Raw genomic sequence first — 111,665 nt, 5'->3', positions numbered from 1 at the left:
TCTGTGTTCCAGGCGATTTGTTTTCTCTTTCCTACATGTGTGGGATTAGCCCGTGTAACTCAGGTCTGTGAGGAGCGCAAATGCAGGCTGCTGAACTCAGCCTGAAAGAATAGCATAGTGATAGAGGCTTTGAAAATGTCCTTGTTCTAAGTAAACTCCCTTTACAATGACACCAATTTGAAACAGTTTTGAGAAGAAACTAGAACGATATGGCTTAGTTCTCTGTTGATGGAGAAGTAGCGAAAACTCTTCCACATATATAGAGAGACTGGAGGCTGCTGTGAGTAGTGTGCACTCAGTGACTTGGTTGCATCTGTTCTCTTGCAGGTAAAATGTAAGCAGTCCGTTAGCCTGTTTCTTAATTTTGTTTTATCCTTCTCTGATATATGGATTTCATTGTTCTCATTTCATCTCTAGCAGAACTGGAATGTTGTGGTGTGTAGGCAGTGCGGTCGCAGACGGCACTGCTGGCATTGATCTTGTACTTCTTCCATTCATCTGTACCACCTCTCTTCTGGCCATTGAAAACGCCTTTACAAACTGTTAGGAGGTTGAAGTATTGGATGAGCAGTGGGGAAATGTGGTATTTTACCAAGCCAGTCTTTTACCAGGGGCTTTAATTACATAGGTGTGAATGACAGTAAATCAAATGTGTCTGAGTACAGGTTTTGAAAAAGTTCCAGTTGTAGCGGTAATACAAGCAGTATTCGAATGCCTCAGTAACAGCTTTCTGCCTTCTTGACTTGAAATGTATTCCATGGAAATTATGGAGTTGTGTGTAGAACACTGAAGTTAGATATCCGTATGGTTTTTTCCAGTTACACATGAACTCCAGCAGAGTCCAGAGAGCTCCCAAGCCCGAGGGTAAAGACTCGTTAACTGATAGGTTCATCGGACCCGCTGATGGAAGGAAGGGAGCAAAGAGAGGTGGCCTATCTTGTCTGTTCAGGTTTTGTTCCTATAAACATTCTTCAGTTTAGATCTACATTAGTCGTGAACATTCTCCAACTCTGACAGTGCTCGAAGCAGTCTGTAGACAGGAGTGCAGTAGTAGAGGGCTGAAGTTTTTCTCTTTGTTTTGACTCAAATAACTGGAGATATTCTGTAGTTGGAAACGTTTTATCACATCCAAGTGTTGCTTAGGTTTTGGGCAGTATTCTCTTGTATGGTCACAGACAGACAGATACACTCTGACAGTTTTACTTTGGAGATCTGGACCATTGCAGATATTCCTTTATCCAGTGGAAAAATAAAAGTCCAACAACTATAAAATTGGCAACATTTTTGAAGTTCAAAGAAGCATTCCCCACTGAGATCCCCAGCTTTAACCCAACTGTTTTATGTGTTTATGCCCAGTAGCAGCTGCTCACCTTGTATACGCAATCACAAGCTTAGCATGGCCGAGTGGCATGTCTAGGTATCCCTGATGAATATCTTGATTATAGAAACTGACTTTCAGGCCTTTGAGTAGCAGAAGGATCTTTTCATGCTATTTGGTGGTCAGGCCGGTTCCATCTTTCTGAATTCTTTTGCTGTTAATGTGTCCTCTCTTAGTTTGTGTGCTAGTGCTTAATTGAAGTTGTAACTACTTAAGCACTTTCTTATGTAGGTACCTCTTTCTTAAGCAGCTTAAATATACTGACGTAATTAATAAGCGTAGCACAGCTCTGCTGCGGCTGAATGTACCCGATCAGTCTGTGTGTTTTGGTCATGTGAGGAAGTATCCCAGAGGCAAGTTTTGCCAGAAAATATTCTGCCTTACAGCTGTAATTGACTGGGCTTCAACAACAAGCCCGAGACAGGTGGGTTGTGTTTTGGTCTGGATTTGCAGGGACCCAAGGTACTGGGAGAGAGAGAAGGGGATCGTGTGCCAGCTGAGTGAGTTCAAATGAGGAAAAAGCTTTGCTCCCTCCGTTGTTGTGTATTTAACTCTCAATAGAACAATTATATTAGCTGTTAGCTATGTTTTTTGCTTGTAAATTAAAAAATGTGACTTTGAAAATGAAAGAATAGCAGAAGTCACTCACTGGAAGAGAAGAAGAAAGAAACGGATAGAAGGACCTGAATCTCCTTTTAGATGGGCTTTCTTTTTCTTTTAGGCTTTCTTATTTCCTTTGTGAGGAAATCAGGCAAGTCTGTCGATAGCAGTCACCTAATGTTATTGCTGAATTAACAGCTGTGTTGTTTCTCTGCTGTTTTTAACTGTTAAGTTTTCCAAAATAGAGAGGAATGTTCTTGTCTCATACAAGAAACTGAGTGGTTATGCTGGGGGCTGTATCAGAAGATTTCAAGAAGAAACCTTGTTATTTACATAACCTGTGCAACAAGAGCTCACACTGCTTGTCGAGGACTCATTTTTTGCAATAGGATTTTTTTTTCTTTTATTGTGTCTGTGTCTACTTAAGATTTTTGTTCCAGTGAACAATTTAGTTGGCTTATTATACTTTTTATTTCAGGAAACTAATATAATTTTGTTGTTACTCACCATTGCTTATATTTCGAAATGTCTTCCCCAAAGTAGGTAGGAATAGCAAAAATTTTTCTTGCAACATAGGAGGTTTGCTGTTAAGGTTGCTGGTTAGGTGTTGTGTTTTTTTTTTTCTTAAATCTGTAGTTCTGCACTTTGTGAACACAGCTTAATAGATTCTAACCGTCCCTTTTGCAGTAGGGCAATAGGAAAGTTTCACTGGGACGACTGAAATTTTTGCGTAGAGAAATATGGTTTTCTGTTTGCGCAGTGAGATGGTTTTGGATAATTTACTAGTCAAATTCTTATATTTAGTGGTCAGGTTTTGGAATGAATCAAAACTTATTACTAGCAATAAGGAAATCGTGCATGAGGTCTGGGCAGTGATTTTTACTTATAAGCTGCTTATCAAGGAGAGAGTTCACCTGGCAAATTGAAAGGACTAAAAATTGACCTTTCCTCAGAAACTGTATTTTTCAATGCTTTTCATCACTTCATGTTTTAACGAACTTGAGAAAAGAATGCTGCAGACAAAATTCCTGCATGCTCTGATATTTACAATAAACACTATGTATAATCAATTGTTAAAGTTTCCGCAGTCTGCTTCTTGTGTGCTTTTTTTCCGCCAGAAACAAATTCTGGAGATTGTCCCCAGATGAAGGATTACACACTTAAATCTCTTCGTGCTGCTGTCTTGTCACCAAATTAGCATGCCCCTGTTTGTAGGAGATCCATGAAGATCTCCCGATACACCTTTCAAGGTTGCTCTCATATTACTTTAAAATAATCTTCCATTTAATTCTTCAGGTGCAAATAGCTTCACAGAGAACGGTGAAAGACTGGAAGCTTCTCCAACTCTTAAATTTCTGTGCCTCTCCTGCCATCTTGTGGGGTTTAGGAGAAATTTCACTGTGCTTACTGATATCTGAGATAATGGTTTTTTATGGTCTCACTAACTACTGAGCAAAGGAAACACTGAGTCTGGCTGTACGCTGTCCTCTGCAACAGCAGTTTGCTGGGGGGAGGGAAATGATCTAAACCAGCTCTGGTATACATGTTGCTTTACTGGCAAAATCATGTTTGTTTGCTAGCAGTTTTTGTAGGAGGGGATTTAAATTTTTGGAAGATGGAAGATTTTTCTAAGCAAATCTGGCTCCAAGGGAAACTGTGACTTTCTTCGTAGAAAATGCTTCTCTAAATTTCCTCTAATAAAAACACCCCCTCCCCCCCAAAAAAAAAAAATTCAACAATGTCATTTTTTTAACATGAAAAGTAATATTTTAGAGCATGTTCTATGATTAGCATCTGAATCTGTATAAAAATCTCAGAAATATTTCTTTCAATCTAAATGCAAGCTGAGCTAGGCTTAGAGATCCTCCTGTTAACTGGCTTTGAAGTAGGGCTGCTGAACAGTTTGGGAGAGCAGTGGTGGAGACATTCGTAGATGAGGTGTTATACTGACTTTGAAATTTTATTTTCCAGCAGCAACAAGACTGAGAAAGAGTAACTCTGGCCAGTATGGCACACTGGCTCTTTTCCTTTGATTCACCTGCTGCAGCAGCCTGGGGCTCCTCTGTTACCTGTCCACAACAGTTCGTGTAACAGAAGTCTTCCCTGGACATGATTTGTTGACACTGTTACCACACTTCATTAATGGAAGAAGGAAATAAACTCAAAACTATCTTAAATTGTTTCAGATTACAGTTGACTCTTCACCTGTTTGTAAACAGATTTGTAGGGTAGTCCAGGGTCTGTTATTTCAACACATCGCTGTTACCTGTAAAATCGTTCTGATTTTAGTTGTTTATATTAAATAAATCATGTACGCATAAACTGCACTTGCAGGCACACAGTCTCACAGTGTTACAGTCACTAGGGCTTTATTTATTGTACCTTGAACAGGATTAGAGTCCTTCAGGGTGTGTAAATTGTTACAAATATAAGGAAAAGCAATTTTGAGCCTAATGTCTATGATAAAAAATGTTGTTAGTGCAATTCAGTGGCTTAAAATTTTATGTAAAATGTTTGAGCTTAAACTTTTAAACTTTGAGCTTAAACTTTTAAACTTTGAGCTTAGACTTTATTGTTCAGCTCTCATCTTGATCATGCTGTAGTCGGCACTAAAGTAAAATACATGAAAAGTCCATCTTTGTTAACCAAAGGTTTTAATCTAGCAGGACAAGAAAGAACCAGTATGCATTTTTCAAGTAGCAGCACATGTTTCTGGAGTCTGAACTGAAATAAATTATTGATGTTAACCAGACCTGCCAAGTCCATAGCAATGACTGTTAGGTTGTGTATATTATCTATTTAAAAGGAGCAAACCTTGAGGCAGAATTTCTGAAGACTGGAGAAAAAAGGTAAGATTTAACTGCAGAAGAGCCAATGTAGCAGTTAGGAAGGGCTCTGGCTACCTTATAGGAATATGCAAAATACCAACTAGGAAGTACGTACCTACATTCTAATCAATGCAGCTTAACCACAAGATACTGTTTCTGCAAGGGCTTTCATTTCATTTTTTTCCCCTCTAATTTGGCTTTGAACCAAGGGCAATTTAACTATGGCCCATCATGCTGCAAAGAGATATTTCATCAGCATCACCTTCCAGCTATTAGGCAAACAAATTTGGAGGTTAAAATTACAAACAAGGGTTTACAAACGTTGCACAATTGCTAATGCCTGGAGTACTGTGTGTTACTGCTCAGTTCCACAGCCTTTTGTGAAGGCTACCAAGGTTTTGCAATTTCTTTGAGTGGTCTTTTAATAATGTCCAAAGTCAAACCTTCAAAGGAGATGTGAACATTTATGGAAGTAACACTTCATGATGGGAGTGTTCCCAGTGTTCAGCTCTGGAATAGGATTTCTTTGCAGGACAATTCCTGCTGCACTGTCATGCTTATTTCAAGGCAGTTCTCATTGTCTAGGAAGAATTATGAGACATCAAGGCTGGGGACTGACTCCCTTTTCCCTGAATTGTGTATGTCAGCTATAACGATAAAGAGCACTCCAAAGTTGGCAGATGATACTCTGCAATAACACTAAACCAAATGATTCACTGAAAAATGAGAATATAGGACTGTGACAGAAGTACTAGATGATCATGGGTAATATCTGGAAAATATAGTCAACTGAAAAGAGAAGTTTGCAGGACAGTAGAAAAATGAGCTCTTGCTGTTCTCACTGCTCTCTCCTTCTGTCTGTTGCTAGATCAGTGAGTTGACTGTGGTGGAATTTGTGTATGTAAAGCAGTGAATGCAAGAAAAGTTGTCTTTAATCTGTGTTCCACCACAGATGGGAGTATGGGAGTTGAGATTAAATCATGGGAATTTGCTTAATTTAACTCTACAACATTGCAAAGCTCAGAGTCTGTTTTTTAGTAAACAATGGAGAACTCTATTTTTCTTATGAGACTCTAAAATAAATGGAATTCCAAGATACCAGTTTTGGCTGAAAAGCTGTAATACAAATTTCAACAAATTAATTGGAACATATATTTTAAAGTAGTAGAAATGGTGGATGGTTTTGTCAATTAAAAACAACAACAACAACAACAAAACAAACAAACAAAACAAAATAAAAGTCCCCTAGCCCAGACACTGTAAAAATGGGAGTACTTATTTCTGGGGATTTATCATCCATGGAGATAACTATCATATATTCCCACTCTACTCATGATGCTCTATGTGATATATGAGCCGCTATGTAATTCAAGAATGATATTCACTATGTGATACAGGAATCTTTTAGTGATGCATCTTTTCTTACCTGTAAAACTGCAGGCAATGAAATTACAAGCTCTTGTGCAAATGTGAGTCAGTATTTATTAGCTTATTTCAGTTCTTGGTGTCGTACTAGCTTGAAGTTACTACACAGAAAATAATAATAATACTATATGGCCCAGTACTAGTTATTTGCAAAAATGAACGAACATAGATGTTCAAGTTTTTAAAATACATATTTACTGGTGCTGTTTCTACTTCTGTCTTCATCATTGGAGTTATCTGTCGTCATTCTTGTCCTGTTCCCAAGTTTTTGGGCATATTCTCATATATCTGTTGAAGATGCCAGATAAAAGAGGTACCACTGAAAGCAAAACATAACATTTGCTGAGATAAAACAGATGTAGCTTCTCACTGAGTTGCAGACATGAGAAACATCTTGCTTTTCATCTGCAGAACACTCTAATTCTTTTGTGAGGAAGAAAACCCACTGCATCATACAAAGGAACCAGACACTAACCACCTACATTGATGGGCACAATAAGGAATGGAGGTTTACTGACTTCAACCTCGGGGAAGCCAAGGGTGGTAAATGATTTGAGATTTTTTTTTGCCTGGGTCTGGGGTGTTGTCCTACCAGAAGGATATAATTTGGGTTCTTTATCCTTACAATTGTGTTCTCAGCCTCTTTACTGTGTACCTAGGCTTCTTAGGAAACACTACAGGGCTAGGATATTGAGAATAGAAGTGATAAGGTAAATCTAACCTAAGCATAAAGGTCTACACTGGGAAGATCAGCTGTTCCACAAATGCTTTCTGGGACATCTAGGTTGTATTATGGGAATAAGTGCTGTATTAGGTGGCAAACAAGAATGACATTAACTTCGGAGATAAAAGAATGGGAGACTTACATAAGAAGGCTTTAAAATAGCTTTTTCTGGATACTGGAGAAAAACAAAACAACTACGAAAGGAAACCAGTAACTTTCCCAGAGGATGGGAAATGGAGAAAGTAGTGAAGATAATGGGCAGCTAGATCATCACTGGCCCATGAAATATCAGGGCTTTGCCTAATGGAACCCTAAAGGTAACGGGGGTAGAAAGGACTGGGATAACAGTGCCACGTTTTGGAGACTCTAAACTGAGACTAGAGGATAAAACAATCATTGCGCAATTCTTGTGTGTACCTGAGGCAGGGACTAAGTTGTTCGGAAAGGATTTGATGATGAAATAGGGTATTCAAATAGTAAGTTGTCAGTCTGGAATAACGGTGTCCATTAAGTTATTGACAGAAGAGGATGAAAAAGAAATACACCCCATAGTGTGGGTCAAGGAAGGAAATGGAGGAGAAATTAATATCATTCCCCTGAAGACAGATGTGCAGGAAGGATATGAGACAATAAAGCAGAAGCAATACCCTATCTTAACTGAGGGACAAATTGGTCTTTAATCAGTCCTTTTATCACTGATTTAAGATAGTTTATTGGAACCGTGCATGTCTCCCTTTAACACCCCTATCCTTCTGGTGTAAGGAAGGCTGCTGGTTCTTACTGACTGGTACAGGATCTAGTAAAAATTAATGGGATAGTGTGGAAGCGCCACACTCTGGTTCCAAATCCATACTCTCTGATGAGCAAGATCCCACATGAGCATAAGTGGTTCACTGTGACAGATTGAAAAGATGCCTTTTGGGCCTGTCCAGTGGACCCTGTGAGCAGAAACATATTTGCCATTGAGTGTTAAGACCCTGAAACAGGATGGGAGCAACAATACAGATGGACAGTTTTACCTCAGGGGTTCATAGAATTACCAAATTTATTTGGGCAAGTTTTAGAGCAGATTTTAGAGCAATTCCAACCTCTGGAGGGGCTGTTACTGTTACAAATATGTAGATGACCTTTTTATTATCAGGACAGGTATCATGAGAGAAGAAGAAAAAAATAAGGGGAAAAGGAGAAATTAAAGTTTGGTCAAATAAAATTGTACATATGTGGTAAAGAAAAGCATCGAGTAGTTTGTGAATCTGTATTACTCACCAGTGAGGAAACAGGAGGAATTAAACATTGGGTAATAGGGAATATGAGGTTATGATTTACTGTGTGCTTCTCTTCACACGACATCTGCCATTGCCATTGTGAATAATTAGCTTCACAGAAGACCCTGTCTGAGAAAACTGAGATATTTCGCACAATTTACTGGGACTGACTGTAATAGTTTGGGAGGGGAAAACACAGAGTCTTTCAAAATACTCAATATATTAGGAGCACTTTGTTTGAGAAGCTGACAATAAAAGAAGTTATATTTAGTGAATATAGTTATGAGCCATTCAATGATGAAAACTCACTGTCCTATAAACAGGAGGGAGGGAAAAAAAGCAGAATCAGATGTCTAGGTAAGATATTAAATGTATATATCCCATAAATCACATAATGCTCTCTCATTTCTAAGTACTTTAAATGAGCTGCTTCAGAAGCCAGTACCATTTGTTTGTTTTTTAAGGATACTATATATGATTTTTCTACGCACGACAGACCTGAATGCCTCCACACAGTGTGCTTTTAAGCCTAGCTGGACAGGTGTTAGGGTCTGTTCACTTGTCTTAAGTAGAAAGGGAAACTTGTTTTGATTTAGTGTGAACATTGAGATGCAGCAAATAATGCCTGAATGAGTGCTTCTCTGGAAGATGAGTGGTTCTTTGAAAAACCTAGATTACTTGAGAGAGAAAACAGAAGATTACTGAGAGGAGTAAGACTTATAGTCTTAAGACAGTTAGGTAGCAGTAAAACTGAAGGAATGGAAAGATACACAAAGGAAGCCTTAGGAGCCATCCGCTCCGGCCTTGCCTTTCTTGTAAAAGAAACTATGGCGCCAGATCGGAATCTCCAGTTGACTAGCCATAACCATAGGTGAGATGTCTGACTGTGCAAACACTGACCTCTGCTGAACTTACTGTGGATACATGTTTTGCAAATTGGGTATATCAACACATCTGAGTGCAAGACTACCAGACAAAAAGCCATGTAAGGTCACATTCCCTCTTGGGAATTGTTCAGCCCGGGCTGAATGTTGGGCTATGTGACTGGTTGCAGAGCTCTCTTGAAATACAAAATAGGTCATTAAATAATTGTCTTCTGACTTAGTAGAAGAAAGCTCTAGACCTGTTTACAGTATAAGTCACTTGGTGCCCCTTCTCAGAAACCATCAGTGATCTGTGATAAGTGTTGCTTGCCTGGCCTTTTTGAAGTATGATTTTTACCCTATTAAACATGGTGTCATCTGGAGTAATCTTTTCTTTCCCTTGAGGGAAGAGCATTCCACTATCTTGCTACAGCTCACTAAACAGCTGTCAGCTCTTCATTCAGATGATTCTCACAATCAAAGATGTTTATTTAAAATAATGTGTGAGATGCAATATTAAACTGATCAGCAGTTTAGTAGTCTTTAATTATCTTGATGCATCCTATATACGGAAAGGGAACAACAAAAATTTGGTTAGATTTTTCAACTTGGAGCAAGTGAAGAGGTTTACAAAGTCTCACCAAACAATATGACGAGGTTCTTCTGCAGTTGAGGAAATCAGTATTGTCAATTGTATAATGACGTTTAAATGACTTAATAGTACTCAAAATTGTGATTAGTCAGTTTCAGCAGTGTGGAAGCTTTTTGCATTGTGGTAAATGTTTGCAGAGATTTTACATGTCAATATATCAAGCATGAAGTGCTGCAAAGATTTCTGAAGACTTTAAAATAAAAAGCATACAACATAACTGCTACTTTTTAGATCATAAATTGAAAGGACTAAAGAGAAAACAAGTTTTGTGGGTTATTTACCCTGGTTCATCTCTGTTACCGTATTTCATATTGCTTTCACTTTTTGCGGTGGAATAAATAGAGCAAAGAACTAATTTATTTTTTTTAGTTAAGCGTTAGTAAGTCTATAGTGACAGACCGTCACTAAGTGACTTCTATATTTTTTTTTCTTTTAGTCCTTTCTAGGCTTTCCATATTTACATGGTATCTGGCTTATGCGACATCTGTTTTTCTCAATGCTTTCCATCATCAGTTTAGGAACTGGAAACAGAAAGGACAAAGGCAGCTGAGGTATGTTCTGAATGTCCCGATGTAACACTTGTCAATTGCATAAACGGATTTTGTAATCTGTTGCCCTGTTCCTTGCACAGTGTGGATTAAGTTAATTATTTATAGCTTGTCAGGGCAGCAGTTTAAGAGTCGTGTGTAACTCAGAAGTTGAGTATGACAGGAAGCCATCCTGCCCTGACTAGTCAGTCAGGGTAAGGGCTAGAAGAATTTAAGTGATAGAGGTGGAATCATTTAGAGATTTCCCCCCATCCCCCCGCAAAGAAACAAAAGAAATCACCTTCCCGTTTTGTCCCTTGAAATATTGTTTCTCATGATCATGAGTTTTTCATTATTTAAATATTTGTGTTGCTCTTGTCAAGCTCTTTTCTTTTCCCTAGCTTTTGATGATTACACTGTCTACATCCGTCATGGAATGTTTTGAAATAGCAGGTACTAACAGTGAAGAGACCATCTCAACAATTTTAATGCTTAGCCACTAGATTGAGTGCCTTGGACTGAAATGAGAGTGAGGAGATGACGTTGTGCTCAATATAGTGTATATACTTGCTTACCATTAATATTTACATAAACAGTGGATTTTTTTTTTTTTCCAATTCCTACATCTTTGCTAATTTATGTTTATGAGAGGATTTGCTGCATTTAACCTTGTCTCAGCAAAGGCTTTGAGTGTTAGAGCTGCCATCAGTGGGCAGTCGACGCTATCTCATGGCCGGCAGTCTCGCTCTTGGTTGTAGGCTGGACAGAGCAGGGCAGATGAGAGGACAGCCCCACTGGGTGCCTCGCTGACCATCCCTGCCTGCCCCTCGCTGGACACGGGGCCCAGGCACTGGCTGCTGGGCCCTTGACCTTACCAGTACTGCTGCTGCTCTCTCCAGCAAACTGAGTTCAGGACCCTTTCCTCACCCAATAGGGAAGTGTTTTTTGTGAAGTTGCTGCTGAGTCAGGTGTTCAAAGATTAGCAGACCCTGAACATGGAAACTTTTTTTTTTTTTTTTTTTTCCCTTTAGTTTATACTGAACAGAATGTCATCTTCCTGCATTGAAACGTCTTCTGACATCAGTGTGGTTAAGAGATCAAGGACAATGATGGTTTTTCTCGCAGGCAATGCTGACACAAACATTGCTTATGCTTCATGACCTGAGAAAGTTAAAATTTGGGAAACAGGTCTCATTAAAAGGCAGCATTAATAATGGTACATTCCATGCCCCCAAACTGGAAAGGGATCAATTTTATATGTAATATTTTTTTGTGTTTTAACATAATAGCATTGCCATGAAATACAGGTAAGATACGTAAATATAAATTAAACAGTTCAGTTTATGTATTAGCAGATTGCAACGTTATCTGTATTAGTGAATACAGCTATTCAGCACAAGTCATTCACTAATTCATTAACACATCAGTGAATTGTTATAACAGAATACTCTTTGAACATTCTGCTCTTGGAAAACTTTCCCTACTCACCAGATTATGTATTGTGGAATAAACTATAGCTGTTTCTTAGTCAAGAAAACAAAACGTTTCCAGGAAAATTATTACTATTACATTGTCTCTTCATATTTATGTGATTTTCATGCCTTCCAGGTCAGTGTGGGAAAGCATTCAAGCATTTATTTTATTTACTTTACCTACTTTTTATTTACTTACTTTTTATTGCTCTTGTATTGCATCCTTTTTGCTGGGACATCAACGCCCGTAAGTGTAAACAAGCTATATACATGTTAAATTTCAGTCAGCGTTGCAGACAATTTGCATTCAGATTCTGATCTCAGTGAAACCAGAGGTGGTTTCCCACTAAGTGGAATTTTTCAGATATCATTCAGTGTTTATTTAACTTCTCTCCCACTGAGTCCGGTGAGAAAGCATTTGAAAGTTTCACCCTTAGCGTCATCACTGTTTGTCCAGCTGTTTGGCCAGGTCATTTAACTTTTCTGTACCACAACAGTTTCCACCATAAGATGAGAGAAAAGTCTAAATCTAGCCCTTTGTTACCCACATGAAAGTGGAGTGTGTAAAAAGACTGGTTTTCTAAGAATTTGCCTTTGAAAACAATGCTTTTATGCGTCTAAAATATTCTAAAAGTTAGGTATAGCCCATATAAACAATTAACGAAACTGGAAATGTCCTTTTAGTCCAAAGAATGGATCTACTTGTGGAAAAGTGGAGACTGCTCGATACGTGACTCCACTAGATAGATCAAAATAGGAATTTGAAGGTCAGCTTGTTTAGGGCTGCATCTCATAGGAAGAGACAGATATGGTAAATGAATCCTGCATTTAAAGGATAAAATGTAGCTTCCAGAAGAGAGTCAAGTGAAAGCCTGTCTGCCATCAGTTTCTGCTGTTTGTGAAATCATCATCACGTATGAGACTGGTTTCCATTCCTTGATCTTATGGGTGTTCTGCTAGACTGGGGTTCTTCCCCCAGTCTTTGTAGCTGCTTTGTCTTCCACAGAATGGAAGTGGCGGAGCAGAGTCCTGATGCTGTGGTCTGAACTGGCAAAGAGACTAACAGACTGGGTCTGCTTCTCCATTGATTTTGTTCATCGTCACATTAAAAGGGGCTGAGAATAACACCCAACTTCAGGACTAAATGGATTAAATGAATATATATTAATAGTTTTATGAATGCATACAATATATAAATTTGCTGAAATAGATATCTGATCCAAAAAAAAAGTTCTGCCATGCAGAGTTGTGATATGCAAAAAGAGGTTGTCAGATGACTATTGAAAGTCATTAGGATATGAGTGTTTGATGTAAATGGGTTGGAGCTGATGATGCTAGAATCCAGCCAGTTCTTTCTGCTTTATTTCAGCTCTCAGGGCAGGTTACTCTTTTTTATTTTGTGCTTGAATATTCTCTAAGACATGGAATATGCATCATCCTGCATATAACAGACTTGACGCTACTCCCTGAAACAAAATTACCTGCTGCAGTAATCACCATCATAAAGCTTTTTTCTTTGCTTTTTATTATTGGTATTTGAAGATTGCAAGATTTGTGGTACTGAAACTGAGATCTCTCCTTCTTGGATGTATTTTATTGTGATAAAAAACCAATGCTGTTATAGCGTCACTGGCAGAACTCTCTCCTGCAACAGAAATGTTGGAGTTCTTACGTATGGTATGCAATTTAGTATTGGAACCATCATAATATTCCAGGTTGGAAAAAATGGGTTGGAAATTCTGGATACAATTCCTATGTGTTTTTATCTATATAGAATGGCTTAGACTCTGTTAAGGGAACGTGAGAAAAATCTCAATTTTCTTCAGACAGGACCTTCTGTGAAGCTATTTTTATTCACAATTGCAATGGTTGGCATCTTGCAAGCAGGAATGCACAGTAGAAGTTTATCATAACCTTATATTCCCTATGACCCAACACCTGATTTCTCCCATTTCCTCATTGGCTGAGTACTACAGGTTCACAACCTACTCGATGCACTTCTGTACCATATATGTACAATTTTATTTGACCAACCATTAATTTCTCCTTTTCCTTTTTTTTCCTTCGTCTCTCATGACTAGAGGGCCCATGACCTTTGTTTTTACTGATTTTGTACTGCTCATCCTGTTTTTCTTAGCTATCCTCCTTATTTTGGGACGGTGGGACCTTCCCCTTATCTGCTTAACATACTCCCCTCTGCTATGCCGCACCATCACTTATGAATATGCAAGGTTAGTGGAATTTTCCACTGCAAAAACACCTTCTGTTGCAAAAACACAACTTTGTTTCTCACAGAGAGTAAAAGCCTTTTGTATCTTTATTAAATCAAAGTGAGTAATATTGGCTGTCTGACCATTTAAACTTTAGATGCTTCAGCCAGCTCTGAAGGATCTTTGAGAAATGATTGCACAGAGGTCTCAGGTTTACTCAGCAGAAACCAGACAGATTTGTGATTGAACTTTCCTATATTGTTAGTAACACAACTAGCAGCAAGCAGAAAACACTTAGCAATCCATTATCAGGGTGTATAATCACAACCTTGGTAACCATTAGAACACCTTTCCCTTGTTTTGTAGCTTTGAGAAGTCTCTTACTTATCTATTTATAGTTTATCTTAGCTTTGCTGTAATTTCCTCAAGTATTTTCTGAGCTGTGTTTGGTTAAAAACCATCTTAACATCTAACTTAGCAAGGCTGTTAATCCTGTTTGCATCCAAAATACTTCAGCAGTATTCCGCTGAAAGAAGAAATCTACACTAGCGATAGGTGTCTGCTTTAGTCATGCTGGGTGTTTTATTGCAACAGCTCTGAAGATTAATTTGTTATTGGCAAATCACTCAAAACCTTATTTTCCTTTCTTGAACTTTGTGAAATATCTTCCTGCCATAAAAACTGTTAGCTCTTCATCTTCTGTTTTTGGATATAAGATAATGGAGAATCCAAAAAGAAAAAAAAAAAAAGAAAAGAAAAAAAAAAGAGGGAAACCATATTCATTTTAAAAAGGGAAACCACTCCAAACCAAAGGAAAGGGAAAAATTGGTTCACATTTGTCATTAGAAGGTACAAATGGTAGTCATGATAAGTGATCAGAAATCCTTGAGATCTCTATTTCAACATGCAAAAAAAGAGGAAGAACTGTAATAAAGGGAATAATTAATCAGTTTTTAACTGGCTTCTAAACAAATTAATGAAAATTGGAGGTAGTTTATGTTCTTGGACTTGAAGTAACAACTTTCAACTCTTGCAATTATATGCACAACATCTTATTATCCACTTTGTAGACTGTTCAAGTTTCATTTTGAAAGCAGTTAGTATTTCTTTCATGCACTATTTCTTTTGGAAGGTAGTTCTTCAATCTTATTGCTGATTTTAGGGCCTTGGAAATTTTCACTTTAAATGATTCATGTTCAGTATATAGCATTTGCTCTTGAGCCAACACTGTCCACGATTTTGCATTTGAGCTTTTTTCTTTCCTGCCTGGTGTTTATTCTCTGTTACTATTAATTAGTGGCAAATTATTTCAAATGGCTTTGTTTTTAAGAGACGTCAACACAGTCTGGGAGGTATAAGCTGGCCACAATGGCTAGTTTCAGACAACTAGTCTATCTCAGTAATGATCTATTTTGCATTATGCTTGCATCTGCTATCTTGCATTATACTGGTAAGAAAGCCCTTCTGAAATTTTCTTGGTGGCTGTCTTCTCATATTTGACTGACAACAAGTCATATAGACTTGTCTAGATAGGTCTACTTTTGAAAACTGTCAGTCACCTTAAGGGTAGAAGGTATTTGGGAGCATAGGGAGGGCGCTACACGGAGTCTGTGTTTCTGTTTAGCCAGGGTCTTTGAAGAGGCACCCACTGACTTGTGCAGTTGGAGACTGCTTGTAAACTCTTAGCATACAAACCCTTCCTAGACAGAACCATCAAATGTTAGGTTGATTCAGGCAGCCTTTTTTTTGTTAGCAAAAGCTCTGAAAGGTTTATTGTCTTTTGAACAAACTATCTATCCAAATAGTGCATTCTCAAATGAGAAGGTAATTAGCAGCAATATGCACGTGGCAGCCAGAAGACTTGTAGAGGTAACAAATGGTTTTATAGTATATTAGTATATTTGCTTAGGTTTTCAGGACAGGTATCTGAAATTTATCTCATTGTACCCTGGAAGCAAGAAAACTGATAGGTATTGTGTGGACTACTGATGAAGGCGATGTTGGTGAAGGCAAGGAATCAGGATTACAAAAACCTGCCTGAGGAGTTGCTTGTCAGGTTACCCATGTGAAACATCTTTTGACTGACAAATTGGACCTGGGTTATGAAAGAAAAACTGCAAATGAAATGAAACAAAAGAGCTTGCTTTGCTAATTGTTCTGAAGACTAGTGATAGCCAGTACATTTCCACAGAAGGCAGAATTAGCTACGTTTGTTCTCTTATAGTGCTGTCAGAGGAAGTCAGGTGGTAGGACTAGGAAAATAACTATAATTAAACTCCACCCATCATCAAATGCAGGTGAAGAGGTCGTAGTTCATGAAATACATACATACTATTATAAAGTATCCATACAATTACAACCTGAACACAGGACAATTAGTGATTCATGAATAATGAGCTAGTATCCTCTCAGAAACATCAGTGAAGTTCTCTAGTTTGATTTGTGACTCTGATCTTTTTTCAGACCTATATCTGTAACCAGAAAGGAATTTAAAAACGTCACTTGAAAATGCATCAACATTGCCATTTTTTTAACCTCTAGAAATACTCTTGAAAAAGTAACTAGTACACTACTTTCACACTTGTATGGTAATTTTATGGATTTTTTTTTTTTAAAAAAAAAGGTCTACTGCCTGTATAAGGATCCTGGGACGATTGCATTTCTTTGAGATCTTTTGGGAGGCTTTGCTAATGAAGTGCAAATGTCCTATGGAGTCAGATCAAAAGTCCATTTCTTTCAGGACCCTGTCTCTAACAGTGGCCAACAGATTTCCTAAGAAAAGAACAGACTTCCTTGGACAGCATTCTCTGCCTTAATACTCATAGTCTGCAATTAATACGTTGTTTTTTTGTTTTTGTGTTTGCTTTTTTTTTTTTTTTAATTTTACTTATACAGAGAATACTCATGACAAAGCAACAAAATTAATCTTCATCAAGTAAAATATATGGTACATAAAGCCCTAAGTAATCTTATAGCTGAGCCTAGATTTCAGCAGGTGGTTAGACTACAGAGGTCCTGAGATGCTTGAAGACAGGACACCAGTGCACGCTGCCACAAAGGATTTCTGTACCAACTGCAGAGAGATTTCCAGATCTAAAGCTTTCCAGCTCGATACATTAGGCATTGCATTAAAGACCTGGGCATTTCTTCTTTTCTTTACTATCTACTTTACCAAACTATTCCTCATAAATGCCTCCACAAAATCATCTTGATTCTTCTTGCATCCTCTTCAGAGCTGAGCCTGTCTTCTATCCTGTTTCCCAAAAGAGTAACATGTGAACAAAATAACAAACCTCCTCACTTCTGTGTAATCCTCTTCCTCATTACCACTGACATCTGTTTGTCATTGTGCTTTTATGTGTTTACTTAATTCTGGTGGTGAGCTCCTTAGGCAGTAATGGTGTTTCTATAAATTTTCAGTGTCTTTATTGAGCTATGCATATGATCATCTGCAGAACAGATTATCATTAGGATTGCAACAGCTAGATCTGCAGGATTGCGGAATGAGTCAGAATGAGAAAAGCTAGCTGCTTTTTTTCTTGATGATGTAATAATATATCAGCTACTCTCTAAACTTTTTACTAAGTTAATGAGACTGTGGGGAATTCTGAACCTCTGCAATATAAGAAGCTCTCAGGTATCAAATGGCAAAGGGATGATTTCTAAAATGGGAAACCTGCTACACCTTGGTTGCCAAGTCAGAATAGTTTGTCTTGTAAGCAATCTCTGTGTTTGAGAAAATTTTTATCTAAATTAAGGGATATCTATGCTAATGGAATTTTTCTTATGATATAGAAGTTTTGTTTTGTTTTGTTTTATTTTTTTTCCTCCCACTTTCTGCATTGTCATTTCTGGTAATCCTCTGTGTTGTTTAGAGTGAGATTTCTCAAAATGGGCTAAGAGACTTCAACAGGAGACACTTATACATTCTCGAGTTATTTAGAGAACTTGGAAAATTCCTCTAAAAGGAGTCTAGCATTAGCTAGAGAGAATGAATTGATTTGGTATTCTGTGATCAGTGACACTTGAGATGAGGTTTGAAGCTTTATATTCTGTGCATGTAGAGGTCACTGTCACACATGTATTTGTCTTGACATTTCTCTTTGCATTACATGTATAGTTGGTTGATGGGGTCAAAAATAAACCTGACAGTGGCAAATTCAGAGATTCTGCCTAGTGGTTTAAGCAGCATGGGGTAGTTTAGCTCTTAGGCTCTCACCATGGCCAGGTGTGGGATTCCTTACACAACTGATGACGTATGATTACAAGTGTTTCTAAGTCTAAGAACAACATCTTGCATTATGGAAAATACAGATTACAAAATGACTTATGTTTGATTTTGATGTTAATGCTGTAATGTCTAGTTCCTTTAGGATTGCTGTAACATGGTACCTGTGGTTATGAGTAATAATTGATATTTAAAATATTACAAAATAATTTAGAAGTATTAAGGCTGTGTAGACTAATTTTGAGATGGATGCTTGCTATGTGAGGGCAGTTCCTGTAAATTTGCACACAGATAGAGAAGAATTGAAGATTTCTTGAAGTGTTATTTTTCTAACAATGCTACTACAGAGTGGGAGATGCCAAACAGTAGGTGTCAGCACTGCTTCAGTTAGGCACAGGCTCCCTGCAAATATAGAGTAAGGCAACCAGAGTTAAGCACAAGTTTGCTGTGCTATACATTCAGCAAAATGAGTACCTGTAAAGAAGTGCTGAGATAATGCCTGACACTTGTTATAAACTAGCTTTCTGGAAGAAGAACTGGACAGTAGACTACATGAGTTGGAAGATAAAAACTGGTACAAATAATCCGTTTTCACTCTGACATATTTCCAATTCACTGAAGGAAATATTTTCTGAAAATTGTAATTTAATTGGGTATTGTCGTCTAGCGAATTGACTAGAGAGGTTACTTGCTGGGAGACTTAATTTCCAAGGAATATTAAGAAAACTAGAAAATCAATAAAAACTAATGAGAGCTAGTATGCTGAAGAAAGAAAACAAAGACGCAGAACTCAGACTGGAGCAGATAGGATTAACTACTGTGCTAGGAAACTCCTGGATTTTGGAATTGTGCAATTTCGTGGTGTGGTTTTAAACTGAAACTAAGTAATTGGAAATCTTATTCACGAAAATGATGCATGTGCTTTCTAGGGGTCTGTGGACAATTCTGCAAGTTTTGGGGAAGAAAAAAAAAAGCAGGAAGATTTAAGCAAGGAAAAAAAGGTGGTTGTATAAACCATATGAAACAAGAAGAAACCACAAAAAAAAGGAAAAGAGAAGACACAAAAATTCTTCATTGGCTTTTCTGTTTCACTGCCAACATGCACCTGAATCCAGGATGTGATGATTAAACTACAAAAGATAAGCAGGTAAGCACAAAGGCCTTAAGAGCCCAGTGAAAATATTACAATTTCAGCCCAGCACTTCATTTTAATGTGCTGAACCAGAGGTTCAGGTCTCTAGAATTGTTTTTAATCTGAACAAGTACATACCTGTTTGAATTACATCCTTGCAGGTGGATAGCACTGTAGCTTTAAAAGTCTAAGGTAAAATGGTGAAAGAGTCACTCTACTAAGTTGATAAGGAAGTGCTCTTACGAGAAAGACCTCACTGTACTGAATGCCAGGTGGATGGCTATGCACGGAGAAAAGGAAAGAGAGGGTTTTTGTCATCAATATTCAGTGACGGAGAGTTGGGAGACCATTCTCCTCCACCTCTGCAACCATTCTCTCTGGACAATGCCCCCCACCCAGATTTTGTGTTGTATTGCAAAATGCTGTGACTTCCTGGCCGCTGTTGCGGTGGCACCCTGAGCATCCCAAGCTTGGCAGCATAGTCCAAAGGGAATGCAGCTGGATTGTGAGTCAAGTTGATCTATTGCTATATAAAAGGGGGCGGGTCGCTTTGCTTGTTCCAATTCCTTTTCTGTTATTACTGCTCCAGAAGCACCAACCAAAAGCGGCTGGCACGCCTCTTTGTTGGCCCTTATATAATACGGGGCTTCACAGGTTACTCGCGGAGAAATAAAGTCAGACGTTCTTGAGACAGACTCATATTACTTGTCGTGTCACTGGTGCTCACTTCCCTGTTAGGTGTAGGGTTGCTCTTAGGGGGAAGAGGGGTTGGTGGTGTCTGTGGCCCTATTTGAGTCAGTTTTGGAAGGTGTGCAGGATGGCGCCAGACAAGACAGGGGATGAACTTGTTTTCTTTGTGAATGGTAAAAAGGTAAGGAAGATTCCAGCTTTCTTCTTAGCTTGCTTCTTGATTGCTTGCTGATTACTTATTTTTCTAGTCTTCTTTTCTTCCTCTGAAGTTCTCTAATACCAGCAAAATTGCTATGATCACTTCTGAATATTAAACTGTCAAGGCTACTTACACTTACTGCTTTGCTACTGGCTTTTTTCCTTCCTTATCTTTAGTTTTTGAATTATTCAGAGAGCAATATAATATTCCTTTTACAGTTGAAATTTTTTGGCAATAATTTGCTGCAATTCTGAGGTAACTACTTTTACTAAAAGTATTTTCAGTAATTACAATAGATCTGGAAAATGTAACTCAAATATAAGCATCTCTATAATTCATATGTTCAGTAAGTAGTTTTGGCATTGCTTTTTAAAAGGGACTTTAGGAAAATATTTATCCCATTTCCATTTTAGAAGCTAGAAAACTTTACAATCTAAACCCCATTACCTGTTTTGCATATATGGAAAACTCAAGTATCACCTAGGTCAGCTGCAGACAATTCCCAAAGAAGCCATGGTGCCTCACAGGAGGGTGGAAGGTACTGCTTGCACACACTGGACACCGTTGAGCTTTTTCTCTCCGAGTCTCATTTCTCCATTTAGACTTCCCCAACTAGCATTGCAGGCTCTGCTCCGCAACAACTTGTAGTGAGCCAAGACTACCTCTTTTGAACTATGAATACAAGTTCAGAGTTTAGCTCAGTGTTAATCTTGCCCTGCCTCTTTCCTCTTGCCTGATACCTGGGTGGAGAAACTCTGCAGAGCAGCTGGCAGCTGAGAAACTTGGGGGCAGGGGGGAGAAGGTTGCATATCTGCAGTATAGTCTGGGGTCAAGAGTTTGTGGACATTCCCTGTGCCTTCTTCAAGGGTAAATAAGATGCAGAACTAAATATGGGCTAGAGAATTAGCCTTTTTAATCCCTTGAGGGATCACACAATATTTTTATGTGGTTAAAAAGCTTTGTGCGCTGCCCTGAAGACTGGGACAGGATTCCTATCAATTTTGCTTTTGTTGATCTTTCGTTCTAATTTAATCATGTGTAAATGTGGATTAGATTGTTGCTACAATCAGGGTGTTTTAGTTCTGAATTTGGATCCCAAGCTGACTGGAATTTGAACTTTGCAAGGTTTTGTAAAAAAAAAAAAAAAAAACACTTAGAAGCATTGGAAAAAACCTAGGACATTTGATGTCAAAGTCTTGTTTTATCTAATTATCATTTGCTAGCTGAATAATGAAGTTTGCACAGTATGGATTAAAAATTAATCCAAGGTCTCTTTAGTGTAATACTGATGTAGAAGTCAGCCCTGGTTCTGAGCTTCTATAAAGAAGGAGACAACTCCTGAAGCTTTGGTTGCACATTTCAGTAATGGTTCATGTCAGTGTTAACTGACTTTTCAGCTGTTAGTTGTTTCTAAAAGGATGTTAAAAACTTGAAGCTTTGTTTTAATTATGACTACCTAATTGAATCTTGTAAATGAGATAATGAAACAGTTGCATAGGATGATGTATGAATCTTCTATGACAGGTGATAGATAAACCATTAATTTGCCTTGTTCTCTTTCTGTGAAGGTTTTAGTCACTTCAGATCCCTCCCCATGAACCCAAATTTTCAGAGTGAATTGAATGGTTGTTTTTTTTTCAGTCTTACAACGGGATTGCCACAATCATGTATGGCAGTCCAGGCCCTGTCAAAGTACGCTGTCATGTTTGTTGTGTTTTTTTGGTTTGTTTTGTTGTTTTTTTTAAGTATGCTCAGAGGGAAGAGAATTGTTCTTCTGGTGCTAGACTAGCTTTATTTCAAAATCAATATGCTACTCATGGCAGGTATAGGAATGTTTACTAACTCTTCATATTCAGAGATAGCTTGTGCTTCAGCATCAGCGATTGCTTAAGTATTAAAGAAGCATTGCTCTGTGTATATCAGTAGAAAAGTCTGTCTTCCTGGAAAAGACTCTTGGCTAACTTATGGAAAATGTGTTGCAATCAGTAAAGCAGAAGAGAGACATAGCTGCACCAAGCTGTTTTTGTGAAACGCTTATAGATGTGTGGTGAGGCAGAGAAGGGGAGAAAGCAAGTGTGGGTCCTGAAGGCTGACAGCTGAAAACAAACCCTTCCTTTTCATCTGCTCCTGCTGTGTCCTGAAGTTAAAGAACATGTTGTGAATGGCATCTTCCGTGGTGGTTTGTAGCAATTTCTATGGAACCACAGTTCCCTGTTCACAAGACTGCATTGGAGCTGGCCTTGTGCATGGGGAGAAGGCTTTACCACATTACCATGGCAGTTGTTGGTTGGAAAAAAAAAAGAAAAAGAAAAAAAAAGAAAAAGGAAAAAAAAAAGGCAGTAAACCATAAACCTACCAGCAGTACCAGGTCATTCCACATGTCAAGACTTTCTCAGCATCATTCCCTGCTCGCTCATGGGACTGCAGTTCCACCTGATCAGAGAGGAGGAGGAGGCCCAGAGCCTCCAGTGACTTTTTTTTTGGTTCCCTTTTTGGTTGTGCTGCCAAAATCATTTGAGCTATGCCCCCAGCAGATGAACGCCCAAGAAAGGTAACAGATGATTGGACTCATTTGGCAATCCAGTCTGTGGCAACAAACATGGAGTTTGTTGGCACGCTTCTGCATATGAGAGATTGTGATGAAAGTAGTGCTGCTGAAACGCCAGGTATCAAATCAGGGTATGGATCCACCTGTCTGGAGTCCTGACTAAGTATTCCAGCCAATTTGCTGAAGAGATTGTGATAGCACGACCAGTGGGAAAGGTTACTGCTGTATGTATTCATGACAGCTTCACATTGCTAATGGGCTGCTGATACTCATATGCATTTATATTATTGTCATAGTACAAAACTGCACAGTAAGAGGAGGTTGATAAGACAGGGACTTCCATGGTAGCCAATACTACTCTTTTGCATTAACCCAGTCTGGCATGTTGTCAAGAAGAAGTCTCAGAACAGCTGAATACCTCAGTCTGGGATGTTTATTTTAAGCACCTCTTTGCTGGGAGTGAAACTTGGCGCACAACTAGCACAAAGTTATCTTGGTAGCCTGCCTGCAGTATGATGGAAAACAGCACATAACATTTACATGTAATAATGGCAATTGTGGTTTCCTCAACTGGGAAGTGTGTCACACATGTAGTATGTAAGTCTAGTTCAAACATGCTCAATATTTGTATTTCTATCCTGAACATTAAGGGGGGAGGGGGGCGGCATGTCTGTATTGGAAGCCACATCAAATGTCTTCCAAAGCCTGTGGAATTTTGATTTCAGATGGAACTGTACAAAATACAAATATTTCTCTCAATCCATTCTCTATTCTGTATTTGTGCTTGGGATTGCCCCAACCCAGGTGCAGCGCCTTGCAGCTGGCCTTGTTGAACCTCATGAGGTTTACACAGGCCCACCTCTCAAGTGCATCAAGGTCCCTCTGGATGGCATCCCTTCCCTCCAGCATGTCGAATGAATGTCTTCCATGCTCATAACCCTTACCTCTGACCCTATGTCTCTGTCGGCATTGCAGATACACAGCTACAGTGGAGTTGTTTGAAGTTAGTGAAGTAGGAAACTGGGCCGTGAGTTTGACTGAGCTATGAGTGTGGGTTGTTCGTGATGTTATCCTGCATAGTAGGAGCCACTTGCTGGTAAAGTTGAGCAAAGCTTTGGCTATGATGGGACTCAGCACATGCTTGAGTACTTCACTAAAAGCCCATGGAGCTGAGTGGCTACACGCCTTGCTGAATAAAGACTTAGGCTTGTGTTTTACTGTGTATTTTAAAAAAATAAATCTCTAAAAGGAGCTATATGCCAAAACTTCAGTTGCTCAGTTGGAGTATGTAGTGGAATGTTTTTTGAGAACTTTCAGGAAGAATTCTTGAGACATTTTCTTTGATCTAGGGATAGCATTGACGTGAATATTCTTTAAATATTCATCTGGAAAACTGTTCTGAAGGTTTTTCTCTTTGCCTGGCTATCTTGGGAACTGGTTTGAAAGGGTTTGCAGTGGCCTTTGCTGAAGACCTTGGGAAGGAACTCAACTCACAGTGAGGGTACAGATTTCTGGGGAAGGCTCTTGGCTTGGGAAATGTCTGTGAAAGGTGAGTAGTTCATGGGAGACTAGTAGTCAGACACAGGTATTTCTTCTGGAATTGCTTGTTCATGTCTGTCTATTTACTGAACTGCTGCAGAGGGATTCATGTGCTTGCTCTGAACTGAACGGTCACACGAAGACCAGTACATGCTCTTACTAGTTGATATTTATACAGGAGGCAAGGGTATGAGACCGTACTGCTTTGACTAGCAGCCACAGAAGTGCAGTGTGATTTACTGGAAGGCATCCCAGAGATAAAAGGAAGAACTGTTTTCTTGTAGATAATCTCCAGTGCAGAAGTTAAGCGTATAGAAATAAAACACCCGGCCCATTGTGCCTTGTAGCAGCAACTGTATTAGATGGTTATAAAAATGCAGACTCAAGTAGAAAATATGAGCCTTGTCTCTTGAGACTAATCCTGTAATGTGTCAGGGACATAAAATGCAGCAGTGCAGAGGGCTATAAGCAAGAAAAAAGGCTTACACAAATGACTTCCCTTTCGTTTTGCCATTTGAAACTGGGAGCGATTAATGTATACAAACAGTATTTGGCAGTGTGAGATTTGGGTTAAAAACAGTAAGAGGACTTGCACTGTGTAAGAGCCATGAACACGTGCTCATATTCTGGCACATGGTGAATTTGGAAATGACTCTTACATTCTGTTAATAACAGTGAAATGGGAAGACAAGCTCTGCAACTTTAGGGCAGGAGCAGACCTTTGGTTTCTGGCCATGGAGCAAAGGTCAAAGTAAAATCTCATTTTATATCTAATAGTTAACTGCAAATAGTCTTGTTCATGAATGGATAAAGCCAACTCAAAACCTGCAAAGGAAAATTTGTCCTTGGTTAGGATTTCATATTACTTCCTTCTGGATGTCTACTAATGTAACACAAGTACATTTAACACTGTCAGGGATGAAAAAGAAACTTCAAGGCATTCTGTACTTGCTGTCTGACCCTTGGTACCTATAATAGGGTTTCTTCTCTGCTTTTTTTTTTTTTTTTTTTTTTCCTGCACAGTCTGTTACCAATGCTGCTTTTCTGCATATCTTCTCATTTTCTCCATCTCTTCTAATAGTAATAAATAGAAGAGACAGAGGTCACTTAAGCCTGATCCGTAAGACTGATAATGCAGTTTGTGGAGATATCAAGAATTCAAAACTCAAGTCCAAAACACAGCTCTTTCTTTCTCTGCTCACAAATAATTCTGCTTGCTATTTTTGGTGAAGGGTTTTTTAGGGATTGCCTTAGTGGGCTGCGGCTGAAACACTCTGACCTACATGATATGTTTACTTTTTTTCCCTGTCTCAATAAATTCAAGGCATCATTGTGTCTGGACACATATAACCAACATTACTGAACAAAGAAAGGGGAGTTTATCTGTGATTCTACTCCCTGCTTTGGAAAAGAAGTTGAAGAGACAAGCTTTCTTCAACTCTAAGCTTTCTCCTTGTATCTAATGTCTCTAGCTGTGTTGTAAAATTTTCTGTGTTTAAAAAGTATCTTTCCCTTCTTGCAGGTGGTGGAAAAAGATGTGAACCCAGAAACAACTCTGCTAACCTATCTAAGAAGAAAATGTATCCAATGTCAGAAGAAACTGCAGAAGGCTTTAAATGTCTATAGCATTTCATTACTGTTTACTGTTTAACTGTGCACAGACCATAGGAGGGAGTGCTCTGCATATTCTGGTATTATTTTATTCTAGAAAATATTATAGAAGGTATTCCACGCTTTAAGAACAGAAAAATACTTTATATAATACTTTAAATAAATCTTAAATAATTTGTTAATACCTAAAAGGGAGATCGCTCGGAACTGCTAGCGATTGGAAGATAGAAATGATTGTAACATTGAAGGAAATTTATCTGTTTCACAAAAATTTTAAAGAATTTTCTGGCTAAAACATTACAGCCACTTGAGTTGGTTGCTGCATCATCCAGTAATTTGGATATTACTGGATCTATTATATCCAATAATTTGATTATCCTATGGAATGCGTATCGTAGGGAAGGCTAAGGTGATCTAGAGGTCTGCACTTGGAGTCAAGAGTTTCAACCACATACTACAGGCACGTTTACGTGAAGAGATGCAATCAGTCATGTTTCACTCCTCTGAGATGCTGCTCACACATGACTCAGATTTGCTTCAGGAGCTGGGTGGCTATTACTACGATGACGAGGCTGGCTATACTTGATCTAGTTCTGTCGGTAGTGTCATTCCATATTTTCTGACTTTGCCCAACTGGGAGTGGACATGGTCTAGACTGTTCACATCTGTGTTGGTATATTCCTTAAAAAGAAGCATGCATTCTTATTACAGCTTTGCTGCCATGCTCTAGTTCTCTAGGATATAAACCCTGCTTCTCTTTGTAGTTTCCAGGAGAACTATCAGAAGCCCAGTTTTATCTGTTTCTTGGGTAGATAAATAGGGAAAAACAAGCGACCTGTCTCCTGTGCCTGCATGTGCTTTTCACTGCTAGACCTTTTGTGCCTAAGCTTGTTAATATTAAATGTAAATAGCTTCAAAGGAGATAATCAGGACTCTTTTAAAATGTTCTGATCTTGTGCATGAGCATTCTGACGAACTTATTTTATAGACGTCTTGTTAGTGGCAGAGAAGTACTTTGAAAAACATGTTTTATTGAGGCAGATTAGCACTATTATCACAAAACTTTGGATTGCACAAGAAAGCTATATTTCTGCTGAAGTAGGCATGTAGATTTATGAAAATGATAGCTCTGGCTCCCAGTTTCTCTCTCCTGAGGTCTTATGGAAACCAGGCCATTGGATAGTCTGCTTGGCTGGTTGTGTTCTTAGAAGCCATTGTTTGGGAAGCCACCGTGAGTGGGACCAAGAGAGATGCTGCAGTAGCCAGGCCATGACTCTTGAGATGCAAGTAGTTTGAGAGCAGTTCAAGAGCAGTGCCCTTGTTGGTTGTAATCTCTGTGACCTACAGCACTGTGTGATTGCCCTGCTTGGGTGCCTTCCACGTGGTAGGAATCACCTGGTATAGGAAGAAGTCAACCACCACTGCTGAGGGGTGCTGAAGATGTCACCATGTGTCTCAGGAATGTGGCTACATGCCTGAGCAGCTTCTGCTCAGCAATTACTAAGGGCTTTGCCTCCCATATGTCATTTCCTTTTCTGAGTTAAACGGAAAGTGAGAAGTGCTGAAGTTCAGAAATTGTTGTTTATTCTGAGTTTGTTTGATCATGGCCTGCTTCATTATTAGGGCTTTGCGATGTTGATCTCAAAGCTCATGTCCCAGCATTTTGAGTCTTTTCCTATGTCAAGTTAACTTATTAAGCAGGAAAAATATGAATGCTTTGTTTCTGATTGTTGCTGAGACTTGATTGACAACTGCTTGAGCAGGCTTCTGCCAACACACTTCTTGTTTTCCTTGATTCCTGTATTCTCAGTGGGCTTATGTGGAACCAAGCTAGGCTGTGGAGAAGGCGGATGTGGTGCTTGCACTGTTATGATATCCAAGTATGATCCGTTTCAGAAGAAAATCATGTATCCTTTGCAATCTGGACTCCGACAGAGTGTGAAATGAAATGGGGATGCATCCAGGTTCCTGACATATCACTGTTTTAAAAGGTGTTATCTAATGTATGTTTCTGCCAAAACATAATTTTTCATTTCCAGAATATAGATTCAGAAGGATGAGACAAGAAGGTATTTTTCCAACAGCATTGTACAATGTTGATGAAGAATATTTCTTCTTGCCCTGAAATATCTAAACTTACTCCAGTGCACAGTCTATCTGCCTTTTCCTAACTCAGAAAATATTTATGTTCCTTTCTTCCAATTAAATATAACTTTTTTTTTTTTTTTTCTGTGATGACATAAGTAACGATAAGATCTTTACTGCAACTGTATTACTACAGTAATCTGGTTTCTGTATGTATTCATTATTTCTCTACTTCTGTGGCAGCCTTCAGAATGTCTGTTTCCTGAGAAATAAGTTTTCTCCTCTTTTCTGTTTAAATCATGTACGAGTGAAGCAGTGGAATCAAACCAAAAGGAGAACGTAGACAGGAGTATGGAGCAGAGATACAGGCCTTAGTTTATTTTTCCTGTGGGGAATCGAAGGCCCTGAAATCTTGGATATACTTGTAATAATGCTTGGAGATACTTTAACCTGGGATTATCTAATTTAATGGTTGTATGTAGTAATATGACCTTCAGTAGGATATCCTTAGGGTCATTATTTCTGTCCTGATAGAAAAGAAATACAGGAGCTAGTTCCTGTAAGAATTTTGCAGGTAGACAGGTTTTTCATCACGTGTTTCATCTAGATTTTTTTAATTTTAATTTTATTTCTTTTTAGGTAAAAGGTTAAGTGATCTGTGCTTTATGTATGTTTTTGTGCAAGTGAGTGTAGGCCAGCTGTATAACATCTTGGTATTTGTAGTCTGTCCCCATAAATTACTTACACAGTTCTGTAGCTTAACATGCAATGATGATGTGTAAATTTCTAGGTCAAATCCGTGGTGCATACTCAGTTTAAACTTCAGGTGAAATTGATAAGAACTTTGGTTGAGTAGGTACTGTAGGATTATGCTTCTAATACATTCAGTACATCTATTTAAGTTCTTCTGTCCAGTACCACAGTTTCTGATTACTCTTCAGCCCTCCTGGTTGCCTTTTTCCTTTGCTGAGCAGCACTGTTGAATGAAAATGACCTTAATTTATCATTTTAGCCACCATACTGCCAACGCTTGCCTCTTCCCCATCTGTGCTCTGCATCATGTAGCTGTAACTACTGTTGAAGGCATAGGAAACACAAAATCCAGATTGCATCCAGTCCAGGTAAGCTATTAATGTTAATTTTAATTGTTAATCTTAAAACCCCGTATCCACACTTTCTTTTTATTCTACTCAATTATGTTCCAGTGTATCGGGACCTTCATCATAATGTTAAAGAGTTAACACTATGAGTAAGAGTTAACATGAAGAGTAACAGTCTTAAAGCAAAGAGACTGTCCTCATGATTAGCCTTTACTTGCAGGAACAGCTAAGGGATGGAATCAAACTCCCTTGTCAGTTCCAGAGCTCTGTTACGCCCTAGCAAGTTAACTGCTGCTATCCTGGCCAAATTGCTAATGCTTTTGTTCTGGGGCTCCACTTGGTTCACATCTTTTATCAGAAACTGGGAAAACTGATGTTGTGCTGAAAGCTGTGACTGCGAGCCAGGAAATTTGAGTTAGGTTTTGGCCCTGCTGTAGTTTTCCATGAATGACCTTGGTTTCTCCTCCTGCATAGTTAGGAACTTGCAGTGGTCAGAAGGAATGAAAGGAACATGAAGTCTTGATCTTCCAGCAAGGTGTTCTAATGCACTTCTTACGGAAGCACACTTCAGCACTGTCAGAGTTATTGTTCCTTTAAGGGAAACTATGATTCATCTCAGTTTGTACAGTGGGTAGGACTTATATCTGTCTGAGAAAGCAAACAACAGAGAGAAAATGTTAGACATGCATGAACGAATGACAGATAGTGAAAACCTTCTGTTTTCATACCTCCCCTGATTGCTCTTAACAACTGAACTTTGAAATACAGTTAGTTTTCTATCATGGCAAAGCTGAAGAACTCCCAGTCTCATTGGACGCTTATAGTTATTTTCAGTTACTCTGGGATTATGAAGCCTAGATGCAAGCTTTTCAGTATACTCTCCTCTTTGAAGTCTGCTTCACAGACTAAATGACCATCTAATTGAAGAACACTTGATAATAGCCTTAGCTCTTCCTGTAAGATTTCTGCAACATCTGCTTTTTTTTTTTTTTTAAAAAAAAAAAAAAAACTGTAACCATGAACTCACTTTGATATTACAAACTGATGGTTGCTGTTAATTTTCCCAGGAGAGAATAGCAAAAAGTCATGGGTCCCAGTGTGGCTTTTGCACTCCAGGCATTGTCATGTCCATGTACACATTGCTTCGGAACAAACCTGAACCCGACATGGAGGACATAGAAGATGCTTTCCAAGGTAAAACCCACAGTCATGCGGAGGTGCAACCAGTGCTGCTTTCATAACAGCTGTTTCACCAAGTGGGTTGGAGGTGCACCTTCATTTAATGTATTTCATGAAAGACAATTGTTAGGAGGTTATGGTATGAAGTAAACAAAAATGGCCTATGGCAAGTCCCACAGGAGCTCACTGTTTGTCCTGAAGCAGTGGCAAGTGGTCTCAGTCTTGTATTAGGACTTCACTGAGCTTAACACAACAAATACGTGATCAGTGCCTTAGAGCTTTATAAGAGCCCTCCACATCTTGCAGAGGCAAATTCATCACTAGGACAAGAGCTTGCAAAGTGACAGAGCATCTGGGCCAGCCAGCCTCAGATAAAGGACCATGACAGCAATATACATGATGGCATAGGGCAGAATCCTATTGTCAAAATTACCGCAGAGGATCCTATTCTAATTCCAGGCTTCTGACAGTGGCCTGAAAGGAAATCAGATCGATCTGTTTGCAATTCAGGAGTCTGGATAGTTGGTATGCTGATTAGACTTGCATAATTGAGGTAAATGAATACTGAATAGGGCAGAATGTTTTTTTTTACTAAATTAATTTCAATTTAAAATTTCAGTGAAAATGGGTGGTAGGATTGCTGCAAAAAATATTTATGAAATATTCATCCTCCCAGCTTTTTCATTAGCTTTATCTATATTTGACCAGGTATGGTGAGAAACAACAGAACGTTCTACAAGAGGATAAATATCCAGCTTAATAACACTAAGCGTTTTTCCTTTTGCTCTGGCTATGCAGGAAACTTGTGTCGGTGTACAGGATACAGACCCATTCTGGAGGGATATAGGACATTTGCTAAAGTAAGTGGCTTCAGATAGTGTTCAAATTATTCTGGAATTTTGGCTGTCTTTCTTTGTGTTAGTAAAATACAGCATGACCTGAAAAGGGGAGGAAAATATACGTGCTGTACCCCAGCTCCAACTTTTCACACATTGTATGTGGTTCATGCATTGAAAAAGCAGGAGTGACTCACTCACTACAGTTTCTCAAAGTGGAGTGCTTTAGTAAGATCCACCTTTTTGGATCACAGGTAATCAGGCACTGTCATTCTTTTCTTTTTCTTTAAGTCTGAAAATCTCATAATTGCTGAATAGTTGCTGATGATCCCTGATGTGGAGAAAGTGTAAAAGGGTGGTGCATGAATTAGAACAGACTGGGGGGAAATTTGATCAGACAGTTGCTTTCTTGAAAGATCACTAGCAGAGATTAAATAACTCTGGAAAGAAGTCGCAGTCGTGACTATATAATTCTTGCCCCAAATTCTTCTACTGTATAGGTGATAAGTGAAGCTTTGCTATAAGTTTTCTCTAGTCCCTCTGTTGCTGAAAGACTTTGGGAGACTGTGAAGAAAAGTAGATCACTAGGTACTTACTTGATTACTAGCCACTTGTGGGGCTATATGGGTATAATACATCAAAGGTAAAAACAGAAATTAGAAAGGTGCCCATTAATTTCATCTCATTATCCAGAATTATACTCAACATAAGAGAATAAAAGCAGGAGATATGTTGCAAATGGTTGATAAACCCAGTCGATACAGTCTACTTAGATTCCAAACAGTCTTTTAACAGTGTCTCATCCTAGCCTTTTAAAGAGCATAAGCAGCTATGGGGTAAGAGGAAAGATCTCTGTATCTATGAAAAAAAAGGCAGGAAATGGCAGGTAGGAGAAAATGGCGTGCTTTTCAATGGAGGGAGGTCACTGGTGGTGTTTGGCTGTTGTGAAATCCCAGCCTGTTGCATAAGCAAAGCTGTCTGAGATATTTCTGAATGAGCTGGAGAAAAAAGTGAGCAGTGGTGTAAGAAAACAAGTTCGCTGATGATATCAAGTTAGTTTGGACAGAGAAGATAGGAAGGGATGTTGAGGAATTTCAGCAAGATTTTATGAACCTAGAGCGTTGAATAGAGTGGGATACAAAATTCAGGGCAAAGTGATCCACAGAGGGAAAGGTAGTCCTCATTTCACATATAAAATGGTGGGCTGTGAGAAGACTGTTACCATGCAGACAGATGATCTTGGAGCTGTAGTAGATAGGTCCATTGGAGCATGACTACTCACTGTCAGTCCAAAATAAATAATATATTTAAAAAAATCAAAATACAGAAAACAAAAGAGAAAACACTTTTATGCTACTGCATCATAGCTCTCCTACACTAGAGTGCTCTGTGCACTTCTGATCCTCTCATCTCTAACAAGGTATAGCAGAAATGGAAAAGATTTAGAGAATTGGAATAAGGTTCACAGCTACAATAACCTGGCTTCCATACTAACACTGAGTAGACTGGGACTCGAGGCCTGAAGAGGGCAGAGTATTAGGTGTTGTATATACTCACCCCTTTTACTCTACTCTCTGCATGTGCCTTCACAGCTTCAGCTGGACCAGAGTTGCTGGCTCAATTGTTAGGGTCTATCTGCAAGAGCAAGAGGTCAGTACACTGGACATGCCCTAGCCATCACACTGCTTTCCACAAGCAAGGGGAAACAACTACTTGCTTGGGACATTCCATCTCCCATTTCTGCTTTGGAAATAGAAAATATGGGATTAATTTCTCTCAAAAGGGAATAAAATCTGTTTAATTTCCTTAGAATCTGTGCATTTTTCTCAAAAGTGCTTTTGTCCCCACAGAACTCAAATTGCTGTGGCAGAGCAACCCATGGCACAGGATGCTGTCGTAGTAAGAGGGAAAATAGCATGGTAAGTTGAATTAAAGAAGCCATAAGCTGGATTTTTAATGTTATATTAGTAGAGTTTTTATGTAGTAGCCATTCCTCTGGCCCTACTGTAGCCAGTAGGAATGCCAGAGGCTTTCCTACCTGTACAGGTATTCAGAGATGCCTGTAGCTGGTTTGCACGTCTGTCTTGGAAAAACATTGCTGTCTTATATTCCCGAGTGGCATGACTGGCCATCATGACACAGCTTTTAAAAGAGTGAGCTATGTTCCCTCTGGATCTGTGAGGTGAAATACCATGGTGACAACTGTAAGAAATGTGTTACTTGTGTTTTGGTATATTGAAGCTACCTTTCTGCAAAAACATTTCCAAAAACCAGTTAACTCTCTGGTATGATCTTTCTCAAACTTCATAATCTAATGATGAATAATTTAATGACCATTCCAATAAACTGTTCCATTGGATCTTCTTGGAATATCTGGAGTAAAAGAGCTAATTTTATGTACTAATTGAAGTACAAATGGTGGAGGGATTAAAAGAAGGAATCCAGGCATAAGGTAGTAAGAATGTAAAATGAATTTAGGAAGGAGAGAATATAAATTATTTTTTGGAAAACTCCAAGGAATTCTTATGGATTATGGTTGTGTGGAATACTTTAGCAATTAAGATTACTTTGAGTTCTTGCATCAAAATGTTTTATTAATGAAAAAATATTACTGAAATTTTCGGTTACCTGGGGATTGATAAAAGGGAGGAATATAAACTGTAAAATCTGGACTTTTCTGACTTTGTTCAGAATAACTGAAGTATACTTGTTTCTTCTTCAGAATGGGAGTTGTTGTGGAGGAAAGGCCAATGGTCCAGGCTGCTGCATGAATGAAAAAGAGGACAAGGTGGTTAAGTTGTTCTTTAAACTACTTTTTACCTCTTTCTGATGTTTTGTAACCTACCTCTGCTTTGATCTGTGCTGAAGCCCATTGGTTGTAATTTGTATTTATGCCAAGCACTTCGGGCTTCTTTAGCTTTTATGCTGGTCTTAACTTAGAAAAGGTTCCTTTGTTATCTAACATGCCAATGTGAAAGTGAAGACACTTTTGATTGGAAAAAAACTGAGTGTGTTCAGGTTTCTGACCAGACATATTCTTAGCAGAAAAATACAACTGGGAGAACTTAGAATGCTGGTCTGGGTTGCATCTTTTCACTGTTTGCCATTATTTGCTGCATGAAATATTAAGAGGCATTTGATTGGAAAAAGGAATGAGTTAGTTATATGTAGATAGATTTCTCCTCGACCTACCCTTAGTTTGCATTTTCTCTTTCATAGACAATGATGTCTTCCAGCCTGTTCAATTCTTCTGAGTTCCAGCCGTTGGATCCTACACAAGAACCAATCTTCCCACCAGAGTTAATGGTAAGTTAATTCCAAAAGACCAAGTATGTCATTCATTGGCTTCATTTTTCCATGCAGAGTTTGAATTTCCCCAGGGTCTCTGTCCTGAGGAAACAGTACTGCAAAAGATGGCTGCCAATAAAAGAATAAGCATGGGCATAAACTCTTCCCTCTTTATAAATAGACCTTGCCAGCCAGAATGGCTTAAAAGATACTGAGTCTTAAGTGTCTTCCCCAGCAGGCTGGCTGCCCTTGAGTGCTCTTGGGTTGCCTTCCTTTCTGGTCACTGCCTATCCGGGGATGGAACTGTTGCTGACATCTGGATTTCAATTTACTAGGTCATCTGTAAACCTTTATAGTAAATATAGTCTCATCTGAGCTAATGACCCGGTAATCCATTTTTAGTGTAGGGAGAGAAGTAGGAACTATGGGATATAACTGAATATATGTTTGAATGAGGTAACTTCTTGAAAGCCCCAACTTCCCTCCACTCAGTATAGCAAGAGGAAAAGCTAACTGGCTTACATCAAAAGTTAGGTAAAGAACAGCTTCTCTCCATGTTCAATTTCTGCCTTTTTTAGGGTAGTATTCCCCAAAGATATTGTTCTGTAAGAACAGAATTGTTCCAAGCAACAGTCATGTCCAGTACATGACTTGTTTACAGCTTCCTTCATGTTTAAGAAACCAAAACTCAGTTGTTAATTCTGCTGCTGCACCCAACTCAATCCAGCCAAATGTGTCCTGAGCTACAGCACTAGCAAGCTCTCGTGATACTGTAGCCCAATATATATTTAGCCTGAGCTAGGCTCCCTTCTGTTTCTTCTCTAAGATGTTCCCCTGCCTAAGAGTTGATCTGATGTTGCTGGGAGACAGCTATGTTAGAATGTTTTCTTCGGTCACAGAATGAAGGAATGAAAAAGGGAACCAGAATCTGACCTTATTACTTCTGAGATGGGTGAAGCTACCAGTATCTGCCACAACTCAGGGATGATGGAGCATGCTGGCTGAAGTGTTGGTAGGGAGAAGTGGCAGCAGGATGCACCTGGCAGAATCAGAAAGGAAAAACTTCTGTCAGTGTGACAAAGACTCTTGTCAGTGATAGTGGAAGAATGGAGAGTGGCTAACTGATCAACAGTGTGGATATCACAGGTGCCTGTCAACAACTTAACTGAGAGGGAGCCTGGCCTGGTATAGGCATGGGCAGCACATGAGAGATTCTTGGTTTGATGTAGGGTCTGAACTCCATCTGAACTCACTTTTGCAGAGTCAGAAAAACAAACAGCAGAAGCAGCTGTGTTTCAAAGGTGAACGTGTAATGTGGATCCAGCCTACAACTCTCCAGGAACTGGTGGCCCTCAAATCCCAATACCCCAATGCCAAACTTGTTGTAGGGAACACGGAAGTGGGTAAGAGGAAGAGCTAATGCTCATTATCAGCAGTTGGAAAACTTTAAAAAGCTTACCTAGACCTCTGAGCCTTTGTACTAGTTCTGTGGACTTCTGAGAAGTGGGGAGTGGCATAGTATGAAATTTCCTTGTATTCAAAAGAATTTGGTTTTGAAACCTGTGTTTTGAAAGATGTTCAAGGAGTAAACTCTTAAGACTTGAAATGTTTTCTCCCATTGATGTTTTCTCCCATGATATATTGTTCTGCAAACATGAGGGGTGAGAAAGAGAGTTAAGACACATTGCGTAATTCTGTTATTCTGAACAATTAATCCACAGTCTCCCATATTTTTCTGCTTCATTGCATTAATTCTTCTTTCCTGAAAGATTACGTACAACAGTAGCTGGATAACACAAGTGCTAAACAGTGTATTTAAGCTTATTGAGAGCCAAGAAAAGAGTCTCTAGAGCTTATTGGTGTTAATTGGAAACAACTTTTAGTTTATCTCTAAGACCATGTATGATCAATGTGTTAGATGGTCAGTAAACTGACCCATTTATAGGTCTGCTTCTATGTCAATGGAAAACAGATAATTTAGGCTCTCTGTCACCAATGTGTAACTGAAGGAGTCTTAACGTTTCGTTAAGGTGTTGAGATGAGGTTAAAGAACATGTTGTATCCAGTGATAATAGCACCAGCATGGATCGCTGAAATGAACGCTGTTCAACATACTGAAACAGGTGAGCAAAAAAGAGGCAGAATACCTGTTAAGTGGGTGGGGATTCCAACAGAATAATAAAGAGGGTATGGAGAAAAATCCCCAGATTAAAAACTACTTTCTGTATCTGTTAATGTTTCTCCCATGTGGGGAATCAAGTGAGTCCTATGTATAAATAATTGGAGAATCAAAGAGAATTTACAATGGAAAGTATTTTAAAAATTTTATCTCAGTTTGTGTGGTGTTTTATTTATATTGATTGGGTTAATAATGGGTTTCAATGAGCAATCTTCTTATTTAGAAATATTTTAAAATTAGTAACTGGGGAAAAAAGACTGGGGAAAAAAACTGGATTTCACGGTTTGTGTGACTAAGTTAAGTATTGTATTTATTTTTGTGGTGGAAGCAGGTCAAACTTACAAATAGAAGTAATTGAGCTGATGTAGTGCATGGGGCCATCCTACAGTGAGGCAAAAGGGTGCTGGGTGACTGTCATATGAGAGGCAATACCAACATGAGCAGTAATTTAAAAGAGAACTTGTTCTGAGGATGTGATGTTTACATACAGTGCATAAAAAGTACTTTGAATGTCTTCTCCAAACCCTTACTGCCTAATTAAATCAGTGGCATCTGAGCTCTGTAGACACAGTTGCAGCTATCCTCCCCTATCTAGACTTCTGGGAGAAGAAAAACAACACTTTTTGTTTGTTTGTTTACAGGGGTCACCTTTGGCGCTGCCTGTACTCTAAGCTCAGTAGAAGAGGTGCTGAGAAAAGCAGTGGCAGAGCTTCCTTCTTACAAAACAGAGGTCTTCAAGGCTGTCCTTGAACAGCTACGGTGGTTTGCAGGGCCACAGATCAGGAATGTTGCAGTAAGTGATGTAGGAGTATCAAGGACTGGAACTGAAAGCTCACTCTGAGGAGCTGGCCTCCCTCATCCAGCATTGCTGTGCCTGGTGCTTCCCATATAAGAACACAGGCAAAAAAAAAAAAAGATATTACACATAAAACAACCCCAGGAACTAATAGCAATGTGGTGTCTCAGATGGTGTCTGTACTGCAGTGATATCACAGATTCAGCAAGCAATGGCTACGTGGTGGTTGTGCAGGTCTTCCGTTACTGTTATTGGGATAAGTGGGGGAAACTGTAGAGAGGTTTGGCCAACTTAACAAAAATATATTTACAGAGCTGGAAAAAAAATGGACTGGATGACCTTTGAACGTTCCTTCCAACTGAGCTATTCTACTGTTTGACTTCTCTACCAGCTCTGGCAAGCTGGCCTGATTTTATTTTACACCAGACTTTATTCAACAAGTTATTATGCCATGTATTTGTACAGCAGTCTAAAAACTTTGTTTCCTCAGCATTACTGAAAAGATCCTACGTAATTTTATGGATCTTCCCTTCATTTTAGCTATATCAATTGAATTTTGGCATTGTTGGGCATACGTGGTTTGAGCATAAATTGATTCTGATGCATTACCCAAAGACTGTTCCTAAAATTGTTTCAGAGAAATGTTAGTTTTGATGGGACAGCAACTGGTTTCAGGGGTTTTCTATTTTCTTCATTAAAGGCCTAAATTTGTTGAGTGAGCAAAAAGAATAAAAAGGCAAACTCAAGCCTAACTAACCACTTGTGCATGAAGTGTATGTATGAAGTATGAAGTTTATATACAAAGTAATGTAGGATTACAAGACATTATTGTTGTATCTTCAGTTTCTTTTAATATTTATCTAATGCATTTTTTGTCACTCTAGGCTCTTGGTGGGAACATAATGACAGCAAGCCCAATCTCTGATTTAAATCCTGTGTTAATGGCAAGCGGAAGCAAAATGACCCTGGTATCAAAAGGTAACTTATCTTTCTTTATGACGCTGAGGTAGATGAAATAGTCAACTGTCCTTTCTTATGCATTAGGTCAGGTCAGAACTTGAAAGTGCATGTTAGTAATACATAAACTATTCTTAGTTTGACTTAATAGGGTTTTGCCCTTTTTGACATTCAGGTTTTTCTAGACTTCAGGCTGCTTTCCCAGAGAATTTTGAACTTCTTTGTCAGAATGAATCTCTACTCTAGTACTGTGCATGCACTTAAAGAACCATCCTTGTGAAGAGCTGGTTGAAGGTGTCTATTTATGAAAAAAAAAAAGTCATATAATTGTTTCTGTCACTATCATACTTCGATACTTGTGGATTTTTGAGATAAAGGTTAAAACCTATATTGTTTTTTGTTTGTTTTTCTTTGAAGAAAGCCAAATGTCTCAATTTGTAGTTGCTCTTAGGAAGATTTTTTTTCATAAAGGATCCATTTGAGAAGTAGACTGACTGCTCAGTGACATTCTCCTGTGATGCGTTTGTATGCAGGATAAAGAAAGAGGGACTTGCATTGAAATGTTGGAAACTGATTCACTTGGAGACTCAGCTTTCATTAGATAATGGAGGGAGGACTTTGAGAGATCTCTTTTCATCAGTCCCTGTGCAGATAAAACTTCATATGTACACCAAAACTGTCATAAATTACATAAGGACCAAAGTAAAGCTGAGAAAATCCTTCTGAATTTGGTGAAATTGGGTGGAAAAAAAAAAAATGATATATGAAGAATGATTTATGTAGGCCGAAGGCTCTTTCATGTGTACTATTGTCATTCTTCATCCAAGTTAGTTATTCATCTTCCATTGATCTCTTCTTGCTCTGCAGAAGGCAAAAGGACAATCATGATGGATGAGAAATTTTTCACTGGATACAGAAAGACAACAGTGAAGCCCGAGGAAATACTTCTCTCTGTTGAAATACCCTACAGCAGGGAGGTAAGCTTGTAGGAAAAGGTTTCATTGTCCATGGAGTTAAAATGTTATTACCTGAACATCAGTTTCAATGTTAGGTGCTTTTCCTTGAAGACTGATCACACAATGCCTGTGTAGACCCAAGTGGATCAGCAAGCAGATAAATTATCTGGTGAAAAGCAAGCAATGGGAACTGGGCTTTATGGCTAATACAGTAAGCCCAACTTTTTTAGTGCAAGAAATATAAACTTCACTTTATTGTCTATGGCTCTTTGACCACATTCAGTAATGACTAAAGGTGCCAATGTCATCTTCTCAGAGGTCTACGTTCTGTCTACAAAATAGTAGAGCAAAGATGCTAGCAGTTTGTGGAGTCAAATAACTTTAAAGGTTCCTGTTTCACTTCTGTGAAGTGAAATTAAATAGGAAAAGAAATGAGAGAAGAGTGTGGGGATAAGAGGCAAGTTCAGTTCTGCATCCTTGTCTTGCAAGACTGAAAGCACTAGGACGGATTATTGTGGCATTTTGCCAATGCAGACTTGCAGCTTCAAATGAGCCTGTAAAACTTCCGTCAGGTAGAACAATGAACATTCCTCTTCTTTAGCAGTATGAACCATAACTAATTCAGTCTTTAAGGCAGATAACATCAGACTTTAATTTGATGCCTGTGAAGTTATTTACCTTTTTAGATCTTGTGGCTAGAATTTATAAGATTTATAAGATTCACAACATAGTAACACATTCCCTTTATAAATGGAAAACATCCATTTACCTGAAATGCCATCCGTCTATGGAATAGAACTAATAAATCCTTTGTCTATCCTCTATATTTTGTATCTAAGCATTAAGAGAACAAAGGTCTTTTATTTTTGGTGTTTTTACATCTATTTCTGAGTGATTCTTCTTTGATATTGTGGTAACTGCAAGCATCATTTTTTTTTCCAAAATGAGAAGCACTTTTGAACAAGTCAGTGGAAAACGCCATGTTCCTCCATTTATATGATAGTCACATCGCAGTTTCACAAAAAAAACAATAAATGTTTGCCAGCAGAGCAGTGGCATGATCTGTAGGTTATATGCAGCTCATTCATGTGAAAAACTAGAACAACTTTTGAACTCTATACTTCCTGGTTGACAGTGCTCATCAAGCATGAAACTAGGGAGACTAAAGTTCTTCAAGGGATGTCTGAAGTTGTTGGCATGTGGCAGACAAAGTGTTCTGGAACTGTGATTTCCTCACAACTGATGTGTCAGCACATAGCTAGAGATGATTTTTTGGTTTGTTTGTTTAAAACTGATGTTACCTCTTGCATTGATGTGACATCACACGAGGTGTAAGACTGGGCAAAAACCAGAAAGAATTAGACCAAACCTATTTAGTGGATAACAATATTTAGTGTTACTGTAGAGTAACTGAGTTTATGGTAAGCTTTATCGTAGTAAGACTGTTAAAGAAGAAGAGGCTACACATTTTTCTCCCACTATTCCTTCTGTCAGATATTTAAGATCTTCAGAGAAGAAAGATTGTTGAGTACTTACAATATTGCAACTGAGTGAGAACAGCACTTGGAAAAGGAAACAGCTCAATGAATTAAAGTATAAACAGGTTCCAGAAAATAAAACTGCTTATCTTTTAGTATATAACAAGGCATTCCTAGAGCAGGGATGTTTTTAACATTCTTTTTTCTCTTCTGGGCTGCTAAAGCATTGCCTGTGTTCCAGGTAAGGTTCACAGATATTAGACATGATTTGCATTGATACTCACTTACTGACTATCAGTTTTTTATATCCTTTACCTTGCATGCATCTTTCCCTAGCATGTTTTTCATTGTCATGTAACTTTTATGGTAATAGTATTTTGTGTCATGAACACACTTGAGTAGTTTTCAAACAGAAGAAGCATAACACAATGATTATATATGTCTCTCTTTAAAAGAAAATCTTAAATTTAACCTATTGTTTACTCAGTATTGCCATCATAGGTTCATACTATCACAATTTTGCTCCACTGCAGACAGAAAGAGGTCATGAAGTTTACTTCATCCTTTAAATTAGTATCCTCAGACCTTCATCCATTATTGACCTGTGGTGATGGATTGAAAAAATCCACATGGAAATGTTTTTGCAATTATGAATATCGCCTACGAGACTTTCAGAGTCTGTACATTTCTTAATATGCTCCTACCTGGTGTTGCCTCTTGGCCAGGCAGTGATTCATATGGAGGCGTCAAGAATCTGAGTTACTTGTCTTTCCTTTGAGATAGCTAATACTTAGAAGCTTGCACTGTGAACATTTAGAGGGGACATGCTCTGTTGTTTTAGCAAGAAATGGGGCAGACATGGGCAGCTGATACGATGGCTACATAACCTGCAGCCCTGGTGTGGAAGAGTAGTGAGTGCCTTTTCTCCTACAGGACTCTTTACCGAGAAATCTAAGATATCTTATGAGGCATGAAGGCAAATTTTGCCCTCATGTTGCAAAAGCTGAGGTGTGCAGTAAGAGAAGACACTGCATTTTCTCCTCTTTGAAAACTAATTACTTTAACAAGCATAGTGGCAGAATGTCCTCATGTATGTTATTGATGTTATTCTGCTATTATTTGCTGGCTGCTCACTCATTAGTTGAATTTAAGAAATTCTGTACAGACTAGTTATATCTCCAGTAACAAATCTCAGTGCACAAAACTGGCCTCTTGTGAAACTGTTCTCATTGCCAATGATAGAGGAATTATTCTTTACAGATGAGAGTTAATTAATGGAACAGACCACTCTGCTCTGTAGAGTCACTTGGCTAAGCTATTCAAGAAAGAACTTGGCAGCAAACTGTCCACAATGGCCATGCCAAGACATGAGATCTGATTTCTCTCCTAGTCTGCAGGATGCCTGAACAGGAATTTTGTTACACTCTGCAGCACAGGCAAGGGGAAAAACTGACTTTACTCTGTGACTCCAGATTGACACCATCACTTGGTGTAAACTGGTGGAGTGTTAATCTCATGTTTACTGCCATTTTTGATAGGAGAGCTGCTGAGTTTTGTGAGTTGTAGTTGCTGGTGCATTTAGAAGAATTTTCTCTCTCTGTGGAGACCAGCAGAGGATTCAGAATAGTTACTGAGAGATGTATTTTTAGTAACAGACTGATAATAAGTATGGTACATTCTGGAACTATGAACGATTTGTGATTATTGATTTCAGTTCCTATAGAGTTTGAAGACTTCTGAAAGAGCAAGAAGAGAAGGGGGTTAGGGATCTGAGTTTTACTGATGAGGCTTCCAGCTTAGCAGCTTTGAAGACAGGAACAGCTGCTGAGTAATAATAAGCTTGCATAGGTACTAAAAATCTGTCTTTGTTCCTCTCCTCATAGCACAGAAAAAATGTCTGTAGAGCTCTGTCAAAACACATTTTTCTGAACAGTCCTATCTTGGGTGATAATCACTGGTCTAAAACATTAATCTTTGAATCATGTGAAATTTGAACTCAGTGATTTTGAAGGTCTTTTCCAACCTATACAATTCTAAAATGTACAACGCTGCCTTAAAAAACATGTCCTGCTTGGCACTGCAAAGTGAATCTACCTGATGTAGTTCCCTGGAATAGCTCATCCACACAGGGATATGCTAAAAGCTTGTCTATATCTATTCTCCAAACCATGCCAGGATGGGGAGTAAAGAAATATTTTTCTGTCTCCTAGGGTGAATACTTCTCAGCCTTCAAGCAGGCTTACCGTCGAGAGGATGACATTGCTATCGTGACCTGTGGCATGAGAGTCCTGTTCCAAGCTGGCACTAGCCGAGTGGAGGACATTAAACTAAGCTATGGAGGAATGGCTGCTACAACGATCCTGGCACTAAAAACTTGCCAAGAGCTCATTGGCAGGTAGGAATTTTTCTGCAATAGAAAGGCTGGCTAGCAGAACAGTGCTGATTTTTACAGGAACAGTTCAAATACCCGGAATCATTCTCTCTTATAGTATCCAGAATGAGAAAGGGGAAGAATTGTAGATTCCGTAGCAGTCTATTTTGTGTGATGTCTTGCTTCTATCCATACCCCTTACCTTCAAAGATCCATATTGGTCTCTTTTTCACAGAGATTCCCTTGCTAAATGCACTTATCTAATGAAGTGTGCAGATGGTAGATGTGGATAAGGCCTAAAGAACTGATTTTTCTTTTGATATGAACTGAGAAATCTGCACTTTTAATAGCTTTGTCATACCATTAGAAATGTACTTAAGTCCAACATGAGAGCAAAGCTGACATGTACCCTATAAACAGAGATAGGGCAGGTAGGCATCACAAGATAGGTTGTGGGGCAGCTGTGTCAGAAGAGTTAATAGGTCTGAGGAAAGGCTGTGTCACCTGTGTTCCCTTGCAGAGACTGGAATGAGAAGCTGCTGCAGGATGCCTGCCGCTTGCTGGCAGGTGAGATGGACCTGTCACCTTCTGCACCTGGTGGAATGGTGGATTTCCGACGCACACTCACACTCAGCTTCTTCTTCAAATTCTACCTGACTGTCCTTCTGAAACTGAACAAGCACCACAACGGCCCTGTGAGTGTTGCTGGGGAAGGACAAACTGCATGTGCAGTCTTTGTGGGGAAAGCATAGGGAGAGTTCACATTCAGGAAGACTCATAGCAGAAAGTGGCCATGAAAGGATTTTTTTTTGATAACAAACTCCATGATGTAATAGCTGCCAAAGCTACTCTGCTGATTTCCCTGTGTGGCAGGGACTAGTGTATCTTCATATTTGCTTCCCCTTAGCTTTCCTTGCTGTAGGAAGATGCTGATCTGTGATCTCAGAGGAGAATTCCCCCCTTGAGGGTATTGTAACTGCTCTTGTGGGTCTATGACTGTTGTTTGCACAGAGCCTGAGCACTATTTGCTTTTTTCACCTGGTAAGAGATGGATTATCTTCACTGCATGTTGAGCTTTGGGTTCCGCAGTATGGTTAGTGTGGGCTTCTTCCACTTTGTACCAACAACCATACTCTTCTTTGTGGGCCACCATCCAGGAGGAGCATCTGTGTCTTACTAAGGCAAAGAGAATATCTTGGATTACTGGGGAACATGAGAAAGTGACTGGAGGGAAGATAATTGTATTTAATATTTTTGGCAGAACAATCTGTGTGAGCCTGTCCCCTCAAACTACATCAGTGCTACAGAGCTGTTTCACAAAGATCCCATTGCAAATGCCCAGCTCTTCCAAGTAAGTAGCGGTACCTGCATGATCTTTTCTTTAGCTCAAACAATGCTTCTTATCTTCTCCCTGAGTATCAACAGTACGTGAACTTACATAATGCCATTCCTGAGGCCTGTATTTGGGTCTCAGTCCCTTCCTTGCTTTAGGGATACAATGTTCTTTCCTGTCACTGTCCAAGACTGCTCCTGACTTGTATAGCTTCATAAAATTTGCTGTAGGTAGTATTTTCCTCCTGCAGACAGTTCGATACACAAACTGAAACTGCCCTCCTGCTTTCCACAGTTAGTCTCTTTGCATCTCTCAGGCTTCAGATTTGGGATATATATCTCCTTCCTTATTTCTGTGCTACTGACCTGTTCTCTTTAGCTTTGGGATTAGAAGCTAGCTGCAGAACTTGAATGTTTTTTTATGAGCTGTCATATCAAAGCTTTCTTCTCCCTAGCGATTTCAAAGAACCGTATCCCTTTCACTTCATTCTCTGCAGCCCCATGTGTGTAGCCAGTCCATCTCGGTTATCTTCCTTTCCCAGAGGACTGAGCACCTAGTCCCTTATACATCTCACTAGGATGTCTCACCTTGCCTTCTGTTCTCCATCAGTGCTTCTGTCCCCTGCTCTACGAGCAGCAGTAATCAGTCAGTGATGTGTTTTACTTCAGGAAGTGCCCAGGGGGCAGGCGGCTGAAGATATGGTGGGCCGGCCTTTGATGCACGTATCAGCAGACAAACAAGCATGTGGAGAGGCTGTTTACTGCGATGATATCCCTCACTATGAGAATGAGCTGTATCTAACGCTGGTGACTAGCACCAAAGCCCATGCTAAAATCATGTAAGTGTTGCTTCTGAGTTTCAGATGGTGCATGCATCTAGTGCCTGCTGGGTTAGAAAATATTGACCTGTGGAATTGTGGATAAGGGAAAGGTTCTTGCGTTAGTGAGACCTCCAGTTCATTGCACATTGTTACATGGATGTGAGCTGTGTATGTTACAGCTGCCTTGCAAGTCTATATTAGTGGGGATTAACACCAAACTCGGAGTTTTGCTGGAGTACAAAGGCCTTGGCTCTAAGCAGCCTTCATACATGCCCTATCACTTTCTAATACTCAAACACAGAATTAAAAAAGAGATGGGTGGGAGAGCACCACGGTGTCTTAGTAGACTTTTTAATCACTCACCAGAGCATGCAGCTTTTCTATGTGTTTAAAAGTTTAGCTTGAAATGTGCAGTTCTACCACAGCACTCCTGGTAGTGTCTAGTCATATCTGTGTACCGTCTTCTGCGTTCTGCCTTGCACAGTGCTTGCTCGCCATGGCCACGCTCAAGCCCTCTGCATAACAGTCCTGTGTGAGAGAGATTCAGTTGTTAGATAGAGAGCTATTTGTGCTTGGCTGTAACAAGGCGGCTAGGTCAACATTTGGAAGTGTAGATGTCTAAAAACACCTCGTCCATAGAGAGAATGACCAATGGAGAATTTATAGCTAGGGTGACTAACAACCTCTAAAAAGTCTATCTTGGCAGGTAACGTCTTCTACGTTCTCGTATAAATTTTAATGCTGTTACATTGCGGTACTGACTTACCCCCGTGCAATCCCTAATTGCACGTGCACTGTGGTGGTTCTTCAGGCTCCCATCTGCTTTGATGTGGTACACTCTGCAGTTCATTGCCTCATGACACCCTCAATAGCCTTGAGTTGTGTCATTCGTTCCTTAAGCAATACTTCCTGCCTGATTAGGCTTCCTGCCCAGAGATTTCCCACAGTGGTCTAACACAGGACAGGCAGCATACAGAGGTCATTTATGCACAGATGTACTACTTGACTCCCAGGTTATGAAAAAAAATATTCTGTCATCATGGTTAAATCCTAGGTGTTGCAATTTTGCCATTGATGAGTGCCACAAACATATAAGCATTGTTACTATTACCAGTGCGGGTGGGGCAATAAAGAAAGCATCGCATCTATGCCTATGACCACAATGTGAATTATTTTCTAGAGGTTGCTGTGCACATTCTCTTGCACCTGCATTGCACGTTCACGTTTCAAGCCATGTCAGTGTCGTTCTGTAGAGGAAGTGGCAGTATGTTTCATCAGGTGATAGAAGTATCTCAACCTATGATTACATTGGCCAAACTATTGGCTTTGAAAACTTCACTTCAAATGAGCCAGGTTTTGACTACCAAATGTAAGTTAGAAATTATCTGCCTCTATGTTACTAAGGAAATTGATCAGGGGATTCTTTCTGAGGCATTTTCCAAAGAAATTGAATTTTCCAAAGAAAAATAGCATTTTCTTCAGCTCCTGTTGTCTGTTCATGTGGGAGAGTTCATTCATGCATTTAATGTCTTTTAAAAAAAAAAAAAAAAAAGTTTGTAGAACACTGGGATGCATAAACAGCTACTTTCAGTAATAGTTTGATAGTTTGTATCAGAATTTCAGATAAATCCAAGCATGCTGGAAAAAATTGCAGCAATTTAACAGAAGACAGTAAATCATTCAGCAGAAACAAAGCCACAGCTCTTTTTGCAACAGGTATCTTGTAAAGCCAGCCGATTGCATAGCTACTGTTCACAGTATTGCAAAAAAAGCTGGAAAGTTTTGTATTTTTTATGAAGAGCTCCATATAAAAGTATATTATAATGCACCTCTTTTTTCCTGCCTTGCTTGTTACTTTTAAACCTTTACATGATTTCAGCAGACAAACATTTTCATTAGATACCTTTTCCTGATTACCAAAAGAAAACTTTCATGAAGATTTTTTTTTTCTCTTGGAGCTTCATTTCTTTTGCACTCTTTTAAATGCCCTGCAGCTTCATTGTGATTAATACTCAACTCCTCCCAGACTCACAGCCACATTTTTCTCCAGAAGTGAACAAACCGTAGATAGATCTGCAGTAAAATCTTATGTTTACCAATATACAAGGAGGAATCTTGCCTTCATGAAATCATGTTAGCTAAGATGGCAGCGGAGACATACCATCACTAACACAAATTCCTCTTTGGTAAAGGGTGTCAAGAGATCTTTAGTATACATGACAATTGGATTAAATTCAGGTATGTTTCAGGGAAAAGATGTATGATGCAGTATAGTCCAAAGAAGCAGGTTGGTGATCATCCTGACAGTCAAGATTCAGGTTATAATATAGATCCCAAATGATTTTAGTTGCCTTTCTGCCTTAGTATTACATTATATTGATATGACAGACTCCTCTTTTGCATAGTCAGACTTCATGGAGTCAAGCCTGAAGATTTATTGGTATCTCATAAGCACTTACAGAAAGAAAAATGAGAAAGAATAACTCTGCCTCTCCTGCTTTCTTTCTTTAGTTCTATAGATGCTTCTGAAGCCCAGAGCGTTCCTGGGTTTGTGTGTTTTGTCTCCGCTAAAGATGTTCCTGGCAGTAACGTCACTGGCATCGCTAATGATGAGACTGTATTTGCTGAGGATGTGGTATGTGGTTAATAAATAGCAGTTTTCACTTATGCTGTCCAGGAGATAAGACTTTGTATATTGTCCAGTGAAGTCCTCTACTGTATACAGAGACAAATTCTGACTGCACTGGAGTCAATAGAAATCTTGGTGCCAAATTCAGTAAGGCTTGCCTCACGCCCCTCTTATCTTGCTGCATTATTCTCCTCTAAGCTGCAGACTACTCTGCAGGCTTACACTTTTTAAGTTACTCTCCAAAGTCATTTGTCATCAGTTTACCTTGATAAGTTATGAGTAATTATGTCTGTATTCCATTCAGACATTTCTTACACAATGAAGGCAAACCTGCTACTCAGAGACACCAAAAAACTCCGGTCTAGCTACTCAGTTAAAATTGTACTATTCCTTACTCCATTCAGAGTTCATTTTACGTAGACTGGTTGCAGAAAAGTTGCAGAAAAGGACGAGAATTATCATGAGCTGTTCAGCTATTGCACATATACACAGTAAATGATGGTGGGTCCAAATCTGGCCTGCAGGTCACTTGTGTTGGTCATATCATTGGTGCAGTTCTTGCAGACACACAAGAACATTCCAGAAGAGCAGCTAAAGCTGTGAAGATTACGTATGAAGAGCTCAAACCTATTGTCACAATTCAGGTAAGATGGCTCAGATCTGCTGTTGCAGTTATCTCGGAGCCCTCTGATATCTGGTTAACTTCTCTTTTACCAGATGATTATTTAACCACGTGTTGTGTTAGTCTTTGTGATGTGGGTGCAGCAGGATATGGATAGAAAGAATAATTTGTATATTTAAATATAGAGGACACACCTTTGATATGATACAGATTAGGAGTATATTGGCTCTATATTATTTAATGCTAAAACAAATAAACCCCGAGAGATACATTGCATTCTTTACAAATTTATTTAAATTAACAAGGTTACTGCCAGTTACATTTTTTATCCGCAGGAGATTGCTTTCAATATTGTCTGGTATAACCTTGCTGGCTTCGTTGGTATTTATTCATTCTTCTCTCATTTATGACATTCAATAAGAGAGTGTGAAAAACTCCCTTCTAGCTCAGCCACAGCACTGTTTCTTTGAGATTTCTGCAGACCGTTTGTAAAGTTTCTAAAACTGATGAAATTAATTTTCAGGAGTTCTCTCTGCTGTGAATATTTTTACAGGCTGTATGGATACAGTTCTTAAGTTGGTCTTCTCGAAGCTGAAGAAATGCATGTCAACAATTTGTAATTATTTTGTGCCCTTTTTTTAAAAAAAAAAAAAAAGTGTATTATTTGTTGACAAAGTTGCCTTGTGAGAGTAAAAGCAAGTGGTAATACCTAATACAGGATTCACATGTAGATATTGGGGGGGGGGAAGTATGAAGCCAGAGAGAAATTGGACCATGGAATTCAAATTATTTTTTATACAGGTCAATATTTCATACCATGTAGTTTGTAACATGCATCACCTTCATGCAAATACAGAGAATCCATGCCTTGTCTCACACAGACAGCAGTGTTGTCATCTATGAGCAGAAGTTTTGATTTGTTTACATGACAAAATTCACAAACATAGTGTGAGAACTATTCCTTTTCTGAGGCTTCAATCTGTTTATTCAACCAGGGAAGATAAGACTAGAGCTAAAAATGTGTTGATTTTTGTTATTGTACTTTGAGCACTGTTTCGTTTTAATTATGGAAAGTTTTGGTTTTGGCAAAAGTGAAATGCATTTATGAAATTCCTACAAGGAAGACTGTGAGCTGGTTCAGAAGTGAACCAGTTTGTGCAGAACTTCTCACTCCATTTGGGAGATTTAGTTTTCTCCTCTTTCTCTTCATTCTCTCTTTCCCCTTCTTCAGACCATGAACTGTAGTTAACACAACTTGCAAGTCATAGCACTGGTGGCTATGCTCTATAAGGTAAAATGGGTCAGAAGAAACAATCTAAAATTATCCAATAATTTATTGTGGATTATTGTGAAACTACTGTTATGCCAAAAAAAAAAAAGATTGTACTATGTAAATGAAGTCATTTGGCTGTTGCCGTAGTTACTATCCTACAATAACTTGTGCTTCTTATCTTAAATATTTCTACTTCAGCCAGAGGAAGCTTTGCTTTCAGTCTGCTTCCACAAAAAATTCATTGTGTCATTGTTTCCTAGGAAGCTATTGATAAACAATCCTTTCTTAAGTCTATAAAGAAGATTATTAAGGGAGATGTGAAGAAAGGATTTGAAGAATCTGATCTCATTTTGGAAGGTGAGAATAAGAGTTAATACTTTTACAATAGGATAGTCTGTGACAAAAGAAGTCACATGAATTTTCAACTAAATTTATATACAAATAGCTCATGAAAAAATTAATTTCAGTTTCAAAAGGACTTGGATGCTTTCAGCCATGCCCCTGTAAACACTGTCTTCTAATGTAGGGACAAATTTTTCATGAGCAGATATTCTACAGTGTGATTCTTTTTCCTGAAATGTATCATGTAGAAGCTTTGCCCTGTCCAAACATAGTCTAGTCTGAATCTTAGAGGCTATCAGTTTCCTTAGTCCTGATACATGACTGTGTCTTATTAAAACAGGACATACGTGCTTCTGAAAACCTGATTCACCAACTTCGGTGGCTGTAGGTATCATGAAGAACATAGTCCTTATAACAGCTTTTGAATATTGTTTGCTGGCCTGTTTTTTGGTACTCTTGGTCTCATGCATCTGGAGTCTGTCAGGAAGGTTATAGAGGCATGGATAAACACAGCAAGTCTCAACAACTGTTTAACCCTGTAAGGATTAGGAGGAAATAGTGCCAGAGCTGTGAAATAGAATACTCTGTCAGATCCACATCGTGTAAACTTGGCTGGTATATAGCACTGATCAGTAACTTCTGTACGGAAGAGTCACATACATCGGACATTCTGGAAATTTATAAAAAAAGAGGGTGTTACATCCCTCTTCCAGATCTGAAAGCAAAGTTAAGTATGGTACACACATGAAGCCTGGTATGAAGAGATTATTCTTAAAGAAAATAGAATTATTGCCACCTTACTTCCTCATGGGAGAAGGAAAGAGCTGTTTAACTGAAACACACCTTTCCAATTCTGTCATTTGCTGTATTTAGCTATGCGTTGCTGAGACTTTTCTCTGCAGTCAGCCATTGGCCCTGGCATTTCCAGGGTGTCATAAACTATTGCTTACTGTTCCTTAAGGAGTACTATATTATATAAAATGAAAACATTGTGCCAGGCAAGGCAGAAATTGTTCTGAGCTAGAATATTAGGTTATTCAAAAATCCACAATACTGTGCAAATACCAGGCCTATCCCTTTGAGCAGACAAGGGAAAAACCCTTCTACATACCATGGTAAGCATAGTCTCACGAAAGTGTGCATTTTGTTTTGTTGTCACTAAGTTGAACAGGAGAGGAACAGGATTTTGAGAACCGCTCTGAAAACTAATTTTTGTGGCAGCTGAATAGATCAGGGCCACGACTGGGGAAAAAAGGTTGATACTGAGATTTCACAATATGTATCATGACTTAAAATTGCACCATCAGCAATGCCAGATAAGATGTCCTGCTAAAGAGTCATGTGCAGCAGCAGAGAATTGATTACAAGTTAGATCATCTTAAGGCATTTGGGGTTTCTATTTTTGTTCCCCTATTTTGAAGTCTGTAATCCTGCATTTGATCTGCTCAGCTAGACTATGCTTGATTTATTTTTATCCTTTATGTCAGTGGTGTTATCAAGGCAGTTTGAAAGGCATCAAACTATATTTTAAAGGATACTAGGTCAATGGTGTGGGGGTGCAGGCTTATTTTTGAAATGCCAGCCGTGAGTGTTTCAGACTTAAGATTTCTAGAAAGTGGTTGTTGCTTTTTTGTTGGTGGTTTTTGTTTGTGTGTGTGTGGTATTTTTTTCTAGATGAAACTGGAAGTGCCATTACTAGAGCTAATGATATCCAATGCTGAGCAGCACAGAGGATTCTTGTTTAACACATTAAAAGATCAGTGTTTTGCAGACAACAGGTGGTGGGAAACTTTTTACAACACCAGGAACACCCTACCTATGGGGCATTTCTTTCAATTTTCTAGGAGAGATGTACCTTGGTGGACAGGAGCACTTCTATCTGGAAACACAGTGTACTGTGGCTGTGCCAAAGGGAGAAAGTGGTGAGATGGAACTCTTTGTGTCCACCCAAAACTTAATGAAAACACAGGTACTACCTCATTGACCTGATACCCAAAAAACTTTTGAGTCTCAGTGTTAGAGTAGATAAACTGCTGTTTTGCAGTTAGTCCTAGCTTGCTTTGTGTGTGGGGGGGAGGGGAAAGCCACTTAGGTTTAGAGGTGGGTGTAGGATCAAAGTCCACATCCATTGTATTAGTGTCCTGAATCCACTTCCAGGTAAGAGATTTCTCTTGGCAGCACATCTCTCTTACCAGGGATTACATGCTTAACCCTTGGTGGAAAGGCCTGATTGTTCAATGACATGTCAGAAAGGGAGGTGGTGCAAACACTGACAATATAGAAATACAGACCAACGCTACCATTTTGTGGGATAGGCTACAGGCACTATGGGGTGTCTTTGTCCTGTTTACAGACTGACTCACCAAGACTATCCAAAAGTCCTGTAACTTAGTGAGGAGAATGGACAGAGTTGTACAGATGTTAAATGTTGTGCTAAATGAGACCCGTATCTTGGTAACCTCATCTGCTGCAAGTCTTTCTAAATCTTGTGCTGTTTACTGAAGGACTATATGGCATCCCACCTCAGAGATGAAATGATGGGCTTATTGGTTCCAATTGCAACTAAGTCAATTGCAGGAGTGATAGGACCTGTAGGAGTAACAGATTATTTCCACTATTACAATGGCTGCAAAAGGCAACGTGTTTGTGTCTGGTTCTTAACACTGGGACAGCTCCATACATGCTCTGCTGTTCTGTTTTTCTTCAGGAGTTTGTTGCCAGCGCACTGGGAGTCCCATCAAATAGGATTGTGGTTCGAGTGAAAAGAATGGGAGGAGGATTTGGAGGAAAAGAGACTAGAAATACCATTTTGACAACTGCAGTGTCAGTGGCAGCCTTCAAGTAAGTTTGTATGTGGGGAATAGGACTTCTTCCTTTCACTTCACCTGGTCTAGCCTGCCTCTTTTTTTGGAGCACAGTCTGCACTGGAGCACTTTGAAGATTCTTCATGGCTTTTTACTATATAGCTTGTAGCAAACCTGAGATTTCCTAAAGGAGATGTATAATGGTCTCTGAGCTGGAAGAAATTGAACTTGCTCAAAAGGACTAGGCTTACTCAAGAATGTCAGCTTTTAATAGGAAAAGGGGAAAAAAAAACTTTTATGTTATTTTGGTATATATTTATATATGTGTGTGTGTGTATTTTTTTATGCATGCACACAGTCAATCTAGCCATTTTCTTGAAAGCAAGATACATAATCCAGGCAATTTATCCCTAACTCAGGTAGCCATTGCCACCCTTAAAAGACTCTGAAAAGATCTGAGTATGTCTCTGTAGGAACAGTACCCTGCATTTCAGAGTTTGCCTGATAAATGTATCCTTTAACAGAACTGGACGCCCAGTAAGGTGCATGCTGGATCGAGATGAGGACATGCTTATAAGTGGTGGGAGGCATCCTTTCCTTGGAAGATACAAGGTATGCATACGTATGAAATGAATGCATGTTTTCTCAGTGTTATTTGAAATATCAGAGTAGTAAGATACAGCGATAAACTTACTGCTCTGGTTGTTTCACCACTGATGTCCCCTGCAGCAAATGATCTGATCAGCCCAGTCATGGCATTCTTCCTGTTAAAGTCCTTTTGCATTCTGTAAAGTTCTGCTTTCTGTAGCAGTACTTCTGGTTTGGATGGTTCCCTTCTCATGACCTCCGTGTGAGTACTTTCCTCTTCTTCCAGTGAAGAATCTACTTCCTGCGGATAATCACATTGATCTTAGATGGCTCCCAATTGGTTTACAGTATTGTACTCCTAATTGTTTTAACTTTCCCCTTCCATTCCTTCTTCAGTCCAAGTGCTTTTGTTTTTCAAGGCAAAAATTTATTAGGGAATGTGTGGCTGTGACAAGTGGCCTTTATTTTCAGAAGAGTTTTCTGGAGCAAGATTAAGATGCGTACATACACTCTTTGCTGGGAAGCTTCCTCAGTAATTACTTTTGCTTGTCCTGTGCTACGGCAGGGGACAGTCATTTTGTCTGCATGAGGTCCATTCAGTTTGTGGAAGGAAGTACAAAATCATATTGTATAGAAAAGACATTACTGATAATACTCTCTTGACAGGTTGGCTTCATGAAAAATGGGAAAGTCAAGAGTCTGGAGGTGTCGTACTACAGCAATGGGGGCAACTCTACAGACCTCTCTCATGGTGTAAGTAAGAGAAATTTTCTGATAGTTAACTGTAGAAGACATGTTTCCCTGCATAACCTTTTTCTCTGATTTCAGAGAACTTATCTAAAGCAATGCTTACACATCCTGCACACTAACATGACTGTAAGCAGATTTTGATGAATTTTGTAGCTTCTACAACTCCTGTCTGAGCCAACCTACTTGTCTTGACATGTGCCACACAGTTTTTATTGATGCCATACTAACTTGGATAGGGCATTGATGCCGTAGGAACTTGGATAGGGCAAAAGGGTCAAGGAGGTTTGCTTTGCCTTACAGAAGACTGTGATGGGAAACTTACTGCACAATACAAGGTGGCTAATACACCCCCAGCTTTGGGGAAAGCTAATTCCTTGGAATAAGAAATGCCAAAGTCAATAATCTGATCAGGGCAGGGTGCCTAAATCAACCAGTTTGTTAAGGAGTGACTAAAGCTAACAGAAGCTCAGCATTGGAGTTCAGAAGCAATAAGGACAAGGTTGGGCCTGATTTCAGTTTGTTTTCAAGATGTTTTGCACTGTTCAGTAGAAAATTTTCATTTTCTGTTGTGTGTGTTCAACCCATTAGCCTAGCGTCAATCATGCTCACTTTAGTTCTCCTTTCCAAGTCTGCTGAGTCTTTGATAATTTTCTGCAAAAATGAATCCATTTCAGTGAGAGAGGACTGCAAATACTAGAGTCACATTTGATGCTAGCAATATGCTTGGTGCTGTACAGAGAGGAATGTCAGGCATGTGTCTTTACATAAACTGTGGGCGTGGCTGGGAGTACATACACGTTGAGTTGTCTGACTGTGTTTGAATTAGGAAACTGGGAAGTGCTCCAAGTTGAAATAAATTTGAGATGTGCATAATCTCCTCCCTGCTGCTGGGAACAAAAGCCAGAAAGAAGATCTGGCCCTTTCTCAGTTTGGACAGTTAGTGGACGAAGATCTAAAATCTTGTGGTTTAGATGTAGTTATTGAAAATATTTATTTTATTTGCCCTTACTACTCCCATAGCCCAGCTGCTGAGTCACTTGACATCAGCAATACATCTTTTCCAGGAAGAAATTACTCAGTGTATTTAAAAGAAGATTCTTGAGCTTCCAGGCGGGTAGTGGCATTTAGTAACAGTTTGTCCCAGCAAGAGCCCAAGGCCAACAAATAACTTTGAAGCTCAGTCTGTTCCAGGATCCTAAATGTTAAGAGAGAAGCGTGCTTATCTTCTTTTCCCTCAGGAGGATACTGCTTGACACTCCAATACAAACAGGAAGGAGCACTGACTGCACCTCAGTGCTGGTTCATGTTAACTGCAGACCTGTGGGATGCAAGAGAAAATTGTTATTGTATTGCTTTGGGCCGTTCCAGGCTGTCCAAGATGTATATACCCCCGTCTCTTCTCTTCACCAGGTTATGGATAGAGCCCTGTTACATTTGGATAACTCCTACAACATCCCCAATGTTAGCAGTGTGGGCACTGTCTGCAAGACCAATTTGCCTTCCAACACAGCCTTCCGTGGTTTTGGAGGCCCCCAAGGAATGATGATTGCTGAGTGCTGGATGAGTGATATTGCTCAGAAGTGTGGCCTACCACCTGAAGAGGTACAGATCCACTGACACATTTCAGGGCAGTGCTGCCTTTGAACAAGCTCTGAGAACTGGACAAAACCACAGAAAATTATGAAGCATAAGAATTTTTGCTTTTTTGCTGAGTCCTTAGCAGAATTTCAGATTTTCAGATTTTTTGATAGTCACATTATAGCTTCGTTCTTCCTTCTAGCATCTTCTGCTTCCTTATATTCCCTAAGTAGCCTCAGTTGTGTAGTACCTGTTTTAACAGTAGGTATTCAGAAAAAGTCTAAAGGTACTAAGTACCTTAATCTTATTAACAATACGCTGACACTTTTCTCTTGAAAGTTCCCAGCCTTAATGTCTTATGTTCTGTTTTCCCATAAACAGATTTGTATCTGTTAATTCCACTGCTCTGTAGAGTGAACAGAGAAGGAAAAACTAGGAACCAATGTTCTTTTGATGACATTCATTAAAAGGACCTAGTTTGAAACATTAAACATGGCATGTCCTTTATATGTCTCTTTCTTTGGGAAGGTACGGAAGCTTAATCTTTATAACGAAGGAGACCTCACTCATTTTAACCAAAAGCTGGAGGGATTTACTCTACGAAGATGCTGGGATGAGTGTTTGTCAAGCTCTAGCTTTCATGCCAGGAAGAAACTAATTGAAGAATTCAACAAGTAGGTGTTCGGCAGCTGTGGTGTTACTGGGTGTACCTGTTCCCTTCTAACTTTTGGAATTCTCTTAGCAACTTGAGCGATGTGAAGTTAGTCCATATATTTGCAGAGTGACTTCTAAAAATTCCTCTTTTTGAAATTCCTACAGGCCCATTGTGTGAAGAAACCTTTATCAGTGATGTGGTAGCTTAGATAAGGCCTAGCATGACATGGTTTTGTAAGGGAAATGTAGCAGAGGAGAGGTGTCTGTAGAGTCTAGGCTTTGCTTGACTTTTCATATGGCTGTCAAGGCAATTTGTGTAGGCTTTGCACTGCTTTTTAGTCTTTCTTAATTGGCTTGTATTTATAACTAGCTAGCTAATAGTTAAGACAAGTACTTCTCTAATGCCTAAAGGGCCATCTTCAATTCAGATTTCTTCTTGTACCCATAAACAGAGCCATTCTTTCTTAAAAATCACTGATTAACTCAGACTGTGTTGCATTCATGTATTTAAATTTTGCTTTGATACCCAATCTGTCAGAGTGGTATGGCACCAAATTTAAATGAAAGCTCATGACTATACAAATATTTTTCTTTCCTTGCAGGCAGAATCGCTGGAAAAAAAGAGGAATGTGCATTATACCTACCAAATTTGGCATCAGCTTCACTATCCCATTTCTGAACCAGGTCCGTAAATGTCATTCATCTTTTCAAGTAGAGGAGATAGATTTATGATGCCTTTCCCAGACCTTACTCCCTTTGTACTTAACCAGAGCTTTTCAGAGAAGTAGTTAAATTAGTTAAGAAAAAGCACAAAATTTTCGAACCAAAATGAGCAACACAAAAAAAAAAAAAAACACCCCACAATGCAGCTATGTTGTCATTGTATTAATTTTCCTTCCTGTTCTCTCTTCCTCAGTAGTGGCAATACTGTGACACTGAAATATGTTCATTTTCATTCATATGTTTAACCTGACTTGATGGACTGTCAGTGGTGTTGGCAAATTTCAGTGGACAGTGCATCTCTGTTTTACAAGGGCAGGTTTGGGTTACTTCACCTGCTTTCTCAAAATACTGGCTGAGGTTTGCCATGTCACTGGAACTTCTATCGAGCTGGTGACACTAAACCAAATTCACCTCAGGTGTGTACTGGTGGCTTTAGTTACTCGAAAGAACAACACTGGTCTAGTTCCAAATTCATTCTGTCTGTCATTTTTAACTGGACTCTGCCAAGCACTTCACTACTTCATTTATGATGACACTTGGAATAAAGTTGGAATAATATTCCCTTTTATAGGCTGGAGCTCTGGTCCACGTATATACAGATGGCTCTGTGTTAGTTACACATGGCGGGACTGAGATGGGTCAAGGACTTCACACCAAAATGATCCAGGTAATAATGAATTTGGTCTTAACCACATGAGAAATCTTTTCAGCCAAATTACACTCATTTTATAGTATTGCCTCAGACAGCCTGACACTTCCTTTGTAGGCATGTGTAGGGCAAATCATGACTAATTCCTTCAGCAGCAGTGCTAGGTTTTCAGAGTATTATTATAACTGAACAGAAGAATTAGAATCCTCATCATTTTAGCTGTTCTTATTGTAGATAATGCAGCTTACAGATTGGCAAAAGTGTATATGTATCTACTTGCACAGTGTCTGTGAAGGGCAAACTTAACAATTTTCTGGCTAGCTCTCAAGAACCAAGTCAACTGATTCCCCAAGAAAGATGAGATTTAGTACTGGAAGAGGGTGGAGGTTGCAATGTGGACCCTAGCAGTGTAGGCAGTGAATGATCATGCCCTTGTATAAGCCACTTACCAATTGTTTTCCTTTGCTCTGCAGGTTGCTAGCAGGTCACTGGGAATCCCCACCTCCAAAATTTACATCAGTGAGACCAGCACAAATACTGTCCCAAATACCTCCCCAACAGCTGCCTCTGTCAGTGCAGACATCAACGGAATGGCTGTCCATGTACTGAAACCAAGTTATTTAAACAGTTGGGTCATAAGCTGGGACTCCAGAAGATGAAAAGTTGATACATATTTATCTATAGCTTAATGAAAATATAACCTTCAAAAGGGACTTGCAGGCAAAGGATACCTCGTAATTTCTGCTATAACTACCAGGGGTGTTAGATAATGAATGACCATATTTTTTTCTATTTTTATTTAACTCTCAGAGTTTTTGTAGTCATAAAATGCTGTATTTGTGATTACTCAAAATGAACAGAAGAAAGCATCTGTTTAAATGGCTAGCTTGTTAGTAATTAATGAGAACTTATCCATAACAATGTATTACACTGCAGATACTACTTGCAGCTTGTTTGTGAGCTGTGCTCCAGAACCAAATATCTCTAAGTGTTAAACACTTAAAGCAAATAGCCTTCTGTGGCAATGGCATGGTTGTGATTGTCTCTGACATGGTGTAGAGCTACCAGTGCATCTGTTTGCAGGGTGTGTGACTCTTTCATTGAAAAGAGGAATTTAGTCTTGGTCAGTCTTGTGTTTGAAGAAAAGAGGATGGATAATCTCAAAAGTAAAAAAAAATCTAAATACTTGTGGCTTGATTCAGTAGGTTGGGCTCTGCACAGCTTGATTCAATAAGCTGAATTTTGGCAAGAATATTTTTTCAGTGTTATTGGATCATCTTGCTGCATATGGCAATGTGTCCCACTATGATTTGGTGCAGGTAAAGTTACTGCATAAACAAATGGACTTTTGATATTAGGCGTCATGGTCTGGCAAGTTCTGTGCTGTATTTGGGATTCTCCTCTGCTATCAGCAGAGACGATCTGTTTTAAAATCCTATTCAGTCAACATTTCTCCTACGCAGCAAGCCTTCTGTTAGTGAACTTTGATCCGTTTTATGATATGCTAAAGTCCTGGAGGCAATATTGATTTAAACAGAAGGTTCTTTGAGACTGGTATTACTCTCTTAATACTATAGGCTGACTTTTCAAACCTAATACTGCTTTTCGTTATTTGTTTTTAGAATGCATGTCAGACCATCTTAAAAAGACTTGATCCAATCAAACAGTCTAATCCCAAAGGATCCTGGGAAGACTGGGTAAGCTGTCTGTATATGTCATGAGACAGGTGGGCATTGTCACAGACTGTTTGTATTGGCAAGCCCTGTATACAAGTTATCCTCCAGGTCTGCATCTCACTAGCAAAGATTTGAGGAAGGACAGCAAAGCAGAAACCTGGCAAGGGAAGTAATCAAAGCCGGCAAGGGTTCATTCCGAAAACATCAGTTGTGACTTCAATACAGAGGTTTCCCCAGGTCCTGGGGCCTGCCTATGAAAACTTTACCAAATAAGTTCTGAGCGGTTACATATATCTATGTAGTCAGGCTCCAGTCCCAGACAGGAAGAAACCTAATTTGTAATAAAGGGATTCTGTGACAAAGATGACTTTGCTGAGTTACCAGCCACCTCCTGTAGTGCTTCTTGGCTGTGATTTAGATAATTATAAATAACCTATAAAATATACCTATAAAACCTATAAATAACTTATAACCTATATAACTCTATAACCTCAATAATAAGAGATTGGTGTGCTGTAACACTGTAAAATGATTTTCAATAGCAAGCTTTAAAGTTTTTTGTTTGTTTGTTTTTTATTGTTATTATTATTTCAATAGAAACTCCTCTTCAAAAGAGGAGCTTCGATTTTGTGATTTGGATGTCAGGACAGGATTTCTCCTGGCCTCAGTGAAGTCAAGGAAACTGATAGTTTAATCTTTGTCTCTGAGCTTGCAAGACTAATCTGTTGCTGAGAGACAAATAAAAATGAGTAAGTCTTACACCTCTGCCACTATACCTTGGTAGCTGCTGACGAGGCTATCTGGGGAAGGAAGATGATGTTTCCCTTGGCAATGTTGGTGCTGGGTAGTGTCACAGCTGTCTGTCACTGGACACCTTCTGTTCATGCTCTCCTTGAAATGGATTTGGGAATAATATATTTAGGGTAGCTGTTTTTCCAGGCACTGGTTGGACAATGATTGTTTTCAATTTCTTATTTGCTTTGGCAGATTAAAACCGCCTATCAGGACTGTGTTAGCCTGTCGGCCACGGGGTTTTATAGGTGAGTGAATATTCACACTACAGAGGCACAGTTCTTAGTTGCATCCAGGGAGATTCTGGGAGGATTTACAGCCCTAATCCCCCTGTCACTGTTCTAACCCAGGGCTGTGTGCCCTTTGCTGCCTAGAATCATTGCAAATGGCCTCCAAGAAATGTTCAACTGCATTCAAAAAGCTAAGGATTTGCTACCGGATTTATGGCAATGAGTTCACAATACTCACCCTAAGATCTGAGATTCATTGGAAAATAGCTAAAATAGTTTCAATAAGGTTTGGGAATAAAGGGCAGCTTTAGGAGATTTCTGTTTATAGTTGCTTACGGTTTTCGTTTCTGCATGGGTTTGATGGAGGAGGTAAAACACAAGTAAATGAAGATTTTAAGTTGTGGAATGAAATGTGATTTTGTTTTTCTTTGTGTCAAGAATTCCTGACCTTGGCTACGATTTTGAAAAGAATGAAGGGAAGCCATTCTGCTACTTCAGTTATGGCGTTGCCTGCTCTGAGGTTGAGATAGATTGCCTGACAGGTGACCACAAGGTGAGGGGATCATCAGTGAAATAGCCTTTTTTTGTTTACTTATAAGAAACGTTCACAGGGAATTAGAACAAATAGTGGGTGTCAGCCTGTTCCTAGCTCAGTCATTGGTCCAGTGTGACCTTCACTGAATTTCTTAACTCCTGTGTTCCACAGTGCAACAGTCCATAAAGTATAATAAATTGAGAATCATCTGACCTGGGGGGATACTAGGAGGCTTAATGGATGATTGCAAAAGTTATTGGATTTGCTTATGTAAGAGATATCAGCACTGTGTTAGTACAAAGGAACAGCAACATACCAGAACTGAGTTAATCATTAAAACTAACACTGGAATCTTTTAAGGGTGAAAGAGGAGAGGGTGAAGGAGGGAGAGCTTGCTCACGAGAAGGGGGGGTTGGGTGGGAGAGAGGAAGAGAAGACAGTTCATTAGCATTTGGTCTAATTGGCTATGCTTAGGTACAGAGCGCTGACACTGGCAGTTTTAATTAATGCAGATTGGGTCTGATGGATCTCCAGGGAAAACTGCATGGAGTTCCTTTGTTTTACTTGAGATGATCTCCCTTTAAAAGATAATACGAAGAATTGAGCTTGCCATAGATTGTTGAACAATGGCCAAGTGTGGATAGTGGTGGATATATTGTGCCTCATATAAAATGATGGTGTACAAGTTTCAATGCCTGTGCTGATTTATTCTTTATTTCTGTCTTTTAGAACATTCGCACAGACATTGTAATGGATGTTGGCACCAGTCTCAACCCAGCCATAGATATAGGACAGGTAAGTGAAATAGTGTCACTAGTTTCACCGTGTTAAAGTGATCACATTACCCTCAGGCTTTTCTAGAACCGTTACCCCACTCTAGCTTGTACATTTACAAACAGAATATTTTAAACTTAAATTGAATATTCAGAGATGCATTTTAAGGTGGTAATGAAAGTTTGACCCACAGTTAACTATGCAATAGGCGCAAAATTTTGTAGGGAAATACCTTTTTATTAGTAGTAGTATTGGATATAAAGACTACAGGGTATTCTCCAGGTACCACTACACCAATGCTTTTCAATGTATACCTCACCTAAGAAATTAATCCAGACAATATTAATACAATGGAATAACCGCATCCCAGGGTCAGCTTCTGCTGTGTGGCATGTCTAGGCTAAATTCCACACCCTGTTTCTATACTTCTATCTGTCAGTGCCAATTCCCATTTAATTATGTGAAAATTCTTTTGTGAATGAAGAGTTGGGGCAGTTGATTCTGTTCTCCAGCTACTGCTGTGCAGGGATCTCAGTAGGAAGTTGGACTAGTTACTTAGCTTGCAAATGTTCAGGCAGGTACAAATGTACTTCTGTATTTTGTGCAGTAATAATCACAAAGAAAACAACCAGCAAATAAAGGTAATACAAACAAGATTGTCTGATAATGGAGAGATGTATCATTAGACATTTGCACCTGTTTACCTAGGCAATGCTGCCTTGCTAACTCTAGGTGTCAGTATAGTGAAACTCCAGTGATGCTGCTGCAGGATTTATTTCTAGAACACAAGGTGCACTGAAAGCAGCGTGTTTTCGGAAAGAGACTTTTTTTTTTTTTTTTTTGGAAGTGGCCAAGGGGAAAAGGGGACCTTTCTGTCTTCTCAGCATGTTAGATTGGGTCTGGGCTATGTGGAACCTGTCAAAGAGATGACAGTTTTCTGTGTCCTTCCACGTATCACTGCAGAGAATCTTGGGGGCAAAAGGAGTTGTATGGCTGCAGGATTGCAAGCACATGGAGCTGGTTTAAGGAATGTTTGTGCTGAATCTTTAGAGTAGTCTGTTTGTCAGATCTCTCAGTGGACACAGAGAGCAGAGCTTCCTCATGTAGGGCTGTTTGAGAGTATCCTCCTCTCATAGCTGCTTCCCTTCTTTTTCTTTCTTTTTCTCCTAAAATTTAGAGTAACAAAGTTATGCAAAGAAGCCTTTAATAGTTGAATGGATATGGGAGTGTTATTGCATGGGTCTGTGCTGGTAACCTGAGAATATGCAGTACTCAGGAAAGCATTCATACTGAAATAGCACACATAAAATAGTTTGTTTTCAGATAAGTTTTCTTCAGTCCTTTTGATCTTCTTTGAATTATCAGCAAATACAGTTCATTCAGTGCTTATCTGCCTGTGAAGGAATCAATATTTTGATACTGATTTTTTTCCCTTTGTTTCATCAAAAATATCCTGTCCTGCACTTACAGTATATGTGCTTGCTGTATAGATAGATTGCTTCATCTGCCAGGAAAATGCAGTCACATCTATCTATATTGGGAACACAGGAGTTGCATAAAGGTCCCAAACTGTACTCAGCAGAAGGGACAAGGTTTCAGAGACAAAAAGTAGGTATTTAGCTAGGAACGGAGGGCTGAAAACTCTGGCTGAAAATGTCACTGTTTGTTCAACAACAATGAAAAAAGAATGTAACCTTGTTTGGATGTTTTTGTAGATAGAAGGAGCATTTGTCCAAGGACTTGGGCTCTTCACCATGGAGGAGTTACGCTATTCACCAGAAGGGAACTTGTACACTCGAGGGCCTGGGATGTACAAAATCCCTGCGTTTGGAGACATCCCAACAGAATTCTATGTATCTCTTCTCCGTGACTGTCCAAACAGCAAGGCAGTTTATTCATCCAAGGTACGCTTGCAAGATCTTGCAGGCCTCTTACTGCTTCTGTAAATGTGTGGTAAAGTAATGATGCATGTGTCAGAATAATTGATTTTGTTATGCTGGCTTTACTCTTGGGTCAGGATGCTTTTCTTTTCCTTACCAGAAACATACTACCCTTTATTGTAAAGAGGACAAGAAGTAGTCTGCATATTGCATCCCTGATTGTCCAGTAGTAAGAACTGAAACAACTTTGCTGTGCTAGAAGCTCTCCTCTAACAGAGGCTGCAAGCCTTCCCGTGCATGCCAACACCCTTGCTGTGGTCTCCCAGAGCCCTGATTACCTTTCCCTGGCAGCAGAACCACCACTGTGAATTACATTTCCAGTAGTACCATTTCCCCAGATCTGATGTGCCAAGATCTCGTGTCTAAATTTTCACATCTTGCTTCCTTTGCTGTTTCACCCTTAATATGTCACAATATTTCACCCTTAAAGGTTCATTATTAATCCACATCTTCTTCAGCTGTTTCCACTGCAATCAATACTGGTGCCTGCAGCAAGTCAGCTCTGCATGTACAGCATGAAAGAGTTTGCCTTACTTATAGTTCGGTGGAACATTTAGAAAGGCCATGCAGCATCATTACCTGTGCATGTCTTGCCAGCTTCCATACCTTGTCTCATTCCACTCTATCCACACAAACATCTTCATCGAAGAGGAGAACTTGGGTGATTAGTGCTGGTGTCAGAATTGAGAAAAAAAGGGGCTTGGCAAGGATCTCAGTGTGCTGTATTAGACAATATTTGTGTAAGCCCTGAGGGAGGCATTCCTGATGGTTTGCAAGGACCTCCAGTGATGGAGTATCATGCACACTGCCTTGACAACTCATTACTGCCCAATCTGAATTCCCTTTGCTGAAGTTTTAGTATCATCCAAAGGGATGTGGGAAAAGGATAGTACATGTTTTCCTTCATAGCAACCTTGCTATGTTTGAAAGCTTACATTTTGCTACTGAATCTTCTTAAAATGGACTGGGGATTGTTTTTTTAGTGTGATCTTTTCTCACTGATCACGCCTGGTAACCTGGAATCTGTTTTAGTTCAGTGTTTCCTCACTAACCACATCTGATAGACTGAGGTTCACACCTGAGAGGTGAGTTGTTGTTTTGGCTTGGCCTTTCCTTGTTGATCGCATCTGGAAGACTAAGAAGTTACAAAGAAGGAAAGAGGAATGAGAACAATTGGTTTTCATCTAGGGTCTGCTCATCTTTCTGTTAGCCCCATTAGTCTTTCTAGAATCAGGACTGTTTTGGATGCAGCCTCAATCTTGCTTGTGCTCTGTCTAGGCTGTGGGAGAGCCGCCTTTGTTCCTGTCTGCCTCAGTGTTTTATGCCATTAAAGATGCCATCTACTCAGCACGGAAGGACTCTGGCCTGACTGAACCATTCAGGCTGGACAGCCCTGCCACCCCAGAGAGGATCCGCAATGCTTGTGTGGACATCTTCACAAAAATGGTAAAAGATTCTGGTTTCATAGTCTGCTCGCTGACCAGCTTGTTCTGTGTGTGCTAGTCACTGTGGCTCAGGTCTGGGATTAGGGCAGTATGGGGAAGCCATGGCCCTACTTATGCATCTGTTTGGTTTTTTTTTTTTTATTTAATGAGTATTATACTTTACTTAGCATGCCACCAAATGAGAGATAAATCTACTGACTAGCACTGCTTGGGCTGCCATTGCAGAAAGGGCTGTCATATAGCATCTCTGAAGTTCAGTTCATCCTCTAAGTGCAGTCTGTAAAAGGCACTGACCTGTCCTGACGCCCCTGACCCTCATCTCTTAGGGGATCGCAAAGGCACATACTGCAGGTCTACAGTCTGATTTATTGGCCTCCCTCCAATAGGGAGAGAAAAGAAGTGTTACTGGACATGCTCACTTCTGCTGGATGTTATGACCTTGGGAGTCTCCTTAGAGGGTGTGGGCTTCACCTGAAGGAATGCCCGCAAGATTTAACACTGTCACTATCTCTTCATGGGTTTCTTCTCTGTCACAGTGTTGTGACAGTGCTGCATAGGATTATGTCCCTGCAGAAAGTCCTGATTCCTTTGTGACCCCAAAAACCTCACTGTCTGTTCACATGGGCATCCACCAGGCTTTTGTCAGCTTGAACCCTACTGTTGTTAAAAGCAAAACCTGGATACCTTAGTTCTCCTCACCAAACAACCTGCATCACTGAGTATATATTCACAAATAACTTTGAGAATGAGGCCTTCAGCTAGAGCCAGTTACAGCCTGTAACAGAAGTGCCACGAGACAGACGTCTCTGTGTTTTGAAAGACCAGTATATGGGCTCAGATCTTCAGTGGTATAAAGTCACTTACCTCAGAGGGAGCACGGTGGGGCACACACAACCCTCCTTTGTTGTTGCTGTTGCTTACTGTATTTTTTTTTTCTTCTCTTTACAGTGTCCTTCTGCTGAGCCAGGGACCTTTAAGCCATGGTCTGTGCGTGTGTAAATGGAAAGTTTGAGGAGCAAACTCTCCTCATGAAACTGCCTTGTGGTCCCTCTGTTGTAAACCCAGTAGGACTATAATGAGAAAAAAACAATCTGTTCATGTGGCTCATCTACTGTGATTCATAGAGCTTTCACAATTAATTGTTCAATCATTGTTTCCTCTAGGAGAGAGGATTGCTGCCAGTTTATACCTGTGATTTTTTTTTTTTTTTAACTGTGGGGAAAAGAATTATCACTTTATCACCTTCTGCTGTAATGCCAAGAAGGACTTAAATGCATCGAACCCAGAAAAAACAGTCCTCTTGTGGACATGGGGAAAGGCATTAGGGGCACTGAGGGCTGGACCCTATTGTGTTGCCTCAGCACACACAGCTAGCTATATATTAGAGGAAGATGAGGAGGAATTTTGACATTAGCTAACTGTGGTGAAGGTCTTACATATATAGCGGCCATGATTCAGAGAGCAACCCAGGAATGTGACCGATAGCTGATTTATCCTGTTCTATGAGGATTGCTTTGTCTACAGCAGGGCTTTAATGATTTTTGGTTCATGTGCTGCCTTATCTTCTCCAGTTAAAGCAAAAACTAGAGATACCAAGACTTCCAGCAAGATGCTGATTCATTCACATGTTCAGCCTTTTTCCTCTACATCTTTCCCTCATCTTTTTAAATAGAGGAAAGGACCTTGGAGCAACAAGAAGTTACTGATCACTGTTCACAAGGCGATTTATACCAGCCTGGGTGAGGGAAGAGGGCAAGAATGGACAAAGCTGGGGGATTAGTTGGCTCTGTGTGTCCTCTAGGAACAAATTCCTTGCTTTTGTGCTATGGTCCTGCTGCCTTTTCAAGACAACTCTTCGTTTTGCTGAATGTAATGGAATTAGGTGTTTTGCTACATGGATTGTTTGTCCAAAAATATGCTAATGATGTGATGACCTCTTGTCTTTTGAGTTCAATATGTTTTTAATGTTGGATTAAAGTCTGGGCAGCCCTCTTCACAGGTTTTGTTACTGTCAGTAACACGGTGGCATCACATTTTCTCTAGATGATGCCAGCCACGTACTGTAACTGCTCATCACATGCAAACTTTTTCTATTTATCTGGCCCACAGCTCTATGAAAATGTCCTTTTTTTCATTCTAGCACTCCTCGGGACAACAAAAATATGAGGCAAGAGGATATAACTTCATTGTCTTAAAGGAAATTTTGCATACATACATCCTGCTTAAAATTGGCTAACGTCTTAGGACTTAACAATGTATGCAGAGTTTGAAATATTTTTTGAAGCACTCCAGCGTATACAGTTTGGAAATATTTAGATGTAATTCTCAGCTTGAAATATTATAGTTCTACCATCTGGAAAAAGAGAATATTTATATTCAAGTTACAGAAAGTATTTTCTGCCTGCTGGATTTTTTAATTGTTTTATTAATTAAAATAGATGATGGATGTTTCTCTACTGATGAGGTAGTGGGTGAGAACACATTCTTGTTTTCTTCTGAAAGCTGGCCATATGTTAAAAAATAAAAGGCAAAAACTGTTAGAGAAGGAAAAAAAAGTAATAATTTGTGTGCCAGAACAGCTAGCTATTGGAGTCTGTGTATTCATTGTCTTTGTCCAGGAAGGGATGCAAAATACAAAGTCTGTGAGGTAGATAGGCATCAGCACTGTCTCTGCATTGTTCCACCTCACGAGATTGTTGGATGCATTCATTCTACCCAGGCCAAAAAGAAACACAAAGGGAATGTAAAGTGTGTTAATGCAGAACATGGTGAGTTAGAGGCAAAGAGTGTGACACCAGTGAGCTTCCAGCATCATGTAAGTGTTCACAAAGAGTCATTGACAGGGAGCACATCCCATGTGATGGGATGTCACCCAGCAGAATGAATGTGCTGTTTATCTGCTGTGGTTCTGGCAGCACCTTTTTCCATGATTTCAGTACAGGTTTGTGGTATTTCACATAGCCACACTGACTGCCTAGTCAGCTGATTTTTTTTTCAAGATTTATCTAGTTTTGCTTTTGTTACTCATTTTGTGCATTAATCTGATGTGTATATCCCAAGTTATGTATATATGCAGTGGTCAAAGCAAGCTAGTTCAGTGCAGGCCTTAGCCTCTGGAGACAGTTCTGCTGCAATATCTGTGATCCACAGTTTCAGGTACCCATCTTTGCTCTCAGGCCCGCCTGAGCTTTGGGCCCGCTTATTTTACCTTCCACAGCCACTGGCTGTCAGGAGGAGGAAACATCTTCCTTTTTGAAGACACTGGAATTGAAAGATGATATCAGACCCCAGGATCAGGGAGTGGTATAAAATCAAGGTTACAAAATAATCTACAGAAACTGGTTTTGAGGGTGTAGGAATAAGGTGAGGTTGGAGACCACTGGGAATTTATGGAAATCAATGTAACACCTGGGTGGGGTATGTGAGCATTGAGGACCCTACAGAATATGAAACTGTTATTTTCATTTAATTTTTCTGATAGTGTCTTAACATTTCATACATTGCTTTCCTGTGGAACTAAGTGTCAGATAACCCTAGGGAAGGACTGGATCCCTTTGTATAGGGCTGCAAGGAAGAGATAATACTGACAAAGAATAGTCCAACATAAAATGTGGTCTACGCTACTAAACTGAGAACAACTCTCCTATTTTTAGTGCACATTATTGTCCTCTGATAGATGCTCTGTCAGATCTCTTGATGCACATCTCTGCACACGATTTCAGCTTGCAATTGCTGAAGGGAAATCTACTTCCAAAGATAAAATATTGTTTTCCTAGTACTTTTCAGTAAAAAATAGTATGGATGTATACTAATGTTACGTATAATCTGGAAATCTGCCCTGTTTCTCTCCTTCCAGAATTGTATCCTCGGGAGATGAACTACACCATCTTGTTAGACTGTAAATTGTAATGTACAATAACAACATTCAAGTAATCATTGCAGTAGCTTGATAGTTTGTGGAAGGGCTAAAGGAGGTCATTTGATCTGATGTCTTAAATAACATTAATTGCACGTCCCACTAAGAGAGATGGAAGCTGATCATCAGTAATTTTTTAAGCTCATTTATAATTGGCAGCTTTCGCTATAATTCTTCAATGAGCATAGTCAAATTGGTATCTTTGGCACGTGAATGTGTGTGGAATTTTCTGTGAATGTCACATCATTGCAAAATAAAACTAAAAAATATTCTGGAAATCAGTATGCTACAGTGAAAGTCCATCACAATTTGAAAACAGGACAACTTCAACTCATCCTTTGTTTTTGACAAGGGCTGACCCTTCTCAGAGGCTGCAAGGCAGATCAGCTCCGTGGCTGACAGATCCTGGGGGGGTTGCTTCAGGTTGCTGAGCAGTACTCTGCTGGAGTGCCTCTTTCTAGGCCATGCTTGCAGTCAAGTCCAAAAGAAAGTAGCATCCATGGTGTTTCTCCACCAGGAAAATCTTCCAGTAGTCACATTCCATTTTTACAGGAGAGTAGTGATGCATCCGGATGCTTCTAGCCACCTCCCCTGAGCCCATCAGCTGCTGAGAAAAGGTGGCAGGCACAGGACAACATAGGCAGTGGAGAGACTGCTTGCACCACAGGCTGTCTGTAGGGTATGGCTGGTACCTGGTCTATCTAGATGGCTGTATTCTTAAATTGCAGCTACTGAGTGCTGGCAAAAACTAAGCTTGGTCCATTCAAAACAGCCCTGTAAAGGGAAACCTGGTGTCACTCAAAACCTGTTAGTGGAGCAAGCATCATGTTACATTCCCAGGGCTCTTTTAAGCTTGAACATGCTGGAGATGTGGGGTCATAAAATAGGAAACAGTCCACACAGAACAGTTAGGAGCAAATGACAGGCCAGGCATCGACTTCCCAGAGCATGAAAGTGTTGGGAACATCACCAGTGGTTCCCCAGTAGGGTCTGCTACCGTGTCATCTCACCTACATTTGTAGAGTAGACGGACACCAGTTAAGGTGCATCTTTAGGTAGCTCTTTCATCTGTGTGGGCAGGTTTCTCACAAAGAAGCAATTGCCAAGGCTCTTGGCCCAAAAGGAAAGGGGAGCGCAGAATATGAAGTAGAAGTCTATTCAGAGCATGTGAGGATCATGCTGTGGTTTGCAGTGGGTCCATTCCAACCTGCCTCAAAATGCTAGGTTCGCTGAAAGCCATTCAACCCATCACAATTAATCTGCAGTTTCCTAAGCTCCAGAGCCATCACAATGCAAAGCTATGTGTTTCTCAAGCACCTAGTCCTGTATTTTGTTACACCATTCAGTAATGTAAAGAGCCTTGGCACCTTGTCCCTGTCAGTGGTTTATCTCAGCTCTCTGCCCTGTCATCTGGAGAAGTAACACACTAAAGTGCACAACATGCAGCTGTGGAGCAAGGGTTCATCCATGACCCAGCTGATATCTTGAAGCACTTGAATTTGTGTTGTCTTTATAACAGTCCCTCTAAATGGAGTTGTTTCTATCAGGACTCTAGGGTGCTGAGAAGGCCTGACAGCAGACTGAGAAAACCGGAAAGCAAAAAGGTCCCAGCAGTAAAGATGAGACAGCTGTTTCTTCTGTTGAAGGGACAGTTCACTGAACAGCTGCTCTGTCAGCCAGCTGTATTATCTCGCTGAGGCGAACAGACTCACCAAGGTGATCAGCTCTGTGCAGGTGCCTTCACAAAATCACGGAATGGCTGAGGTTGGCAGGGACCTCTGAACATCATCTAGTCTAATACCCCCATGCCAAGCAGGATCACCTGGAGCACATTGTGCAGGATGGCATCGAGGTGTGGGTTTTGAATAGCTCCAGAGAAGGAGACTCCACAACATCTCTGGGCAACCTGTCCCAACGCTCTGTCACCTCACAGTAAAGAAGTGCCCTCTCATATTCAGACAGAACTTCCTGTGCTTCGGTTTGTGCCCCTTGCCTCTCGTCCTCTCTCTGGGCACAACTGAAAAGAGACTGGCTCCATGCTCTTGACTCCCTCCCCTCAGATATTTATACACATTATGAGGTCTGGTCTCAGTCTTCTCTTTTCCAAGCTAAGCAGGCCCCGTACTCAGCCTGTCCTCATACGACAGGTGTTCCAATCCTCTGATCATCTTCATAGCCCTCCTCTGGACTCGCTCCAGTAGTTCTATGCCCCAGGGCGCTGAAATGCTTCTTTCTCATGCTGCGTATGTATGTATAGAAACACATCTTTCATTCAACTCAGGCCCTCGTGGAGCAGGCTGAATGGCCTCCCCACCATGCAGTTCCTCAGAAATTGGTGTGCAGTCCCATAGCTTATCACTGATGGGCTTGGTTCTGTCCCTTTCCTCCTTGAAATCCAGTTTAAAGCCCTGTGAATCAGCCCTGCTAACTCATGGGCAAAAATCCTTTTCCTCCCAAGAGAAAGGTGCTCCCCATCAGGAGTCAGTAGGCCTCCCACAGCTGTTCTCTACTGTCATGGTACTGGCATTAGAGTAGGGCACACCCATCAGCCTGACACCTGGGTGGCAGCATGTTCCCCCTGAACCTCTGTCTGGTAGGCTGCATCAGCTCTGGTGGGTGCTGTGGCCCTTGAGGCCACAGCCTTCTTGCCGGGTGACCACCATCGCTCCTGGGATGACCTGGCCATGTTTCAGCACCCTCCCTGCTCACTCTGCCAGCGCTAACAGCTAGCTGCACCACACCCTATTTGCCTGCTCGGTTCACTGCCCTCCTTGTCACTTGTGCACCCTAGGGGGTGCCTTTGAAAAACTGGGAGTGGGTGGGGGTGCTTCCAAAGAACGCGTCTGCCCCACTGCCAATGGGCTCGGCGAGTGACTGTAAAATGGTGGGTACGCACTGTGAAAATAACCTGCTGCTGCCCCCTTGTCAGCTCCCTTTGCCAAGGCTGCAGGGCCCTGGTGACTCGATCGGCTACCTCGAGCAGCCTTGATGCAGGAAACCCTCTGCACGCCATGACCCCCCTCTACACTGCAGAATGTGTCTGCCCTGGAGTTGGTCGCCCCGGTGAGTGCCTTTAAAATGACAGCTCCTTGCTTTTTTTGTGGAACTCATTCTTAAACAAGAGGTTTGCTCGTCTACAATTTTGCAGTTGCCCTTTCCTGGGTCTTGACCATTACATCATTCTTGTTGACACACTCTCCTTTTTTTGGGCACCAGAGCATCGTATCTGTTGTGTATGGACACTTCAGTGGCAAGGGGGAGATTCCTCCCTCTGCTCTGAGCAGAGACAAGGGTCCTACCTCCCTTGTCTTGCAAGTGCGTCAATTCTGCAAGTTTTGGGTTGGAAGCCATTTTAATTTAGACATGGTTGTTGCTGAGTGCATGATACCGCGCACTGGTGTCTCTCTCTTGGATTTCTGGAGGTATTGCAGCTTGCCGGTGAAATGCCCTGAAAAACCATGCCTTTTTAATTTTAAGCACTTTCGTTTTTTCTTTCTCCAGGTCTGCCAGTGGCTGACATGGTAGAAAGATGTGCTTTTCTCTTCCATTCTTGTGAAGTGAGAGGCAGTGCTGATTTAGCCTGTGACTGAGGCTCTGTGATGGTGCAAGTCTATCTTGCTACTTCAAATTGAGTGATGCAACCTGAGTTGACATTAGTTAACTTTCAAGGATTCAACCAATCTAAAGCTTCTGGCCAAAGACAATTATTGGAGAACATTCCTACAGGTTTATTTTCCTCACTTTCATTTCTTTGCTATCTCCATCTCATTCCAAGCAGTCAGGACTGGTTTGCTTCTCTCTTCTCTGGAAATTTGCACTAGGAGCCATTGTTAGAATCAGAATCCTGATCTAAGAGTATGAGGAAAAATGTTGCACTCCAAGTTGGAAATGGGAGAGTGAAAGGTTCATGCATACATGAGAATTGTACTCAAAGAGCTGATTACGCTTTTCTTACACTTTAACGGATGCTTACAACTTTTAACGGTAAGCCTGAGAAGCAACAGGTAGTTTCTACATTTCCCCTGGGGACAGTGTGCTCTTCTGTATTTTGCTTCTGTACAAACAGTTCAAAATCTTAAAGTCCCGTTGTCAGTCATACACCCAAACAACCTTCACGGCATTACATGTTCCCCCCTAGATAGATCAAGCCTGAATGCTAGACCAGACAAGTAAATAATGCTAACATGTAAAACTAACCGGTACATACATTATTTTTGGCAGGTTTTGGGTCACTTTGTGGGGCTTAACTATACTTCAGTGAGAAGAATGTCTTCTGGTGTGACCTGAAATTATACCTCTATGCCACAATGTCTTTTTTATTTATTTGGAAGGGCAGGGGAGGGGGGTGAGGGCCCATAATTCCTTGTGGACACCTGAAGGAGTTGCAAAATAATAATAAAATGTAGGGGAAGGAAAAGTCCCTTCTCTGTTGTTGTTGTTTTCTTTCCCATACAGTCTTAAAATGAAGGTCCCATTCTCTGGCCTTTGGCAGATCGTAAGCATGCCGGAACACTTCATGCTACATAGATGATATTTGTCTGAAATGATAATATCCTACCCCTAGTCTGCTGCAGGCTGAAAAGTAGCCTATGCCTCGGGTACTTTTTGTACAAAAGCCTTTACTTTTGTTACTACACCCCTTTAAGTTTTCAAGTGGGCAATGCAACTCTCCTGTTCAGAAGAAACACCGTTCAGAAGAACCTTCACTTGTGAGGGCCTGAATTCTCACTGAAACCAAAGACAGGTATAGAATCATAGAATAGCCTGAGTTGGAATGGTCCTGGAAGGATCATTGAGTCCGACTCCCGGCACCACACAGGCCTACCCCCAAATTCAGACCATGTGACTCAGAGCACAGCCCAAACTCTTCTTAAACTCGCACAGGCTTGGTGCAGTGACTGCTTCCCTGGGGAGCCTGTTCCAGTGCGTGACCACCAGTGTGTGGCCTTAACCTCCCCTGCCTCAGCTTGACACCATTCCCACAGGTCCTATCACTGGTGACTAGAGAGAATAGATTGGTGCCTGCCCTTCCACTCCCCCTCATGAGGAAGCTGTAGACCTCGATGAGGTCTCCCCTCAGCCTCCTCTTTTCCAGGCTGAGCAGGCCAAGTGACCTCAGCTGATCCTCAGACGGCTTCCCCTCTAGGCCCCTCACCATCTTTGTAGCCTGGTATCTTACTGACTCAAAGAAAGAGGCTTTAATCTATGGTGGTTTGTTTACTAACAAAGGAGCACGAAAGAGATGCGTGGCCTTGCCTCTGAAGAGGAGGTGAAGGAACAGCTAGTGCAAGGAACACAAAAATCGGTTGTGCCAGACTAATATGAGGTTGTATCTGAGCTCGGAGACTGCAACCCTCTTCAGACTTCCACATCTAGAGGAACGCTTTGGCTGCAGCCTAAAAGCCACATGTCCATAAGCTCTCCCAAGCCAGCCAATCTTGCCATGACCTGCCAGGAAACAGCAATGTAGGCATGGAACCAAATTAAAGCCCAAACCTTCAGCCCAGTCCTTGACATGATCCCTGGTGGTCTAGTGATTCTGTGATTCTGACTAGTGAGGATCTGCATCCTGGCATTTATTCAGGATAGTTTATATGCTGCCAAAGTAAATACAGTAGTCAGAGGTCTTGGGTCTTTGAGAAACTTTCAGAAGAGGTCCACACCCATAAAGAGAATGTATCTTGCTCCCCACCTGTAGAAACCAGTGTCGGCTAGGAGGGTGAGCATCCTCCTGGGAGAGGAAGATGACACAGTGGCTATACAGGCCGTGCCAGCGTACAATTCTACCTACGTGATGATGGTAATGTAAAGGAGAAAAAGGGGTCATCCGAGGCAAGGGGAGTGCACTGTCACGGGCCGCCAGCAAGCTTGATGCTGGGCCACCTCTTTCGTGCTCCTTTGATTAAAGCCTCTTTCTTCAAGTCAGTAAGATACTGGGCTGCAAAGATGGTGAAGGGCCTACAGGGGAAGCCGTCTGAGGAGCGGCTGAGGTCACTTGGCCTGCTCAGCCTGGAAAAGAGGAGGCTGAGGGGAGACCTCATCATGGTCTACAGCTTCGTCATGAGGGGGAGTGGAGGGGCAGGCGCCCATATATTCTCTTCAGTCACCAACGATAGGACCTGCGGGATTGGTGTCAAGCTGAGGCAGGGGAGGTTTAGGCTAGACATCAGGAAGAGGTTCTTCACTGAGAGGGCGGTCGCACGCTGGAACAGGCTCCCCAGGGAAGTAGTCACTGCACCACGCGCGTCAGAGTTTAAGAAGCACTTGGACTGTGCACTTAGTCACATGGTGTGAATTTTTGAGTGGACCTGAGTGGTGCCAGGAGTTGGACTCGATGATCCTCACGGGACCATTCCAACTCAGGCTATTCTATGATTCTTTACCCACCTTAGATTTCAGCGAGAATTCAGGTCCTAACAGCTGAGGTTGCTTCTGGATGGTGTTTCCTCTGAATAGGATAATTTCATTCCCCTTTGGAACACTTACAAGGATGTAGTAAAAAAGCAACGGCAAAAAACAGCACCTGAGGCATAAGCTACTTTTCAGCCTGCAGCAGACTATCGGTATGATATTATCACTTCAGACAAATATGACCTACGTAATGTGAAGTGTTCCAGCACGCTTACAGTCTGCCAAAGGCCAGAGAACGGGACATTCATTTTAAGACCGAATGGAAAAGAACATAAAACCAACAACAGAGAAAGAATATTTCCTTCACCTAAATTTTATTATTGTTTTGCAACAAGGAATTATGCCACGGCCCTCCCGCAATCCCCTGCCCCCAGAAAAGAGAATACATTGTGGCATACAGGTATAATTACGGTTGACACAGGAAGACATTGTTCTCACCGAACTAGAGGAAAAGGCCACAAAGTGCCAAAAAAACTGCCAAACCTGCAAGTGTCAAGTCAGACAAATTTCTGCCCGGGGGGCCCCGGTCTGAAATTTCTGCCTGGGGGGCCCCGGTCTGAAATTTCTGCCCGGGGGGCCCCGGTCCGAAGGGGCCCTTCCCACAGGAAGGTGTGTAGTTCAGAGTAAGATGAGGTCCTGTGTTTTCCAGTTGATGAGTTAAAAACTATTTGTGGTTCCTAAGTATTGCTGTTAGAGGGCAGCAGATATCCTAAAAAACAAAAGTCTCCAGACGCTGTATGACCTCGTTCTGCCACAGCTTTGTAGCATCCACAGTGGGAAATCTTGAGCAGCAGAGAAAGATTGCACAGCACTCATTTCAACCCCTGTTATTAGTTAGCTATAAATTTTCTAAGTTATAATTGTTCAGGTTAATATTTTCCATGCTTTTTCTTAGCTTGGGATTTCTTGAGAATTGGAGCAACTTTACAACCCTTGGCAGGATGGAAATTAATCTAGAACCTATCATTCTGCCAATGTTAAAAATACTCCTACTATGCATTTCTTCATTTTTTTTTTTCTAAGGCTTGGGAGAGGAATTTGTATGATTATAACGCTGGAGTCTAGATCTTCTTTAATTTCTATAAACATACCAAATTCTATTAAGAAATCCTGACACAATCTTTTGACTATTAGAGTATTTGCTTTTTAAGCTCCCAGATATCTCATCAATACTGTGCTTTTACTGAAGCCTCTTTGTCAGGGTACCTGCACATCTTTCTCTTCCTCCTGCTCTCACCAGCATGAACATCAGGGGTGTCAGGGAAAACAAAACAAAACCGCCTAGAATTCTGGAAACCACTAATTTAAGTTTTACCTCCTTCAATGACTGTTACTTAGCAGTGCCCACTCTTAACCAAACCCACGTGCCCTGACCTAGGAGACCATCTTGGGGCAAGTGAGTTAAGTACTACAGAGGGTATTCCTCAGAATAGGAACTATACATTTAAGTGTTTGTCAGTTTAACTACAGCACTTTCCAAAGGAAATTGTCTGTAGGCCTATCTCTGATACCTATAATTACTGCTCTAGAAAGGACATTTAATTTGCTCCTCTGGAATTTCCGTTTAAACGGTGGGAAGTTCTGACCTGAGCCTTCAAAATATTTTCTTTACGAAAAGGTGATTGATCTCCATCTAAAGATAATGTGCAAAACAAACAATAAACAACAGCCTTTTACTTTACTGACTGCTTGAATCCAAGAAATCTAATAAATGATTTGAGGCATCACTGTTGTCATTACACACAGAATTGGTGAAACTTTGGTTTTCTTTCATAAATTGCCTAGACCTCAAAATTTGTCTGGTTTTCCTTGTAATTACTTGAACTAATCAAACACCAGATACATGGAAATGCCTCAATCAAGAGCCAGTCAGAGGATAATCCTCAGATTACAGTTATTTTTAGGGTTAGGATTCAGGTTTGGGTGTACTGAAAGCCTAGAGGTGGAATGGTGCTACGGAAGGAAACTGTGGGCTGTGAAGAGAAGGGTTTTCAGAAGTTCTTGTAATGAATTGTCTACCTTGACTTCAGCAAGGCTTTTGACACCGTCCCCCACAGCATTCTCCTCAAGAAACTGGCTGCTCTTGGCTTGGACTGGCGCACGCTTCGTTGGGTTAGAAACTGGCTGGATAGCCGGGCCCAAAGAGTCGTGGTAAATGGAGTCAAATCCAGTTGGAGGCCGGTCACTAGTGGAGTCCCCCAGGGCTCGGTGCTGGGGCTGGTCCTCTTCAATATCTTCATTGATGATCTGGATGAGGGGATTGAGTGCACCCTCAGTAAGTTTGCAGATGACACCAAGTTAGGTGCATGTGTCGATCTGCTCGAGGGTAGGAAGGCTCTGCAGGAGGATCTGGATAGGCTGCACCGATGGGCTGGGGTCAACTGCATGAAGTTCAACAAGGCCAAGTGCTGGGTCCTGCACCTGGGGCCCAACAACCCCAAACAGAGCTACAGGCTGGGAGATGTGTGGTTGGAGAGCTGCCAGGCGGAGAAGGACCTGGGAGTGATGGTTGATAGTCGGCTGAATATGAGCCAGCAATGTGCTCAGGTGGCCAAGAAGGCCAACAGCATCCTGGCCTGTATAAGAAACAGCGTGGCCAGCAGGGCCAGGGAAGTGATTGTCCCCCTGTACTCGGCTCTGGTGAGGCCGCACCTCGAGTACTGTGTTCAGTTTTGGGCCCCTCGCTACAAGAAGGACATGGAGGTGCTTGAGCGAGTCCAGAGAAGGGCTACGAAGCTGGTGAGGGGCCTGGAGAACAAGTCTTACAAGGAGCGGCTGAGGGAGCTGGGCTTGTTCAGCCTGGAGAAGAGGAGGCTCAGGGGTGACCTTATCGCTCTCTACAGGTACCTCAGGGGAGGCTGTAGCGAGGTGGGGGTTGGTCTGTTCTCCCACATGCCTGGTGACAGGACGAGGGGGAATGGGCTAAAGTTGCGCCAGGGGAGGTTTAGGTTGGATGTTAGGAAGAACTTCTTTACCGAAAGGGTTGTTAGACATTGGAACAGGCTGCCCAGGGAAGTGGTTGAGTCACCATCCCTGGAGGTCTTTAAAAGATGTTTAGATGTAGAGCTTAGGGATATGGTTTAGTGGGGACTGTTAGTGTTAGGTCAGAGGTTGGACTTGATGATCTTGAGGTCTCTTCCAACCTAGAAATTCTGTAATTCTGTGATTCTGTGAATGTACTTGTCAGAGACTCAGCCTAATTTGGGGTTGGGAACACCGTGAGAGTTTGGGTCTAGCTGAGAGAGAGAGGTAGCCCTGAGCTGCACTTGGAGGGGCTGCCAAAGGTGAGCATCAGCTGGGAGGAGAACGGTCCTCAGGGGAATTTTTCCTGGGGGCACACAGAGTAATCTTGATCATAACGCATAATTATGCATAGCAATACTAGCAGAAATGCTGGCCAGAATGTGAATAACCATTCAGAAGAAATTATAGAGATGACACAGGGTGAACATCATATCATTAAATGTGCTAACATCCACAAGAGGCAGCCTCCATGGGCACTTTTATTCTAACTGGTTAAAGAAATTATTCATTACTGCATTAAGTGTCTTACTTTTCTTTTAATCTTTTCTGTGGCAATTTAAGAACTCATTCCACTTTCCCCATGCTCATATATTTCAAGTCCTCTTCTTTTTAACCCATTTTTTTTTCTTTTAATGCACAGGTATTATTACACCAAGGTCAGTGACAGCAACATCTGACCTGTATTTCTGATGTGTGTTTAGTTTCATTAAAGAAATTAGTTAATTTGTAAGTGTCCAAACAGCTGTTAGTACCAGGAATAATTTGTTTCAGCTAAAAGCAGAAACAAAAATGTCAATGTACTTTATATATATGTTTACCCAAAGAAGAGGATAGCTTTGGGGAAACAAACAAAATAACACTGGAAAAAAGAAAGAAGTGCCCATTACCTGGTGAAAGACCATGGCACTTTCTCCAGGGGACTGCTTTCTGCATGTAGTCTCAGATGCCACACACCTGCCTCTGCAAAGCTTTGGGAGACTGCAGCGTATGTAGATGGGATTTACCCCCCATTGATGCTTCCCTTGAGATGATTTTGGCCTGGCTGTGCATCAGGGAGAGCAGCAAATGAACACCTGGCGCATCCCACTGCTTGTGGGGGAAGTGGAGGGTGTTGGTTTAGGGCCAGGATTGCATCCTAACCAGAGGAAAGGACTGCTCTCTTCTGACCTGTCCTGCTACACCTCCAGCTACAGGATTTGCTCAGATCATTTCTGGAGGAAAAAAAATAAAATAATAATAATAATAATAAAAAGGCTGCAGTGAGGCCATAAAAGCAGTTTCCCATGCTGTTCTTCTGCCAAGCCAGTACTTTCAGACATGTATTATTATTGTCTGGATACGCCAACCTACCTGTATGTAAAAAAAAAACAATTTGAGCAGACAGCCAAAATACCCACTAATTAACTTCTTCCAATGTTACCATCAAAGCAGGCTGTAGCTGGAAATAATTAGTTATAAGAGAGCTCTAAAACATTATTAACTGTTTCATTTTTTAGCTGCTTTGTGCTAGCTGGACGTTTTGCAGCTAGGAGAACCCTGTTGGCACTTTTCTTCTGCCCTGGCCTTTGATGCAGGGCTGCTCTGTGGCTGCATCTCCTCAGACTGGGGGGATCTGACATGAACACCAAGCCAGCACATCAGACTGAAGTAAGGGACGCTGCGTTTTGCAGACCACTGGCAGGATAAAAGCCCACAGCACACCCACTGGTAAATCAAGCACATTCCTTCAAGCCAGGGAGCAGGGGATGAACTTCTGCAAGCAAAGGTTGAAAAGCACTTTTCATCTGGAGTTAGAGAAGGAATGCAGCCGGCAGTGCTCTACATCGCTGCTCCAGGTTTTACCCATCATTCCCCAGGAAAAAAAAAAAAAAGGAAAAAAAAAAAAAAAAAGAAAATAAAAGGGGGGGACGGGGACAATGTTTAGGTGGCAGGCTGGGCTTTTCTTTTTACCTGGGGAAGATTAAAAGATTCAAGACGAGAATACTAAGATCACACAGCTGCAGCCACTCCCCTTCCCAGGAAGGGAACAGCAACATTTTTCTCCCCTCAAATTCTACAGAGGAGATCTTTCTGTGTGCCTTCTGATAGCACCTGCTGAACGAGAAGGGATTTAGGGAAACTAGAACTGTCCTGGCCAAGCAGAGAAGCACAATGGCACCAGGGGATTTGGGGTGATGTTCCAACGTAGCTCAGCACCGTTTCTTGGGGTCCCGTATATCATTTATCTTTTGAACTGACTATGATGGTGTGATGATGTTTAACCCTTCTTTATTGCCCTAAACTGTGTGGCAATATCCTGTATGCTCTCCATATTCTGTACATTTCCTTTGTAGCCAATATCCCAGCTAACAGCAAAGACTGAGAAGCTACCAGCTTTCTGGAGTCCCGAGTGCCTTGTGTGCCTTCTAGCAGCCGTCCTGTTGCCCACAGGCACTCCACCCCCAGAGAAACCCGCAGTACAATCATGCACCCGCCTTAGCTCAGGTCTCTTTCTGCCATACAGAAGAAAATCCCTGCTTAAACAGCTCCCCAAATGCATGATCATTTTTTCTTATCAGAGCTGCATTATTCACCTTGAGCCCCCTGCCCCTCATGCACAGTTACACTAACTTTTGCACTGTCCTGATTCCAGATCCAGACATTGTGTAAAGGGAGCCTGGGCAGCAGGGTCAGCTTGGACTTGAAACTATGCCTAAAATTACTTTTCAGTCTTTCTGTGCTTTCCTTAACCACAAAGCCCACATCTCCCAGTGGACACACTCCTTGTGCTCCTTTCCTCTTCACCCTCCGCAACCGCATGGCTCTTCTCTCCCAAACAGGAGGCGAGCTTTGATTTTTACTCCTTTACTACCAAAACCACCCCCGATCACTCCCACAGAAGCCCTTGTGCTCCTTTTCCTCCATCCCCTTGCCTTACTCCCAGTTTCAAGACATACCTTTCTCCCAGGTGAGTGTAGTTCTGGTTTAATACAAACACCCACCGACCTTACTGATTTCTTCTTATTTTGGTTAAGATTGTTTTTTCAACTTTGAGTCTCTATTATACAAAGTAAATTAATAGGCATGACATTACAGTACAATACTCTCACATCATAAAAAGCAGGGTTTATTTCATTTTCACTACAAAGCTGACAGGTATGTTGCCTTTCCTCTTCTTCAATTAAATCCAGATTCTTTCTGAACTCTGTGCAATTATATTATAATAACTATATAAGAAATTATCTTGTTTGGTAATTTACAATGCCTTCTTGTGAAATAAGTTTCATTATATTTTAAAATTCTCTTCTGAAATAAAGTTAAAGTTAGTGTCACTACTACCCAAGTCTACTCTGTGTATGGGGAAGTTCCTTGCCTGTTTAATAAACAGTATAGCTTAAAAAAAGATTCTTCTACAAAAATTAGGCTTTCTCTTGGATACGTTGAGGATCAGACTTCTCTTTGTCAAATTATATGTAATTCCCTCATCCCAAAGTATTCTGGACAAGCATTGCTCCCAGGAGCAGCAGAGGGACAGTGCTGCCCAGCAGAGACAATGCATTGCTCATTCAGAAGGAAAGCACCCTCCGCTTCCCTGCACAACTGCAGGCTCGGGCAGATCATAGATACAAAGCTGCATTACAGAGATCTGTTTGCAAAGCCAGTGCTCTGTCTTATTTTAATTTAAAAAGCAAGCATAGCTGCTGAATAACAGTTTATACAAAAAAAAAAAATAATAATAAAAAAAAAATGGTTTCAAGTAATCCTCCATGGAAAACTATAGAAAAAGTCTTAATTTGTCATGTTTCCACATTGGCAATGGTGAGACAGTCTCTTTTTAAACATATATCCAAAGCATTCAGAGGCATTTCTTTCAACAGTTGTCTACTGAGTATTGTATCTTTTTCTAACATTTTGGGTCACGTATAAAATATTTTTTTCTTCTCTTAGATTATCTATGATTATTATACATTAAGTTATAGATTTTACATTGTTTTCTGAATATTAATTAGATATCCTACATGATTTAGCAAGGACCCACTCTGCTCTCCTCAACCAAAGAAGATAATTTATTTTGTCTCTGTTAACATTTGATAATTCTTCCCTGTTTGTTCATGCACCATGAAGGCACTCCATTGCTGTAGTTCATGTTACTTTCTTTCTGACAAGTTGAAATTACATTTGCCAAAAATAAAAAAAATACTAAGGCGACCGCCCCAACAATATAACATTAACTCCGTTTATTGATGTGCATCAGGTTTGACATGTTACCCCTGGTTCACAGCAGTTAGAAGGACAAAACTGCTATATATTTTTTAATCCATAATCTGTATTACCCTGGTACAGACCAGATATCTGTGAAACAATTTTTACAAAAGTGTAAGGAAGTCTTCCTGGCACCCATCTGGTTAATATATTCCCAAATGTATTGAAATGTTTCTGGTTAAGTGATCTTCTCTTTGCTTTGTGGCTTAAAATATCTTGTGGTGGCCACTGACTTCAAATCATGTGTCTGCATGTATCTTATTTGAGAGCTTTGTCCCTCCTGATTTATTATAAAACACAGCAAAAGAGTTGCAATAACTCCATACTGAAGTTTAACAGCAAGCTGCAGCCTTGTCTTACTTAAATATCAAGGAAGCTGATATCCAAACCAAAAATCAAGTGTACCAGAGATTCAATACTTTTTTTTTTTTCTTTCTTTTTTTTTTTTTTTTTTTTTTTTTTTTCCCAGACAATATCTGTATCTGTTTACCTTTCTTCAGCTTTTGTTTTTATCCCAAAGCATTTATTTTAAAATAACGTTGCTCACCCTGAATAGCACTTTAGTAATATGAGTCAAAAAACGTAGAGTTGAAATGTGAGCGGCAAGCCTGAACTATACAGAATTGAGAGACTTACTTTCAAGAATGAACATAAAAAAGGTCATTCCATGCAGGCCTTGCTGGAGCAAGCAAAGATGGCATAAAGCTATATTTGCAGCTCCCAGTTTTAGGACTAGGAGGCATTACCCCTGGAAATGCTAAGAGCATAGTGAACAACGTAGGCTCAATCCGCCCTGATGCAGCTGGCCTTTAGAGATGCAGTGCACATCATCTGTCCAGTATCTACCAGTGCCATGGCTGGAACACAAGAAAATCACCATGAGTTCACAAAGAGGCTCCCTAACGTTTATTAGTAGTTTTATTATTTACCATTTAAAAGATAATAAAAATTATTTGGGGAAACTTCAAATTTTATGGCGAGTGCTTTTAAAAAACAGGCAAGTACCTGGAGAGATGTGTTACATATTAGCAACATTTTCATCAACACCATGAACACTGCAAAGAAATGCAGCCAGATCCTCAGGAGATACTATGTCTGTGGAGCAATACCAGTTTACATTAGCTGTGGGTGGAGGCCAAAGAATTCAATGACCTCTGAAATGAATCTGGTAATGATAATACAACTTCTGCTGTAATAAACTGTATTAAAAATAAACAAACAAAACCCCTGCCAGGTGCTGTTTAAATCTGGAATGCTTTATCAGTCTCAGAAGAGGCAAAAGACCAAGTGAACTAAAATCTTATTCACAAATGTAGGCTTTTAAAGTCCAGGCTGGGAAGCACTGGGATAGAAGAGACAGAACTGCTTTGATTTTCAAGGCCTGAGAAGCAAAGATGGGGTGAGCTGTAGAGTTTTCTCTGAATCATTTAGATGAATAAAAATGTATTTTAGTCCTCACATCTGTGAATCAGGCACCTCACAGTGGAATTTAATTCACACACTGATGTGGAGAAGACAAGGGAGTTCAGTTGTGTAGTTTTGTTGTTTGAAGAAAAAAATAAATAAAGCGTAATGCTAAGAAGCATTAGTCCAGAATATTGAAAACTTCCCATAAATGACTCTTTCCGTTCTTTGACCCAGTTTAACTCTGGGCTGAATCTGTGAAGCTGCATGGGAGCATTTTATAAACTTAGATCAGAGCATGATGTGGTTTTATATCCACATTTATATACAGGATCTTGCACAGTGCTCTGCTAACAATGACTTAGATGCTGGTAATGCATCAACTATGTAAGCAAATGTGGCAGCAGCTCTATTTCAGTAATAGCTGGCAAAGAGTAGACCCCGTCTGACTGAAAAAGGAATTGTTGGCCAGGCCATCAGAAAAAGAATTGCTCTCCAGCCTATTTCTAAAGGAGTGATGAATGCTTAGTGTCCTCCTGGATGCTGTACGATTTCATGCCAGCTATAGGCTTGCTTGCCTTTTGTCCGATTGTGCTTTGAGTATACACAAAGTCACCTAACCTATTTCTTGCCTAATAGTGTTTTTATAAACACACATTCATTTTAGATTTTAAATACTTTTCAAGTTATAACAGCAACTGTTAAAATGTTTGTTTCTGGTTGAAATTGAGGAGTACACCATATATCTAATAATATTGCTAGTCATAAGCTCTTTCTTTTTGGCAGCAGATTTGTAGCAGTGCTCTTGCTTTACAGTGAGAAATTGCTGATCAGCTCTCTTCAGGAGGGAAAAACATAAAAGTTATAGAGTTACCAAAGTAGAAAGTAAGATAGGGACTGACTGGTTGAATTAATGATAGTGCCACAGGATGGTGCCAGACATTTAGTTACCTCAAAACCTTTTGGTTTGTTGCTTAAAAAGTGTTAGCTTTGTATTTTCTCTGGCTAAACTTTTTCCCAGTTGAAGGAACAGTGGAAATGTATGCTGAGCCTGTGCTGGCACTCTACACTGGGGCATTCAAGCTGGCTGTCATTGCACCCAGACTGGATAGGAGATTTTCTGTTTTTATTGTTCTGAAAATATAATTGGTGCTGTTTGGAGTTGTGCATCCCAACATGGTAGGTCAGCTCAGCTTTGATACTACCATGTCGATTCTCACCTGAACATGAGCCGGCAGTGTGCCCAGGTGGCCAAGAAGGCCAACGGCATCCTGGCTTGTATCAGAAATAGTGCTGCCAGCCGGTGATCACCCCCCTGTACTCTGCTCTGGTGAGGCCACACCTTGAGTACTGTGTTCAGCTTTGGGCCCCTCACTACAAGAAGGACATCGAGGCCCTGGAGCTTGTCCATGGAAGGCCTATGATGCTGGTGAAGGGCCTGGAACACAAGTCCTGTGAGGAACGGCTGAGGGAACTGGGGTTGTTTGGTCTGGAGAAGAGGAGGCTCAGGGGAGACCTCATTACTCTCTGCAGCTACCTGAAAGGAAGGTGTGGGGAGCTGGGGGTCGGCCTCTTCTCACAGGTAACCAGGGATAGGACTAGAGGGAATGGCCTCAAGTTGTGCCAGGGGAGGTTCAGGTTGGAAATGAGGAGACATTTCTTCTCAGAAAAAGCAGTCAGGCATTGGGACGGGTTGCCCAGGGCAGTGGTGGAGTCACTGTCTGTGGGGGTGTTCAAGGGAAAGGTTGGACATAGTGCTTGGGGACATGGTTTAGTGGGTGACACTGGTGGTAGGGGGATGGTTGGACCAGATGATCTTGGAGGTCTTTTCCAACCTTAATGATTCTATGTCAACCCCCCCCATCCCCCCTTAATACTGTATGTCAACCCCCCTGTTGCTCATAGCCAGCTGCGATGATAACTGAGCAATTCAATCTTTGTGTCTATTATGATGCTTTTGGGGCTTTAACATGAGAAAAATTCTTACAAGTAGAAACCATATAGTTTCATTCAATTCACTAAAAACTCTAGAAACAAAGACGTCTTAGAAAAGAGATTATGTGCCTGTTATGGCTTGTAACTCACTCTTGAACACAGAGATCTGATCATTACTTTTTTCCATTAATGTTTCTCTAAAATTACTTTTCCAGTATTGCAAGGTTTAGTGAACCATTTCTGATATTTTCAGTCCATGACTGGTAATGCTGTTATCATTTCCTGAGTAAATGTTTAGGAAAAAAAAATAGAGCGGTAAAACTTTCAGGTCAGATTCTAAATGAGATCGATGGATCTACAAAGATTGTGGCCACTGCAAACTAGGACTTTAAGTTGGAAAAGGGCTGGATTCATGCTTTAGTAACATTGATGGAGTTCAGATTTGGATCCTGACATAACTGGGCAGTGTTTTGTAATGGGAAGCATCCGAATCTGGAATTTAAATATCCTGAAGTCTAGAAGTGTTTATGTTCCCATCTGAAGTTAGGGAGCACTCCTATTTCTAATTTGTGGTGTCTCTGCTCCACAGGATTTGTGGTCTTTTTTCCCACAGACAACACCTCCTACAGACTCTTTTTCCAGCTGCTCTTCTGATTTTATAACCAGTCAACCCAGAACAGCACAGCAGATACATTCTAATATACAGCATCAGCTGCATCTCTCCGCTTGTTTATTTTCCTTACTGATAGAGATGAGTGGTTTCAGTGGCAATAAGATCAACGTGTCCAGATCCCCTGTTATCTCAAGTCTGGAATACATTAGTCTTCTCTTGTCCTACTTTGGTTTTACATGTCTTCACTGTAACAATGTCTCTTCCAAAACTGCAGGCCATCCACTAAGGCATATGATGAAAGCAGAGGGAGTGTGATTTTTGTTTATTGTCAGCATCACGCCAAGGCTTGTGCTAGTGATGTTGTTAAAGAGGAAAGGTTAAAAATCACTTGTCAGTATTCATTAAGAACATTGGAAGTATTTTGTGTATGAAAAATCTGGATGTCTTGCCTTTATGAATAAAATTGTATACGGCAATCTCACGGTGTTTTATTAAGGTAAGAATTAATTATTTTCTCAGATTGAAAGACACAGAAATTAGAATGCAGAAACCTCAAAAGAACTACAGAAAAATGAACTGGGTCCAATATCACAAGTAAATTCCTGGACTTCTAATTGCCTGTTCGTTCCTTTTGCAATTTGCACACACTATATGAAATGAGAAGTACTTGGTGTTTATCAGGCCATTTTAAACAACACAATCAGCTGAAAAATCAAGAGCTCAAAAAGTAATCATTATGGGTCTGTTTTTAAATACAGCCAAACAAATATTTTGCCATAGCTTCTCATTGTAGGACATTGACTATAGATTTAGTACTACTTTGTCATTTTGCAGTAATAAATGTGACATTATAGTTTAAAAAATATTATGTAAATGCAGTATCAGCCAGACTCATTGCAACAACATATACTTCCAGGAACACAATTGTTCTTGAAATGGCATTATGGAATTCAGGTTTTCCCAGACACTCTTCTTCGCATTTGTTGCAGGGTGTGAGGTTGCCTTTCTTCCCTTTATCCTTCAGTGTGGTTAGCAGAATGCAGTATCTGATCTCCTATTGTTATTCTAAATGAAAATGGAGACATAGGGGTGTGGTATATTACTGCATAAGTAAAGCTACAATTTTTATCTAAAGAATTCTGCTTTTTCCTAAGCACACTCAAATTTGGAACGTCACTGGGATTGCAACAGATTCTTAATGGGAACAAGAAACTTGGTGTTTACATAAAGTCTCTGTGGTGATTGTCTGGTTTCTGGAACATGTGGTAGCATATTCATACTCCACACCCTGCATGAGTGATATAGTTATTGTAGCCTTCTTACAAGTGTAAATTACAGAATAAAATCTGCATTCAAAGTAACTCGTAGCCCTTTCACACTGCCTGTATACCTGCCTGATTTAGGATTCCCTTGCTCTACAGAGGTGTAAGAAGGCCTTAATGAAAATGCAACTCATGGCCTACTACTTTGATCATCTCACTTGTCCCTCCTTTACGTCACCCTTTCAACTACATAGCCAAAGAGAAGATGGGTGGGAGGAGGGGGGGTGTTGCGATCTAGTGTTTTGCATTGCAAAATGCTACCTAATTTGTGATGACACTTTTTGCAACGTTATTATGGTGATACTTCCTAAATAGGCCTGTCTATAAGTAATGAAATAACGATGAGCTAACACTTTGAAACTTCCTACCTCATACCTTAGAAATACTGAGAAGCTGTGTTAGCTTGTGATTTCCACAGGAATTTCCATGCTGCCTGCCTGGCGTCAGGCAAGGCAGAGCAAGAGACGCAGAGACTCCATGTTTAGAGACTGGTTTTCTGCTGCCCTCAAGCATGTAGCTTATAGCTAACCAAAACAGGTAAAAACCCTGCACATTTGTTGCTTCCCTGACACATCTAGCCAGGATGCAGTGACTTTCTGCCATTTGAGACAGTGCCTTTCTTGATCCTGCCTTGGCTGCTTGTCCTAGTGCAATTGTTTATGTACCTCTCCTGGGCAAAGCAATCTATGAGTTTCCTCATCATGTACCCTTACGTACCATAATGAGTGAACACAATGGGAAAATGCATGCTGAGTACAGGGTTTCGGTCTATAAAGCAACTTGCACAGAACTTTGGGGAGTTTTGGTTAAAAATCATTCCTAATTATCTGGAACAACCTTTGACTGTGCAAATTCTGATGTGCATGCATTAAAGGAATAAAGGTAATACTTCATACTGCTGGGGGTATTATCGTTATTCCAGATAATGTGCACCATCACAATACTGACTTAAAATTGGCTTAGCACTGAGTAATACATGACTTGGAGCAGTAATTGAAAAGTCTTTGTGAATTCTGTGGCAAAGGCTAATGTAAATAAAGGAAGATCAAAGTAAACTTTGAAGTAGGAAGGGAGCCTGACATAGCCTATCAAGACATACTGTACTCAGGCATAACCCAACAAACTGGAAATATTTCATTTTCAATTTCCTGTCCAAGATACCAGCCTTAAGCCTTACTTTTTTATTATTATTCCTATACTTTTTGTTTTTCACTATCATTAAGTAGAAGCTATGCTGGCAACTTACTTTACAAGCTTTTCCTAAAGATATGGGGTATATTTTATTTTTGTAAGCACTGTTGATAGCATTTTATCATGCAGCAGAACAATGCAGCTTACCAGCTGCAAGATGAATGCAGTAGGTGCCACCCCAAAAACACCATGCAGCAAACAAGGAGCAAAATAAAGGCACAAAAGAAGGTGCCAGCATATAAGTATATCCATGCATTTTGCAGTGTCCTTTCATTCACCTTCATTTTCATCTTCACATAAACTTCTCATAAGTGCTGCAGCTCTGGAACCAGCTGTGCAGAGTCCTATTTCCCAGACCTGTCACATATACTTAATAAATTCTTAGCTTATGGTTCCAGCCTCATATGCCTATGCAGGCTTGTAAGGGAAGCAAGACCCTTCTTTGTAACCATACAGGTCTTCACAATTCTCCATCTCCAATGCGGGAGGCTCTGCGGTACAATCTTTCTGCCTCTTAGGCTCCCCAGTGCGTATCAATGGGGCTTTCTCTCCACCATTTCATTCCACCAAAGAAGATGAATGACCATCAACTGCAGAAAAAAATCATCTGCAAAAATCTCCATCTGCTGTAAGTGCATGCTTCCACACACAATCACACCTAATGCCAAACTGCTGGAGTGTCTTCTCGCTGATGTGTAATGCAGCTAATCGACCACTGGGCTATAGCAATGAGCTAGTGAGCAGCAGAATCTTTCTTGTTACGTCTTTTGGGGACAAGCCCGAGCAAGAAAATCCAAATCCTAACCTGGATTTCTCCGGAGCCGTTGGGCATTAACATCCCACGGGTTAATGGATGTCTTTTATTGCTGTATGATAGACAAAATTTAAGTTAATTGGATTTATTACTTGGCAAGCCATTAGTAATGAATTCTGATAATTTGGTGATGTGAAAGTGGCAGAGATGTCCTGCCCTGTTTGCTGCTGGAGGCCCTGCAGGGCACAGTGCTGGGGGAGCAGTGTGGCTGCTTTCACTCGAGAAAGACCACGAACAGCAATCTGGCAGCTGCTTGCCTTCCCAGCTGAGAGCAGAAAGCACGAGGTAGCAGAAAACTCCTTTGTACTCCCACTGCATAGCTCTGCTGCAGCCAGCTGCACACCTGGAAATCAGGACCCCCTTTTGAACTGTTCTTCAGCATATGGTGAGAGCAATCACTGTGAGAAAAGCTCTAGATCAAAGTGATGGCCAGTAGATCAGCTCTAACATAAACCCTGCCATTTCCAAACAGACCTAGCTTCTTGCAGAGATTAAAGTAAATCCTATAGTACTTCACCCTAGCTATAATCCTAAATAACAACAAATCTGGATGTGCTGTATAAAATTATGTAACTCTTCCATTACTTTTTGTCTTCCCTGTCTCAAAGAACATCAGGAGCTTTGACAGTCAGGTACTCAGCACTGGGGTGCACTCAAATGCCAGATGTGTTTTTCATATGGCGGAGTGGCCACCCCCTAACATGCAGTGCACCACTCGCTGGATTTATTTCATTAGGTGCTCTCTTCTAGAGAAAGAAACTACACCCAGCTGAGCAATTGCAGGGCCTGCACTCCCAACTACGATTGCTAGGTCAGTGCTTTCATTATTATGGGTTCTTGGTGGAGGCATAAACCACCAGAGCAGAGAGCTCTCGTGGTTTGTACAGCTCAGCAGAACACACAGGCTACCTAGTTCAGATGTGCTTTATTAACACTTGAGCATTCACTTCATGCTTAGATAGCTTTTGACACTGTGGGCACATATATAACAGAGCCCCTGTTATGCAGTATATTTGGGGGGAAAAAAAGATTTTCTTCTTTAAAGGCACGTGACTTTGCAATGTGAGGTGTTGCTGTGTCATCTCTCTGCCTTAAGGGTTGTGGTATGACTGGTATATCACTGCTTGTAGGAAACCAGACTCTGGGGAGGCAGCAGTGTTGCCAGAAAGTCTGCACACTACAGACGTATCTTTTGAGCACTGCCAGTAAGCTGTGGCTGTGACTGCATCCCTAAGGGTTCCTGATGTGTTTTGGACTGTAGGTGTAGCTCTGTGCTGCCAGAAAGCCTTTGGTTGTGGATGTCTTTGTCTACAGGACTGAGAAGTTGTGGGCTGTTGATGGATCAGGATGGGCTATAATAAAGCCTGGGTGCAGAAGATGTCTCTCTCTCTTCTGATAAAGGTCCTTGGGCCATCCAAGAGCTATTTGCCTCCACAGCATCTGGGACACATGCTGTTATGTTTGCCCTAGCATACCTACATGGTAATAACATTAGGGGTGTGTTAACACGTTTGTGCCATCTTACACTCGTACTAGCATATGTGCCATCCCTCTGAGGATTAATTAATTATTTACAACAATTAATTATTTAATTTCTGATTGATTTAATTAATTAACCTAATTAATTATTTTCGATTAATTTAACTAATTAGAATTTCTAATCAATCAAAAAATTCTGTTTTCTAATTAAGCTTCTTACACTAGAGACAAGTAAGGATTATTATGCCCATTTTACAGATGCACGTTGCCATGTTTACCAGAACACTAGTGTACCACCTGCTGGTAATGTGTTTAAACCCTTCGTGCCTGTTCAGGGTGCCTAGCTAGCTCTTAACCACATATAAGACTGATCTGAATAGCAGCTGAAACTAGCACTATGCAGCAAATAATAAATCTTCAGCTGGAGCTGTTGGCAAAAGGAGCTTAGCTGGCATGTATACAGCATACACAGAAAATACCACATGCATTCTTTTTCCTTTTTTTTTTTTTTTTTTTTTTTTTTTTTTTTTTTCCAGGAAGAGCATCTTCTGGTCCAAGGAGAAGCCCCAAATGCATGCTCTTGCTCCAGATCTTGGGCAGCCTCAGCAGAACCTAAGCACCAACTTGGGCATGACTTTGTAGCACAAGATAGCGTCTGTGCTATGCGCAGGCCCAAAGGAATGAGTTATCCTGCAGGACACGGTGTGCAAAAACCTAACAGGGATCCCATCCAAACCTTTGTACTTCTGCCTGCTGTGTATTTCCCCCTGAACAATTAATTGGCTCTAAGGCTGCAGTCTAGACAACACTTTCATTCTGAAGCCAAAAATAAGGAAGCGTGAAAAGGTGCTGAACCTTTGCTGAGGTGGAACAGGCTAAAGTTTTAAGAAGGCTATGGGGATTCTGCTTTTTATGTTTACTTATTACAGTCACACCTTACGTTTTTTCTTCTGCACTGGAAGAAATAAAGATTGCCTCATTCAGTAGGAACATAACGCTGAGTACTTTTTTTCCCTAAGTACTCAAAAATACAGATCCTGATATGTGTTTAGCCAGGAGATCTTTCTGATCATGTGCCCAAATGAAAAATCGGGCTCCAAATACCCATCTGGATTCAGAAATAAACTTGGCACCTCTGGCTCATCACTCATGGAAAGAATGACACACACAAGCATGACTTCATGGTAATAAGGCCTTGAAAATGTACATCCAAAATGTTTGTAACAATGTACATTTTATCAGTTTTGGAAGATGCTAAAAATAAGAGCCAAATGATAAAGCAGTCTGGAGTATCTGCAGAGAAAAGGTGCTTTGTGCCAGTAAGTCAGGGATATTAGCTTTTGGCTCACAAGTCTGTATTATTTTCTGGCCGTACACCCAAAGGTGGATCATGCAGATCCTGCAGAAATGCAACAGAGCAGATGCCACTTGCTTCCTTATGCTCAAACCCCATTCTAAAAACCCTATCAAGCATTTCATATCACTTATGTTTCTACCTGTTTCTCTTTCCTTGAAATAAATACAGAAAAGCAGCCAGTCTTCTTAGATGGACTCAAAGTGAATTTCCAGATGCTTTGATTTTTATTTCTTTCCTTGTCTTCTCTCCCCCAGGTAAATCTGCTCTATTTTTCTAATGAAACCTGTAGTATGAACTCGTTACTAATAAAATTTATTGTGATAACCATAGAAAATAGAGCTTTTTTTTTTTCTTTTTTTTTTTTCTTTTTTTTTTTTTTTCCTAGAATTGGGTGACTATTGCCAGAAGGTTTTACATAAATATTTTCCAGTTTGAGTGTTTAGATTAACACGCTTCAGGCACAGCTGCTAAGTAGGCAACTGCACTAGACTTGACAAGCTGGAGAAGCCCAGGAGGTGGCTTGTGAAGAAAGAGAGCAAGCAGTGGGGTTTGTACTGCTCACGGCTGAGTACAGGCTCTGTTTCACTTCCAACACCAAAGGACCAGATGAGCTGTGCTAGCCCCCTGCTTTGTTTTGTGCTCAGTTTTCTAAGCACAAGAAGTAAACTCCAGTAAATTAATTTAATGGCAGCCTTGCATGGTAACAATGGCATTATAATGAAATATCACAAAAAGATTTGTCTAAGGTCTGTTTTTTGAACCCTCAGCCCTACAGACTTACCTTGCAAAAGTATTTTCAAGATCTACCTACCTTCCATCAGAGAGCAGAGCAATACCTTGCAAGCTTTGTGTCAAGGCAGCTCAAAATGGGAGGTGCAACCATCCCAGTGAGCCATGGATTGTCTCTTCATCTTGCACAGACACTTAAAATGAGGCACCCTCAGCTCCCCCTTCAGTTACAGGCAAGCCTACTTCTCCCTCCCTGGCCCTGCTGAGGAAGGCTGGCACTGGTCCCAAACCTCCTCCAGCTCCCTCCCGAGGCTGCTGCAGGTGACCTGCCAGCTGGCCTGAAGGCCAGATTACAGCACTCTGTCCTTAGGCAATGACCAGTGAACCCTAAGGAAAATGTGTGACAACCATGGGGCTGGTTTGGGGTTTCTTGACCCACAGAAGAGCAAGATTCTCCAAATAGGGCTAAGGACCTTGTAGGAGACAGGAGAGACTTCAGCCTGCCCAGTACACTAGGAGAGCCATATTCCAGGTCACCTGCAGGACGTGTAAGGGAATAATGTGGGGAGAGGAAGGGGAGCAAATAACTTGGAGGATCCTGAGCATCTTTCAGGCAGGGAACAAAATGAGGTGACAGCCATGGACACTTGGACTCACTCTTCTGTGTCTGTCCCAGACCTCCTGCTCCATCTGCTCCAGCAGCTTACAAGCGCTGTATCAGCTCTCGCAGCTGTGACAGTGGTGCATGAATCCCTCTCTTTAGCTTATTTGTAATCAGCTACATTTTTGATGTGCTGCCAATATTCTTCTTTCAGCAATTCTACCAGGAGTGAGGAAATAATAAGTATTCAATCATTTACACTGTGGCGATACCTGAAGAGAAAGTTACAGAACAAAAAAAAGGAGGTACTTGTCTGTACCGACTGTTTTCCTCCTGCCAGATTTCACATAATAAAGGTGTTGGGATTCCGCAGAAAGGGCATCAGGAATCTTTTACCTCACGAAGCGCAAGCCCAGTGGTGGGGATCCCTGTGAATTGCCTATGTCTATAAAGCTGACAGCTGAATTTGCCCCATGTGCATTAAACAGGCTTAGAAGCTGCTAAGGGGAATTTAACCCTCTGTGAACGAAACGATGTGGAGCTCTCCCTATCAGAAACCCTTTTGTGAGAAACATCACATCTGACAGCAGCGATCCCACCTTCCTGTCCCAGTGCCACCCTTCTGCCTGCAGGTGAAGGTCACGGGAGCAGACAGGCCACCAGAAGGCTTTTAGCAGCTTTACATTGCATCACACTGGGCAACCACCAACAGGAATATTAGTGCTAGTATGACATTGGTTTTGTTCTAACCCCAAAGCCTGTCTAAACCTATTCCATCAACACTTTTTGTCATGTATGATAGGTGTAGTGATTAATGTGGAGAGACCGCATTGAGAAGGGCCGGCCCACACCCTCATCCACGTGTTATCAGTTCCCATCTACAGAAAACATGTCCAGGCAAGACTTGGCTACATTAGTGTGGTGAGGTGTTTTCTCGGGAAAATAATGAGGTTATTCACCCAGAGCTTAGGGCTCTTGGTTTAACCTCCCCATGGAAGGGCAGGCTCCCCAGTGACCCAGGCCTCTCCTGATGATGCCATGCAGCTGTCTTCTGTGCTGGGCCTCAGCCTGAACCTCCTGGCTCAGGTGTGCGGCTTCTACCAGCTGCTTTTCACTCAGAAAGCAGAGCTGGAGGCTGCACAATGCTTTCTAAGGATGGTTGCAGTGCTCAGCTTTCTTAGAATAAGTTTAATTGATTATTAAGTGTTGTTTTTTTTTTTTCTTAAAACAAATAATCACTGCTGCAGATGCATGAAAATACTTATTACCAGGGAAGAAACTATGTTGAAGAAATGCCTCCACAGTGCAGTTTTTTGTTATTAGTTTGTGCTGCTCTTTCAGATTTACTGCTGTAGTTAAAGTGTTTTCATCTGTCATCTGGAAAAAAAAAAAAGTTTTAATTTTTGATGGTTTATTTACTGAATTAAGCTGGCATATTATTGAATTCCCATTTAGACATTTATAAACATTTGTTTCCTTGATGCCATCAGTTCCCTCAGCCGGAGCTCCAGCACGGAGGTATTTTTTACAGTGGGAATGTAGCCATTTTCACTTAATGTGATGTTTATTTTGACATTTCTGCCTGTGCCCTTCCCCAAACACTCACTGGGGCATCTTCACAGATGTTTGTTGCACAGAACATGTTGAGGTCCCAGTAAGAAAAGCAGAGCAGGAAGACTTCATTTCAAACCAAGTCTCAAGGCAGTGGGAATTTTAAAGAGGCAAGCACATATTTGTTAACATTTTTTTCCCTCTTAATTATCTATAATTTGTCATTTTGTTTTTTAGTTTCTTGGGGATTGTTATGAGAGGATGGCAAACGAGTTAAATGCAGCACAGTTCAAAGCAGACTGACTGCCAACTAGATAAAAAAAAAGGCTGTAATAAATCAGTGAGTCACCTGGCATTCAGAGGAAAAATGTAGGATGTACAGTAGGAAGGGAAAGTACACCACGGAAGGGGCTGCTGCAGCATGCCCCATTTTCCTGCCATGCCCATGTTACTGATGGCTGGAAGCAGGCCACTGGGCTTGGGTCTTAACCAGCACGTAAGAAAGAAGCTGCTTCTCCAGCATTACACAGTAGCAAAGGGAGGAGGAAAGTTTGCCACTTGAGTTGAGGGTATTGCCAGAAAAAAAGGTGGAGAAATAAAAAAATGGTATGAATTACATCTAGGTATTCGTATACATGGCATAGATTGACGTAGATCGGAAAAACATTTCAGAAAGCCAAGCAAAAGTCATTAGTGACTGTGACAATGGGGAAACAGTAGGGCATGCAGAAAAATGTCTTCTCTTTTAATTATACTGTAGACTTTTTCCCTTGGGTTCTCTCTTGGTTAGAGTATTAATGCTTCATAGTTAATTAGCACTTCTTTCCTTGAGAGCAATTGTATTATATTAATTAATATAGCATTGTTAACCTCTTAATCCTGCCAATTGGCTTGAGGTATTGCACAAATGGTTAAAAACAAATGATAATTAAAATGGATCCGTTATTTATCAGTGTTTTAACATTGAAGTAGACGACTCAGCCCAGTAAACAGAGACTGCGGGAGCCCTGCCTGTAGGGGATTCTCTGCAGGCACACTAGAGGCCATTTAGAAATGCAGGTCCCAGCCCTGAGATACTGTCTCAGGTGAAGTTAAGTCCTGATTCAACAAGCCTTTTCAAGTCATACATAGCTCTCAAGATGTGAACTGTCTCACAGGAATTGAAGGAATTAAAACATTTACAAAGTGGTGTATTGCAACCCCGGTAATGCTGACCCAGCTATCAAGGTTCACTTCAGGAGGATTTTCATGTACGTGTAGCATCAAGGCCACTTTGGCTATCAGATGGCAAGAAGTGCTCAAATTTTTGAAACAAACCTTCAGACATCATTATAAAAAGGCTTCTAGGAAGATGTGGGAGATGGTAAAGCAGGAAGAAGACTTGGTTTTGAGACAACCAGTAATTTAATGTTCTGCAGAGGGCCATCAGTAAAATATAGGGAGTACTGTGGTTGAGTCTAGACAGCACTTGCACTGAGCTATACTCGTGGTACGACACATTGGCACCTCCTGTAAGCTGCTATTTTATTCTCCAGAAGCTCAAGCTTCTTTAAAAGAAATATAGAAAGATAGAGAAAATATGTGTATAAATAAAAGGGCACAGTCTGGGTGGAGAGCAGGGCTGAACTTGCACAGAGTTTGGGACACTGCCACGGGGAGGTCAGAGGAGTCAACTCCGCAATGATAGATTAACTATCAACATTTTAAGTGCTGTATTTGCTTGTGTAATGGCTGGGTGCATGGAACAGGCACACCCTGCAATCACACCCCTGGCTGCCAGGGAACAAAAGATCTCTGGTAGTTTTAGAAGGTGTGCATGCAGCAGCGAAGCCGTCTTTTTAAATCAAAATCACAAGGTCTACCCCACTCACTGTTACTTGCCATCCTGTAGAGATATTTTATTTTTTAACCCTGTAATGAAGGGACTAATCCTTCAACATCTACTGGAGTTCTCAGATACATTTGACACATTAGGCAAAAGCAGAGTTCTGCCCTTGTAAGCTTTCCATCCTCCCAGGTGAGGGTAATTATCCAGAAAGCTGTGGGAGTTATTTGGATGGGTCAGTTCCACGTGGAATTTTATTTTGAAGTATGATTCTGACAGAATACTGGCAGCATTATTTTTTGTATTATATTGGACAATAAACTGTAATGCATTGCAGCCCAGTTTTAACAGAGAAGCTTCACAGTCATATTATAAACAGGAACATTAGCAGTTTTATCATCTTGTTCCAGGTAATCATCTTGTTCCATGTAATTATTAGCTTTCGCTTCTTGGATGAAGTAATCTTTTAAAATCTGTTCCTATTTAATTAGCCACATTCCCTACTGACTGCCACAGGCATCTCCCGTGCAGGTGTAGTCTTGAAGCTGTAAATTCACTTTCAGAAGCAATTCCAAAAAGGAGCTACTCAGGCTGGAATCAGCAGCAGAAAACCTCTTCTCCATCTGTCTTGCCATTCAAGACAAGAAGGTGATCAGGATGTGTAACAAGGACTACAGCCTAATTTTGGGCAGGACACCAACCAAGCAGAGAGACCTGGTCGGGGGTAGGTGAAGGGATAACCATTTTAAAGATGGAGCAGATATGCTGCACTGCATTGGACTGTACTGCAGACTGACTGTTCTTGTAATGTTTCTGTGCTTAGTGCTTAGAAAGCTTGATTTTAGCTCCCATGTTACCTGGGGTTTAGGTGCTCTTATCATCTTATCACTTACTTAGCATCATCCAGAAGTAGATCCCAATTAGCTGATCAAAAGGCATCTCTTCCAGTAAATAATAGCCTGGGGATGGGCTTTATATCCCCACTGACTGAGGGATAAATCCAGTGATCACACATGCACGTTCATATCCTGCCCTTAGTCCGTGATGATCTGCTCCATGTCATCTCAGGCTTTAATGCCAAGGTAAAAGGCATTAAAACTGACAGCAGCGTACAGCCACTCCCAACATTTCAGCCTGTTTCCTGACTGGCTGGTTTTTTGTTTGTTTGTTATTGTTATTAAGGCAAAGAGGGATGATGCAGCTCTGATTGTCATGGAAAGAAGAGAGTGGAAAGAGAATTAAGGACATGGGAAAAAAATTGGGGCTTTACTATATTGCCCACTAAAACACATATCAGTCTTTGAGCACCTCTGCCATACCGCAAGGTAGGACACAGTCAAATATATTCAGTTCTACCAGCCGTGGTGATCCAGCAGTCTCCAGCATTCAATGAAGCTAGTGACTGAGGGAAACAAAAAGGAATGGTAACTCTCTGTCCTGGTTGGACCCCTTAAGGAGATGCTGCTGGCAAGTGTGGTATCCCTGCATTGAACACCTTGTCCACGAGTCTCCCGTTTGCTACCTCAGTACATTTGTGGCTACTCTGAAGCACCCAAACCTTGCCCAAACAGAGCTTTAGATGATGTCTGACTTAGTGAAAATAATGACCATTTGCAAAGAAATATATGCCACTTTAAAAAATGAAAGCTGGGTCTTACTAGTGGTAATCTTTTCATCTCCACAAGCAGCTGATTTTCTTTCAGTGTTATAAAAAGAGACTTCTGGGTCTTCTGTAAGGGAGAGACTGGCAGGTCACATTCTGGTCTGTTTTCACAGCTAGAATAAATAGCCTAAGGTAAAGGGAATCCTCCTCTGCTCAAAAAGGTTTATTCCCCTGACCCCAGGCTATAGCAATAAAGAAGTCCTTTGAAATTACTCCACAGTCCATGATAACCTTTGTGAATTCCACATCAGGAAGGGATCTGGCAGAGTTACAGCCACTGGTGGTGCCATTATACTTTCTTTGACCCCCGTCCAAAGCATCTCTGTGTTGCAGAAGACCGAGTCCTCACTAAATGCCTCTGTACCGCGTGGGCAGGGAGAAAGCCATGAAGGATCTCCTCTCTTCTCTCCTCTGTCCTCTCTCCTCCTTGCTGCTGCACTTGGCTGCAGCAGGGGTAAAAGACAATCTTCATGTGATAGTATCGTAATTATTATTGGTCTTGGATGATATCCCAAAATGATATCAAGCTCACTATAACATATAAGAAGTCATTAAATGGTTTAAACCAAACTTAAGCTCTGTCTAGTTCTCAATATCTATTGCCTACCTACTCGCATCTGAAATGGGAGGAGACTGTTCTTTGACAGAGAGCCTGTTTTTATTTCCACAGAAGGAATCTCACAGAGGTAAATGCATCAGTTTCAGGAGAGATGCTCTTGGTTGGAACTAATATGAAGAGAATGAAAATCAAGCTAGTAATATTAATATATTAACTTTCTCCTTGGCTAACCACCATCACTCCTTATCCCCATCATAAAGACATTGATACTGGTGTGATTTCTGGATATAGTTATATGGGGGCCAACTCAATTTTTCTGTGGGTGAATTGGTCACATACCATTCTGTGCATGTGGCTGGCATGACTGAAGGATCATCAGACCCCTTTTCTGCTTTTTCTACATATTTTCTTTGATGGTCTGACAGTGTCTGAGCACTTCAAAAGCATACAGGGGTTCAACCTCACAGTGACCTTGTGCAGTGGGATAGTATCCCAGTTTACAGGGCGTTACATATTCACACTACCAACCTTTAAGCTTCTCACTTGGTCTATAGGAGCCTTAGGCTCCTTAGAGAGTCAGTTAAGTCTCAAGTCACCTAAACTAGGTATTTTGAATTATTGCAAAGAGATTAAAACCCTGACTTTCAAGCATGGCTTCTGACATGGGGAAATACCATTTCTTATTGCTCTTGAAGCATCTTGTCCTTGACATGCTCAAAAAAAACTGCAGATCCCATGGACTTCAGCTGGTGTTGGAGTCATTAAAGGCCAGGCCACAGGTAGATCAGACTGGACACACACGAACACAACGAAGGCAGAAGCCACATTTGAAAATAAGCCCTAAATCTTTCTGCTGAAGGGGGTCTGGGTTAAATAGAGATTACTCCTCTAAATTTTGAGCCAGATGGCATGCCTTCACCACAAAATTGTCCTTTGCTCTTCATCAGAGAAGCTGCAGAAAAGTCTGAAAGCTACAGGTCAAGCCAAAGTATTTCATATGTTTTGTAACCCATAATGCAAACCTCTGAAAAAGAGTGTATGGCAGGTATGATCAAGTACTTCTGTCTGGTAAGTTACTGTCCATGTAAAGAGGGGCAAACTAATTTATTGGGAGGAGTGGAATATATTTGGCATCTTCCTACAAATAAACCACTTGTTCATAATGACAAAGACATGAATAAGCATGTTAGCTTCTTGATCTGCAATTATTGATTTTTTTTTTTTCTGTAAATGATCTTGTGGGTGCACTGCCTCTGAGAAGTGCAGGGTAATATTGATCATTATGGAGATGTTAAATACTCAGTAAGGTCTCTATCATTTATTTTGTCTTTTACCTTTTCTCTCCTCTCTTTCAGATTTTCTTTCTCTTTCCCAGAAATTCTGCCTGTCTGCTTAATATTGTGCTCTGCTTTATATTTCACTGCCTATAGTGAAACATATTTCTCAGATACCATAAGCTATAACGTGCTGGGCCATGCAAGTAATGTAGCTCACATGTATTCGCTGCATATCTTTGGTGCACAAAGCAACAGTCACTGCTGGAAACTTGCATAGTCTAAAAGGATTTTCTTGTGATGAGACAATAGGCAGGAAGTTAAATTTTAAGGTTGTGATCCACCTTGTGTCCTCAGAATGCAAGTAGAACGGAATTCAGAATAAAATACCATGTAACTGCAGCAGTCAGTGCTTCTGGATCCCTGTGTAGAACTGACAATGCAGGTGAAATAGCATGAAACGTGAGAAAGCAAAAGCTATGCAATGTGCTGGTATATATTAAAGCTGAGAAAACATTTATATATATATTATTTTTTCCCATTCTCTTCCAGTTATTTTATCATCAGACATTGATACAAAGAATGGAGGGATGAAATAGACTAAATCTTGGCATTTTCTTAAGTCATTGAATTATTAATGGAAAAAAACAAAACAGTAACATCCCTATTAACCTGTATGAAGCACCTCTTGACATAAACAAAACAAAAACAAAGCCAGTAGGGATTCCTGAAATTGCCGGCATAAACTACCTGATAGTGTAGAAAGAAAAGCACTTTGAAAAGACTTCTACAAATCCTCAGTAACTCCCTATATCTTATGTAATCCTGAAGTGCCTAACTGAATGATACAGATGTAAACTTTCATATCAGGGGTCAAAGGTAAAAAAATGTCCCCAAATTCCTCAACAAAAAATCTCCAAAGTCCTCAACTTCTCTTGTGAATCTGGTCCAGGTTCCTTTATTTCTAGTTCCTGAGCAAGCAGAAAACTAGATGAGTTGTAAGTCTAGGGACATAAGAAGATTTCACAAGTCCCAGAGCAGTAGGTCTCTCCTCTCTATTTTTAAGGCTATCTGTCTTGAAAAAAAAATAATAATAATAATAATAATAATTAAACTGTGTTGTCCTTTCTCTTTCTCCCTTCCTTTCCCTCTTAATGGTGTTGAAAGGAGGCCTGAGAAAACTGAACCTCTACGTCATGTTGCCTTGCTTTCCTTTCACCTCATACTATCTGGGCTGTTGATTATCTGTCTCCACTAGTTTTGCATGAAAATCTGTTGGCATCCTGTAAGGGTGTGTGTCGATACATCTCATCTGTTAGGTAAAATTGACAGGAGGATGTGATGCAAAGGGAAAGATATGGTTGTTGCAGGATAGCTTCATAACAGGGACTTCCTTCCACCAACATGTTAATGAATTCAAAATCCAGACAGCAAAATGCTTAGGAGAATTTATAAAAAGAAAGATAGAAGCATCTGCAGCTACATCTAGGCCTGGATTTGGGCAGTTTAGAGAGCACCTTTCAGGTAATCATAATCATGGAGAATTAAAATATATATATATATCTTTCTCAATGTTTTTTAATTCCGTATTGCAGGTCACTTTCAGATGATGTTCTGTGGGCGGCACAGTGACTCGTTCCGTGCTCTCACCTTCAGACATATTTGCACTCTCTGAAGAAGGCTGTGTTGCTCATGTCTGTCATCACTTCTTGCCGTAACTTTTTAATTAAAAACTGACAATGTGAAGAAGACTGAATATGCAGTTGTCATTGATTGATTTATATGAAGTTTCTTGAAAGATCTCTCTATGAATGGAGGCTCTTTGTTACTCAACCAAAAGGAGAACGTGCAAGCCATGGACATGTTCTCAGAATCTGAGGAGGCATCCTTAGTCATGACAGAGCGTGAGCTTTCATTTGAAGTGCTCATGAAATTTGGCATGATAGGTTCCATTTTAAAATCAGTCTGGTGGATTTATAGTTTCCCCAGGCAACTAGTCACAAGTAATGCTGCATAACTATTTTTGAGGTAAAAGTACCATGCAGTGCCCATCGTTTTATCCGCTCTTCACTGGTGCAGCTAATCCTTTTTCTCAGCCTCAGGGGCACAAAGTGAGACATGGAGCAGAAATTTGACATCATCCAGTTGTCTGACAAATCAGATGACTTGTAGAATTGTTGTTAGAACAAAAATCTGGGATAGGCAAATGATTCATAGCACAATACAGCTAATGATCCATGCGGAGTCTCTGGAATATGAAATCAATCAGTGGCATTTTTAAGAGACCAGCCCATGCTCATCTCTAGCAGTAGCTGCTTGTATTTGCCTTCATTTCTTCTGTTAAAATTATCTGTGCAATGCTGTTGGATGACATCAACCACAGTTGGCAGTGATGTTCCTACAATATATATTGCTGTGATGATTTGTTCAACTTCCTAATAAGCCCTCTTCCACTTTACTAGTTATCTGACCAAAGAGAATTGCTACACTATTTTCATCCTCCTAACTCTGTATGTTCATCAAATTACTTCATCAAACGATAATCAAAGTTTTTGTTTGTTTGTTTGTTTGTTTGTTTTTACATTAAGAGATCAATATGTTCCCTTTAAGAATGCTAAAATGAAATTCAGTGTTACTAGGTACTAGGGTACTGGTACACTATCACTTTAGCTTGAGATTGTGAAATACGCCACTGTCTTTACTGCTGTTGCAGGCAGGGTTAGCTGGCATGGTGGTAGAAGCCTCATTACCAACCCGCAACAATTTTCCTTTAACTTGTGCAGTGGAGTGGCCTGAGAGATTTTAAGGGAAAGCTTAGTGAAGATGGATCATTTATGATTTTAACAAAACAGCCAAGTTTTACCTTTTGGATCAGAACAGGAGATGTGTACGTTGGTCATGTAGGTTTAAATCTCCAGAAAACACCCAGCATGTGAGTAGCTGCATGGAAGGTTACAGAACCTGTATTTTCTCACAGAGAGGCAGGTAGCAATCTGCTATAAACATGCAAATATTTAGTCTGAAGAAATCAGAACTAGCTGCTCTGGTAACAGAAGTGCTGACTATGAAGTTACTGTGTGTGGCTAGTGACCACTGCAGGCTGTGATATGCGAGGATATATCAGTCCTGCAGTGGTGCTAAGGAACAAATCTGAACTGAAGTCTTCAAGTCTGAAAGCAGTTTTCAGAAGTAAAATGAAAACTAGCAGAGCATTAAGCAGATGTGCCATACAAGGTTTGTAAGATATTTACTGTCAGGAAGTAGTTATCAAAAGCAACCAAATCCTAATGGTCCTGCAGAATTTCTGTAGTTAGAACCACATCCCCCCTTCATCTGCTTCCTACATCGGCTGCTGCAGCTTGTGGGATTGAATACGGGACACAGACACTGCCACCACACACTGTCGCTGTTGGCAAGCTGTGGTTCTGGGACTTGCCAGGTTCCCCATGCTAGGCTTAGATCAGGAGATAGAGGACTTGGGGTCAGACTTCATATAAGGCTAGTCTGGGGGGGTCCCCAGGTTAGAATATAATGTGTGAAGTTACCACTTTTTGATATTTTAACGAAGTGTCACTACCAGCATTGTAGCAACTACGTCCTAGCATATCTTTTCTATGAGCTAAGATTTCATTGGCATTCCTCCAGACCGTCACCATCTCTCTCGAACCACCAGAATATGGAGTCCTTTAAAGAACACTTTGAAGACAAATAGGGAATAATGAAGACCCTGTGGTGGTTGCTCTGCCCAGGCAAAGCTAGAGAACACCAGGTGACTTACCTACTGACAAGCTGGACCACCTTTTTCCAAGCATTGTGGGAAGTGACTCTGAACATTATGTGGTGGTTATCTATTCATAAAGCACCCAAGACTGCAGATCAGGCACTGAAGACAGCAAAACAAACAGTGTAAAACCCACTGAAAGCTCTTTTGGTCTTGTGTATGCATTGGGATTCAATCAGGAGACTTAGGAGAGCAGACAACACTGCACAAACCTTCAGGGCTGAAAATTGCACAAGAGCACAGCACAAAGAAGAATACTGAAGCCACTAGGCCACCACTGTGACAAAGTCCTTTCTCTTGCACAAGGCCTTTGCAAGACTATGATTCCTGAGACTTGCCCTCACTGTAATGTCCTCCTATACAAAAAGAAGCTGGGGTCACAAGGGAATGACTAATTTGCAGACCAATGTCCTGTATTTACATGAAATACCACGATCCCCCCCAGACTAAATTACCCCTTGCCTTGCCATGTTCCAAGGCGTCTCCTCTTAGCTACACGAAGCCCTAGAACAAGCACAAATGATTTGTATTACACCTCGCTAACACGTCTGGACTCCAGAGTGTGAAATGAAGACGGAGTGTTGTTAGGAAGCAGAAACATTTTATTGCATTTGGCCTGTGACAGCACCCCAGACTGCTGCACTCTGGAGAATATAATACATCATTCAGGGGTAAACAGAGGGCCCTCCCACGACAAGAAACATGCAGTCCCACCCCCTGGAGGACGGAGGAGAGCAAATGTATTACCTATATTGGTGATTCTTAACCTTTTTGATTTGCAGACCTCTAACACTTTTCCAGCGGAGGTCCTCATTTGTATAAAATTAATTTGAACCCCCTGCTTGCTTTATTACTTACCTACATAATTACCACAAGGTGAATTCACTAAAGAATTATTATTCAAGAAACAAAAGGGCTGCTTATACTTTTACATTTATATTCTGTTATTATTCATCTTGAAATAAGCTTATCCTGATGCCACTCATTTGCAAAATTTCATTGCAATACAACCTATAAATAGCATAATATCCTTCTATGCTGTTAACTCCAAATATGAGTAAATGCGAACACATATTCTTGGTTACACGACATTCCTTCCCTCCAACTATTTTCTGGTCTCTAAAAGCAGGCATAGGATCCTGTTTCCCTGACCACATGAGACAGCTTGCCAATGTACCCTCTTTGGCTTACATATGTCCAGAGGATCTCTTGACCTACTGTTCCGCACAATCCTTCAAAATCTTTCTTTTCCCCTCACAAATTTACAAAAAACCATCAGGCAGCTAGCATCACAGGCTCATAAATCTAAGAAACATCAGCTTTTACTCAGGGTTTCCTACTTATTTCTGCTATTTCAGAGCATATTTATAGCACTCTGCAAATACATAGTTCAGAATTAGACCGCTGTTTTCCCCTGCCCAACCAACAGGCAAACAGTTTCGGAAAGCAGAGCTGCACAGGGCAAGCTGTTTGTTGTTGTTGTTGTTGTTGTTGTTTTGTTTTGTTTTGTTTTGTTTTGTCTTTTTCTGTAATGGTATGGAGCACTGAACTGACATGTCAAAAGCCACTGAGAAATAACCATTCTCATTGAGGATGCCATTGCATGAAGGGTGTGAAAGAACCTAGGTTCGCATAAATAACCTCGACAAGAAGAAACCCAGGGAGGTGATCGCCCCCTTGTACTCCGCTCTGGTGAGGCCACACCTTGAGTACTGTGTTCAGCTTTGGGCCCCTCGCTACCAGAAGGACATCGAGGTGCTGGAGCATGTTCAGAGAAGGGCTACGAAGCTGGTGAAGGGCCTGGAGCAAAAGTCCTGTGAGGAGCGGCTGAGGGAACTGGGGTTGTTTGGTCTGGAGAAGAGGAGGCTCAGGGGAGACCTTATTGTTCTCTACAGCTACCTGAAAGGAAGATGCGGGGAGCTGGGGGTTGGCCTCTTCTCACAGATAACTAGTGACAGAACTAGAGGGAATGGCCACAGGTTGTGCCAGGGGAGGTTCAGGAGACATTTGAGGAGACATTTCTTCTCAGAAAGAGCAGTCAGGCATTGGGACGGCTTTCCCAGGGCGGTGGTGGAGTCACTGTCCCTGGGGGAAAGGTTGGATGTGGTGCTTAGGGACATGGTTTAGTGGGTGATAGTGGTGGTAGGGGAATGGTTGGACCAGATGATCTTGGAGGTCTTTTCAAACCCTAACGATTCTGTGATTCTATGATTAGTAATCAGAGTATGAATGTGTGCTGAAGGTATCGGATAAAACCCATTTGTCTGTCAGTAAAGAAAAAAAGGCCTTTTCCTAAACTGAAATGCAGTACCAGTAACAACCTCCTGTGCATTGCTCTGCCTTAGGAAGTGATGCATCAACAACGTTCTCACAAAACCACAGGCGCTCATATAACAGCCACCTCCACAGCTGACCAGTCATTATAAAACTGTCTTGCTACAGCCACCAGCAATTCAGAGTGGCAAATGGAGAGGAGCTTTTGTGTCTGTGCCTGTTGCTGATGTAGGCCTGAGGGGAGCATTTAGCTCTCCTGGGGACGAGTTGCTCTTGTTGGTCATCCCAGGAGGGTGTCCACACCGCGCACCACTCACGACTGCACCAAAATTGGTGCTGCCCCAAGCTGAGCTGTTGAAGATGAATGCTTTGCTGAAGTACTTGCTCAGTTTCATCATGACCAATGCATAGAGAAGAAGCAGGGCCATTTGTTTCCACTTTCCCAGGCCCTACACTTTGTGGTGGCCACCCCATGGTGTGCTGTGAGACATCCCCAGGTACAGGACGAAGTGGTATATCATCGCAGCAGGGGCTGTATTCCCTGAACACCATGCTGTTCATTCAAGCAAGATCATAGCTACGTAAACACAGTGGTCAACAAGGAGGATACTATAAACCAGCATTGTGGCTTGGCTATATTTAAACTCCACAAAGTTTAACGAGGCTTGAGCAAACAAAACAACGCAGCACAATATCTGTGTGTAAACGTGTCTCTGTCACAGAAAATAACGCAGTGCTGGCTCTGCAGGGGAGGCCGCTCCCTCACCCGGATCCAGAGTGAGCCACTCCAGCAGACTTCAGACAAACCTGCCTTCCACTAGAAAGAATCGCATGAATGCAGCAGGCTATATAAGTTCAGATGTAGCTCATGGAAAATGTTTCAGAAGCCGTTTGGCCTCGATCCAGCCTCAGGACAGCTGAGTGCCTGTGTGAGCTCTGGGCTCCTCGCTGCAAGTGTTGTCCCGGTGCTGACAGCACCGTGGCTGTGCAAGCACACACTGAGGAGGCTTGGCAGGACATTTCACTTTACTCAGTTTGTGCAAAATATTGGTGTAACATACGATGTTTTGGAGTAACTGTCTGAGTTATCAGTAAAGGCTGAGTTATCAGAATGTGGTGATATTCCTCCACTGCCTGAGGTGTGCAGAGCCATCTGTTTATCGGATGTGAGTATGAGGGACTGGCTCACGCTCCAGACATTTTTCATGTCATCCCAGCACAGGCAGCCTTAAGAAAAAGAGAAATTGAAAAGGAAATTCCTGAATAAAAGGAAAAAGTTCATGCCATATATGGTCATGAGCATTTGAGGATGATATGCTGATAAAAAAATGGAGATTAGAGTTGCACAGTAGATTATTGCCAATGTTCTGATGAACACTTTCGGCATATCTCATCTTATGGTGTCCAGTGCTTCTAAAGTATTAAAAAGAACTGCTCTAGAAACAATTAAAAAAGTGGAATCCACCTTGTGACTCCATTGGGATTTGGAACTTAAGTGCTAAACACTGTCACTGTTTTATCACAAGCTTAGGTACTTCCTAGTGAATGTTATGTGTCTTAGATTTGACGATCAGAACCCTTGAACAGATCACAAGAATTTCAGAATGAGACAGGCAGAGAAACCTTGATAAATATATAGGATGGGAAACAGATAGATCACTGTCACTAGATGGGAACAGATACTGTAAGCACGACAGACATGGACATAAATAAAGATGCCATCATGGTCAATATCAGTTTGTTTTGTTGTTTGGTTTTTGTTTGTTTGTTTGTTTTTTGTTTTTTTTTTTTTTTGAAATTGACTCATTGACTTCTAAACTGTCAGGGGTGAGACTCTTGCCCCACTGAAACCAATGGGATTTGTGTCACTGACTTCAAGACAGCCAGGATTTTACCCCATGCAATTAGCTACGAAATGAAGCCAAATCCCACGTCTACCTTGAACTTTGACTGACTTGAAATCCAGTTTTAAAATTCATAGCCCATGTTCAGCTTTGTATGTAACAGATGCAAAGCAGAGGCTGTCATCTTGAGAAATACATCTGTAGGGGAGCTAGTCCCAGAGACAGCTTTAGGAAAGAAGAAAACCACAATCAAAAAATCTGTTTTTCATGTTGGTCTTGCTACTGCAACTAACTGTACTGGAGTGTTTGTCTCCACTTCCCTCCAATCCAAATGAATTTTTCCTCCTTTTCTTGAAGGGAAGCATTTGAAGCCCCCAAAATATTGCCAAAAATCTGCCTGTTAGTATCCCAGACCAGTAGGAGTGATTTTTACTAACAAAAGATGATTTATGACCGTATTTAGAAGACAACCATGTTCGTGATATTTTCATGGTAGATGGGAGTTTCCCTTGGAGAATCATCCCACATCCAAGCCTCCATTTAATAGAAGAAAAAGATTCCTCTGTTGATGATTCTGTAACACAAGAAGAGCTTGGGTTTTAAAGTGCATATTTAATATACATGCATGATTTTATTTGCAAGTGTAATAGCTAGTTGTGCATAAAGGAAGGTCTGTATCACCTCATTGGTGGTAAGCAATTGACAGTAAGAATATGTGCCCAGTGGCTGGAATTTATTTCTAGGGGGAATATGGAGGAACCTTAGTTTCTGGAGGATGTCCCTAGGTGCAATAATTAGTAGGCTGTTTTTTAGTGTCCTCTCTCCTTTCCATCATTAATCTGTCGGCTCATGTCCATGTTCATTGTACATCGAACTTGTTGGAATTTAATCTCAAATGAAGGGCAGAGTGACACACAATGACACCCTGCTGTGGGGAACTGAGAAAAATATGCTGCAATCAAAAATTAATAATGGATTTACAGGCTTGTCACGGTACAGACTTATCCATCTTTCTAAGCTGCTAACTGCATAAGTGACAGTACAAGGAGTCAGCTGAAAGTTGAGGTGAATCCTGGACTTGTTCCTGACTGAGAATATTAAGAATTAAAAGCTGTCTGGGATGAGAGTACTTGCAAAGGCTGTTCATATGATTTGCTGATGGGAGAGAGGAAATTTTGTTATAGTTAAGCTGTGACAGCAGCACCATGAAAATATTTAGCAATAATATGCTTCCTTTATACTCAAAATATGCTTTAAGACAGCTATCCACACACTGTTGCTCATCAGTCGCATTCGATTATCAATATCCTTTCCCACGCATACAAGAGTAAAGACAGCAACTTTCACCTAAATGTCATCTCTGAAGCTTTTTAGCAGTTGTATATTTCTGTTTAGTCTTTTTCTAGATTTTATTAAAATCTCAGTGGTAAAAGCACTCCACTTTTCTTTTTTTCCTTTTTTTAATTTTTTTATTTTTTTATTCTGTACTCTACAGATTGATAAAATATTTTGCCACCAGGGAAATACAAGTGAGGTATTAATGGAAGCACAAACCTGTATCATGAATAAGGTATAGGCTGTTTACCTGTGTCAAGAAGAAATGACACGCTGCAATGTGTGTGCTACCATGAGATAACACATGCCTTCTGGGAATTAGGAAACACTCTGCTTTGCTTGTGCCTTCAGCACACCAGGAGGAATTATCTCATGATAATAAGTAACCCAAAATGTCTAATTCCTGTGACAAAATGGCAAGGAAAAAATAAACAATTACTTCATTGTTATGAAAGATCACGTTCCTTCCCACTGACAGAAACATTAGTAATTGAAGATGTCTTTGGGTTTTGTATGAGCTATCTGTATGCCTGTACATAGCATATCCATGTATGTGCAGTTTATTATGCATACAGATGTAACTATAGAGTATGTACCATTTTCAGATGTGTATAGACATTTAAAAGAAACCATTTATACCTACATGTTATAAATTATGCAGATATCTTTAACTGTGTAACTGTTTAACATGATGTTACCCTTTAATTGGGATTTTGAATTGTTTTGAACACGTAGCACTATCGCACCTTTTAAAATGCTCTAAATGCTAATGCTGCAATAAAAGAACAGAGCTTTTAACTGTCAGGATTTATGTATGGGCTTATAGCTATGTTTTGGAAACATCTGACGATATTTAACTTTGCAAATAATTAAGTAAGCATATTTAAAGGGTGATGTCAATGTAATTGTTTCTATAAAATGGTAGAGGGAAGCAGCTTTAATCCACAATGGAATACCTTTTGTCCCTAACTTTTCTTGTTTTATAGGTACTAGTTATTGAACTTTCTGTTGATTAGAGTATCCTGCAGGATTCTGACACATTGTAAAGCACTTAACTTTTGAGCTTACAGGGGACTTAGATACTTGAAATATGTCACAGAAAGTCAGCCATATGGCTGTCTCATTGTTCTCATCAGCTCTGGGTAAAATTCTACCACTCTGGACCATGGATTCTTTAGGAGTTTGCTGGAAGCCAAAAAATGAGAGGAGAGGAGAGGAGAGGAGAGGAGAGGAGAGGAGAGGAGAGGA

The 111,665-nt window shown here is 40.6% G+C and overlaps 1 protein-coding gene across 2 annotated transcripts; it reads left to right on the top strand.

Annotated features, from left to right (window-relative positions):
• Nucleotides 1-19,101: 19,101 nt before the first annotated feature.
• XDH (xanthine dehydrogenase) lies at nucleotides 19,102-67,824 on the top strand. Of its 2 annotated transcripts, none has more exons than XM_035320883.1 (37): nucleotides 19,102-19,311; nucleotides 25,803-25,860; nucleotides 27,702-27,798; nucleotides 28,989-29,097; nucleotides 30,144-30,270; nucleotides 31,054-31,115; nucleotides 32,942-33,010; nucleotides 33,814-33,882; nucleotides 34,311-34,397; nucleotides 35,641-35,782; nucleotides 36,410-36,502; nucleotides 37,200-37,351; nucleotides 38,239-38,332; nucleotides 39,179-39,288; nucleotides 42,956-43,140; nucleotides 43,637-43,811; nucleotides 44,378-44,467; nucleotides 45,118-45,287; nucleotides 47,781-47,904; nucleotides 48,423-48,542; nucleotides 50,054-50,150; nucleotides 51,980-52,104; nucleotides 52,843-52,976; nucleotides 53,464-53,551; nucleotides 54,194-54,280; nucleotides 55,688-55,879; nucleotides 56,384-56,529; nucleotides 57,112-57,193; nucleotides 57,804-57,899; nucleotides 58,355-58,483; nucleotides 59,504-59,578; nucleotides 60,545-60,597; nucleotides 61,018-61,132; nucleotides 61,844-61,909; nucleotides 63,604-63,792; nucleotides 65,107-65,274; nucleotides 66,222-67,824. In XM_035320883.1, exons 1-37 carry the CDS (start codon nucleotides 19,294-19,296, stop codon nucleotides 66,270-66,272), a joined length of 4,044 nt encoding a protein of 1,347 aa, XP_035176774.1. In that variant the 5' UTR covers nucleotides 19,102-19,293; the 3' UTR covers nucleotides 66,273-67,824. The 2 variants fall into 2 exon arrangements, with proteins under 2 accessions (XP_035176774.1, XP_035176773.1); XM_035320882.1 differs by lacking the exon at nucleotides 19,102-19,311 and adding an exon at nucleotides 19,961-20,175.
• Nucleotides 67,825-111,665: the final 43,841 nt, after the last annotated feature.

This window comes from Oxyura jamaicensis, chromosome 3 (genome assembly GCF_011077185.1).
Source record: "Oxyura jamaicensis isolate SHBP4307 breed ruddy duck chromosome 3, BPBGC_Ojam_1.0, whole genome shotgun sequence".
In the NCBI taxonomy this organism is placed as follows: domain Eukaryota; kingdom Metazoa; phylum Chordata; class Aves; order Anseriformes; family Anatidae; genus Oxyura; species Oxyura jamaicensis.
This window is presented reverse-complemented; position numbering and strand designations above follow the sequence as displayed.

Excerpts from the sequence above, each read along its gene's own strand:
- XDH (XM_035320882.1), top strand. The coding sequence starts at position 20,122 with ATGGCGCCAGACAAGACAGGGGATGAACTTGTTTTCTTTGTGAATGGT. Across the intron at positions 25,861-27,701 it reads AACCTATCTAAGAAGAAAAT|TGGGCTTATGTGGAACCAAG; the intron begins GTATCCAATGTC and ends CTGTATTCTCAG. Across the intron at positions 34,398-35,640 it reads TCTTCCCACCAGAGTTAATG|AGTCAGAAAAACAAACAGCA; the intron begins GTAAGTTAATTC and ends TCACTTTTGCAG.